At 39.7% G+C, this 124,480-nt stretch overlaps 2 protein-coding genes and 2 non-coding genes across 4 annotated transcripts; 1 reads left to right on the forward strand and 3 right to left on the reverse strand.

The window, feature by feature from the left end:
• Positions 1-8,448: 8,448 nt before the first annotated feature.
• TRNAC-GCA (transfer RNA cysteine (anticodon GCA)) lies at positions 8,449-8,520 on the reverse strand. The gene has a single exon. It is a non-coding gene; the product is annotated as a tRNA-Cys (tRNA).
• A 37,623-nt stretch (positions 8,521-46,143) lies between these two features.
• Positions 46,144-108,173, forward strand: PGM2L1 (phosphoglucomutase 2 like 1). The gene is made up of 14 exons (XM_005903216.2): positions 46,144-46,585; positions 78,349-78,516; positions 80,876-80,982; positions 81,712-81,796; positions 84,890-84,973; positions 90,839-91,032; positions 92,117-92,306; positions 93,142-93,239; positions 93,966-94,146; positions 96,073-96,166; positions 96,487-96,616; positions 96,840-97,029; positions 100,673-100,806; positions 102,659-108,173. The coding sequence occupies exons 1-14, from the start codon at positions 46,475-46,477 to the stop codon at positions 102,759-102,761; spliced, it is 1,869 nt and encodes a 622-aa protein (XP_005903278.1). The 5' UTR covers positions 46,144-46,474; the 3' UTR covers positions 102,762-108,173.
• On the reverse strand, positions 76,263-76,369 carry LOC138991036 (U6 spliceosomal RNA). The gene has a single exon (XR_011467083.1). It is a non-coding gene; the product is annotated as a U6 spliceosomal RNA (small nuclear RNA).
• An 11,587-nt stretch (positions 108,174-119,760) lies between the features above and the next one.
• On the reverse strand, positions 119,761-120,177 carry LOC102281282 (large ribosomal subunit protein eL42). Its single transcript, XM_005903215.3, has one exon. The coding sequence runs from the start codon at positions 120,137-120,139 to the stop codon at positions 119,819-119,821; it is 321 nt and encodes a 106-aa protein (XP_005903277.1). The 5' UTR covers positions 120,140-120,177; the 3' UTR covers positions 119,761-119,818.
• Between the last annotated feature and the right edge of the window lie 4,303 nt (positions 120,178-124,480).

The raw sequence follows: 124,480 nt of genomic DNA on the forward strand, positions 1-124,480 counted from the left end.
TCTGCCTGCCAATGCAGGAGATGCAAGAAACGTGGGTTCGATCCTGTGTCAGGACGATCCCCTGGAGGAGGGGAAATGGCAACCCATTCCAGTATTCTTGCCAGGAGAATCTCATGTTCAGAGGAGCCTAGTGGGCTACAGTCTATGGGATCGCAAAGATTTGGTCATGACTTAGCGACTGAGCATGCGCAACATCCCTATGTAGTAGGTATTACGGCTACTTCAATAGAGCCCATTTGTTCAGTCAGCCCCTCAGCCCACTTTCATCACCATAGCATACCCAGCCCAGAGCATGGGTCTGAACAGTCCCCAGAGATGAATGGGAAAATGATTTGGGAAGATGACGGCAGAGTATTGACACCAGTAGACTGAAGTTGGGTTCCCTACAAGCAGAGTCTGAGACAGGCATTTACTGAGGGAGCACTTTTGGGAAACAGGCAATGGAAAGAGTGAAGTAAAAAAGAAAGGGAACAAGACACAGTGTGTGTGTCAGGTCACATCTAGCCCAGGGGCCTGACCCACAGGGAACTGGAGCATAAACCACATGGCAGAATTACAGCACCCCACTCCAGTACTCTTGCCTGGAGAATCCCATGGATGGAGGAGCCTGGTAGGCTGCAGTCCATGGGGTCGCGAAGAGTCGGACACAACTGAGTGACTTCACTTTCACTTTTCACTTTCATGCATTGGAGAAGGAAATGGCAACCCACTCCAGTGTTCTTGCCTGGAGAATCCCAGGGATGGGGAAGCCTGGTGGGCTGCGGTCTATGGGGTCACACAGAGTCAGACACGACTGAAGCGACTTAGCAGCAGCAGCAGCAGCAGAGGCAAGAGGGGACGGGGTTTCATGCCTCATATCAGTCAGTCACTGGTTGCGGGCCACCCTGGTGAGGCGGAGGATGAGAGGAGGTTTACAAGGAGGTTCCATCAGCTGACAGCAGGTCTCTGGAGAAAAGAGCAATTACAGCCTAGGGCAGTTGGCTTGGTTGGAGATTTGCAACAGCCTAGTTCCTCAGGAAGGTTCAAAGCTTAATTTTCATCACAGGATCAGTCTTACCTTTTGTGACTGTTTCTACTGCATGTAACTCACCATTAACCGCTGGATGCTAGAGGGAGCACATAACCTCCCACAGATGCTTACATCTGTCTGAGACCAAAACTCTGGAGAAGGGGCAGCTCTGAGCTGATGACAGCCAACACTCACGGCAGCTGGAGAAGGGGCTGCATGGGGGCTCCGTCAGCATCCACAGCAGCTGTGTTGGTGGGGAAATGGGAGCAGAAGCAAAGTGTCACATCTTGGGATCTTCTAGCTTAACAGCCAAGAAGCACACACTGAATAAAGAACAAAACAAGATAACACCAGAAATAACCAAGTAGGAAACAATACAGTTAAGTGTCAGAAAATGTAGGGAAATTATAAATGTGATGATTAAGAAAAGGGAGAGAGACATATTCATGGGGTTTCCTGGAGACAGGATTTGATTAGAAGCTCTAGTGTGTATGGTCCAAGGCAGCATTCCAAGTAGGTGGATAGCTGTCCTCTATGCGGTCATTTAGGGACTTGGGGATGATGACTGCCATTCTCAGCATGTAGCTTCCAAGTTTACTCTGTAGAAGCACTTATAGTTAGTGGGGAGAGAGAAAGAACAGAATTCAAGGGCCAGAGATTTAAGCCAGCAAGGCAAAAGCTGCCTGTATCCCATCTTCTCACGTCTCTTGACAAGAGTTTGGTAGCGTAGGCACAACTGGCTACAAGGGGAGCTGGCAAATGATGTTCGTATCTGGGCAGTCACGTCCCAGTCAAACCTCAATTACTATGGAAGAAAGAATGGATTTTGTGACAGCTAGTGTTCTTCACTCCACCCTCCTCACTTTCCTCAGGACAGATCATGATCAAAAAAAGTATAGTCCTGGACTTCCCTGATAGTTGAGGAGTTAAGACTATGCTTCCACTAGAGGGGACATGGGTTCAATCCCTGGCCCAGGAAGTTCCACATGCCATGTAGAAGGAAAAAAGAAAGAAAATGTTCAGTCCTGCCAAGAAGGAAGAAATGTTGTTTACTCTGATTCTATCATGTTTTCTGAGGGGTGCAGGTGGGAGCCTTGTAGGTCTAACTAAGCATGTCCTGGGAGTGTGACTTTTGCACTGGTGAGTCTGGTCTCTACTGGCATTGGAGTGGTAATACCCAAGATATTTGTTTAGGCAAAGGGGAAATAGACAAAGTAAGGCTTTCAGCCAGTTTTGTGTAGGATAAAGAATCCTCTTTCAGGTGCCACTAAGAAACCAAGAACATGATCTGCCTGGATGAAACCAGAGAACCTATCTGTGATTAAACTGTGACAGAGAATCAGGTCTGGGAGCAGGAGAGAAAGAAATTTAGTGAACAGGAAAGAAAATGGGAAGAAAAACTATATTTGATGTGCAGCCTATCTCTGCCAGGCACTGTGCTGGGAAACTCTTGAGGTGATTATTTTTTTAACCCCATTTTATAGACAAAGTAACAAGCTCAGAGGTGAAATAGCTTAACATTCACTTAGTTATTATGTAGTGCTGTCTAGATTTTAACACAGACCTGTCTAAATTCAAAGCCCATGTTTTCCCCACGATAGCTGGTCCCTTTGAAAGTCACATTAGATCTTTTCTTGAGACTCATGGTGATGATTTAGCAGCTTAGTCGTGTCTGACTTTTGCGACCCCATGGACTGTAGCCTTCCAGGCTCCTCTGCCCATAGGATTTTTAGAATAAACATTCCTAATCTCCCAGCAGATTCTGTGGCTGGCCTCTCGGCTCTCCTTCCTGGCTCTAGTACAGAGCAGCCAGGAGCTTGTCCTCACCTAACTCTTTCTACACCCAAGCAAGATGATTCAAAGAACAAAGAGGGCATTGACATAGTGCTTGCTGCTGCGGCTGCTGCTAAGTCGCATCAGTCATGTCCGACTCTGTGTGACCCCATAGATGGCAGCCCACCAGGCTCCCCTGTCCCTGGGATTCTCCAGGCAAGAACACTGGAGTGGGTTGCCATTTCCTTCTCCAATGCATGAAAGTGAAAAGTGAAAGTGAAGTCGCTCAGTCATGTCCGACTCCTAGCGACCCCATGGACTGCAGCCTACCAGGCTCTTCCGTCCATGGGATTTTCCAGGCAAGAGTACTGGAGTGGGGTGCCATTGCCTTCTCCCGACATAGTGCTTAGGAGGACTAATAAGCCAACTGGGACAGCTTTTGGGTGAGAGTCCTTAAGTCCCTACTGCCCTAACTCAACACTGGGGACAAGAGAAAAGACCAGTCACAGAATCTGCTTGGAGATTAGAAACGTTAAATCTCAAGAAAAGGTCTAATGTGAATCATTGGTGACTCTCCCTCAGTTACAGAGAGGATGAGATTATTTAAATACATTTCAAAAGATCTCTGTTGGACAGCTACAGGCTTCCTTCTGCTCTTGGTTTATCATTCATTCATTCAAGAAATATATTAAGTACCAAGATGTTAGGCAATGTGTTTGGCAAAAGAATACAGCAAATGTGAAAGGCACAGACTCTGTGGGCAAGGATTAGCTTACCCACTTCAGGTTTTCTACCTATAAAACTCTTCTGTTCCTATGAAGCTCTACTTTGAACTCCCTTCCTCTGCACAGGTCAAGGCTTCTTTAATTCGTGTTATGGCCCTGCTTACAATTCTTTGATCATTTTTACCACATTATATTCTCCAGGCATGTCTTTTCCCCACCTAGAAACCCTGCAAAGGTGCAAGCAGGAACTATGGCTAATGCATCTCTCTGCCCTCATCAACTAAGCTAAAGCTTGGCACAAAGTGTATGCTCCATAAATATTGGTGAAAAGAATCAGCATGATTATGAGTATTGTGCTACATAATCTCGCACATGTGTATGTGTACGATGCAGCCAACCTTTCAAGACATTTCCATCTCCTTTCTTTCATTTGGTTTAGAGAGTTTGGTCTGGTGGATTCCGTGGATGTGAGAACACTTTGTAAAATATGAATGGTAAGGATTGTTATGAACCATATTGAATATGACTAGCCCTGAGGCCCGGATACTTTAGGTAACATACTTAAGGTCATGCAGCAGGAGTCTGTGCTAGAATCTGTGTCTCATGACATCTGTTTCTGGACTTCTCCTCCCTGCATCAGGGATCATTGACAAAAGAAAAGAACACAGTACTCAGGAACTCCCTAAATTGCAAACTCCCAGGAGTGGAGATAGTGGTGCTCTGCCCAGATCTTTGGGGCCAATGCACCCATCATCCAGCTGCTGAGACCATGGGCTACTGACAACTCACAGCTGCAGCCCTCACTGTGCATTTTCCTGGGCACATCCTGGGGAGCAACTCATGACCAGTGACAGACTGATGCAAGGATACAAAGATCTGGTTCCATTGTATCATTTTGGGACAACTCTGAGGAGCCATATCAGCTTCAGAACTCCCAGGAGGATCAGCTGAGGTTTCAGTTGCAACCACAATGTGGGTTAGCTTCTCCCTCTGCCCACTCTGGCTTCCTCACTTCCTTATTGATGTGTCTCCCAAGAGCGCTCTCCAAAAGACCTGCAAGCCACTCTCCACCTTAGTCTATTTCCCAGGGAATTGATCTCTCCCTCAAGAACTCTTCCCTGGCACTGAGCCTGTCCAAAGTAGTTGTCAGTAATAATAAACAACTGGGATGATAGACTATAGATGGAGGCAGTTAGTGGTTCTAGCAAATCCAAATTGAAGATAAGGCAGCTGGTAAGAGATTGGCAGTGTAGGAAAAGGCAAGTTATGGTCACTGAATAAGAACTGGCCACTAGAGGGCCCAGCACTACACTTCTATAGCTCCGCTGCTATCATAGAGCAAAATTCTAATCTTGCCCTTGACTTGGCAGACACCACCTAACTGTCTACACTAGGGGGGAAACTGCTGGTCCAATGCTTCCTTCTCTTTTACCCACGCCATGAACCTCAGTGTCCTAGCCTGTTCCAATACCCTGTCACCATCTATACCGTTACATATAAATATGTTCCCATAAATCAAAGCTTCCAAAACCTATGTTTTCCCACCCACTGTTCTCATTGTTCCCATGGGGTTCCAAAAATCAGAAATGTGGAAGTCCAAACAGTTGACTGCTGCAATTCTTGCCCAGAAATGGAGAGAATCAGCAACATAACCTGTCTAGTCCTGTCACACCTCCTTCCCCACCCTGCTTCCCCAGTTTACAGTAAAGACACACAGGATTACATGTGAATTATAGTGGCCAAGGGAGAAAGGTGTCATGGGAGTCTACACAGAACATGAAAAAGTTTGAGAATATTGTGCGTGAATTAATGATTGCTTAATTAAATCAATGATTTTTTTTTCCTGTGTGGACTTAGTGAAAAGATTTATAGAAAATTTTTCTCTATATCCTTTATGGAAGGACAGTTAGTCCTTTGTAGGCTGGGAGGCTTTCTTTGAGGAATGGGGAGGGAGGGTCTGGACCATTTAGAGGTCTCTGTTTCCAACATATACATCCTTTTTTTTTTTTAATGTATTCTTTTTTTAATTGAATGAAAATTCTTTAAAATCTGTAGCTCTTTTTATGATTTCTAAAAGTTCCACACACATAATTTCATGTAATCCCATAAAAACTTTTCCCCCCTTACTCCTATATGACCCTTCCCCCTTCCTTCTCCCCACTGGTAGCCACTAGTTTGTTCTCTAAATCCGTGAGGCTGCTTCTTTTTTGCTTTATTCACGAGTTTCTGACATATACATTCTCAAAAGGACAGAGCTGGGTTGTTTGGGTGGAGGAAAGCTCTGAAGATTAAAGAGGAGCAGACTTGGAGTCTACACAGGCAGGAGGATGGAGGGGAGGTGCGGACCTGAACCTGGCTCTCTTCCAGTGTCTCTGGCAGCGGTGACTACAAGCACACCCAAGGAATGAACACTAAGCCATGGCTTTGGGAGCATACAAGAGTTCTTGGGGACTCGGTTTAGAACAGAATGATCAGATGCTTTGAGCAACTGGGCGAGATACATCTGACTTGGAAAAATGAGCTACAACTTCAATGGACTGAAGATAGTTCCCCAGGTTTTCTAGATTGGGTAAGCCCTGAAGGTGTGTTTTTTTGTTTGTTTGTTTTTGTTTGTTTTTTAATCCCCATAAAAGTTCTGATACTGAATGTCCCACCAACCTGATAGGTGAGGCTGAAGTTAAATTTGATTTGAATTAGAAAAAATAAAATGTAATTTGATTCAGAAAAAAAGTAACTACATCTAATGTCTTTGCACTTGCTATTGAACAATTTAAATGGGTTCCAATAGTTGGAGCTCTGATGTGTGTTGGTTGCACAGTCGTGTCCAACTCTTTGTGACCCCATGGACTATAGCCCACCAGGCTCCTCTGTCCATGGGATTCTCCAGGCAAGAGTACTGAAGTGGGTTTTCATTTCCTTCTCCAGGGGATCTTCCCAACCCAGTGATCTAACCTGGTCTCCCACATATCATGGAGCTCTGATATCACAATAGTAAATCTAGCCTGGGTAGGTTAATAAAAGAATAGGAATAATGTTTTGAGAGACTATCATGTGTTAGGCAATGCACTATTGCACAGCAGTCCCCAACCTTTTTGGCACCAGGGGCTGGTTTCGTGGAAGACAATTTTTTAACAGACCAAGGTGGTGGGGATGGTTTCAGGATGATTCAACTGCATTACATTTTTTTTTTTTTTTAATCTGTGCTGAGAGATCTGACTTGGGTGTTGGATAGTGCCAAGAGTGGGGTTGGACGGGGTGGCACTAGAGGAATTATGCCACTTTGATTTTGTTTCACAAAACTAATAAGCTGAGGAAATTCCTATGAAAAGAGGCTGCCACTGGGATCTCATTCCTGCTCAAACCAGTCTTCGAAATTTCCTCCCTCTCTCAACAGCACTTACATCCTATGAGTCACTAAGACTTCCTTCCCAATTTCTCACAGCTGTTCTGTTTCTCTTCACCTCCCCTCTTTGGTTCCAGTCCTCAGTTCTGACTTGGTTAACTTGTGAAAAATTTTCTAACTGGTCTTCCTGCTCCGTTTTTTTTTTTTTTTTTTTGGCTGTATTCTGTGGCATGTGGAATTTTTATTCCCCAATCAGGAATCGAACCTACACCGCTTACAGTGGAAGCCCAGATTCTTAACCACTGGATTGGCAGGAAATTGCCAATATATTGCCTCTATTCGTTTTTGCTGATTGTATGACAGGAGGTCCTTGAATGATATCTAAGATGTACAAAATTTTATCCTGGAAGAAATAGGATTCAGGGAGTTTTGTGGGCATGACATAATCATGCCCATGGAAATCACTACATGGCAGAACGGAGAATGGTTTGGAGAACATCAAAACTAGGGGCAAAGGGGCTTTCCTGCATTACATTTATTATGCACTTTATTTCTATTATTATTATATCACCTCCACCTCAGCTTATCAGGCATTAGATACTGGAGGTTGAGGACCCCTGATATTACATTTAACCCTCACACTCTACCGATGAGGTAGGCTGAGACCAAGAAAACTTAACTGGGTCAACCCCAGGTCACATGGTTAGTAAATGGCAGAATCAGATTTGTTGGACTCCACTTCTATCTAGCTTCTATACTCACACATTCCCGGTCATCTAGCCAAGCATTCACAGACATCTAGTCCATTGGTCACTAATTCATTTAGCCAGATATTCACTTAGACAGTGAGTGGCATCAATATAGTTATTCTGTTATTTGAACAGTAAGATAGATCTAGTAGTAGCTTGAAGAACAAAAGAATCTTAGAATTATAGAATGTTTGCCCTGATATCTGTATATTACAAATACTAATACACATATATTAGACTGAGGTAAAGATGAGAGATATAATCTCTCTGTCTCATACACATATATACATGCACACAGAAAAAGCTACAAAATTTGCTACATTATTTTATGAGATCCAGTGCAAAATGAAAATGCAAAACCCCTTGTTTAAAAATTATTAAGAATTTCAAAGGACTTCCTGGTGGTCCAGTGGTTAAGAGTCTGTCTTGCAATGCAGGGGATGCAGGTTTGATCCCTGGTCGGTCTGGGATCCCACATGCCGAGAAGCAGCTGAACCTTCATGCTGCAACTCCTGAAACCCGTGTGCTCTGGAGCTTGTGCGCTGCAACTGTTGAGCGCATGTGGCACAACCAGAAAGCCTGAACCACAGCAAAAGCTCTCACATAATTTAATGAAGATCCCACATGCCACAACTAAGACCTGATGTAGCCAAATAAATGGATGAATGAACGAAGAAAGAATTTCAAGATGATGATAGCAGATTATACCAAGCATGAAATGAAGTGAAGTCGCTCAGTCATGTCCGACTCTTTGAGACCCCGTGGACTGTAGCCCGCCAGGCTCCTTGTCCGTGGGATTCTCCAGGCAAGAATACTGGAGTGGGTTGCCATTTCCTTCTCCAGGGGATCTTCCCAACCCAGGGATCGAACCTGGGTCTCCTGCATTGCAGGCAGACGCTTTATCCTCTGAGCCACCAGGGAATCTCCTAATACCAAGCATGGGGCCCCTCTAAGGACCCTGATGGCATGTCAGTGCCTGGCACAGAGTACATGTGCAATAAATGGTAGTCCTTTTCACTCTCTAGATTATTGATTGTAACCCTCTCCTTTTGCAACTGAGCAAACTCAAGTTCAAAGAAGATGAAAAATGCAAGTTACAGCAGAGCCAGGACCACAATCCAGACCTCCTCTCTTCCCAGTCAGTAGTCTTCACCTCAGCATTTCCCAAGTGTTCTGTGTACAGTAATAATAGATACTCCATGAGTAAAAGTTTCCATCAATACACAAGTTTGCAAAACACTGGGTTAAGGGTAAGGAGACATCTTTTTCAGAGCTCTTCAAGACTTTTCTATGAACGACATGAATCTCCATGACAAAGATATAAAATGAAACATCCCCCCACTGCCCATCCCCACTGTATGAATATGGAATCCTTTCTCAGGAGCATGTTAAATATCTCTTAGAATGCTTTCTTATACATTACTGCAGGGCAGTGGAAGTTTCCATGAAGTTTGATCTTGGGGGTGTGGTTGTTCTTATTCTAAATTAGAAGTAAACATATTCCTTCCATTAGGTCTTTTTGTCCACATCTCTGCCTCAGCTGACTTGTGAGCCTGAGGATATAAAAATAATGAAAACCAGACTCTAGAAAGAATATATTTATTTAGAGTCACCTAATTGCATCCAAAAGGCAGATCCATTCTGCCTCTCTCCCAGGAGTAGGAATATAGAGAAAAAACATACACCATGACCCCTGAATTCTTTCCGTGCTTGGTAATTTGCTCACAGCTTCCACATCACAAAAGTATCAGTTGTAGTCCCTTATGAAAGCACACAGGAGGCCAGGAATGCATGATTCTCATGTTAGCTCTTCCTCTATTAGCTGCTGGACCTAGACTAATTCATTCCTCTGCAGAGTGAAGGACAGGGAAGCCTGGAGTGCAGTAGTTCATGGGGTCACAAAGTCGGACACGACTTGGCTACTGAACAACAACAATCCTCTTATTCTTATTGAAAACCCTCTTGCATCAAATTAACCTCTGAAGGGCTTCCATACACTTATATTTTGTCTGTAGCACTCCTCCCCCTGGGCCCTTGAGTATGTCTTTGGGGCGCAGTTGGAGAACCAGCAGACTAAATGATATCCACAGTCCCTTTCAGTTCTGATAATCTGTAATTCAAGTTTGTATGTAGTTTTGCAAGCTATTGCCTCCACCTGTTAATAAAGGACCCTAGCTCCTTGAGAAATGCATCTCTTAATTTCTTAGAGGCCCAAAGAGTGATTCTCACTCACTGGGTTATGAGATGCCAGGTGATGCTAACCCTTCCTGAGTCCCCAGTCTACAGAATCCATTATATGAATTGTGCAGAGGAGAGAAGAACACTTTTCTCCCACCATTGTGCTACATGAGCTCTCAGTAGGTACTCTTTATGCCTTTTGCAGAGGCTTCCCTGGGGGCTCAGCTGGTAAAGAGTCGGCTTGCAATACAGGAGACCCAGGTTTGATCCCTGGGTTGGGAAGATCCCCTGGAGAAGGGAATGGGTTGCCTGGGAAATCCCACAGACAGAGGAGCCTGGTGGGCTACAATCCATGGGTCACAAAGAGTCAGACATGACTGAGCAATTAAGCATGCATGCATGCATGCCTTTTTAACTTGCAGAGTTTTTAGCGAAGCAGCTCTTCTATATTTTGCTGATTACTCCTCACCTGCATCCGCCTCCATAAATCACTAAGCATGAACCAATGGTGGGGTAGGGACAGGGCTGCAGTGAGGCCAGGAAGCAAATGTGAGTGATAAACCTAGCACCGGTTGAACTTTGACTCACTTGTGTTTGACTCTGACGATTCTGTTGCTGGACACAATTGCCTAACTCCTTGCTTTTTTTAGGATGAGTTCCTGCCCAAAGAGACCTAAGGTCTTCATGAAAAATAGACTTTGTGAGTTGGGCCCACTAAGGTGGAAGTGCCTGTTTGGGTCCTCTGGGAAGCAGATGTCAAAATGAAGCAAGAAATGCAAGAGACTTACTAGGAGAAAATATCTCGGAAGGATACAGAGGAGAAGGAGGAGTAGGTGGGAGAGCCATAAATTGCAATGCAAGAGTGATGCCTTTGAAAGGAAAGGAAGAAGGAAGGAGGCTTGAGCAGGAAAAGCCTCAGACTGATGCAGCTCTGAGACAGTCTGAGCCAGGCCAATCAAATGCCACAGAACAAGACTGACCATTGGAGGATCCCCATGTTAGGCAGCAATGGCTTGGTTCTAGCATGTCTGCAGTGCTCATTGACAGAGAGAAAGAGAAGGAGAGCATGACTGTGGTGTAAACACCACAATACACTGTGAAGGTGTTACAGCCAGAGGCTGTCAGTTAACAACACTCTTTCTGGCAGGCTCTCTGTGTGGGAGATCTGAGCAGGGTACTCCCCATTCCTGCCGCACAGGCATGTACCCACCTGTGTGAATTCAAAAAGTGAATACAATTTAAGCTCAAGCTTAGGCACATTTGACATATTTATTACAAATATTTATTGAGCCTATAAAAGGTATTACACTAGGCACTATAGCAGCCCTACCCTCTCCAGTGGAATGACTGAGTCTGAGAAGGTTTCAGATATCCTGGTAAGTTTTTTATCACCATTATTGTCAACACAAGGCATGTTTTATTTTCCTGGGCTCCAAAATCACTGTGGTCGGTGACTGCAGCCATGAAATTACAAGATGCTTGCTCCTTGAAAGAAAAGCTGTGACAAACCTAGATAATGTATTAAAAAGCAGAGAGATCACATTGCCAACAAAGGTCTGTATAGTCAAAGCTATGCTTTTTCCAGTAGTCATGTATGGATTTGAGAGCTGGACCATAAAGAAGGCTGAGTGCCAAAGAATTTATGCTTTGGACCGTGGTGCTGGAGAAGACTGAGTCCCTTGGACAGCAAGGAGATCAAACCAGTCAATTTTAAAGGAAATCAATCCTGAATATTCATTGGAAGAACTCATGCTGAAGCTGAAGCTGAAGCTCCAATACTTTGGCTACCTGATGCGAAGAGACAACTCATTGGAAAAGACCCTGATGCTGGGAAAGATTGAAGGCAGGAGGAGAAAGGGACGACAGAGGATGAGATGGTTGGATGGCATCACAAACTGAATGGACATGAGTTGAGTCAACTCAGGGAGACAGTGAAGGATAGAGAAACCTGGCGTGCTGCAGTCCATGGGGTTGCAAAGAGCTGGACATTAATAGCGACTGAACAACAACAAGGCATGTTTTACTAGCCTCCATTGTAAGTGGTGCTAGTGGTAAAGAACCCGCCTGCTAATGCAAGAGACATGAGAGACATGGGTTTGATCCCTGGGTCATGCAGATCCTCTGAAGGAGGAAAGGGCACACTCCAGTATTCTTGCCTGGAGAATCCCATGGACAGAGGAGCCTGATGGGCTACAGTCTATAGTGTCTCAAAGAGTCAGACACAAGTGAGGCGACTTAGCACACGTTGTGTACTAACACTGGGTCAAGCTTAATACAACAAAGAAAAATCCTTAAGAAGCTCAAGATAAGGTTCCAGTATAATATCCCTCCCCCTTAGGAAGCTCAGAGGAGATTTTTGAAGATTTCTTTCATGCCAATCACCAAATGTACCAAGGAGGAAGGAACCTTTTAGTAGAATTGACCTTGGAGTTTACCAGAGAGACCTTGAAACTTATCTGGCAGCCAACCGGGTGGCACAAGGGCTTGCTCCACCCCCAGGACCATGCCAGCCAAGAGTTAGGATTTGCTGAGAGGCAGGCCCAACACCTGTTGTAGCTCCTGGATCACAGTCAAATTTGGGAGGGAAATGGGGGAAAAGAGGAAGGAACTGGGAAAGAGGGATTTGTAGTGGGAAGAGATAAGACAGCAGGCTTTTCAGAAGCATGCCAGAATTCATCTCAACCTCACCACTTGGCAAAAGAGATAGTGTCTGTGGCAGAAAGAATACTGAGCATGACACCCAAGCTCTGCCTCTAACTCCCTGGCTGACCTTTGTCACGAAATGCCCCTGTGGGCCTGTGCTCCTTGGCTATAATCTGCAGAGCTAGGCCAGACACTCCTTAAAGTTCTTCCCATTTGAACACCCTAACATTCTTTTCTCCCCCCAAAATGGATTTTTACTGTATCTACCAACAAAATGAACCAAATACTATTTTTCATTTTAATCTCACAGTTTTTTGATACTTAAAAAATTTTAGAGGATAATTACTTTAAAATATTGTGATGGTTTCTGCCATACATTAACATGAATCTGCCATAGGTATACATATGTCCCCTCCCTCTTTAACCCCCCTCCCACCTCTCTCCCACCTAAACAGACATTTCTCCAGAGAAAACATACAGATGGCTAATAAACACATGAAAAGATGAACAGCCTAACATTATAACAGCTTCCAGAAAACAATCCTGGAAGAGCCTGCAGAGAGGCATGAACAAGTGGGGGTGTAGGATGCAAAGAATTTCCAGTGAACTCAGGAATAATACAACATAATATAACATAATGAAACATGACATAGCAAGCATTGTGATAGGTAGCAGAATGTAGGAATAGGGGCCAGTAAAAATCTCTAAAGTTGAATTCATTTCATGATCAAGACATTCAGGACATCCAAATATGACTCTACCTTTATATACAGGTACAGTTGATCCAGGGAGGAAAATATTTTCTCCCGTCAGCTGGTTCTAAAAGATCTGAGATTCATAAACATTCCATCAATACATGAACCTCACTATTATTAAAACAAAGAGAAAGCACTGTCCCTGTCCTTTGCTGACACTTCTCCAGTTTTCTCTTATAAAAATGACCATTTCTACTCCCCTTTCAGCCTACATTTTCTGTTTGTTTTTTTACAGATAAGAACGCTGGGAGAGGAGAGCATACTGTGAGGTTTTCCCCCAGGCCTAACATTTTAGGATTCTAAGAACAGGATTGCATGTTCCCTTCTCATCTCTCTCTCTTTCTGAGCTAAGAAAACACCACAGTTAAAAAACAAAAACAAAAAACCTGCAGTCCAAGGAATGGCATAATTAGCAGCCAATCAGGAGAAGGCTCCAGGCCCTCATACACTGCACCTTCCAGGCTAGCCCCTCCCAGAGAGGATCAGGTTTTCTCTTGGGGTTTCTTCCCTTTTGAATTAATCACGACTGACGGCTGTAGTCCAGAAACACAAACCCTAAACCTAGTCTCCGGTAGACAAACAGGTCTGGGAAGATTGTATGACCCGCAGGGATAGAGTGCTCTGGGCTCCCCGGGAGACCAGGCTCGGGTGAAGGGAAAATATGTCCATGGGGATGCAAGAGCAGCCATGGGAAGACTGAGTTACCTAAATAAATAAATAGTTTGGCAGCAGACCCAGTTTATGCCTGGGCCTCCAGGTAGGGAGTCTGCTAACTCACTCTTAGCCTTTGGGTCTCAGCTTAAATCGGATTTCCCCGGGAAGCAGGTGCCTCACAAGGCTGTGCAGGTTGCACACTGCACATACCTGGGATGTGTCACAGCATAGATATTACAGATTTACATATTTTTATGACGGTTTTCCAGCAGTTGGTCGTCAAGTGTTTTGAGGAAAGGCATCTTGCTTTGCTGATTCATAAAATGGTGCCACATGGGCTCCAGTGATCCTGCTGAGAAGCCTCTTCTAACTCAGCTCAGGTTCAATGCCCCTCTTATCAGCTGCAGAAGGACCCTGTACTTCCCCTACCACCACATCGACCACACTTTATTCTAAATGCCTGTTTACTGGTCTTATCCATTCTGGATCATCAGCTTTGTGCAGACAGAGTCTGTGTCTTGTCCAACAATGTACCCTGCTCTGAGAAGGGTGCTTGGCCTAGTGCAGGCTCCATGGTATTTGGTGAATGAATGAGCAACATATTCTGAGCCAGCCCAATGCTCTTGCCCAAGTGGACAGAGAGCCTAGCATAGTAGAAAGAGTCCTAGCCATATCTTGGGTTCAAGACCTTGCTCTTCCTCTCCCAAACTATGTGATTTGGGGTGAGTCGTGCTGTGACTTTACCCCAGTGTCCTTGATGCAGAATAGGGATAACCCTGCCTTGCCCTGTCCCCCTCAAAGTGTCATTGTGAAGGACAATTTAAACTTCCACTTGGCAAACTATAAACATAGACGAAACAACATGTGAAGTAAACAGCTGTTCCAGGGAAGCTGGACCTTTGAGAAGCCCAGGACCAGGAGTAGCCTTGTATCTGGACACAGTGGCCTCCAAGAGACAACTCAGGATTTCTGGGTCAGACAGTACTTTTTCAGTTGCTAGGAACAGAAACCTAAAAATGTTAAAAAGCAAATGTATTACTTCATATGACAAGGGGAAAGGTGTAGCTGGGCCTCCAGGACAATGGAAATAGACACAAGGATGCAGCGAGGTAGACATCCTTCTGTTCTCCCCTTTATCCTGTCCCTCGCTGCCCCCACCCCCACCCCCCGCATCTGTCTCCCTCTCGTTTCCGCCTGCCTACTACAGATGGGCTCACTCAACATAGCAAGGGACATGGCTACCTGCAGTTTCTGGCTCCATCTCACAGTTTTGCCATCTGAGAGGGTTGTTGCTGTTTAGTTGCAAGTCAAATCCAATTTTTTGTGACCCCCATGGACTGTAGCCTGCCAGGCTCCGCTGTCTGTGGGATTTCCCAGGCAAGAATACTGGAGTGGGCTGCCATTTTCTTCTCCAGGGGAACTTCCCGGCCCAGGGATTGAACCCACATCTCCTACTTGGCAGGTGGATTCTTTACAGCTGAGCCACCAGGGAAGACCAACTGAGGGAAGTCTCTCTGAGAGGGACTGAGCCCCTTCTCTTAATTCCAATTTGCAGAATCTCCCTTTGCCCTGGCTTGAGTGATGTATCCAACTCTACACGAATGGTGAGGGACACGATCTCTGGCCCACATTGGAACCACATGACTAGAGTGGGGCAATCAATGTGCCAACAGAAGGAAGGTTACTGTTCCAAGAAGAATGGATGGGTGCCAGGGAGACAAAATAATAAATGTGGTGCATCTCCATTTTCTGAAAGAATTCCCACACTGAGACACGAAATGCTACCATTTGCAATCAATTAGCTTTGGTTTGGATTCTGCTCCTCTAGACACATTTTATCACATGAGTTCCCTATAACACAAGGAGGTGAGCAGAAGGATGGGCAACAAAGTAAAATCAGAGTGTGATTTCCTCTGCAAACCTTCAGGGAATAATGAAAGACCAACCATAAATCCAAAAAGGTTTGTTTCCTTTTTAGAAATGGTATCTACTGACCTCACCTGCTCAACATCAGACCCTAAAATCCTCTGTACTTTGTCCAGGTTGTGGATCGAGAGATAATTTTACTGAAATAGAATACTATTCATCCAGTCTGACCGCTTTCACTTTCTGTCCTACAGCAGAACAGAGACAAGACCACCCTCTTTCTCATTGTAAATAGTCCAAACCACACACCTCACAGATGGAGAAACCAGTCTCTGAGCGGGAATATTTCTTATCCAACCTCACATATTAAAAGGGGGTTAATGGCCACATCAAGAGCAGATCCCATGTCATCTGACACTTGTTTTTCTCATGGGGCCACCCTTTGTTTTTCTGCACACTTATATCCCGAAAAATGAGCTACCCTTTCATCTCACCTTCTTCCCATTCTTTTGTCTCTCTGGATCACCTACTGGGCTACTTTCTCTAGGTCAGTTTTACTGTATTACTGTTTAGTCACTTCTAGGTCCCAGTCAATTGCCTATTGCCTTAGTCTCAGCTGTCAGAAATGAGAGATTTCCCCATCAAATACACAATATTCTCTTCACTACTCTTCAACATAAATCCACTATTTAAGCAAACCAGTCTTGACTCGTGGCAGAATTTCAGGCATCAACTTGTTCACTCATGTTTATCTCTCAGATATCCATTTAGATTATTTTATTTTGGAAGTGAAATATTTTTTATTTGGTCTGTCTCCCCTGGCTGAGTCAGGAGTACCTCCTACAAGCACCATTAGTGCCCCATACTTCCTCCAACAAACATGTATAATATCACCCTGGACAGTAATTGCCTGCTTATTTTATCTCTGTTCTCTACTGAAATTTCTGTGAGCACAGAGACTATTCATTCCTGTTTCCCAGTACTATTGTTTCCCCCAAGACCTAAGCAAAGAGCGCAGCACATCACAAATACTGCGTGAATATTTATTGAATGCATGACCAACTCTGACTAAATGGTTTCTAATTATTTTCACAGTAGTGATCAAATGACAAAAAGATGTGAATATTAATACTTTACAGTTGAACACGTTATATGAAGGACTTATTATGTCAAAAGAACTCATTAAGCTGGCTATCACTATAATAAAAACCTTCTTTGCTTCTGATACGGGGATGCAAAAAAAAAAAAAAAAATCAACGTTTCATCCACAAAAGACTCTTAAAATGTTTAAAAGGGTCCTACTACTGCCACAGGTAAACATCATCACCAGAGTCAAATGCTGCCTTTGTAACATTATCCTGACCTCAAGGGCAGGCTGGACACCCTGCCTCTGGTCTCTTCCTCAATCTACTTGGTATTCCTGTACTGAGTGTTCACCGTGAGTCAGTTCCTAAATTTTCACATGCGTTATCTCATTTAATTCTTACAACAGCCCTAGGAAGAGAGTTCTATTTTTATTTCCTTTTAACAATAGGAATACCAAGACACAGGGAGGTTATACAACTTATGCAAAGACACAGAACTATCACCTGGAATATTCAAACCCAGCTCTTGCTCTTAATTGCTGTAAGACTGTTCTTTCTAATAAGTTCATGGACAACAATCTTCCATCTTTCTTAGAATGGCCTCCTCCTGTTATCTAAACACACCTAAGGCCAACCAGCTAGGAATTGAGGTAGATTAAGTATGGCCACAAATTCTTTTCAGTTCCTTTTCCAACTCCATGCATCTAGAATATAATTTTATTAAGAATTTGAAGAAGTCTGGTAGACTATCTTATTGAATAATCTTGTGGTCCAGACAATAAAGAATCTGCCTGCAATGCAGGAGACCCAGGTTTGATCCCTGAGTCAGGAAGATCCCTTGGAGAAGAAAATGGCAACCTACTCCAGTATTCTTGCCTGGAGAATCCCATGGACAGAGAAGACTGGCGGGCTACAGTCCCTGGGTCGCAAAGAGTTGGACATGACTGTGCTACTAACACTGCTATGCTACGCTATCTCTGACAAAGAGTAGTATGTATCATGGAAACAATACTAGCTTTGGAACAAGGAAGATCTAAAGTAAAAACTTGACTGTTTTTGTTACCTATGGTTGTGTAACAAACCACTCCATAACTTAGCATTTAGAAGAACAGCAATTTATTATTTCTCACAATTATGTGAATCAGCTGGGCAGTTCCTCTGAGGGTTTCACTTGAACTCATTCATGGATTGGCAATTAGTGGGATGGAATGTTCATCATGGCCTCATGTCTGGCTTTGTTGGGGTGCCTGCCACATGGCTATTCATCTTCCAGAAGGCTAGACCAGTTTCCATAAATGGTGGTGTTGGTGAGAGGAACTGAAAAGAATTTGTGGCCATACTTGATCTACCTCAATTCCTAGCTCTTTGGCCTTAGGCAATTTATTTCTCCTGAGATCAGCTTCCTTATCTGGGAAATTGTGAAAGTAATCCCAATTGTCTTGGGTTCTTATAAATATATGATAATATATGTCAAGTACCTAGGAAACTCCCTGCCATTAAACAACTATTTATCTACTGTTATTTTCATTTGCTCTAAGTCTTATAGTTACTTAACATTCCTAGGGTCTGGAGTGAATGCTTCCTCCTTCTCCCTATCATCTCTGCAGTCTGCTTAAATCCTGTACTTCAATCAAAACCCAGTTCTGGTCTCATCTTCACAAAAATTTCCAAAGTCAGTAGGCTTCAATAATTGTCCATATTAGGAAATTCCAAAGTTCTATTTATAAATTAAATGTTCCCAGCCTTTCCTCATCCCTGAAGAAAAAAATAGATACATGTGAAAGAATTTATTGTTGTGCACAATTTGTAACTTCTGGCTGCTGCTGCTGCTAAGTCACTTCAGTCATGTCCCACTCTGTGCGACCCCATAGACGGCAACCCACCAGGCTCCCCTGTCCCTGGGATTCTCCAGGCAAGAACACTGGAGTGGGGTGCCATTGCCTTCTCCGAACTTCGGCTAGTTGGATATAATTCTACCCTGTTTCCCTCAGTTGAAGAAAGTATACTGAAATGTGGATAGAAATGTCTTTATTAGGCTAATTTATTTTATAAAGGTAAATTGTTTGCAAAATTTGCTCCGTTATTAGCAACAACTTACTAAATCACTCATTTGGCACTAAGCATATGCCCCTTTATTTTTAAATCTTTTTAAAGATATGTCCTGTCTTCTAACTAGGTTAAAAACACTAATAAAAGACCCTGATACATATACACATACCTATATAAATATGTGCATATATATATATATATATTTAATTTATCTTGTGGTTCTATCAAAGTGAACTGAACGTACTAGAAAGGCAATACATATAACCCAAACCCTTCCTGTTGAGATTTGTGTTGAGAATGAGCATGAAGCCGCTTGGACAGTGAGAAAGAAAATTGGATTTAGAAGCACAGGTTCCAGGCTTATGTGCTGGATTCTGGATCAAGAAGTACCTATTTATTCTTTAAACTTCTATGTTAAAATACAAGAAAAATTGGATAAATAGAGTGGGGGCCCTTGAGCACTCAAAACTCACTGTCTTAGGCCAATAATTCTCAAAGATCAGAGGGGAGGCCATTTTTATCAAAATACATAGGCTTGATCCTTCCCTTCTCTTGCTCATTGATGTACTCTTGGATGGGAAGGCAACAGAGAAAGATATATTTGGGAAATGGTCTCCTGCTGAGAACCACTATAGTATTAGAATCAGATTAATCAGTGTAGTTAGCTCCAACAGCTTTGTGCAATGGCAGGGAGAAAGCATCTTTCTCCATCAGTTCAGTTCAGTTCAGTCACTCAGTCATGTCCAACTCTCTGAGACCCCATGGACTGCAGCACGCCAGGCCTCCCTGTCCATCACCAACTCCTGGAGTTTACCCAAACTCATCTCCATTGAGTCAGTGATGCCATCCAACCATCTCATCCTCTGTCGTCCCCTTCTCCTCCCGCCTTCAATCTTTCCCAGCATCAGGGTTGTTGCAAATGAGGCAGCTCTTCGCATCAGGTGGCGGAAGTATTAGAGTTTCAGCTTCGACATCAGTCCTTCCAATGGACACTCAGGACTAATCTCCTGTAGGATGGACTGGTTGGATCTCCTTGCAGTCCAAGGGACTCTCAAGAGTCTTCTCCAATACCACAGTTCAAAAGCATCAATTCTTCAGCGTTCAGCTTTCTTTATAGTCCAACTCTCACATCCATACATGACTACTGGAGAAACCATAGCTTTGACTAGATGGACCTTTGTTGGCAAAGTAATGTCTCTGCTTTTGAATATGCTATCTAGGTTGGTCATAACTTTCCTTCCAAAGAGCAAGCGTCTTTTAATTTCATTGGTACAGTCACCATCTGCAGTGATTTTGGAGTCCCCCAAAATAAAGTCAGCCACTGTTTCCATTGTTTCCCCATCTATTTCCCATAAAGTGATGGGACCGGATGCTATGATCTTATTTTTCTGAATGTTGAGTTTTAAGCCAACCTTTTCACTCTCCTCTTTCACTTTCATCAAGAGGCTCTTTAGTTCTTCTTCACTTTCTGCCATAAGGGTGGTGTTATCTGCATATCTGAGGTTATTGATATTTCTCCCGGCAATCTTGATTCCAGCTTGTGTTTCTTCCAGTCCAGCGTTTCTCATGATGTACTCTGCATATAAGTTAAATAAGCAGGGTGACAATATACAGCCTTGACGTCCTCCTTTTCCTATTTGGAACCAGTCTGTTGTTCCATGTCCAATTCTAACTGTTGCTTCTTGACTTGCATACAGATTTCTCAAGAGGAAGGCAGGTCGTCTGGCATTGCCACCTCTTGAAGAATTTTCCACAGTTTGTTGTTGATCCACACAGTCGTACCAATATTCCCTTTGTATCTCTTTGGCATAGTCAATAAAGCAGAAATAGATGCTTTTCTGGAACTCTCTTGCTTTTTTGATGATACAGCAGGTGTTGGCAATTTGATCCCTGGTTCCTCTGCCTTTTCTAAAACCAGCTTGAACATCTGGAAGTTCATGGTTCATATATTGTTGAAGCCTGGCTTGGAGAATTTTGAACATTACTTTACTAGCGTGTGAGATGAATGCAATTGTGTGGTAGTTTGAACATTCTTTGGCATTGCCTTTCTTAGGGATTGGAATGAAAACTGACCTTTTCCAGTCCTGTGGCCACTGCTGAGTTTTCCAAATTTGCTGGCATATTGAGTGCAGCACTTTCACAGCATTATCTTTCAGGATTTGAAATATCTCAGCTGGAATTCCATCACCTCCACTAGCTTTGTTCATAGTGATGCTTCCTAAGGCCCACTTGACTTCACATTCCAGTATGTCTAGCTCTAGGTGAGTGATCACACCATCATGATTAATTGGGGCATGAAGATCTTTTTTGTACAGTTCTTCTGTGTATTCTTGCCACCTCTTCTTAATATCTTCTGCTTCTGTTAGGTCCATACTATTTCTGTTCTTTATTGAGCCCATCTTTGCATGAAATATTCCCTTGGTATCTCCAATTTTCTTGAAGAGATCTCTAGTCTTTCCCATTCTGTGTTTCCCTTTCCCATTCTGTGTTTCCCATTTCTTTGCACTGATCACTGATGAAGGCTTTCTTATCTCTCCTTGCTATTCTTTGGAACTCTGAATTCAAATGGGTACATCTTTCCTTTTCTCCTTTGCTTTCCGCTTCTCTTCTTTTCACAGCTATTTGTAAGGCCTCCTCAGACAGCCATTTTGCTTTTTTGCATTTCTTTTTCTTGGGGTGGTCTTGATCCCTTTCTCCTGTACAAGTCACGAACCTCCTTGTATCATGACTATTCTGATTATTAAGAGCTGTTTTTATTCAATTGAAACCAATAACTGTTTTTTCAAAGAAGAGTTACCAACTCCAGGAGACTGAAGAGGGAAACACAGAGATTCATAAGTATCCCAAGCTCTCTACAGTCTACTTACAGAACCCACTTGGCCAAATTCTAACTGTATATAAGCATTACCTTCAATGCTTTCCCTCTTGTCATGGCCAACTCCTAAAAGCCCTTATATTGATAAGAGTTTGCATAATGCCTAGAAGATAGCACCGTAGATGTTTGCTGCTTCTCCAGTTATGCAGAGGGACTACTCTCTCTGTAATAATTCATGTTAACAATTTGTTATGGTGGTGGTGTCGCTCAGTTGTGTCCGACTATTTGCAACCCCATAGACTGTAGCCCGCTAGGCTCCTCTGTCCATGGAATTTTCTAGGCAAGAATACAGGAGTCGGTTGCCATTTCCTCCTCCAGGGAATCTTCCCAACCCAGGGATTGAACCTGGGCCTCCCGCATTGCAGGTAGATTCTTTACTGTCTGAGCCACAAGGGAAGCCCCAACAATTTGTTTTGGTTATATTTATATCTAGCACAGTAGGAGATACCAGAACATGCTTAATAAACATTTTTGGATTGACTAGAATGACCCGTACATCTTTTTTCTTTTCCAAGACAGTTGGGGGAACCCTCTAATTTAATACCACTCTGGATCTTAGTACCTCAGAGAAAAGTCTCTAATGAAAAGCAAAGAAGATGAAACCTTGGAGAAGTTGTAAGCAATTTAGCATTACTGAGTCAGGTGGGAATGTTTAATTTGCCTACTAAAGAGAGCAACATGATCTCCAGGGTACAGCAAGAACAAAGCTGCTGCTAATAAAAAGCCTTCACATTTGTTTAGCCCTTTATATTAGGTTACAAAGTGCTTTCATAGTGCTCATCTCACTTGAGCCCCCAACAACCTTGTTAGGTAGATGTTATTCATCTTAATTTTATAGAAGCAGAAACTAAATCTTAGATGGCTTTTGCAACATACCCCAAGTCACATAAATGGGAAATGCAGCAGAGTGAAGACTATTCCAAGGTTTTCCTCATTGGATTAATTAGGGCTTTTGCAAGATGAGAAAGAAATTTAACATACAATAGTTTAAGCAGGAAATAGTTTAGATAGCTAATAGGGTATAAAAGATATGCGATTGTCTCCCCAAAATCTATTCCCTTTTCTCTTGGTATCTCCCCTGTTTGTTGTTCATTCTCTGTTCTCCCCCTCCATCCCTAGTGTGAAGCCCACGTACTTTGGGAAACTGACCCACCCCTGCCTGACTCAGGGAGGAGCTTATGATTAAGTTTAAACTGATCAGTGTAATCCCACCTCCTGGCCACAGTCATCAGTTCAAAGATGAGCATGTGACAGACAATATATGGACTAATGAGAAGCAAGGAGAGGTTTGCTAAGAGTTTTAGGGAATTTAATGAGAAAGTATATGGAAGGAAATGTCTTCCATCAGATGTGAGGACACAACTTCCTTTTTACTATGTAGAAAACCAGCCTTAGAACAAAGATGTCAATGTGGATGGCAAACAGGGTCTTTAGTAACATTGCTAAACTACTAGATCAACTATTTTGGAAGCCCAGTATATCTCTGGACCTTGCAGTTTCATAAGCCATGAGCTATCTTGGTATACTTCATGGCAAGTAATAGAAAACTCAACTCAAATTGGCATAGACACTCACTGGCTTCTTGTTACTTGCCTGTTTGCCATGGAGTCTACTAAGGTAACTGAAGAAATGGAAGGAAGAGCTGTAGAAACAAGTGTTCCAGGGACTGAAATCCAAATCTTGGTAGCATCAGGACTTTCCCTCTTCATCTCGTACTTTAATTCTCCCTCATTCTCTTCTACTTGAGACATGCCTGTTCCACTATATGGCAAGTGAATGATCACCTGGCACCTCAGGGTATCAGAGAGAGTGCTGACAGGAAACAGGCCTTTCGGTTTGAGTCATGAGGAGAGTACAAAGAGATTGCATACACAAATATGGGTAGAAACACCACAAAGGATAATGTAGTGCCCCAGGCTAGAAACAGCCTGGGGGGAAGATGTTACCTCCCCAAAGCCTGACAGGATAGGGGAGGCAACAGTTACTGGAATCTGAGACCAAAAAGCTGCGTGAAGAGGGTCACCTGAGAGGAGTTGTGTCAAGGGATAAATCAGATTGAGTTCCAGCCTAAATCTCCTCCTTCTTCTAGTTAGCTGCTGGTGTTCTCCCTTGCCCAAACAGACTGGAAGCGGAGGAGAAGGAACCCTGTGGATGAACTCCATACAGGTCAACCCCATGAGGCAGAGTGAGCTGTGGGAGGGTGGAGGGTGGATGTAAAGGGGCATTTGGGTGGCTCAAACAGTAAAGAATTTGTCTGCAATGTGGGAGACCCGGGTTTCATCCCTGGGTCAGGAAGATCCCCTGGAGAAGGAAATAGCAACCCACTCCAGTGTTCTTGCCTGGAGAATTCCTTGGACAGTACAGACCACCAGGTCACAAAGAGTTGGACACAACTGAGCAACTAACACTTTCACCTTCATGGAAGAATCCAGTGTACTAAGGTTAGCAGCCTCTGCAAAATAAGAGCATTTCTTTTGCACATCATCTGAATGTCAACATATAAATAATTCCTTACTCTCAACAAATACTCTATAGAGTTGACCTTGGAAGAGTATCAGGGAGAAGTTTATTATAAAAGAGTATCAGGGAGAAGTTTATTAAAAACATAAATATTACCATGAGTGGGCAGAATATTTAGATCTTACTTGATTTTCCACTGACCTTTTTAATTTATGATGTAAAATACAAGGCTAGGCTATTATAAACAACTCAGATCAATGTAGCAGTTTTATGATGGCAATCATGTCATTTCTTAGTAGTAGTACCACTAGATTAGAGCATTATTTTTACCACTGTTAAAACAATATTATTATTAAATTATAGCCAAATGGTTAGAAGTTGGACCTTTGCTCATAACAGCAAAACTGAAAACAACCTAAACTTTCTTGTCATATGCTTACAATGGAGTATTAATCAGGAATTAAAATAAAGTGACAAGAAAACTTTAGTAACACAGAAAATCCTAAAAGATAACATAGATTATTAAAATCTTTTTATAAGAATAAAAAATAAGTAAAACAAGCAATATGTGATAAAAAAAAAATACACCCCCTCCCCTAAAGTAATGATAAAAACAAAACCAGGAAGGTGGGAACCTAGGGGAATCTAGCTTCTTCTAAGGGGGAAGCTAGGGGTAGGGATAGGACTGGAGAACACAGAAAGATGTAAGTTATTTGTTGTTAGCTTGGATGGTAGATTCATGGATGTTTATTTATTAGTACAGATAAAAAATTGAAAAGCAACACATGAATAATAGATCTCTGCATTGGACCAGTGATGACATTGTATCATAAACCAAGGATCGTATTTAATCCAATACTCTCTTTACCAAGAATAGTGTTCATAGCAGCTTTATTTGCAATAAAGAACCTGAAAATAAACCAAACATCCAACCCAAACAACACCAACTAAAAAGTAGTGAAAGGTTAAAGAAAACCTGGCACCTCCATACAGTGAAATACTACTCAGCAAAAAAAAAAAAAAAAAGCAGAGGGAGGGGTGGGGAACTAGGGATAAACATAATAACCTGGATGGATATCAAAGACATCATGCTTAATGATAAAGCTAATTTAAAAAGGCTATTTACTGCATGACTCCATTTAATAACATTCTCAAAATGACAAAGCTATAGACATGGCAGACAAAGTGGTTGCCAGAAGCTTGACAAGGTGGGGTAGAAATATTAATGGGTAGTGCCAGGGAGTTCCTTTGTAGTTATGAAACAGTTTTACATATTGAATGTGGTGATGGTTTCACAAATATACATATGGGATAAAACTGCACAGAGCTACACACACACACACACGGTATTTTTAAAGATACAGTATTCTATGCATGTGGGCTTTCCTGGTAGTTCAGCTGGTAAAGAATTGACTGCAATGCAGGAGACCCTAGTTCGATTCCTGAGTCAGAAAGATCCCCTGGGGAAGGGATTGGCTACCCACTCCAGTATTCTTGGGCTTCCCTGGTGGCTCAGGTGGTAAAGAATCCACCTAAAATGGGGGAGACCTGGGTTCAATCCCTGGGTTGGGAAGATCCCCTGGAGGACAGCATGGCAACCCACTCCAGTATTCCTGCATGCATGTTGGTACAGACACATGAATGGACAAAAAAGATCAATGGAATGGAAAACAGATCAGTTACAGACCCCAAAACAGAGAGATTAAGTATCCGATAAGATATTTCAATCAATGACAAAAAGGTGGATTATTTAATAAAAATTATCTGCCCTGAATAGGTCAAAGATATATATAAGTAAAAAAGAAAAAGAATTAAAGTGCTAGGAGAAAGCATGAGATAATTTTTCTTAAAATAATCAAGGAGAAACTCTGAAAGCATAAAGTAAAATACTTACATAGATGACCATATCAAAATTTAAATAATACAATAAAGTCAAAAGATAAATGACAAGATGGAGAAAATGCTTGCAAGACATGTGACAAAGAAAATTGTTCTTGATATATAAAGAGTTCTTACAATAAGAGACAACCAATAAAAAAATGGAAAAAAACACAAAGAAGTTAAACAGAAGCTAAAAAATGGCTGAAAAATATATATGATGTGTAATCTCATTTATAATTTTAAAGATATAAATTAAAATAAAAGATTCTTTAAAAAGTTGATATTAATTATATTGGCCAAGGTTTAAGGGGAGAAAAAATGAACTAATTGATACTTTAGAAGTCCAGAAACCTTAAACCTTACAAGTAAGTATCATTCAGATGTTTATTCATTCAACAACTCACAATACGTAGCATCTATATGCGCCAGGTATTTTTTATGTTGAATGTGCAGCAGTGAATAAAATAGATTAAAAAAAAAAATCCTGCCCTTGTGAAGCTCACATTCATTCTGGGAAGGAATGGAGAGGCATGCTGGGAGCAAGCTTTGTGGGAAGAGAGGAGCAAGATGGGAGAGACAGGAATAAACCTGACCTATTTTACACCTCTGTATATGAATTTCTTCTCTCTCAACTGTCTGACAATAGCCTACCTATCTATATCAGGGTTTATCTCTAGCGAAGCTTACTGCCTTCCTGACTGCTTCCCATCCACCCCACGTTGTAAAAAATATTTTTAAAAATTATAAAACAGTATATAACGTGGTGTTGTTTTTACATTTCCTGCAATGTGTACAATTGTGCTGTGGACATATCAGATGTCAGGTAAATGAATAAATGAATTTTTGTCAAAGGCAGCATGTAGGATATGTAAGCAGCAGAGCTGTCGCAAGAGAAAGCAGATGGCTTGCAGAGAACGGGCAGAAGAACAGATGACCAGGCTGCTGCTTCAAAACGCAAAGTATACCTCATATTAACTGTGTAATAAACGTGAATCATCAGTATTGTATCAGTAAATATGACATCATTTTTAGTAGGTCATAGTGTAGCTAAAAGAAGTAACTACAGTAAAGGCAGTCTAACATGCACACACATTTTTCTTTTTTCTTTTTTTTTAAATTAAAGATTTACAATGTTGTGTTAGTTTCAGGTATACAGCAAATTGATTCAGTTATGCATACATCTATCTACTCTTTCAGATTCTTTTCCACTGTATGTTAATACAAGATATTGAAATATAGCTCCCTGTGCTAGACAGTAGGTTATTGTTGTTTATCTATCTTGTGTATAGTAGTTTGTGTCGATTAATCCCAAACTCCTAATTTATCCTTCCCCACCTTTTCCCTTTGGTAACCATAAATTTGTTTTTTTGTCTGTGAGTTTATTTCTGTTTTGTAAATAAGTTCATTTGTATTATTTCTTCTTTTTAAATTTTTTCCTTTTTTAAATTGAAGTGGTTTGTATCATTTTTTTTAAATTCCACATATAAGTGATAGCATATGATATTGTCTTCATCTGATTTACTTCACTTAGTGCGCTAATCTCTAGGTCCATCCATGTTGTGTAAATGTCACTGTTTGATTCTTTTTGAGGACTGTGTAATATTGATGGCTGTGTGTATATATACACACACAAGACATTGTCTTTATCCATTCATCTGTCAATGGACATTTAGGTTGCTTGGCTATTTTAAATAGTGCTGCTATGGGAGAAGGCAATGGCACCCCACTCCAGTACTCCTGCCTGGAAAATCCCATGGACAGAGGAGCCTGGTAGGCTGCAGTCCATGGGGTCGCTGAGGGTCAGACACGACTGAGCGACTTCACTTTCACTTTTCACTTTCATGCATTGGAGAAGGAAATGGCAACCCACTCCAGTGTTCTTGCCTGGAGAATCCCAAGGATGGGGAAGCCTGGTGGGCTGCCGTCTATGGGGTCGCACAGAGTCGGACACGACTGAAGTGATTTAGCGGCGGCAGCAGCAGCAGCGTGAACAATTAAGGTGCAGGTATCTTTTCAAATTAGAGTTTTCATCTTTTCCAGATATATGCCCAGGAATGGGATTCCTGGATCAAGTGGTAACTCTATTTTTGGTTTTTAAAGAAACCTCCATACTGTTCTCTACAGTGGCTGTAGCAATTTACATTCCCACCAACAGGGTAGGAGGGTTCCCTTTTATCCACACCCTCTTCAGCAGTGATTTGTAGACTTTTTGATAATGGCCATTCTGACCTGTGTGAGGTGATACTTCATTGCAGTTTCAATTTGCATTTCTCTGATAGTAATGTTGAGCTTTTCAGCATATGCATTTTTGTTTGTCTATTTGAAAACAAATATTAATAGCTAACCTGGTGACTCAGTGGTAAAGAACCTGCCTACAATGTGGGAGCCTCAGGAGACGTGGGTTCAATCCCTAGGTTGGGAAGATCCCCCGGAAGAGGGCATGGCAACCCACTCCTATATTCTTGCCTGGAGAATCCCATGGACAGAAGAGCCTGGCAGGTTATGGTCCATAGGGTCGCAAAGAGTCAGACATGACTGAAGCGACTTAGCACAGCATTAATAGCTAAGGCTATAAATACAATGAAAATACAAGCAATTAATAGCTAAATAAAAACTATCAGGTCAAAGAATTACTTTTTAGGCTTTTCATTACCCTAACTTTAACTAGCTACAGCTCTTTAGAAGTAGAGCCTATTCAGCCTTTTTGAAATAGAATATATTCCCTAGTGCTATTATTATAAAGCTGGAACACAACATCCTTGCCTTAGCATGTCATAAAAGCCACTTCTTTTGTGCATACTTGTTATTCAAGCAGGCAGTAAAGACAGACTGCAGAACGTTCAGGAGTAAAAACTGAGAACGAGTGGGAAAGAAGCACAATAAAAAGCCAGGATACTGTATACTGCTCATACTGGGATCCTTAATGATTGCACATTTCAAAGATTGCACACCACCAAACTCCCTCTTCACTAACAGGAGGCCAGGGAGATAGAGAAAGTAACACAAAAGGCAGATTTACAATAAAGATGTGACATAATTCCAAATTAGAGTTTTCATCTTTTCCAGATATATGCCCAGGAATGGGATTACTGGATCACGTGGTAATTCAAATAATTCAAATCAGTGATTCATTATGGAAGAGTTCCTGAGGGTCAAATGATTTATCAATTTTAAGCAGTAAAAATTTCCAAATCCTATTTTGGGGAATAAGCACTTATTCTATCACTACTTGGAATCAGTATTGCAACAAACAAAAAGGCATGAGTAAAAAATTTTTTTACATATAAAAAGTTTTAAAATGAAAAACAAGGGAGGGGTTCTACATCTGTGATGGACAGAAATCAGAATCAGTTCTGAAATGGTCCCTGTGGCAGCTGAAGCCCAAGAGGTGGCTGTGCCCATGGCAGAAGTGGACAGAATGAGTTGCCAAGAATGGCATCCTGTGTGAGCTCCAGCCTTTACCAATGTGTGCCGAATCAGGCCAAGTCCAAATTAGGCCATGTCCAACCTGGGAACAGCAGCCCCCTTCTAAGTTAGTCTCAGCTTGCCAGTTGCCAGTACTGATCCCCAGTGTCCCCGCAGTGGATGATGTTCCCCCACACACCTTGGCTGATCCATGAGTTAGGGAACTGCTAACTTCTGCACTTTGGAAAGGACTTGTCAAGGCCAGCTGCTGCTACTCTGCCACCAAGTCCCTTCCCTGAGGGCACCTTAGCAAGACAGCATCAAGCTGTATTCTTGTCAAGTTGTATTCTTCTGCTCAAGATGTCTTGATAATGGGGAGTGGGGCTGGGGGGGAGGGATTTTATTTAGCTATTAAATAGATATATTTTCATTGTGTTAGTGCCTGGCTGATGAACCAGGTAGATCAGGCACTCATACCCTGGGGTGGATTAAGGCACAGAATCTGTGGTGGGAGAGAGCAAGGGACGATGTGGCTACACAAGAATTTTCTGCTCTACTGCCTCTAGGTTTTCCATGTCTTATTCAAGCACTCTGCATTGTGATTTTACTCAGCAGCATGCCTGTCTTCCCTATAAAATGACATAAAATGCTCAGTAGTCACATCCACATAGCTCCCAGCTCTTAGTGTGTTTGTCGCTCAGTCACATCCAGCTCTTTGTGATCCCATGGACCGTAGCCCACCAGGTTCCTCTGTCCATGGAATTTTCCAGGCAAGAATACTGAAGTGGGTTGCCATTCCCTTCTCCAGGAGATCTTCCCAATCCAGGAATCGAATCCAGGTCTCCTGCATTGCTCAGGAGAGACACATCCAAATAGCCCCCAGCTCTTATGTTCCCTGATCTAAATCCATGTTTCTACAACTCTCCCAACTCTTCCTCCTACTCAGTCCAGCAGTCAAAACAATTTTTCTCCCTGATGAGCTCTCTAGTTGTCATGGTAACCAAGATAAGTGCAAGAAAGAATCAGGTAGCAAGCGTAGATACAAAATTTGAGCTATTCCTAGGTAACTGGCTAAGACCACTTACTTTCTTTTTATCTTGAATGCATATAATAAATAAACTACAGTCTGTGTGGTTGGTTTTAACTGTTAAACTTGACTAGCTAAAGAAAGGAGGTGGGGGGTGAGGACTAGCTCAACCTATTTTTTTAGAAGCTTTTTTTCCCTTAATTTACTTGGCTGCCTCTGGTGTAGTTGTCGGAGAAGGCAATGGCACCCCACTCCAGTACTTTTGCCTAGAAAATCCCATGGACAGAGGAGCCTGGTAGGCTGCAGTCCATGGGGTCAATAGAGTCAGACACGACTGAGCGACTTCCCTTTCACTTTTCACTTTCATGCATTGGAGAAGGAAATGGCACCCCACTCCAGTGTTCTTACCTGGAGAATCCCAGGGACGGGAAGCCTGGTGGGCTGCGGTCTATGGGGTCGCACAGAGTCGGACACGACTGAATCGACTTAGCAGCAGCAGCAGTGTAGTTGCAGCACTCTAGAGATCGTTGTGTCCTGTGGGTTCTTCCACATCCCCTGCATTGCGAGGTGGATTCTTAACCACTGAACCACCAGGGAGGTCCCTCTCAATCTATTTTAAAGAGGCTTGTTGCCAACCTTTAAGGTAGCTTGCTTTAACTACTTCAGGTTTTAAAGACCTCATGAAAAAAACCTTCAAATGGACTCACCAGTGAAATTAATGAATTCCACTCCAGGCAAATAATATTCCATCTCTTGATGATAAAGAATGCTTTAAGTAAAAGCAAGTAGTCTACAGCACTCCATCCTAGCTTACTTTGCTTTAAGATCAAACATAGAAACAATTTCTCCAAGTATTCCATAGCTCCATATCATAGGGAGAAAGGACTGCTCTTGGGACAGACCTTACACCAAATATTCGAAAAAAATGTTTCATGAGGTCAGTTATTTCCTCTAATGTAAAAGTCCATACACCAAAAAAAAAAAAAAAAAAAAAAAAGAATTGAACACCTGCTAATCTCTACATTAATTTGTCTGTCTCTTGAGGACCTGTGGAAAATATATGACGTTTTGATGCCTTCCTCCCCCCAGGAAATGTTGATGTTGCTGCTGCTGCTGCTGCTGCTGCTGCTGCTGCTAAGTCACCTCAGTCGTGTCCGACTCTGTGTGACCCCATAGACGGCAGCCCATCAGGCTCCTCCATCCCTGGGATTCTCCAGGCAAGAACACTGGAGTGGGTTGCTATTTCCTTCTCCAATGCATGAAAGTGAAAAGTGAAAGTAAAGTCGCTCAGTCGTGCCTGACTCTTTGTGACCCCATGGACTGCAGCCCACCAGGCTCCTCTGTCCATGGGATTTTCCAGGCAAAAGTACTGGAGTGGGTTGCCATTGCCTTCTCCGAATGTTGATGTTACTGTGCATTCAAGAGCTTAGGATTATATAGCCTCTGCCTCCTGCTCTCTCTTTTATGTCTCTGTCTCTCTCTCCTTGTTGTTATTTTTCCTGCCTTTAGCAGATATTGTTGAAGCTTTTCCATATGCCACTTCTTCCTTTTCTCATGCCAGCAGACCTCCACTTTTGAGTAGATTCCATCTTCCTGCCCCAGGCTCTCCAGTTTCTGCCTATGCCAGGAGTGAAGGATGGTGATCCAAAGCATTCATGTGGTCTCATTCTCCTTGCCAGGGACTGATTAGGCGTGTATCTAATTTGGGCAATTAGATATGAGTAGAAAGCTGCCAAGGACCTCTGGAAAAGGTTTCTCAGGCTAATAAAAAGATATACATGGTCCTTTCTTGCTCTTAGACATTATTGGATTCAGATGTGATGACTGGAAATGAATTAGTCCCTTACAACTATGAGGACAGGAGTGACACACTGAGGATGGCAGAGTTCTGAGCCACTGAATGAATCAACGCTGTTGTGGTCCCAATGCAGAGCTTCTAGTTATGGGAAATAGTATATTCCTCTAAGGTCATAGCAGTTAAGGTTTGTTGTTATTTACAGCTGAAATATCCTAACAAAATTTCTTACAAGTTTCCCATGGATAGCTAAGAAATGAACACACTATCAAATTCTATTCAGTTTGTAATAACCATTCAGTTCAGTTCAGTTCAGTTGCTCAGTTGTGTCCGACTCTTTGCAACCCCATGGACAGCAGCACACCAGGCTTCCCTGTCCATCACCAACTCCCGGAACTTGCTCAAACTCATGTTCATCGAGTCGGTGATGCCATCCAACCATCTCATCCTCCGTCGTCCCCTTCTACCGCCCTCAATTCTTTCCCAGCATCAGAGTCTTTTCAAATGAGTCAGCTCTTCACATCAGGGGGCCAAAGTATTGGAGTTTCAGCTTCAACATCAGTCCTTCCAATGAACACCCAGGACTGATCTTCTTTAGGATGGACTGGTTGGATCTCCTTGCAGTTATTTTGAAGCAAATCTGGAGACCTCAATATTGTTTCATTAAGAAATACCTCTAAGATTAACAATTTTGTTCAAGATATACAGACTTGTAAATAGATAATAGAAAGAGCACTATCATACCTAAAAATGAATGACTCATTTCCACCAGTCATTTTATTTTTTGGCTGTGCCACATGGCTTATAGGATCTTAGTTCCCTGACCAGGGATCAAACCCATATCCCCTGCACTGAAAGGCAGATTCTTAACCACTTTTCTACCAGGGAAGTCCCTGAATAACTTATTATTACCATTATATACTCTGTCAATATTAAAATTTCCCAAGCTGTTTCATACCATATATATATGTATATGTATGTATATGTATGTGTGTATATATATATACACACACATACATCAGAGAAGGCAATGGTACTCCACTCCAGTACTCTTGCCTGGAAAATCCCATGGACAGAGGAGCCTGGTGGGCTGCACTCCATGGGGTTGCTAAGAGTCGGACACGACTGAGGGACTTCACTTTCACTTTCATGCATTGGAGAAGGAAATGGCAACCCACTCCAGTGTTCTTGCCTGGAGAATCCCAGGGACAGGAGAGCCTGGTGGGCTGCCATCTACAGGGTCACACAGAGTCGGACACGACTGAAGCGACTTCGAAGCAGCAGCAGCAGCAGCATGTACATACATACATATAGAGGGGGTAATTTCCAACATTTCACGTATGATTTTAATTTTGTTCATTTCCTTTACAGTTGAGTGCCTTGACTCCTTTAGGTTGTTTCATAATTTTGATGGCTGCTGCTGCGCTGCTTCGAAGTCGATTCAGTCACGTCCGACTCTGTGCGACCCCATAGACAGCAGCCCACCAGGCTCCTCTGTCCCTCTGTCCCTTGCCTGTCTCCAAGCAAGAATACTGAAGTGGGTTGCCATTTTCTTCTCCAATTTTGATGGCAAATTTATTTAAATCAGGATCAAACAAGTTACATAGATTGGATTTGAATGACATGTTTCTTAAGTTTGTTTTAATCTACAGTTTTCCCTCTCCCTGTTTTTTCCTTGTAATTTATTTGCTTCTCAAAAAATAACATTTAAAATATCAATACCAGAAAAATTAGATTTTGTGGAAAAAATGACCACAAAAGAAAATGCACAAAGGCAGAGGTTATGGAAACACTTGACATGCATGAAAACTTATCAATGAATCAAATCTTTGCTGTAAATTGTAAAGGGAAAATAATTTATTTTAAAACAATTTTAGACAAGATAAAAATAAGAGAGAAAACTAGGAAGAAATAGTACAAAATATAAAATTTATCATGCCAATAAATTAATTTGATAGAATTTACTCTATAAAATATTTTCTTAATGAAAATTCATCATATTAACCTAATTCTGATGAGCTTCTTTACTCTCAAAATGTCTTCATGGTTGAAATAGTGGTGTTAAAATAGTAAAAAAATAATCAAATCAGAATACTTAATATTTGTCTATGAGATATCCAAGTGAAAATACTTGATAGGATTGGGAGGCCAGAAGAGAGACAAAGGCTTGTGTCCTTGGTTGACAAACATGATCAATTAATTAATGACTGAAGCCACAGGAACATTAAAATAAAAATCACCCAGGATAAATATGAAAATTAAGGGCTTCAGAGAGAACATGGATTTGAATAATGTACTGATAGAAGAAAAGCCAGCAATGCAGACAACAAAGAATGTCAAATTGTAGAGGAAAAAAGTAGGAGAATGTGATGTTTTGAATGCTATGGCAGCCTAGAGAATGTACCTCCAGACTTCCAACCATAGGGAAGGTTGGATCATACTGATCAGGGTTCCCACTACCAGACTCTGTAATCTGCTGCTATGTTTGCCACAGAACCATTCTACGCATTGATCTAGATGTTGTCTAAAGTTGATGCTCATCAACTTTCCAGAAAACATGCTACAGTTTCTAAGAGGTTAAGATGATAAACCCCTAATTATACATTATATAGTTTGTAGATTATCAAGGTCTTGAGCCTCTATTTGCCACTTCTGCTAAATACCTACTGAATATCCATTCTTCTTTTTCCTTATCATTAGAAATTTGATTTCCCAGAAGTGGCCAGGTGACATACTTCTAACCAATGAGATGTAAGGGGAAAGTCTACTGGGTAGCTGCTGCTGCTGCTAAGTCACTTCAGTCATGTCCGACTCTGTGCGATCCCATAGACAGCAGCCCAACAGGCTCCCCCGTCCCTGGGATTCTTCAGGCAAGAACACTGGAGTGGGTTGCCATTTCCTTCTCCAATGCTTGAAAGTGAAAAGTGAAAGTGAAGTGGCTCAGTCGTGTCTGACTCCTAGCGACCCCATGGAGTGCAGCGCACCAGGCTCCTCCATCCATGGGATTTTCCAGGCAAGAGTACTGGAGTGGGGTGCCATTGCCGGTCATGGGAAAACAAGTGCTTTTCCTGTATTAAAAGAAGATGGGTGGGCTAACTTGACTGGCATACACTTTAAGCCCTTTACCTTTCACTCCTCATCTAGAATTCAGATACAATGATAAGGTGGTTTAGTGATCTTTTAAAAAATAGTCTCTTTTTTTTAAGAGCAATTCTAGGTTCACAGTAAAATTAAGTGAAAGAGTCGGACACGAAGATACACAGATTTCCCCAATACCCCTGCCTCTATACACACATAGTCAGCCTCTCCAACTATCCACATCCCCCACCAGAGTAGTAATTTGTTATAACTGATGAACTTACACTGGCACATCTTACTCACCTAAAGTCTATAGTTTATATTACCTTTTACACTTGGGGTTACGTATTCTATGAGTTTGGACAAATGTATTGTGACCTGTATCCACTGCTACAGTAGCATATGGAATGGTGTCACTGCCCCACAAATCCTTTGTTCTCTCATTCCTCTCTCCTCACTAACTCCTAACAAACAATAGTCTTTTTACTGTCTCCATAGTTCTGCATTTTGGAATCATACAATATTAGCCTTTTCAGATTGGCTTCTTTTGGCTTAAGTTTCCTCCATGTCTTTTCATGGGTTGATAGTTCATTTCTCAGGAGGGAAGAAGAGAGTTGACTCTTGGACAACACAGATTTGAATTGTCAGGGTATGTTTATCTTGTACATATAATTTTATATTGTATATACATGTATAGCTTTGATTAGAAGGACCTTTGTTGGCAAAGTGAACAGTGTGAAATCTGGGAGGTGGAAACACAAATATGGGGTTCAAGCATCTGTGGATTTTGGTAATTGTGGTTAGTCCTGGAATCAATCCCCTGCAAATATCGTGGGACAAGTGTACTATGTGGTCCAGATAATACAAGTGTTGTTATCCATTCACCTACTAAAGGACATCTTGTTTGCTTCTAAGGTTTGGCAGTTACGAATAAAGCTACTATAAACATCCATGTGCAGGTTTTTATGTAGGTATTAGTTTTCACCTCCTTTGGGTAAATACTAGGGAGTATAATTACTGGATTTAATGGTAAGCATATGTTTAGCTTCATGAGTGAGTGAGTGAGTAAGTGAAGTCGATCAGTCATGTCCGACTCTTTGTGACTCCATGGACTGTAGCCTACCAGGCTCCTCCCTCCATGGGATTCTGATACTGCCAAAACTATCCTCCAAAGCAGCTGTACTATTTTGCATTCCTAACAGCACCGAATGAGAATTCCTGTTGTTCCACATCCTTGTCAGCATTTGGTATTGTCAGTGTTCTGAATTTTGGCCATTCTAATATGTGTGTAGTGGTATCTCAGCGTTGTTTTAATTTGCATTTTCATGATGACAAATTATGTGGAACATCTTTTCATTTGCTTGCTATATGTGTATCTTCTTTGGTGAAATGTCTGTTAAGCTTTTTGGTCAATGTATATATATATATTTTTGGGGGGTCCATTTTTTAAATTGGGTTGTCATTTTCCTATTGTTGAGTTTTAAGAATTCCTTGTGTATTTTGAATAACAGTCCTTTATCAGTATGTCTTCTACAATTATTTTCTCCCAGTCTGTATGTTTTCTTTTCATTCTCTTAGCATTGTCTTTCACAGAGCAGAAATTTTTAATTTTAATGAAGTCCAGCTTATCAATGCTTTCCTTCAGGGATTGTGCCTTTGGTGTTATATCTAGAAAGCCATCACCAAACCAAGGTCATCTGTCATGGCAAGGTGTAGAGGGAAAGGAAATGTTCTGTAGTTCTAAGACTAGGTTGCCATTGTTTAGTTGCTCAGTTGTGTTTGACTCTTTTGCGACCCTGTGGACTGTAGCTTGCCAGGCTCCTCTGTCCAGGGGATTTTCTGGGCAACAATACTGGAGTGGGTTGCCATTTCCTTCTCCAGGGGCTCTTTCTGATCCAGGGATCAAACCTGCATCTCCTTCTACAGAAAGCTTAAACTAAGTCCTCAACTTATTAGATATTACTTTTCTATTGTGAGATAATATCCACCCAATAGACATTATTAGATATTATTACAAGGTTTATAGCTGCAGGCGCTGGAATTCAAAAAGAATGTCCTTTTTGTTGTGCTTGTTACTTCAGTGGTATTTTTTCCATGGCAGTATGATAAAAGAGGCTTGATACTTGTCATTTTGATCTTTCAACATCCAAATATTCTTTTTTTTTTCAAATTTTATTTTATTTTTAAACTTTACAATATTGTATTAGTTTTGCCAAATATCGAAATGAATCTGCCACAGGTATACCTGTGTTCCCCATCCCGAACCCTCCTCCCTCCTCCCTCCCCATACCTTCCCTCTGGGTCGTCCCAGTGCACCAGCCCCAAGCATCCAGCATATTCTTCTTATGGTTGCTGTGGAGAAGGATGGAGGGAAGGGATAGTTAGGGAGTTTGGAATGGATATGTACACACTACTATATTTAAAATGGATAATCAACAAGGACCTTCTGTATAACATATGGAATTCTGCTCAATGTTATGTAGCAGACTGGATGGGAGGGGAGTTTGGAGGACAATGGATACATGTATATATATGGCTGAATCCTTTTGCTGTTCACCTGAAACTGTCACAACACTGTTAATTGACTCTAAATAATAATGAAATAATGAAGTCGCTCAGTCATGTCCGACTCTGCGACCCCGTGGACTGTAGCCCATCAGGCTCCTCTGCCCATGGGATTCTCCAGGCAAGAATACTGGAGTGGGTTGCCATTTCCTTCTCTGTTGACTCTACCCCAATACAAAATAAAAAGTTGTTTTTTTAAAAAAATAGTGAGATTTGTCTTATTTTATTAATTTTGCCTAACATGCCATATCCCCATTGCCTAACTCCTATTTATTCTTCAGTTCCAAGCTATGCTATAAAATGAAACCATTTATATCTGTTTGAAAGAGAAAATATTTAGGAATATGCTTAAGACCGTAAGACCTCTACACTGAAAACTATATAATCTTGCTGGGAGAAATTAAAGAAACCTTTTAAAAATAAAGAGATACATCATTTTCATGAATTGGAAAACTCAGTATTGTTAAAATAACTATCCCCAAATTGATGTAGAGATTTAACACAATTCCAATCATAATCTCAGTAGGCTTTTTTGGGGGTAGAAATTTGCAAGTTTACACTAAAAATTACATGGAAATGCAAAGGATCTAGAAAACTCAAAGAATATTGAAAAATCAGGACAAAATTGGAGGACTCAGGCTGCCTGTTTTCAAATTTTACTATGCATAGCTATTACTTCTCTTAGGATACCTTGCATGGCCCTTCCAGTCTAGGTTAATTGTTTTTCTTCTGTTCTTCTGTAGTATTCTGGACTACCGTCATTAAAGCACTTACCACAGTGCATTTCAATGATGTATTATTTGCTTATGTTCCCCACCTTAGGTTTCATAAGGGCATAGACCACAATCTATCTGGTTTATCACTGAATCTGCGCCACCTGCAGAAGGGTGCCTGCACACTACAGACATGCAAGTATTTACTGCATTAAGTTGTACTTAAATAATTTTTATTAAAAAGTTAATATTTTAAAAGAAAATTCATAAAGATCATCTTTTGCTTGAGAACTATTCATACAACTAGCTAGGATTAGTTTATCTGGCTTAATTTTAAAAGACAGTAATATGGTAACACACTCCAGTATTCTTGCCTGGAGAATCCCATGGACAGAGAAGCCTGGTAGGCTACAGTCCATTGGGTCGCAAAAGAGTCAGACACGACTGAGCGACTTCACTCACTTAATATTACCATGGGGCTTCCCAGGTGGTGCTAGTGGTAAAGAACCTGCCTGCCAATGTAGGAAATGTAAGAGACGTGGGCTAGGTTGAGAAGATCTCCTGGAGGAGGTCATGGCAACCCACTCCAGTATTCTTTCCTGGAGAATCCCATGGACAGAGGAGCCTGGTGGGCTATGGTCCATAGGGCCACAAAGAGTCAGACATGACTGAAGCAACTTAACATGCATACAAGCACAATATTACCATGACAGAAATAAATAGATTAAGATCATGCAATTCAACTCAAAAAATTATACCAATCCTTTGGAAATTAAATGTCTTAAGCACGTACAATATATTGCTCAGTAATTGTACTCCCAAGAAGCTAGATGTATGAAATAATGTAAAAGGCAAAAACAGCTTTATGAACAAAACGTTCATTGCCATTGTTATTTATTATAGAAAAAATGGAGACAAGCTAAGAGTCACACAAAACGAGATTCATTTAAAAAAAATAATATGGCAGATCAACTTGATGTAATATTTTACAGCCAAAAGATGCTTATCAAAATAATATAATAGCTCTTAAAATGGGTTTTTTAAATTAACCTTCCTGCTATAACTAGGTAACAAAACTCAATTAATATTTTTCACCTTATTTTAAATCATGGGAGAAAGGTGACAAGCCAACAAGAAGTTACCAGGCCAAAAGTAAAGGAAAAAGAGAGGTTACGGTTGAAATGTAGCTTTTTTCCTGAAAGTATTTGTCAATCCTTAAAATTTTGAACCTGAAATTTAAAAAACCTTTTGGGCAAGAAAGAAAATAAACCTTAGAGCCTACAAAAGACTGAGAGCCTCAGGAGAAACTTCTCACAATATGTTGGGACTTCACACCCAGAGTAAAGATAAAGTAGGAGAAAAATATCTTACACAGAATGACACCCTAAGTAGGGTAGTAAGAGCACCAGAGAATTATAAGCCTTAACGTAGTTGAACTCAGGAACTTAGCGGAAGCAAATACAAATCCTCTCTAGATAAAAATACTTTCCTTGCTAGTCTAAACTTATTCACACAAATAGTTGGTCAAATATAATGTCCAACACAAACACAAAACTCACAAAGAAACCAGACTCTATAATCAAGAACTAGGCAAAGGGAACTAATTCACAAAGATTTCAGATACTGAACAACAATGCTGACTATAGATAAAGGACATGAGTCTGAGTGAACTCCAGGAGTTGGTGATGGACAGGGAGGCCTGGTGTGCTGCGATTCATGGGGTGGCAAAGAGTCGGACACAACTGAGCGACTGAACTGAACTGAATATTCCATTATATAGGTTTACTATATTTTATCGGTCTATATATGGACATATGGGTTATTTCTGCCTTTTGGCTATTATGAATAATGCTGCTATAAACATTTATGTACAGTTTTTGCGTAGAAATAATAAACTGGACTTCTTCGAGACAAAAAACTTCTGTTCTTCAAAGAGTATCAAAAAGAATATGGAGAATTCCCTGGGAGTCCAGTGGTCAGGACCCCATGTCTCACTGCCAAGGTCCCAGTTTCAATTCCTGGTCGGGGAACTAAGATTCCACCAGTCATTGCCAATAAATAAATAAATAGGGATACTTAAAAATATATGTAAGAAAAGACAACCCACAGAATGAAGGGGTATATTTGCAAATCATATATCTTATTTGGCTCAGGGGTTATGTCCAGAAACATAAAGAAAAGTTACAACTCAATAATTAAACAATTTTAAAAAATGGGCAAAAGATCTGACTAGACATTTCTCCCCAAAAGACAAATGGCCAACAAGTACATGAAAACACACTAAACATGATTAATCTATAGGGAAATGCAAGTAAAAACCACAATGAGAATCCATTTCACAGTCACTGAAATGTCTAGAATCAAACTGAGATAATAAGTGTTGGAAAATCTATGGAGAAACTGGAACCCCAATACATTGCTGGTGGTAATGTAAATGGTGCAGTTACTGTGGAAAATAGTCTGACTGTTTCTTAAATGATTAAACAAAGAAGTTAGCACATGATCTGGGAAATTCATTCTTAGGTATATACCAAAGGGAAATAAAAGCATTCTACACAAAAACTGTACATAAATGTTTATAGCAGCATTATTCATAATAGCCAAAAGGCAGAAATAACCCAAATGTCCATCAATGGATAAATGCTAACTTGCTTCAGTCGTGTCCGACCCTGTGCGACCCCACAGACAGCAGCCCACTAGGCTTCCCCATCCCTGGGATTCTCCAGGCAAGAACACTGGAGTGGGTTGCCATTTCCTTCTCCAGTGCTGCTGCTACTGCTAAGTCACTTCAGTCGTGTCTGACTCTGTGCGACCCCATAGACAGCAGCCCACCAGGCTCCTCCGTCCCTGGGATTCTCCAGGCAAGAACACTGGAGTGGGTTGCCATTTCCTTCTCCAATGCATGAAAGTGAAAAGTGAAAGTGAAGTCACTGAGTCGTGTCCAACTCCTAGCAACCCCATGGACTGCAGCCTACCAGGCCCCTCCGTCCATGGGATTTGCCAGGCAAGAGTACAGGAGTGGGGTGCCATTGCCTTCTCCGAATGGATAAATAGACCAATAAAATATAGTAAACTTGAATATTCAGTTCAGTTCAGTCACTCAGTAGTGTCCGACTCTTTGTGACCGCATGAATCGCAGCACGCCAGGCCTCCCTGTCCATCACCAACTCCCGGAGTTCACTCAGATTCAAGTCCATTGAGTCAGCGATGCCATCCAGCCATCTCATTCTCTGTCGTCCCCTTCTCCTCCTGCCCCCAATCCCTCCCAGCATCAGAGTCTTTTCCAATGAGTCAACTCTTCGAATCAGGTGGCCAAAGTATTGGAGTTTCAGCTTCAGCATCAGTCCTTCCAATGAACACCCAGGACTGATCTCCTTTAGGATGGACTGGTTTGATCTCCTTGCAGTCCGAGGGACTCTCAAGAGTCTTCTCCAACACCACAGTTCAAAAGCATCAATTCTTCGGCACTCAGCTTTCTTCACAGTCCAACTCTCATATCCATACATGACTACTGGAAAAACCATAGCCTTGACTAGATGGACCTTTGTTGGCAAAGTAATGTCTCTGCTTTTTAATATGTTATCTAGATTGGTCCTAACTTTCCTTCCAAGGAGTAAGTGTCTTTATTATTCAATTACAAAAAGGAATGAAACACTGATACATCTACAACATGGATGAACTTTGAAAACACTAGGCTAAGTGAAAGAAGTCAGTCACAAAAGACCCCATATTCTTTGATTCTATTTATACGAAATGTTCAGAACAGGGAAACCAATACAGAAAGTAGATTAGTGGTTGCTTAGGTCTGGGAGTGGGAGATAGGGCAACAGGATAGCTCAAGGTGATAAAAAATGTTCTAAAATTTACTGTGGGGATGTTTGTGAATAAAACAAAAAAAAACATTAAATTGTATACATTAAATAGGAAATTGTTTGGCATGTGAACTATATCGCAATAAAGGTGATTTAAAATCTGTAATGAGACACATCCTCATGGAATTCTACACTTCCATAAACCTAACAGGAAGTGCCTGCTTGGAGTTTGCACCCTAGGTTCTTTGCCTTGCTTCGTCCTAATCCTAGGCGTGCTCTGTATCTTTCCCCTTATACAAAGAAAACCGCTTCTTATTTGTTGTTGTCGTATCCCTTGTCTCAGCAGAGGTTTTACATAAAGGAGCTACAAGTAGAAAGTTGCTTAGAAGATACTCATTTCCTTTCCTCCTCCCCCCTTTTTTTTAAATACAGCATTCACTAGAATTTATGACAAGCATCTTTGGGAACAATAAGAAAATATTTCTCTTTTCAGAGTGATCACAAGCAGAATGATAGATTTCTTCCGATTTTAAAGTTTTAACATAGGAGGGTAACAAGACCTGAGCTCCGTTTGGTGGCAGTGTTTCTAGGAACTGCTAGGATTTAGAGGGGATGGCCATGTGCCTAGACAGAAGCTTTGGGGTTTGTAGCCTCAGTCAAGTTTCCTGGCCATACCTGAACACTATGCAAGGGGAAAAAGCTGTTAGACTTCAAGACCACTATGACCCTGGACAGTATAGATGTTAGCAGAAACCTTGATGATCTAGAGCTATCTGCTCTTCCTCTTTCCCCAGTATCATTTAAAGCCTGGGCTGGAGATGAGAGACTCTGATATTGATGAAAATTTAATTTCTTGCTACCCTGACCAAAAGAGAACTTTGAGTATCTTAATTAGATTTTTTAAAACAATAAATAAAAGGTGTATATTAGGACCAAGAGAGAGATTCTCTTTCATAACCACAGAGTTGTCACATTTAGCAAATAAAAATACAGGATACCGGGCAAATTCCAACAGAAATGAAAGCTTCTGAGCTTCCCTGACTAGGAAAACTATTGTATTCCCTCTTCTGGACACACTTAGATACTGTTCTTGAATTTAATGAGTTCTGGATCCTCTTGTTTATCCTTCAAATCCTAAGCAACAAGTTGGAGATGCTGGGCAAAGTTTCTGGTAACTAGTTTATGTCTGTCATGATCTTGCTGATAAAAATGGGGACTAGTTGATTCTGGTATTGAATTAAAACTTGCATTTCTCCCATCCTTTATACTTGCCCTATACAGTTTCACCTCTTGAAAGTTCTGTTGACTCAGTAGTGTTTCTCAGAATTGAATTAGGGTTGTCTTATAAAAACCACTGCTTAATCACATTATATATATATATATATATATATATATATATATATACACACACACATCATCATCATCATCATCGGATCTTGTTAAAATGCAGATTCTGATTCAATAGAATTGGGATGGGGCTTGAAAAAAAAATTTTTTTTTTTGGACTTCCCTGGTGGCTCAGACAGTAAAGCGTCTGTCTAGAATGTGGGAGACCCAGGTTTGAGCCCTGGGTTGGGAAGATCCCCTGCAGAAGGAAATGGCAATCCACTCCAGTACTGTTGCCTGGAAATCCCTGGTAGGCTACAGTCTATGGGGTCACAAAGAGTCAGACACAACTGAGTGATTTCACCTTCACTTGAAAATTTTTATTTCTTATTAAGCTCCCAGAGGACTGATCCTCCTATCACACTTTGAGTAGCAAGATTATAACCACTTATGTCACAATCAATAGGTATTTGTTAAATATGCAAGTACCTAGGCCCTGTCCCAATGTACTGATTCAGAATCTCTAGGACACTGTCCCAGAGAACAAACTCCTAGGGAGACCCTGATCTCTACCGTTTTCTCTACTTACTAATTTTTTTCCTTTAAAGCCCATTACTAGTCCCTTCTGCCACTTGATGCTCTTACCGACTACCTCACACCCTAAATTTTTAACAGTTGTCTGTGGCAAGCACTTGCTGTTTATCATGAGCTCTTTTCTTGTATACATATGGTCTTCCCAGACAGATTTCAATCTTACTTTCATTTTTTATTTTTTGAAATGAACAATTTTATTATATATTTTCTCTTAGCCTCAGCCCCTAGCATAAAACTTTGCATAGAGTACATGTTTACTTAACGTTCATCATGGACAATAATGGTGATGATAGTGAGTGATGAATTTTTCTCCAGGACTCATGTGTATTTCCCAGGCCTAGTGTGAATAAAGGAACCTGCTGATTATGTAAAGGAAATACTTAACTGACTAGCAAAAACTGTAATTCCCAACTATGGCACACTATTTTTCAGGGATGGGTAATACAATCCTTCTATACCTTGGTATTTGGGATTTTATTATGATAAATGGCATTTTTAAAGGAAAGTAATACTTTGAATTTATTATATCTTTTATCTGTGAACCTCCAAGTACTTTAAAGCCATTTAAGTTACTGCAGCCAAGGTGTAAATACTATTACACTCTCCTTGCAAAAAAACTGATGAGAGAAAGAGTCACTTGGTCAAAATCGTAGAGCTACTGTTTAAGAAGCTACACCAAGAGACTCAGGAGCAGCTGTATCTGACAGGTAAGGACTTGTCAGCATCTCCCACACCTGTTCTGAGACCTGAAAGGTGAACATTCTGTAGAAGAGAGGAGGCCAAAATAAGGAGAAATTTAAGATTATTTCTTTTCAATCTTTCTTCTTGCTCCATATTCCTGTTGCCAGTACTTTTTGCACGCTAACGCTTATTCATTTTTGTGTTATGGTTAAATGCTGACACATCTTCCCTCTTTCACAACTTGGTTGTTTTTCCCCAGTTACCTTGTTCTCCCTACCTCCTAGTCCACTGTAGCAGCAGAGCAAAATGAGCTGCTGAGACCTAAAATGAGGTTGGATTGCTCGTTCGACTACTTTTGAACTCCACCTTTGAAAAAGTCAGTTCACTCAGAGGCAGCTTCCTCTTTGTGTGTAAAATGAGAATGGATCATGTCCTTTTTACTGTCACACGATGGTTTAGACGACAGAAGGCGATTCGTAAACTGTAAAGTACTGAATAGATATCAGCTGTACCCTTCCTGCACCTGCCCTTGTTTAATCTAATTGAAGCCCAGGGACACAACTGCAGTGGACCTAACGCGGACCGGGCGTTTCTATAGGAAACAGCCTAGAGGTGTAGCTTTTTTTCCTTTGAGAAAACGCAGGGCAAAGAGCTGCTGGGAGTTGTAGTCTGCGGTGGTCTTTACACGCCAGGGCTGGGGGGGGGCGGGGGCTTGGGGAGAAGAGATGAAGAACTACAACTCCCGTGAGGCCATGCGGGGACAGCCCTCGCACTCTCCCGCCAGGCGCGCTCCCCAAGACGAAACAGGAGGGGGCCTTCGCGCGCAATGGGGATTCACAAAAGCGAGCTCTGAGGCGGGCGCATCGTGGTGGACATGGCGTCTGATGGAGAAAAGGAGACGCGTGGGGGTGGGTGGGGATTGTAACAAGAATAAGACACGGGGAAAAAGGCAAATTAAGAAATAAAATGGCCCTGCCCCTATTCCTCACTTCGCAGCACAGTCCTAAATCGCGCCGCTGGGAAGGCGTCGGGAGCGCGCTTCCCAGCTCGCTCCCCGAGTCCCGGGTGCTTAAATCGGCTGGGAAGGGGCGGGGCCAGAGGCGCGAGGGCGGGGCCTAAAGCTGCGAAGGCGGCGGTAGCGGCGGCGGCCACGACCCAGACATCTGGGGCTGTTGTTGTTCTCTCGAGGTGGGACCGCCTCAGTCCGTTCGCCCAGAGAGACCAGGAGCTCGTCTAGTGGGAATAAGGTGGCCGCGTCCCCCCTCTCTCCTGTTTCCCCGAAGCTGCGGCAGGACCTGGTACAAACGTCCTGCGTTTGGTCTCCGATGCCTTTCAGTGAGGAGGGGGCGTCGAGATCCCGGTGAGCACACGTCAAGCTCCTCCAGCTCGGTGTCTTCGCTGGATCCCCATTCTCGCACCCGAGACTGGCTGCCATGACTGAAAACGCAGAGGGGGACCTGAACTCCAACCTGCTCCACGCCCCCTATCACACTGGGGACCCTCAGCTAGACACAGCCATCGAGCAGTGGCTCCGTTGGGATAAGGTGGGTACCTGGTCAGCAGGGCATCCTCCCCCTCCTCCTGCACGCCCTCCCACACCGTGAACGCCCTTGCCCGTCCCCACCCGGTGCTCGGCAGGCTGTGGGGGAGATGGCTCAGGCCATGCGGCGGGAGCTAGCGGAGCTGGGCGTTGCCACCCACCTATGCCTGGGCTGCCTCCCTGGGGCCGTCTGAGCTGGGAAAGGACGCCTGTAGTCGCTTCCTTTTGCAGGGCGAGAAATTGCTACCTTCCTTCCTCCTCCCCCCCTTCCCGCCTCCCTTCAAGTGTATATCATGTCCCTTTTCTCCAAAAAAATGATAATAATTAATCATCATCATCGTATACCCTTAATAGAGATATTTCCTTCTCCCTTTCTTCTCCCTTGACTTCCTTCTCCGCAAATCTGAAAGTGGGTGTTGTGTGTGTGTGTGTGTGTGTGTGTGTGTGTGTGTGTGTGTGTGTGTGTGTGTGTGTGTGTGTGTGTGTGTGTGTGTGTGTGTGTGTGTGTGTGTGTGTGTGTGTGTGTTTTTCCGCCTTCTGGGACAGTATCTAACCACTATCTGCTTGAGCGCTGGTCTGGTGTGTTTCCACCTTACGTCGCTAGGTAGTCGCTGGTATCGCTCCCGCTCCCGTGTATTCTCTAATACCACCTTTTGCTCTTGAGAAAGATAAGGGTTCTCTTTTTTCCTCTGGCCAGAAGTTATTTTCTGGAAGTATCCTCTTCCAAAAATCATTTTTTCCAGGTTTCATGCGATGCTCCGTATACAGACTTGTATCCATTCCTCCTCTGTTCCCCTACCCGTACTCTCTCCAAATTGTTGCGGTGTTTTCATCTTGTGGAGGCATATGGGATGGATATATGAGAGCTAGAATTAAAATGCAGCCATCTCACTTGTAAAGAGGCCCTTAGCTCCAACAGAGGAAGATGATCCAAGCTTCTGCTTTGTCGAGTATATTACATTTGTTGAAGTAGAGACGGCAATGTATTTTAAATGGAATTAATAATACTGAATTAAAGAATTAATGTGGTCATATGTGAAATCATGTTATTCAACTTCCTAAAGGATTATTAGCCTTCTGAAAAAGTTTTATCTTTGTTCAGTCATTCATGCGTTCAGCAAAAAATATCCATTGAGCATTGGGTAATGTTTCAGGGCCTGTTGGGTCCAGGGTATGCTAGTGGTGAGGAGGCTAGAAAGGGTTCCTACCCTCAAAAAGCCTTCAGTCAGCAAATAAGGAAGACCAACAAATAAGCAATTACTTGTTTAGTATTACATGGTTATATGTATCTTGGACATTCTAATTCTTCCTCTGGAGTCTAAACCAGTGCATTTCAAACTCTTGAAGTGCATGCAGATCACCTGGAGATCTTTAAATGCAGATTGTGATTTAGGAGGCCTGGGGTGGGGTGTGAGATTCTGCTTCATAATGGACCACACTGTGGACCACACTTTGAGTAGTGAGGCTCCAGAATGTTCTGAATGAGCTACTAGAGAGCTAACACCCTCTTTGTAGGATTTGACCATTTATACAAAAAATACATATGTACACACACTTTTTTCAGTCATGTACAAAATCTGTGGTATCCCATTGATTACAAAGATGTGAAAAATGCAAATAACTTTAAATCCATTTTGCCTGTTTTTATTATTGCCTACTGTGAATATAGTTCCTTGTCGTGGAAGGATACAAAAGAAGTGAAGATTTACAGATTACTCTTCTGCTTTTGGTTCATTAGGGAGGAGGAAGCCTAGTAGGAAAAAAGAGCTAAGGCTTAGCATACTGTAAATGATATATGCTGTAAACTGACCATATATATGTCTTCAGCAGAGAAATCTAAATTACAAATGAATGTTATCTCTATAGGTTTAATATAGTTAATTGCTATTGTTTAAAGCCATCTGCTGTCAGTAAAGAAATGTGATTGCACTTGTGTCTCTGTGAAGTGAAAGGAAGATGTGTGATATTCAAAGATACTTGTAGAATTCCAACACAATTTAATTTACTGCTAACTATTATGTGTGTCAAAGCCTTTGGCCCTTCAACAATAGGAGTTTGTTTCATTGCCACAGGTGAAATCTTTTGTTCTATTTAGGTGCCAATTTTGACTATACTTTTCCTAATGGGTCTTTTGATTTTTAAAAATATTGGCTGAGTGAATTAATATCAATTGTTCATGCTGTACCTAGATATTGTTGGGTATACTGAAATGTGACAAGACTATGAGATACATATACACGTAAAAAGATAATGCTGGGATGGTATTGGTGGCAATTTAATAGTTTATAGGCAGTTGGTTTTTATAGGAATTTAAAAATAGTGACCTGTGGACTGGGGTAGTCAAGGAAGACAATAAGAAGATGGGATACATATAAAAAGAATGGGGATAGCCCTCACCGAAAATGGAAGAGAAATTAATTTATATTTAAAGGGCCTTCTATATACAAGGTACTGACTGAAAACCTGTGGGAGACACAAAGATTAATTAGATATGGACCATATCGTCAAAGAACATAGAAGGGAATATAAAACAAAAGCTTATAAATATAATACACGTAGCAAGTAACAAGTGCTTTTAACAGATTTAAACAAGTTTAATAATTATTTAATAAAAATAATATTTACTTAACCAATGGAGAAGGCAATGGCACCCCACTCCAGAACTCTTGCCTGGAAAATCCCACGGATGGAGGAGCCTGGTAGGCTGCAGTCCATGGGGTTGAGAAGAGTTGGACATGACTGAGCGGCTTCACTTTTCACTTTCACTTAACCAATTCCTCTCTCAATGGGAAAAATGCTTTTAATTAGTAAGGAAAGATACATCTATTGTAGACTGATAGTGTAGGTCAGCTAGGCTCTGGTGTCCCAGGGCACTGAAATGTGGAGTGCAGAAATGTGAAACAATAGTTTGGATTTACAGCATTTATTGCATTACATGTTGGTGATGACATGTGTGGTCTTCCAGCATAGAGAAAGTGAGGTAATACCTGATTAATACCTATTTATTTTCTTATAGTGAAAAAAAGAACCTACCAAATGCCCTGATCCTTGATGACTCTGGTGAAATACATAGTACCAAGTCATAAGTTGATCTAAAAGCAATTTGTTACTTGTCCAGGTCACTAATATTGCTAGTTTTAGTCATGGTGGGCGGTGTTCTTTGAAATTTCTTCATAAAACAGGTGTTATCTGTGATAAACCCTTCAGAATTAGTTAAAATTTAGACTTGTCAACATTGAGAGGAAGAATATTCCAAGCAGAGATAAAAACATTAATGTGTGTACTTAGAAAATTTGTTTCTGCAGTAGCTTAGGGTACATAGAAACTGTTGGAAAGGCATGTAGACCAGGTCATAGAAAGGCGTTAGTATGTGGTTAGTGGCCTTGAATAAAGGTATATGAAAGTGTTAAAACAAAAATAGTGCAATAAGACAGGGTGTTTATTGGGGCGGTCCCAGGTACCCCTTGCTGTTGCTATGGAGTGACATTCTTTTGTTCTGTTTACTATAGTCCAGGATCTGACCCTTGGTTCTTATGCCTTCAGACTAATTTGTTAGTCTGTCTTGTCTCAGGATGGACTCATGCTCCTCAAGGTCACAGTAACTGATGTCAGAATTCAGAAAGCTGTTTTATTAATTTATGGCACAGATGTAATATAGATGAATTTGTCTCAGTCAGGCCATTTTCTAGATGCACCATAAGGGAAGTGAAAGAATCTGAAGATTTGTAGTGATTATGAAATCAAATCACAAGGAGTCCAATATATGGCATAAATGTTTAACAGCATTAGCCTGTAATAAGTAAATGCATCCATCTCTCTGATGGGACTGTCCTACACACTGGAATCCAACAAGTCTGTGGATCAAAGTGTTCCTCCTCCAGCCAGGGCACAGATGACACCGCTACAGTGCTCCCCCCTTCTATCTTTTAGGGCTAAGGTCCCCACTTCCTTCCTAATGCTTTCATACGTTCTATCAGATTACAGACAAGTCTTGCTGGCTAGAAGCTAGGTTCTCTATAAACATGACAACTCTCTCCTGTTTTTGATATACTATAAATTTTACAATTTTTTAAAACAGTCTTATCAGAGACATTAAGCCCTGTCCAAGTTTGGGTGTGTAAATGTGGGTAGGGAGTGGGATGGGACCCAGGGCAGAGCTGCTCAGTCAGCTGTAGTGGCAACAACTATATACATGTTGACAACAGTGTGGAGACAAGAATTGGCCATGGCATTTTGAGAAATAACAAGTAGAATGCTGTGGTCTCTGAAGGTAGGTTTATGTTGAGAAAGAGTAGAATGTAAAGATAGATTAATTAGGTTACGGTTATGAAATGCCTGAAAATAGAAATAAAAGACTTCATCCTAAAGTCAGTGGTTTTCAAACATCTAGCAATGAAAGTTTTCAAGCAAAATACAGCCCCTGTTTTTTTTAAAGTGGTGAATGAATTTCCTTTTAAATTATCGTGTCATGGAAAACACACCCATGAAGCACCTTTACAGAGGTTGTCTAGTCCAGTTTCATTGTGTAGAGACCCAAAGAAGTGGAAATTATCAATGGTGGTGGATAGAACCTGAATCAGAACTTGAATCTGCCACCTAGTTCAATACAGTTTTTATAATGGCTTAATCGCTAAATCGTGTCTGACTCTTGTGACCCCCATGGACCCCATGGACCCCATGTGACCCTGCCAGACTCCTTTGTCCATGGAATTCTCCAAGCAAGAATACTAGAGTGGGTTGCTATTTCCTTCTCCATTTTTTTTTTATAATACTAGTCTATATTACACTTTTTGTTAACCTTTTTCTAATACTTTACATAATTTGGCATTTGATCAATGAAGAATACTTATCACCTTGTTAATTTTGGAAAATATTAGTGGTTATTACTTGAATTTATTTGTGTAGTGTTTCAAACCTTGATGATCTAAATAATTTGATATTCACAGCAACCCTGTATGGTAGGCAGGTTAGGTGTAGTTATCCCCACTTTTACTACTAAAGAAACTTAGTTTCAGACAGGGAAGATGACCTGCTCAAGGACATATGGCTTTTAAGTGGCAAACTTGGAACTAAACCTAACGATATCTGATCTTTACTCTAGCTTTCTTATCACTGTACTAGACTCTGTAACTGGACTGTTTAATAGATGTTAGTGACATCATAAACCAAGTTTCAAGGACCTCATTAAAAACATTTTATTGGTTTTTGTAAAAGCTGAAGTAGGCTATAATATTCTGCAGAATAAATTGCCATGGAATTTTTTTTTAAAGAGCTGAATTTGCTACTTAACAGTTGCTTTGGTTTCCTTGGCAACAACATTCTCCCTCTGTCCAAGACATTTAGTATGTAGAAATAAGGGTTTGGAGATATATATACACACATATATATGTAATATATATGTATGTATGTATAATATGTATGTATATGTGTGTGTATATATATACACAAACACACATACACACATTTATTTGTTGCTTTTGTATATTTCCAAATTTCTTACATTTGCTCTTTAGTTTCTACAATTTTATTTTTAAATTTATTTTTATTTATTTCAAAGAAATACATGCTTATGTTTTTTTAAAAAATAGTAAAAAGAGATTGTAATGGAAAGCAGTGTTCCTACTTACCTCTTCTCATCCTCAGTTTGCTCCTTAGAACCCATTTTTGATTTGTTAGTTACTGTCATGACCATAAAAGCTAGTACCACTATTCCTTGATTTATTTTACATATTATCGGTCAGATGCATGCTGTGAAAAATGAGAGTGCACTCACCCTGTTCTCTGTCTTGACTAAATTACATTATGCCCTTAGTTTTAGTTATTCTTTTGAAAACTTAATTTAATTAGTGCTAACAAAGTCTCCAGGACCGTAAGCCCAACTCACAAACACAGAGCTCCCAATTAGCCATTCTGTTTGAGAAGAGATTAGAAGAAAACATGCCCGTGTATTAAAAACCAGAGAAAACCCGTACCAGCTTCCCAGAAAAATTGGTGGATATCAGTGACTTACCAAGGATCAAGTTATGTAAAGAAGACAAGCAGCATGAAGAGTAAAAACAAAGCAATGGACCCAGAAAAGAACCAAGGTAAAGGAACATAACAACTTAAAATCAATTTTAAAAGGTAATTATTCTATCAAAATAAAGAAAGATGCTATGTAAAAGGAACAGGAAAGAAGAATGAGCTCTTGGAAGTTAGGGGGACAAAAAACTGTATCCCTTCACCCCCTGCCAAATGCAATAGAAAATATAAAAGTTCAGGTTGAAGAAACCTATAGCAAAAGGAAATAGAAAATATGAGAGAAGCTGACATGAAGGAACCACCCCAGGAGTCCATTGTAAAGAAATCACAGATGACAACTGTGCACTAGTTCGACACTGGGCTTTAAAGAAATGTATCTTAAAAAAGAATGCAATGTCTGTGCCATCAGAGAGAGCTGGAAGATGTTAATGATAATGATGAAGATGGCATGTTATTTCTGGCAACAGCAACATCAAAAAAAGAAAAGCAGTTAACCACAGATGGAAGAAAGGGAGGAAGGGGAGGAGGGAGGGCAGGGAGAAGGAAGGAAAACAGACTTGAATAAGCAAGTTATGGTTCAAAAGTGAAGCAAACTAAAATAGGGTGTGATTTTTAAAGACTTAATTGATGGAGCTTAAGGGGAAAAAAATCCATTTGATCTCAGCACCTTCAGGTGACCAAGGTGAGCCTGGAAAGATGAAATTTTATCCAAACTCAGGGTCTGTAGTTAACAATATTTAGATAATCTTAATCTAATACTTGCAGTATTTTCAGTTTTGAGGATTAATCTGAAGAAAAAACAGAAAATTTAAAGTTTTATTGTGGTTAAAAACACATAAAATTTACCATCTTCACTGTTTTTAAGTGTGGAACTTCCCTGGTGGCTCAAATGGTAAAGCATCTGCCTACAATGCGGGAGACCCGGGTTCAATCCCTGGGTTGGGAAGATCTCCTGGAGAAGGAAATTGCAACCCACTCCAGTCTTCTTGCCTGGAAAACCCCATGGACGGAGGAGCCTGGTAGACTATAGTCCATGGGGTCGCAGAGTCGGACGCGACTGAGCGACTTCACTTTTTCAATAGCATTAATCAGATTCTCATTTTTATGAAACAGATCTCCAGAACGTTTTTGTCTTGTGAATCTGAAACTCTGTACTCATTAAAGAAGTCCCCTTACCTCCATTCCCTCTAGCCCCAAAACACAGTGTTAACAACAGGGGAAACAGGTGGGGTAGGAGGGTTTAAGGGAACTCCCTGTACTACGTGTTCAATTTTCTGTAAACCCCAAATTTTTCTAAAAATTCAAGTCTTTGATTAAAAAAAAAATGCTTGAAAGGGAAAGGATTCTCATTTGAAAGCACCCTCTTCTTTCCCATCTGAAAATGTCAAAATAGGTAGACTGACTACTTCTTCCTTTTATTTAGGGTCTTCTTTGCCCTGTTTTTTCTATCAAAAAGGAGTTTTGTTTAGTTCCTTTAAGTTTTCTACAAGGCCATTAGAAATCTATTTGGTTATATCTTTAATCTAGAATTATTTTTTCCCCATCTCTTCCTTTCCTCCTATTTGAAAAATCAGAGAGCCAAGAGAAGCTAACGAAAAGGAATTTGTCTTTATTTGGCTCTTCCAAATTATTAAAGTGAAAGTGTTAGTTGCTCTGTAGTGTCTGACTCTTTACGACCCCATGGACTGCAGCCCATCAGGCTCCTCTATCCACGGGGTTTCCCAGGTAAGCATACTGGAGTGGGTTGCCATTTCCTCCTCCAGGATATCTTCCCGACCCAGGGATTGAACCCAGATCTCCCACATTGCAGGCAGATTCTTTGCCGTCTGAGCCACGAGGGAAGTCATGGGAAAGTAGTAGTCGCTTAGTCTTGTCTGACTCTGCGACCCCATGGACGGACTGTAGCCCACCAGGCTCCTCTGTCCTTGGACTTCTCCAGGCAAGAATACTGCAGTGGGTAACCATTCCCTTCTCTAGGGAATCTTCCTGACCAGGGATTGAACCCAGGTCTCCTGCATTGCAGGCAAATTCTTTACTGTCTGAGCCATGACTGGGACTGCCACAACAAGAGACATCTATGCTTATACATTAAATTAACCAAGGAATGTAAATGTTATTAAATGCCTCTAACTCGGATTTTCATGGTCTCTCCCTGGACAATCTAAATTTGATTTATCTGTCCTTGTGGGAAGACAGTGTGTTTTGCTTATGTAGTTGTTTTTATTTATTTCATATGTCTGTTCTATATTGTAGAAACACTTTTTCCCCCAAATAAAAGGTTGGGTAGTAATTTAGTGTAGATTTTGCTAAAGGAGTATTTTTTTCCATTAGTTACTCTCTGCATTATTGCTAATTAGAACTGAAGCTGCTGCCCTCTGGTGTTGGGAGTTAATGAAGAAAATGATTAATGCTGGTGGAAAGGATACAGATAGTGTATCCAGTCTTGCATAGGCTCTTTTATACCAAGTAATTTAATGAGGACTATATCTTACCAAACAAAACTATGAAAATGGTCTTATTGAATGCTCAAAAGAGTATGAAAATTATAATGTAAATGAAAAATACTGTGCTTCTTAGATGCAAAGTCATCTTAGCTTTCAGCTCACCAGACTTTGTTAGAAAATCTTTTCAGTGTAAGTGGTAGTTTTGTGGTTTCTGCTTCAGAATTTTCTCATGTAATTTTCCCTCTGAAATATTTTATTATTTATTGCAGGTAAAAACTATTAAAAACCTAAATGCCCACCAATCAGAGAAAGGATACATAAACTAGAATATTGCAGCAGTTGAAAACCTATCAGGGAAATTAAACTGAACAGGGGACTTGCAATAACAATGAAGAGATTTTTTTTAATTGAGGTATAGTTGATATACAATATTATATGTCAGGTGTACAGCATAGTCATTCAAAATTTTTATAAATTATATTCCATTTGAAGTTATAAAACATTGGCTATATTTCCTGTGATATACAATGTATCCTTGTAGTTTATTTTATACCTAATAGTTTGTACCTCTTAATCACCTACCTCTATTTTGCCCCTCCTCTCTTTCCTCTCCCCATGGGTTTTTCTCTGTGAGTCTGTTTCTATTTTGTTGTATTCATTCATTTTATTTTCTGTATTCCACATATAAATGATCACATATGGTATTTGTCTTTCTCAGTCTTATTTTATTAAGCACAATACCCTCCAGGTCCATCCATGTTGTTGCAAATGGAAAAATTTCATTATTTTTTATGGGTAAGTACTTTTGCATTGTGTGTGTATGTGTGTATTACATCTTCTTTATCCATTAACCTGTTAATGGACACTTGGGTAGCTTCCATAGCTTGGCTATTGAAATACTACTGCTGTGAACATTCAGTTCAGTTCAGTCACTCAGTCATGTCCTACTCTTCACAACCCCATGGACTGCAGCACACTAGGCTTCCCTGGCATTCACCAACTCCTGAAGCTTACTCAAACTCATAACCATCGAGTCAGTGATGCCATCCAACCATCTCATCCTCTGTCATCCCCTTCTCCTCCCACCTTGAATCTTTACCAGCATCAGGGTCTTTTTCAATGATGCAGTTCTTCACATCAGGTGGCCAAAGTATTGAAGCTTCAGCATCAGTCCTTTTCATGAATATTCAGGACTGATTCCTTTAGGATTGACTGGTCAGCCACTGTTTCCACTGTTTCTCCATCTATTTGCCATGAAGTGGTGGGACCAGATGCCATGATTTTCGTTTTCTGAATGTTGAGCTTTAAGCCAACTTTTTCACTCTCCTCTTTCACTTTCATCAAGAGGCTGTTTAGTTCTTCTTCACTTTCTGCCATTAGGGTGGTATCATCTGCATATCTGAGCTTATTGATATTTCTCCCAGCAATCTTGATTCCAGCCCAGCATTTCTCATGATGTACTCTGCATATAAGTTAAATAAGCAGGGTGATAATATACAGCCTTGATGTACTTTCCTATTTGGAAAAGTTGTTGTTCCATGTCCAGTTCTAACTGTTGCTTCCTGACCTGCATACAGGTTTTTCAAGAGGTGGGTCAGGTTGGTCTGGTATTCCCATCTCCTTCAGAATTTTCCACAGTTTATTGTGATCCACTCAGTCAAAGGCTTTGCATTGTCAATAAAGTAGAAATACATGTTTTTCTGAAACTCTCTTGCTTTTTCGATGATCCAGCGGTTTTTGGCAATTTGATCTCTGGTTCCTCTGCTTTTTCTAAAACCAGCTTGAACGTCTGGACATTCATGGTTCACATATTACTGAAGCCTGGCTTGGAGAATTTTGAGCATTACTTTACTAGCGTGTGAGATGAGTGCAATTGTGTGGTAGTTTGAGCATTCTTTGGCATTGCCTTTCTTAGGGATTGGAATGAAAACTGATCTTTTCCAGTCCTGTGGCCACTGCTGAGTTTCCCAAATTTGCTGGCATATTTAGTGCAGCACTTTCACAGCACTGTCTTTTAGGATTTGAAATAGCTCAACTGGAATTCCATCACCTCCACTAGCTTTGTTCTTAGTGATGCTTCCTAAGACCCACTTGACTTCACATTACAGGATATCTGGCTCTAGGTGAGTGTGAGTGATCACACCATCATGATTATCTGGGTCGTGAAGATCTTTTTTGTACAGTTCTGTGTATTCTTGCCACCTCTTCTTAATATCCTCTACTTCTATTAGGTCCATACCATTTCTGTCCTTTATTGAGCCCATCTTTGCATGAAATATTCCCTTGGTATCTCTAATTTTCTTAAAGAGATCTCTAGTCTTTCCCATTCTATTGTTTTCCTCTATTTCTTTGCATTGATCGCTGAGGAAGGCTTTCTTATCTCTCCTTGCTATGCTTTGGAACTCCGCATTCAAATGGGTATATCTTTCCTTTTCTCCGTTGCTTTTTGCTTCTCTTCTTTTCACAGCTATTTGTAAGGCCTCCTCAGACAGCCGTTTTGCTTTTTTGCATTTATTTTTTTGGGGATGGTCTTAATTCCTATTTCCTGTACAATGTCATGAACCTCCATCCATAGTTCATCAGGCACTCTATCAGATCTAGTCCCTTAAGTCTATTTCTCACTTCCACTGTATAATCATAAGGGATTTGATTTAGGTCATACCTGAATGGTCTAGTGGTTTTCCCCACTTTCTTCAATTTAAGTCTGAATTTGGCAATAAGGAGTTCATGATCTGAGCTACAGTCAGCTCCCGGTCTTGTTTTTGCAGACTGTGTAGAGCTTCTCCATCTTTCACTGCAAAAAATATAATCAATCTGATTTTGGTGTTGACCATCTGGTGACATCTGTGTGTAGAGTCTTCTCGTGTTGTTGGGGTTCAGTTTGTGTCAAATGCTTTTTCTGCATCTACTGAGAAGGTCATGTTAGTTTTTTTTAATTAGAACTTTATTTTTTAAGCAATTTTAGGTTCACAGCACAATTGAAGGTAAAGTATATAGAGAGATTTCTCATATTCCCCCTACCCTCACTCATGGATAGCTTCCCTCATTATCCACATCCCCCACCAGTGTGGTACACTTGTTAGAATTGATAAACATACGCTGACACATTAACCTCCCCAAATCCACTGTTTCCAGTATGCTGTTGAGCCTCACCCCACAGACCTTCATGCCTTGTATTTGCCTAGCCTCAAGGCTGAAGAAAGAGCTCACAGTCAGCAACAGAGACATCAATGATATAATGGACAGGGGCATCTTACATGTCTGAAGCAAGGCCCTGGAGCAACACCCCATCATGTATGGCAGATGGCATGGCAGTAGTCTTAGTTATTGGGGAAGGCAGTGAGGGAATTTACCAGTTACCAAAGGAAATTGATGTCAGGTCGGCACATCAGTTACCAGGGAAACCAGCAGAGGAGCATCACTGCCCCTTTGATAAACTATCATATTGGAGCTGTTCTGATCTGGAGATTAGAGCAATCACTAGCTGCGGCTGGGGGCAAGTATGTCTCTGTGATTAGGAAGGAAGGTTAGTCATGTGAGTAGGGTGTAGGTGAAGCAGGGAGTGATCGAATAGGGTGTATTCAGGGAGGAAGAGAACAGCCTTATTATACATATGTTTTATTCTTGGTAGTGTACATTGTATGGGTTTGGACAAATGTGTAATGACGTGTGTCTACCATTTTATTATCATGCAGAATAGTTTCACTATCCTAAGAATCCTCTCTCTCTGCTTAGTCGTGTCCGACTCTTTGTGACCCCCATGGACTATAGCCCACCAGGTTCCTCTGTCCATGGGATTTTCCAGGCAAGAATGCTGGAGTGGGTTGCCATTTCCTCCTTCAGGGCATCTTCCTGACCCAGGGATCGAACCTGCATCTCCTGCATTGGCAGGTGGATTCTTTACCACTGAACCACCTGGGAAACCCCAAGAATCCTTTATGTTCCACCTGTTCATCACTTCCTCAACCCTCAACCTCTGGCAGCCACTGATCCTTTTAGTTTCCACAGTTTTCCCTTTTCCAGAATGTCACATAGTGGGAATCACACAGTATTTAGCCTTTTTAGATTGGCTTATTTCACTTAGTAATATGCTTTTAAGTTTCCTCCATGTCTTTTCATGGCTTGAGAGCTCATTTATTTTTATCACTGAATAATAGTCCATTGTCTGGATGTACCATAACATTAAACAGTTTTTTTACTTTGTGATATCATGAATTATAGTGATTTTTGAATGTTGATTCAACTGATATTCCTTAGATAAATACTACTTGGTCATAATGTATTATTCTTTTTATATATTTTGTTAAGAATCTTTTTGTATATTTGTTAGATTTTTGTATTAGGATTATGATGGCCTTGTAAAATTAATTGAAATGTTCCCTGCTTTATTTTCTGAAAACCTTTTTGCACGATGGTATTATTTTTTCTTTAAATGTTTGATAGAATTTGCCACCTAACCCATCTGGGCCTGAAGCTTTTTGAGAACAAATACAATTTCTTTAATAGATATTGGACTTTGGGGATTTTGTTTCATTAGTTTCAATTTTGGAAAATTAACTTTCCTCAGTTTATTTAGAGTTAATATTATACCACTAATATTGTGAGTTCTTGCAACAGTGTTGGCCCATTTTTTATCATCAATACCACCTCCATCCTTTATCATTTGTATCACTTTTTATAAAAATGTTATAGTTTTTGCTTTAGTCAGTCCTCTGCATTTTAAAGACATTAAGAAGAAAAAACAGTCTGTTTATATTTATCGAGCTTTCTACTATATCCAGTGCTCTTCGTTCTTTCCCCAAAATTCAAGTTTCCAAATGATATCCCTCCCCTTCAACTTAAAGAATTTCCTTTAGCCTTTATTATAATACAGATTCACTGGTAATGAATTCTCTTAGTGTTATTTATACATATGTTAGATTTCTTGGTATTGTCTTGGATACATCTCTGAGACTCTATTTTTATCTTTTTTCTCTCTGTATTTCAGAATAGATCATTTCTATTGATCTGTCTTCTAGTTCATGGACCCTTTCATCTCCATTCTGCTATTAAGACCATTCAGTGAATTTTTAATCTCAGATATTGTGTTTTTCAGTTCTAAAATTTCCATCTGGTTCTTTTCTATAGTTTCTATTTCTTCTGTAAGATGTCTCATCTTTTCGTGCATTCCAAGAGCATTTTTCTTTAAGTCACTTATAATAGCTCTGTTAAAATCCTTGTTGGCTAATTCTAACATCTGGATATGTTAGAGTTGGTCACCACTAATTATCTCTGCTCTTGAGAATGCATCGCGTTTCTCTAATTCTTCATTTGTCTGGTAATTATGGATTGCATCATGGACATGATGAGTGTTATATTGTGGAGAGCCTGGAATCCGTTTTTCCTCTGGAGAGGAAATATTTTGTTTATTTTAGTATATCATTAACTTGGTTGAACTCAGACTATACATGCTGTTTCCTGAGAGGCTTCTCAAATCTCAGTTTGTTTTTTTATCCTTAGCTGATTGTCTGTCCCACACTTATGTAGTAGAGGAGTCAGCTAGAGTTTGGGACAGTTTATGGACAGAATGTGGGGTTCTCCCTTTCTAAATCTCTCCTTTCTTGGATGTGTACTCCAGTGGGCATGGTGGCCCTGAATCCTGTGTGCTGTTTCTTCCGGCCATAAGGACCGTGGGATTTCCATTGGTATTTCAGCCACTGCACAAGGCTCTGACTACTGTCTGTTCTCAAAAACCATAAAATTAGGAAACTCATCTGTGCTGGTTCCTTCTCCTAAGTGTTAACTCCCTTTTAGAATCAAATCTGTATTTATTCACTCTCTCGGACTTTAAGGTCTTGTGGATTTTGTTTCTTTCTTTGTTTTTTATTTGGTCTAAGAGGTTACAGTTGTTATCTGTGGGAAGGTCAGATATGGTTGGAATTTTCTTGGTCCATACAGGAAACAGGTGGTACATGATATTTTTTATGCCATTTAAAATTATTTCTTTCTGTTTGCTGGTATAGAGAAATACAGTTGTCTTTTGAACATTGACCTTGTATCAAAAAACTCTTAACTATATTCTAGTAATTCTAAAAATTATTTATTCTCTTAGATTTTTTAATGTGCCCAATCATTTCATCTGCAAATTATGTGAGTTTTATTTCTTCTCTATTCTTGTACTTTTTGTCTGTTTTTCTTTCTTTATAGGTTTGACTAGGACTATAGGATTTTCTGTCTTGCCACCCCATCCCATCCTGCCTTCCTCCTTCTCATTCTCCTCCTCCTTATAGCTTGCCATTAACAGTTTCAGGAAGTTCCTTTCTATTCCTTATGTGCTGAAAGTGGAAAGTTTAAACTTACTTATATATATTTTAGGGTTTTGTTCCCTAGAAGCAAAGAGGAATTTCTGTGCAAGTGATTTATAAAAGGAATGCTCTCAGGAGAAACCTGTAAAGGAGTGAGGGAATCAGGATAGGGAAAGGAAAGAACTAAGCAATGATATAATTTCAGGTGAAGTTTAATTAATCAAGTTTAATCAGCTTGATTCTATGCTTTCTGGAGTGTTAATTGCACAATAGAGTTATACTTCTGCACCAAATATCATTAGCTGTTGGCCATGAGGGAAAGGTGTGTATCACTCTCAGGTCTTTTGCATAAGCTGGTTCCAGTCCTCCCAAGGAGGTTCTCCAGATAATGTTGTGTGTGTGAGCTCATAGCAGTAGTACCTGTAGCTGCTAGAAATGGACACAACCATCCAGTTAAGAGGGTCTCGGGAGAATCTTAATAGGATCTTAGCACACACATCCTGAGTTTTTCTATATTCCTTGTTTGCTAAGATTTTATCATATGTAGTAAGTGTTTTACTTTATTAGGTACTTTCTCTGTATCAGTTCAGATTGTCATTTGATTTTTCTTTTTAAACCTGTCAATGTTGTGGATAACCTTGATTAATTTTCAAATATTATACCAACACTATATTCTGGCATAAAAACACATTGTCATGATTTATTATTGTTTTTATATATTGCTGGATTTGGTTTGGTAGATTTTACTTAGGATTTTTGCACCTTTGTTCATTGGTGAGGTTAGACAATGATTTTTTCTTTCTGATGTTGTCTGTTGTATCTAGGTTAAGCTAGACACAAGAAAAGAATTGATGGGAGTATACTCTTTTATCTTCTCTGGAAGAGTTCTTTTAAGATTTGAATGATCTGTTTCTTAAATATACTTTGGAACTTGCCAATAAAGTCAACTGAGGCTGGAGGTCTCTTTGTGGGTACATTTTATGGTTTAATCTCTTGCATGTTTATAATTCTAATCATTTTTTTTCCTTGGACAAAATTGTCTATTTGTCTAAAATTTCAAATTAGAATTTTTGACTTTTCCAGAAAAGTGGGATTTTGTATACCAGAGAGTGAAATTGCTGGATCATATGGGTTTTTTTTTTTTTTTTTTAAGGAACCTCCATACAGTTCTCCATCATGCCTGTACCAATTTACATTCCCACCAACAGTGTAGGAGGGTTCCCCTTTCTCCACATCCTTTTCAGAATTTATAACTTGAGAATTTTTTGGTGATGGTCATTCTGAATAGTGTGAGGTGATACTTCACTGTAGTTTTGATTTGCATTTCTCTGGTGTTTAGAGGTGTTGAGCATCTTTTCATGTGTCTGTTGGCCATCTGTATGTCTTCTTTGGAGAAATGTCTGTTGAGATCCTCTGCACACTTTTTTTTATTGCCTTTTTACTTGTTTTGATTACAAATTTTTTTCCTCAATTTGTCTTTTGGATCTATTTATGTAATTTTTATCATGCAGAACATAATTATAATTTTATTGACAGATAATACTTGGGAGGTATGTCACACTTAACATTTTCTGTTTGTTGAACATCTTAAAGTGTTTCTAATGTTTGTCCAGTTTTGTTTTTTTTTTTGAGAAATAATCTATATACATCACTGTGTAAGTTTAAGGTGTACAGGACTTCCCTGGTGGTCCAGTGGTTAAGTCCATGCTTCCACTACAGGGGGCACAGGTTTAATCCTTGGTTAGGGAACTAAAATCCCACATGTCTCACAGTGATATATGGCATGATGGTTTGATTTACATATATTGTGAAATGATTACCACAGTAGGTTTAGTTAACATCCATCATCTCATATAGATAAAATAGAGTATTTCTGATTTTTTAAAAGCTGTTTTAAATCATGCTGAGAGCACTGTTTTGCATATCGCTTTTTTCCTCTGGTTTATTTCTGTAGCATATGGAAAGATGACATATACATGAGATAGACCTATTTCATTTTTGACCATAGACCATTAGTCAGACCATAATTGTAGCATGATTTCAGAAGAATATGAAAATTGGGCTTTATTAAAAAAGAAAAAGTCCATCTTATTGTTTCCTTTGTTGATAGTTTTCATTCTGATGGAAAAGTTTTTCCTAATTATTGGTAGTATTTTTACTACTAAGGCAATGGGACCCCACTCCAGTACTCTTGCCTGGAAAATCCCATGGATGGAAGAGCCTGGTAGGCTGAAGTCCATGGGGTCGCTAAGAGTCGGACACGACTGAGTGACTTCACTTTCACTTTTCACTTTCATGCCTTGGAGAAGGAAATGGCAACCCACTCCAGTACTCTTGCCTGGAGAATCCCAGGGATGGGAGAGCCTGGTGGGCTGCCATCTATGGGGTCGCACAGAGTCGGACACGACTGAAGCGACTTAGCAGCAGTAGCAGTTACTACTTCAAAATATATATTAAACATCAGGCCATGAATCTTTTTCTGGTACAAACTGAATTAAGTATAGTTATAGAATCTCAATTGACAGGATTCTAGATATCATCTTGTTTAAGCTCCTGCTCAGAATTAAAATGTCTAAAATATCCCTAATAGGTAACTTCATTGTCAGAATATCCCTGGTATAGGGGACTCTTGTCTCACTTGGGAGCTAGATTCTAAACTCAATAAATAATGAAAATTTCATAAAGTAAAAATTACTCTTGGAAAACTCTTAAATTGCCTATGAACTATAGAATATGTGACTTCAAGTATCTATCTTTATAGAGTAATATATAATAATAATAATGCATATAGTAGTTTGGGCTTCCCTGGTGGCTCAGTGGTAAAGAATTCACCCGCCAGTGTAGGAGACACAGGTTTGATCCCTGGGTTGGGAAGATCCCCTGGAGAAAGGAATGGAACCTGCTCCACTTGCCTGTGTAATGCCATGGACAGAGGAACCTGATGGGCTACAGTCCATGGGGTTGCAAAAGAGCTGGACATGACTGAGCGACTAAACAACAACATGTTCACTATATATAATGGAGCACATGCACAAAATGTAATTTTTAGCAATACTTTGGGAGGTAGGGCTAAGTACATATAGTTGACTATGTGTAAGTTAAGTGTATATGAAACTAATGTAGTACAATATTGTATAGTAGAAGGATTTCTGGGTCTAATAATGGCTTCCCTGGTAGCTCAGCTGGTAAAGAATCCGCCTGCAATGAAGGAGACCTGGGTTCAATCCATAGATTGGGAATATCCCCTGGAGAAAGGAACAACAACCCACCAGTATTCTGGCCTGGAGAAACCATGGACTATGACAGAGCCAGACATCCTGGAATGTGAAGTCAAGTGGGCCTTAGGAAGCATCACTACGAACAAAGCTAGTGGAGGTGATGGAATTTCAGATCCCAAAAGATGATGCTGTGAAAGTGCTGCATTCAACATGCAAGCAAATCTGGAAAACTCAGCAGTGGCCACAAGACTGGAAAAGGTCAGTTTTCATTCTAATCCCAAAGAAAGGCAATGCCAAAGAATGTTCAAACTACTGCACAATTGCACTCATCTAACACGCTAGTGAAGTAATGCCCAAAATTCTCCAAGCCAGGCTTCAACAGTACATGAACCGTGAACTTCCAGATGTTCAAGCTGGATCTAGAGAAGGCAGAGGAACCAGAGATCAAATTGCCAACATCCGTTGGATCATCGAAAAAGTGAGAGTTCCAGAAAAACATTTACTTCTGCTTTATTGACTACACCAAAGCCTTTGACTATGTGGATCACAACAAACTGTGGAAAATTCTTCAAGAGATGGCAATACCAGACCACCTGACCTGCCTCCTGAGAAACATGTATGTAGTTCAGGAAGCAACATTTAGAACTGGACATGGAACAACAGACTGGTTCCAAATCTGGAAAGGAGTACATCAAGGCTGTATGTTGTCACTTTGCTTATTTTACTTATATGCAGCCTACATCATGAGAAACACTGGGCTAGATGAAGCACAAGCTGGAATCGAGATTGCCGGGAGAAATATCAATTACCTCAGATATGCAGATGACACCACACTTATGGCAGAAAGTGAAGAACTAAAGAGACTCTTGATGAAAGTGAAAGTGGAGAGTGAAAAAGTTGGCTTAAAGCTCAACATTCAGAAAACGAAGATCATGGCATCTGGTCCCACCACTTCATGGGAAATAGATGGGGGAACAGTGGAAACAGTGTCAGACTTTATTTTTCTGGGCTCCAAAATCACTACAGATGGTGACTGCAGCCATGAAATTAAAAGACGCTTACTCCTTGGAAGGAAAGTTATGACCAACCTAGATAGCGTATTCAAAAGCAGAGACATTACTTTGCCAACAAAGGTTCGTCTAGTCAAGGCTATGGTTTTTCCTGTGGTCATGTATGGATGTGAGAGTTGGACTGTGAAGAAGGCTGAGCGCCGAAGAATTGATGCTTTTGAAGTGTGGTGTTGGAGAAGACTCTTGAGAGTCCCTTGGACTGCAAGGAGATCCAACCAGTCCATTCTGAAGGAGATCAGCCCTGGGATTTCTTTGGAAGGAATGATGCTAAAGCTGAAACTCCAATACTTTGGCCACCTCATGCGAGGAGTTGACTCATTGGAAAGGACTCTGATGCTGGGAGGGATTGGGGGCAGGAGGAGAAGGGGACGACAGAGGATGAGATGGCTGGATGGCATCGCTGACTCGATGGACTTGAATCTGAGTGAACTCCGGGAGTTGGTGATGGACAGGGAGGCCTGGCGTGCTGCGATTCATGGGGTCACAAAGAGTCGGACACGACTGAGCAACTGATCTGATCTGATCTGATTTTTAGCTGTAGTATGTGGGATCTTTAGTCGCAGCGTGAGAACTCTTAGTTGCAGCTTGTGGGATCTAGTTCCCTGACCAGGGGTTGAACCCAGGCCCCCTGCATTGGAAGTGTGGAGTCTTAGCCACTGGAGCACCAGGGAAGTCCCTGAAGCTTCCTGACTTCCAAGGCTAGATCATAAAAGGTAATGTAACTTCCCCCTGGCTTGTTTGTTCTTGAGATACTTGCCCTTGGAGCCATGTCACATATAGTGACCACTATAAATATGCAATTGACAGCCCCAGCTAGCCCCATCCTGGCTCTGCCCTTTCTAATTCATGACCCACAGAAACTATGAGAAATAAATGACTGTTGATTAAGCCACTAAGTTTGGAGTGGTTTGTTACCCCTGCCATTGTAATTATTATACCCTCCCTTCCCAGCACTGGGCTTACAATTTTGAAAACTCTTAATAAAAATTTCTAAGTGAAAAATGATATGGTATTTCAATTTTTATTTCCTTGATTACTGGGAAGAAGCTATTGGGTAGGGAGGTAATAGTTGGCATGCTAGCTATAGATATCATTTCAAACTTAATAAATAAGTCTAATGCTGAAGTCATTATTTCTCTACCCTCAACTTGATCTTCACCTTTTTCTCTCCAATTTCTACTCATGTTTCAGTTCAGATATTACTTCCAGCTAGCTTTCCCTGGCTCTGCTCTCTACCTTTCAATCCATTCTGGGTTAGAGGCTTATCTTATGTGCTCCTATAGAACCCTGTTACTTACTCCTATTTTAGTACTTTTTATATTTGATGTGGTAATTGCCCTTTTACTTATTGTTATGCTTCAGTAGATCTTGAGCTTTACAAAAGCACTATCTTCTTGTTCCCTATAGCATTTGCTGTGCCTAGCATATAGTGTGGAGAAGGAAATGGCAGCCCACTCCAGTGTTCTTGCCTGGAGAATCCCAGGGACAGGGGAGCCTGGTGGGCTGCCGTCTATGGGGTCACACAGAGTCGGACACGACTGAAGCGACTGAGCAGCAGCAGCAGCAGCAGCATATAGTGTGTGCTTAAAAAGGAGATATTTTTAATTAATTCAACAAACATTTGAGTGTCTACTGGGTACCAGGTTCTGTTCTTGATAGTGAAAATACATTAATAATTAAAACAAAGTAATATTTTGATTGATCACAAGTAGTATATATTTGTGATTTAATTTAACCTCAAAGATAACATGAAATTATTTTTCCAAAGGCCTTTATCTTAAAAAATATATCCACTTAATTAGAAAATTCATTTCAATTGGGAATTCAATTTGATTGCATGGTTACTTAAACCTGTTCTAATATTCTCTTTCTCTAATATTTATGTTCCCTGAAAGAACATGGCTATTTTGTCACTATGATTCTGAGTCAACACATCTTCTGTGTACAAGGTACAAGTTAGCTACTGTGGGATATACAAGGTTGTTGAAAATATGGTCACTGCTATCAACTATGAAGGCACCACCATTATGTAGTTGGGCTTCCCTGGTGGTAAAGAATCCACCTGCCAATGTAGGAGACCTGTGTTCATCTCTAGGATGGGGAGATTCCCCTGGAGAAAGAAATGGCAACCCACTCCAGTATTCCTGCCTGGGAAATCCCATGGACAGAGGAGCCTGGCAGGCTACAGTCCATGGGGTGGCAAAAAGTTGGACTCAGCCTAGCAACTGAGCACATGCCACCATTATGTAAGTGATTACTCTTTTTAAGGAAATTTCTACTATCATCTGTTAACCTTTATTTTAATACTTTGAGTGACATTGCACTTGGGATTGTAGCAAAAATATAAGCATAGTTATTTTCCCCATAATGTTTGCAAAATACAGACTTTGATGAATGTTGATTTAATGTATTAATGGCAAGAAGAATGCTTAGATAGGTAGAAGGAGAAATGATAGGGGATGAATTCAGTGTATTGAAAAACTATTTTATTGGGAGTCAAGAAGGCTCAACCTTATTTCACATCAGGACACAACCATCACCTACTGTATTAGGGTACAGCCAAAGCTGTGTAGCAAAGACTATGCAATGTAATGGCTCAAAGCAGAGAGAAGATAATTTCTCTCATACCCTTCAGAGGTCAGTGACTGACCAGGGCTGGTGGAGGGGACCTGTGCCATCCTCAAAATGTGACTGCCACTACTGATCCAAAATGGCTGTAACCTATGGGAAGAAGAATAAGATTTAGGAGAGTGTACACTTAATCCTTTTCAGGGAAAGACCTGAAAATGGAACATATCATTCCCACTTTCATGTCATTGGTCAGAGTTTAGTCACATGGTCACACTTATCTGTAAGGTAGACTGAATAGCCCTTAGCCAGGCTGCTGTGTAAGTACCTAACTGTATGATTAAAGGAGAGAGAAATATTGGGAGACATCTAGCAATTGGGTGCTATTACCAATCTGGGATCCTCAGATTCCTGACTTAACTGTCAACCTTGTAAAACACCTTGGGAAACTTATATATGTGTCTGCTTATCATCCATTTGAAATACTAAGTTCTTTTTGTTTTTGATTGAAATTAGGAGTGTATATGGTAGTACTTGAGGAGGGCATGGCATTCCCACTCCAGTATTCTTGCCTGGAGAATCCCCATGGAGAGGAGAGCCTGTCGGGCTATAATCCATGTGGTCGCAAAGAGTCAGACACGACTGAGCAACTAAGCACATGGTAGTACTTAAGATATGTTTAATTTTTAGCAATTGGCAATTGTCCTTGATTTAAATTTTGTAAATAAACTGATGTATTTTGTTGGACAAAAATATTTCCAAGTATGAACTTCATTGGAGAAATAATTAAAGAGCAATGAAGAAGTTAAACTGTTGACTAGATTCCAAAGTGAATCTACAATCAAAATGTTAGAGTTTGAAAGGATCTTTTCTTTCGTCTTTAAAAAAAAAAAATGCATATAGAGAAGCTATATACCAGAATGAGGTCTTTTCAGATTAAATTCCAACCCCTTTTCAGATTAAATTTCAACCCCTAAATTGTACTGATGAGCTTCAGAGAGAAGTGTTCAGAGAGAGACCTGTCCAAGGGCTCATAGTTTATTTGATAAAAGAGACTGAGTAAAGAACTCAAGGCTTCTAAGTTTTAATCTGTTAAAGAAACTGACAACAATATGGAAAGAGTAAGCTCAGCCAGGATACTGCATAAGCCCTGAAGATACAGAGTGAAGTAATTTCTTTCAGTCTACCACCAAAAAAAAGTTTTGAGTGGTACGTGATATTCCTCTGTGAATACTAAACTAGGGCAGGTTAGCTGTAGTAGCAAATACTCCAAAATTTGTTGGCATATTTGTGAGGTAGGAGGTAGAGGGGAATTTTGCTCTGTGAACCACCTATTCCATCTTGATGCTACACACTCCTATAAGTCCTTGGAGCCCTCTCTCTTTTGTGGGTTCATGAGGAAAGAGAGGATGGGGAGGGGGCAGAGGTGGCTGGTGGTAAGGGAGTGTTTAATGGCCTGGATTGACACACATCTCTTTTACTCAGATCTATTGACCAAAACTCTGTCACATGATCTCATGTAACTCTAAGGGAGGCTGGAAGATATATTCTATCTGTGCGCCCAGGAAGAAGAGCAGAACATCATTCCTATTTCTTACAAGAGAGGATACTAGAGTAAAATTATCTGTTCAAAGTACTAGTAATAGATGCTACTGACTGGAGATTTAATATAGTCCCTCACATGATCTCTTACTGTAGAACTTGAAAAGATAATCTAAAAAGCTGTAACACTCTACTGAGAATATAAGGTCTAGGAGGAGGTCAAATGATTTGTTCCAGATTGTCTAGCTAACCAATTGCAGACTCAAGATCAGAACCACTCTTCCTAGAATCATAAGGTCTGTGGTCTCTTCATTACCCTGCAATGACCTCCTGAACTAGTTGACCAACAGTTGGGTTCTTCATTTGTCAAAAAAGGTGAGATGTATCAGAATAAATAAAACAGTGACTATTTGAAATGTTTTATTTTGATTACCTTATATGAGAAATATTTTTATTTAAACCTTTATAGAGATATATATTACTATGTCACTGAATAGTCAGCTTCAATTAAGTGTATGTGCTTTGTGATTAAAAAAAACAACCCAAGAGTTAAAAAAAAGACTGTTTATGTAATATTAAGCTTTGAAATAAACTGATTGTTTTATATTTCACACTAATCTTGGCATAATCAATATTATACTTAAATGGTAACAATGTATTTTTTTAATTTATTTTCTACTTTTGGAGTACTTAGCATCTTTATTTACTGCATATGATTTTTATATTCATTTAGTGATTATTATTCAGATTTTATTGTCAGTTGTTATTAAGTAAATATCATTTTTATGACGTGTAGTCATTCAAGTTTTTTCCTAAACCAATTTAGTTTACATTTATTTCCATAATTTTTTAAAGATGGAGAAACTAAATTTAGAATTAAACCAAGATTAAAGGGAAAAAAATTATTGCTTTAACAAGAATGTATTTTGGACTCAGTCAGGAAGCATCTGGTTTGGAAAACACGTTCTGCATCAGGACTCTACACTTGGATCTCCAAGCTGGCTGACCCTCAGAAGTAAATGTCAGTTATATTCACCCTTGAGATTTTCAGATTGCAGTTTCCTATTTTAACTTGTCTAGAAATAAAAAATAATTTTTTTTTCTCTGTAGTTAATATAAAACTGATGTTTACTGTATAGACAGTCATCTCCATCAGAAACATTTAAAAGTGTTATTTACAGTTTTGTAATTTTAGATATATTTGAGTTACTAAAAAATCAATTTTATATGTTGTCTCCTATTTAGATGCTTAACAATATTTTTTTAATTTATTCATTTTAATCGGAGGCTAATTACTTTACAATATTGTATTGGTTTTGCCATACATCAACATGAATCCGCCACGGGTGTACACGTGTTCCTAATCCTGAACCCCCCTGCCACCTCCCTCCCCATACCATCCCTCTGGGTCATCCCAGTATACCAGCCCCAAGCATCCTGTATACTGCATCGAACCTGGACTGGCGATTCATTTCTTATATGATATTATACATGTTTCAATGCCATTCTCCCAAATCATCCCACCCTCTCCCTCTCCCACAGGGTCCAAAAGACTGTTCTATACATCTGTGTCTCTTTTGCTGTCTCGCATACAGGGTTATTGTTACCATCTTTCTAAAATCCATATATATGCGTTAGTATACTGTATTGGTGTTTTTCTTTCTGGCTTACTTCACTCTGTATAATGAACTCCAGTTTCATCCACCTCATTAGAACTGATTCAAATGTATTCTTTTTAATTGCTGAGTAATAATCCATTGTGTATATGTACCACAGTTTTCTTATCCATTCATTTGCTGATAGACATCTAGGTTGCTTCCATGTCCTGGCTATTATAAACAGTGCTGCTATGAACATTGGAGTACACGTGTCTCTTTCCCTTCTGGTTTCCTCAGTATGTATGCCCAGCAGTGGGATTGCTGGGTCATAAGGCAGTTCTATTTCCAGTTTTTTAAGGAATCTCCACACTGTTCTGCATAGTGGCTGTACTAGTTTGCATCCCCACCAACAGAGTAAGAGGGTTCCCTTTTCTCCACACCCTCTCCAGCATTTATTGCTTGTAGACTTTTGGATCGCAGCCATTCTGACTGGCATGAAATGGTACCTCATTTGGAATTGTTAATATATCTATTCTTTCTTCGAATTACAGGCTTCCTAAGAACAAAAATTAGGTTAGAACTGATTGTGAGATATAACAGAAAATACTTTTAGGCTTTATTCTAGTAGTTGTGCAATTAAATATTAGGAAGTGCACTCAGTAACCTAATAGCATTAATGTCTGGTGATCGTTTTTATATTTATATAGCTATAATAAAAAGGAATATTGTTTGCTTTGTAGCTGGAGTTAATTATTGTTAGAAGTATTATTAACCTGCCTTACATAATTATTTTGTTTATAGTGAAATGGTACAGGCTTTAGAAATAGAGAAAAAGAATGGGAATGACTAGCGATCTCTTCAAGAAAATTAGAGATACCAAGGGAACATTTCATGCAAAGATGGGCTCGATAAAGTTCAGAAATGGTATGGACCTAACAGAAGCAGAAGATATTAAGAAGAGGTGGCAAGAATACACAGGAGAACTGTACAAAAAAGATCTTCACGACCAAGATAATCACGATGGTGTGATCACTCACCTAGAGTCAGACATCCTGGAATGTGAAATCAAGTGGGCTTTAGGAAGCATCACTATGAACAAAACTAGTGGAGGTGATGGAATTCCAGTTGAGCTATTTCAAATCCTAAAAGGTGATGCTGTGAAAGTGTTGCACTCAATATGCCAGCAAATTTGGAAAACTCAGCAGTGGCCACAGGACTGGAAAAAGTTTTCATTCCAATCCCAAAGAAAGGCAATGCCAAAGAATGCTCAAACTACCACACAATTGCACTCATCTCACATGGTAGAAAAGTAATGCTCAAAATTCTCCAGGCCAGGCTTCAGCAATATGTGAACCGTGAACTTCCAGATGTTCAAGCTAGATTTAGAAAAGGCAGAGGAACCAGAGATCAAATTGCCAACATCTGCTGGATCATCGAAAAAGCAAGAGAGTTCCAGAAAAACATCTCTTATTGACTATGCCAAAGCCTTTGACTGTGTGGATCACAATAAACTGTGGAAAATTCTGAAAGAGATGGCAATACCATACCACCTGACCTGCCTCTTGAGAAATCTGTATGCAGGTCAGGAAGCAACAGTTAGAACTGGACATGGAACAACAGACTGGTTCCACATCGGAAAAGGAGTACATCAAGGCTGTATATTGTCACCCTGCTTATTTAACTTCTGTGCAGAGTTCAGTTCAGTCACTCAGTCATGTCCGACTCTTTGCGACCCCATGAACCACAGCACGCCAGGCCTCCCTGTCCATCACCAACTCCCGGTGTCCACCCAAACCCATGTCCATTGTGTCAGTGATGCCATCCAACCATCTCATCCTCTGTCGTCCCCTTCTCCTGCCCTCAATCTTTCCCAGCATCAGGGTCTTTTCAAATGAGTCAGCTCTCCGAATGAAGTGGCCAAAGTATTGGAGTTTCAGCTTCAACATCAATCCCTCCAGTGAACACCCAGGATTGATCTCCTTTAGGATGGACTGGTTGGATCTCCTTGCAGTCCAAGGGACTCTCAAGAGTCTTCTCCAACACCACAGTTCAAAAGCATCAATTCTTTGGTGTTCAACTTTCTTTATAGTCCAACACTCACATCCATACATGACTACTAGAAAAACCATAGCCTTGACTAGACAGACTTTTGTTGGCAAAGTAATGTCTCTGCTTTTTAATATGCTGTCTAGGTTGGTCATAACTTTCCTTCCAAGGAGCAAGCATCTTTTAATTTCATGGGTGCAGTCACCATCTGCAGTGATTTTGGAGCCCAGAAAAATAAAGTCTGACACTGTTTCCACTGTTTCCCCATCTATTTGCCATGAAGTGATGGGACTGGATGCAGAGCACATCATGAGAAATGCTGGGCTGGATGAAGCACAAGCTGGAGTCAAGATTGCCGGGAGAAATATCAATAACCTCAGATATGCAGATGACACCACCCTAATGGTAGAAAGCAAAGAACTAAAGAGCCTCTTGATGAAAGTGAAAGAGGAGAGTGAAAAAGTTGGCTTAAAACTCTTTCAGAAAACTAAGATCATGGCATCTGGTCCCATCACTTCATGGCAAATAGATGGGGAAACAATGGAAACAGTGACAGACTTTATTTTGAGGGGCTCCAAAATCACTGCAGATGGTGACTGCAGCCATGAAATTAAAAGACACTTGCTCCTTGGAAAAAAAGCTATGACCAACCTAGACAGCATATTAAAAAGCAGAAACATTACTTTACTGACAAAAGTCTGTCTAGTCAAAGCTATGTTTTTCCCAGTGGTCATGTATGGATGTGAGAGTTGGACTATAAAGAAAGCTGAGCACTAAAGAATTGATGCTTTTGAACTGTGGTGTTGGAGAAGACTCTTGAGAGTCCCTTGGACTGCAAGGAGATCCAGTCCATCCTAAAGGGAATCAGTCCTGAATATTCATTGGAAGGACTGATGCTGAAGCTGAAACGCCAATATTTGGCCACCTGATGCAAAGAACCAACTCAGAAAAGACCCTCATGCTGAGAAAGATTGAAGGCGGGAGGAAAAGGGGATGACAGAGGATGAGATGGTTGGATGACATCACTGACTCAATGGATACGAGTTTGAGTAGGCTCCGGGAGTTGGTGATGGACAGGGAGGCCTGGCGTCCTGCAGTCCATGGGGTCACAGAGTCAGACACGACTGAGCAACTCAATTGAACTGAACAGGCTTTAGAACCGGATCAACCTGGATTCAGATCCTGTCTAGACTGGCAAAATTAGCTCAGTGTTACAAGTCTCCTTCTCTAAATCTTAATCTTTTCATCAATATGATGGTAGTAATACTACTAGCAGTAAGATATTGCAGTGAATATTCTTGTATGAATGAATCTTGTTCATTTGAACATATTACTGTGGACAGAGAAATCTATGGGCCAAAAGGCATATGCAGTTTGATATTGATAATTGCTGCAAAATTCTCTCTAAAAAGACTATCCTAATTTCAGTGTAACTAACTGTATGATACTGCCTTGTATCCTGTATAGTACTGGAGTTTTTCAGTCTTTTCATTTTTTTTATTTCTTATGCCTATTTTTAAATGTTAATCCTCTTCAAATCTCTTTGACCTCTGTATCAAATTTGGTGGTATAATACAGACATTGGAATAATATGTAGTAGCCCAGATAATTTTATTGTTTAGATTTTTCTCTTCATAGCTATTCATATTTTATTTTATTTTTTTATTTTTTTTTAAATTTTATTTTATTTTTTAAACTTTACAAAATTGTGTTAGTTTTGCCAAATATCAAAATGAATCCGTCACAGGTATACATGTGTTCCCCATCCTGAACCCTCCACCCTCCTCCCTCCCCATACCATCCCTCTGGGTCGTCCCAGTGCACTAGCCCCAAGCATCCAGTATCGTGCATGGAACCTGGACTGGCAACTCGTTTCATACATGATATTATACATGTTTCAATGCCATTCTCCCAAATCTTCCCACCCTCTCCCTCTCCCACAGAGTCCATAAGACTGTTCTATACATCAATGTCTCTTTTGCTGTCTCGTACGCAGGGTTATTGTTACCATCTTTCTAAACTCCATATATATGCGTTAGTATACTGTATTGGTGTTTTTCTTTCTGGCTTACTTCACTCTGTATAATGAGCTCCAGTTTCATCCACCTCATTAGAACTGATTCAAATGTATTCTTTTTAATGGCTGAGTAATACTCCATTGTGTATATGTACCTCAGCTTTCTTATCCATTCATCTGCTGATGGACATCTAGGTTGCTTCCATGTCCTGGCTATTATAAACAGTGCTTCGATGAACATTGGGGTACACGTGTCTCTTTCCCTTCTGGTTTTCTCAGTGTGTATGCCCAGCAGTGGGATTGCTGGATCATAAGGCAGTTCTTTTTTTTTTTTTTAATTTTATTTTATTTTTAAACTTTACAATATTGTATTAGTTTTGCCATATATTGAAATGAATCCGCCACAGGTATACCTGTGTTCCCCATCCTGAACCCTCCTCCCTCCTCCCTCCCCATACCCTCCCTCTGGGTCGTCCCAGTGCACCAGCCCCAACTGTTCTCCATAGTGGCTGTACTAGTTTGCATTCCCACCAACAGTGTAAGAGGGTTCCCTTTTCTCCACACCCTCTCCAGCATTTATTGCTTGTAGACTTTTGGATCGCAGCCATTCTGACTGGCGTGAAATGGGACCTCATAGTGGTTTTGATTTGCATTTCTCTGATAATGAGTAATGTTGAGCATCTTTTCATGTGTTTGTTAGCCATCTGTATGTCTTCTTTGGAGAAATGTCTATTTAGTTCTTTGGCCCATTTTTTGATTGGGTCATTTATTTTTCTGGAGTTGAGCTGTAGGAGTTGCTTGTATATTTTTGGGATTAGTTGTTTGTCAGTTGCTTCATTTGCTATTATTCTCTCCCATTCTGAAGGCTGTCTTAAAAATATGGAACGCTTCATGAATTTGCGTGTCATCCTTGCGCAGGGGCCATGCTAATCTTCTCTGTATCGTTCCAATTTTAGTATATGTGCTGCCAAAGCGAGCACAGCTATTCATATTTTAATAGTAACTCTGTATTTGTTAGTTTGTGCCATTTATGAAATAGAGACTCCTTAAGTCAAGGCATGCTCACACTCTCTCTCTATATATATACATATATGTATATAGACATACATTTTTAATCATATTATAATTTCAGTTAATCAAAATTTCCATGTCTTCTCATTAGTTTTTGGCATGTATCCCAATAACTTTAATTTTCACTATTACTAGAATACATTTTTGTTTAAATTATATATTAACATGATTTTATTTCTCTGTAAGTGCAAATATACTCTAATATTTAGTATCTTCCATATGTCTTGGCTTATCATTCTGAATATTCATTATCATTGTATAGACTGTAGATATAGACAGTCTAAGAAGTTAGTTGGAAAAGGCAACGGCACCCCACTCCAGTACTCTTGCCTGGAAAATCCCATGGATGGAGGAACCTGGTAGGCTGCAGTCCATGGGGTCGCTAAGAGTCGGACACGACTGAGGAAATTCACTTTCACTTTTCACTTTCATGCATTGGGAGAAGGAAATGGCAACCCACTCCAGTGTTCTTGCCTGGAGAATCCCAGGGACGGGGGAGCCTAGTGGGCTGCCGTCTATGGGGTCACACAGAGTCAGACACGACTGAAGCGACTTAGCAGCAGCAACAGCAGCAAGAAGTTAGTAGGGACTAAATCCATATTATGTATGGTAATGGAAGAGAGAAGTTATGGTTTACCTTATTTTTTTATTTTTGACTCTTCTAAAAATAAAATACTGGAAAATTCCATTTAAGTTTTATTCTTATTTATAATTGCATTTCAATTCAAAACTTGCTACTCACTTGTGAAGCACTATTTTCAGTTATAGGCATCCTTAGCTTTATGAAAATAACTTGAAGTATGTGCTAATGAAATAGGAATCCTAAAATGAAGATGTTGGCAATTCTTGCTTCACAAGCCAAGTTTGAACTGAATTTTTATTCTCATCCTTAAGTCCACATTTAAACTTAAGACCTTTTTATGGTCAGTTTTTGCTATAGATATTGAACAGTTTTCTGTGATTTTAAAGAGCAGTAAGGCTTATCTGCGAGGAGAAGGCAATGGCACCCCACTCCAGTGTTCTTGCCTGGAGAATCCCAGGGACAGGGGAGCCTGGTGGGCTGCCGTCTATGGGGTTGCACAGAGTTGGACACGACTGAAGCGACTTAGCAGCAGCAGCAAGGCTTATCTGCGACTTCCCAGTTGGTGCAGTGATAAAGAATCCACCTGCCAATGCAGGAAATGCAAGAGACACAGGTTCAGTCTCTGGGTGGGGAAGATCCCCTGGAGGAATAAACGGCAACCCACTCCGGTATTCTTGCCTGGAAAACCCCATGGACAGAGGAGCCTGGCAGGGTATAGTCTTTGTGGTGTCAAAGAGTTGGACATGACTGAGAACACACACACGCACACACACACACTCACACACACAAGGCTTATCTGATCATTTTGAATTATAGATGTTTAGGAACTATTTAATAGGCATGTTGTGATAACATTTATTTAATAGCTCCCACATTTCTTTTAAAACTGAACATAGTAATAATTGATGTCATTTTTGACTAAGTTTTATTTTGGGTCCATAGCTCTTAAGGTTGTCAGTTTGTTAAAAATTTCTTAAATATAGTATTTTTAAAATATGATTAGAGATATATAAACCACCCTTAATAGGGTGTGGCCACTCTGGGGACTCAGTAAATGGCAGGTGTTTTTTTTATTACTGTTGTTGTTGCTCAGTTGCTCAGTCATGTCCAACTCTTTGAGACCCCATGGACTGCAGCATGCCAGGCTTCCCTATATACTAATATTATTAAGTAGCATTGTGGAATTTATAGTGAATGCAGAACCTTGTAACATACGAATAAAACTTATTGGCTCCTCAGAAGAGCTTCCTATTAGGACTCTACTTGTGATTCTGATTAAGTTTTAATGCATCTTTTTTTTAATAGAACCCGAAAACAAAAGAGCAAATTGAAAATTTGTTAAGGAATGGGATGAACAAGGAGCTGCGAGATAGGCTTTGCTGCCGAATGACTTTTGGAACTGCAGGACTTCGTTCTGCTATGGGGGCAGGATTTTGCTATATTAATGATCTTACAGTAATACAATCAACACAGGTAAGTATTATTATTATATGTGTACTTTTATCACTGTTTTTTGCTTTATAAATTAGGTTTTTTTAAAAATAGTAAAAAAGCTTTATATCCAGCAAGATACTTTCTTACAAATAAAAAATGTAATATAAATTCTGACCTTTGGTCTTAACACAAGACTCATCTTAGAGGTCATGTGCGTAGGGTCACAGACTGAGGTTCTGGTTATTTTGGTTGCCATCGTCAACTTCCTGACAGTATTACTTCACATTTCAAACCAGGAAATGGTTATTGACATTTTCATTTAATACAAAGAAGCGAACTTAGAAGGTGATCTATTTTGGCATGTGGCCACTGATAAAGGTTAACCACAGTATTTGGAAATTTTAGTTGAAAATATTTCCCTTTAACATGGCTTTCCGTATAATTTGAGAGTTAAGACAGTGTTGATATGATTCAGTTTATTTCTCCCCATTTTTATGCAATTTATTCTAGAAACAATTCTCTTTCCAGTGAATCATCTTTAACTGTTTCAGGGAACTCCACTTTGGAGACCAAAATACATTTGCTGCTAAGTCACGTCAGTCGTGTCCGACTCCGTGCGACCCCATAGACAGCAGCCCAACAGGCTCCCGTCTCTGGGATTCTCCAGGCAAGAACACTGGAGTGGGTTGCCATTTCCCTCCAGTGCATGAAAGTGAAAAGTGAAAGTGAAGTCGCTCAGTCGTGTCTGACTCTTAGCAACCCCATGGACTGAAGCCTACCAGGTTCCTCCGTCCATGGGACTTCCCAGGCAAGAGTACTAGAGTGGGGTGCCATTGCCTTCTCCGAAAAATAGTCCTAAACTATAGAATTGCTCAGTAGATATAATTCTAATCAATACTGGCAAACAATAAATCTTATTCTGAGGAAATTCTCTAAATTCAATGGCTAATGCAGGGGTTTGGGAACAAACAATGACAAGATGACTGAATAGTGGGATACTTGCTAGCTCCTGTCCCCATCCCCTTTCTTTTCCTGGTTCAGAAATGCTTCAGTTAGATCTTTTTTATATGTTGGGCTTCCTCATAAGATTTCATTTTGACTGAAGATTCCTTGACTTTACAAAAAGGAGTGGAGGAGGTGTTTGAAAATCAGTTTCTGCAGAAATGCAAATTTTTACAGGAAATGAGATTCCAATATGTGAAGTAGAAAAGCCAGATTGAATCTGATTCTTAAACTCTAGCTTTTTTTCAGAACCTAGGTATAGTGGAATAAGATAAGATGGATTTTTACACCAGAGTATGAGATTCTGTGAGATTTTAGGATAGCATCATCATTAGAAATAAATAAGTCGGTCAATTTGGGCTGTATTGCATGTGTGAGTGCACATGCACACACAGACATACTCACTCATAAGGAGTAGGTTGGAAGAATAATTATACTTGAAAGAACTGTGAAAGAAGGGTCCAGAAGTCACTGGGACCTCATTTGGTACTGGCACCATAGTTACCTGGCAGTGCCTGCCATATCATAGGTCTTCATTAAATTAGTATAACATTGTGAATGAATGGCCTTGGGCAAGTCATTAAATGGAGCTTCAATCTTATTTTGTCTCCTCTTTTCTGGAAGAGATGGACAAAAATAAAACTGGTATCTGCATTTCTTTTCAGGGTTATTGTGAGGATTAAATGTGGCAACATTCGAGAAATTCGTTTTAAAAATGTTAGTTTTGTATAGTTGAAAGTGTTTATTAAAGTTAGCAAATCATTCATAAAATAGTTAAATGGCTTTGGCTTATTGTGGTATTTTCAATATTAAATGCTTTATTCCACTTTTTGTCCCCTTTGGTGCAAATTTTCCTTGTTTATAAGATTTTCTTTGTGATTTTAAAACTAAGGAATGGGATCAGCCATCTTAAGAAATATTCTAATGAAGGTTTATATTGCTGATTTAAAATGTTGATGTCATAAATAGATCAACTCTTATGGTTAGCTTCAATCTTATGATTTAGTAAGACCTAAAATGGTCAAACTTCCATTCTCTAGAGCCTTAATGCAAACAGCAATTTCTTTTGGTTCTTCTAACAGTTTTTCTTTTTTAGCATACTGACTTTCATGTCCCATCATTTTTTCCCTAATGTTTTATGCATTGTATTATATTTAACAGTTTCTTGATATTTCTGTGTATCAAATGTGTCCAAAACTTCAGGAAACGGGTGTTCGTCATCTCACATTTGAGGATTGAAGATTGTTGCTCTCATGTTGGTGAACACAGGCAAAATGAGGAGGCCAGTTCCCTGGGAGCCAATTAGCTGCACACCACACATAAAAAGCATAGATTTTAAGTCACTGAAAATGCAGGCATTACTCAGGAATTAATCTTTTTTGTTTATCTGCTTCAGGGGATGTACAAATACCTTGAGAGGTGTTTCTCAGACTTCAAGCAAAGAGGCTTTGTAGTTGGGTATGACACACGGGGTCAAGTAACTAGCAGCTGCAGCAGCCAGAGGTACAGTATTAATTGTCTCAGAGATTAAGCTGGATTGGAATAAAATCTGAAAAAAAATTTATGCCCAGTAGTAGGAGTTCTGAAACAGGAAACTGTCCCAAAAATGTCATCACATGCTGGTGTTTATTTAGAGCTGAAACATAAGCATTTCAAAGATAACCTTTGGTTTTTACAGAAAAGAGTAAATTTTTAAATATTTAAAGTTAGTATTTACAATGACATCGTAGATTATCTTATGATTTTATTCTTTTGGCAAAGGCATTGGGTAGCAATATTATGTAAGTTGTATTCTCTCACTATATTCCTATTTTATTAGATTTACCATATTTTCACACATAGATAATCATGATCTAGTGATACTTTTTTTAGGGGGTAAATAGGTATATTGTGTTTATCAAAGTCTCTGGTTTCACTTTCTTTCCATGTTTTTTGCCTTTTGCAAAAGGAAAATTTTATTTCTTAGTAAAATAGCCACCAAAAGCTGGATCAGGGAAAAGGAGGAAATTAAAATGTCAATTCTGTTCCTTGTTAAAGTTCCTTTTAAAAAATCTTGTTTATTAACAATTTAAAGTTGGAGCATGAAGCTTAAATAACTAGTGATTATAAGAATTGATTGGATTAGATTGCTGTATATTCAAAACAATTGTAATGCATTTATTTTGTGGGAGGTTGGTTTTTTTTTAAGTATGATTAGCTAAGGACCAAGTGAAATTTCTGTCCCTTTTTCAGGCTTGCTAAGCTAACTGCTGCTGTCTTACTGGCCAAAGATGTTCCTGTGTATCTTTTCTCAAGATATGTTCCTACACCTTTTGTAGTAAGTGTGTTATATCATTGATCATACAGATTGCTACTCTTGAAAAAGTATTTCTTAAACAGGGTTCAAATCTTTGTCATTCATAAAGTTCTATATTAAATAATATGAAGGACCTAAAGAAAACAAATATTGCTCTGACTTTATTTTCATTCAACACACATGTGTTGAACCACCTAAGAATTTGGTCTATAACAAGTTGATAAGTCTACAGTCATGGCGGGGTATTTTAATATTCTTCTTTCAGAAACTGATTTATCAAGCAGGCAAAAATTACTATAAAACACTCACTTGAGTGTTTTATTTCTTCTTTAAAAATTCAAGAGTGTGAACAGTGCTTGCTTCTTGTCATATAACTTAACAATGAGTGTGCATCTTTTCTATGCCTTGGTGAATTATCAAAGTCCCTTCTAAGTCTGGGTTAACTTTCCACATTTTATCTTTTGCACATTCAATGTTATAAAATGATTTTGAGAATTCCTTTTTTGCCAGTATCCTTTACTTTAGGACAACCTCATCATTTTCATCACAACCACATCCTTAACTTATACCCATACATTCAACCTTCACTAAGCTGATCTGATTGCCCATGTGGAGTCTCTTGAATGACAACAGTGTCAATGTTCCCAGTTATTTTTCTATAACTTCATTTATGATTGATTCAAATGTCACCTCCACCATTATCACTTTTTGCTTCTTTGCTGCACTTTCATCTTTGTTGGCCATTTCCTAATTTCAGTCATCCAGTTTTGCAAAACTGTCACATGGGTTATCTCTGGGAGGTAAAGTGGCAACACAGCTACATGTTTTGCTGTCTGTGCAATAGCTCACAGATGCACAGTGACCAACAGTGACATGATCAGTTACTAATCATGATGGCTCTCATAGGACATAGTTGTTTCAGGCTGAAGAGCTAGGAGCCAAGTTTTTACTTCATATAGGCAACTGAAATTTGAGCATGTTTTTAGGAGACTGGTATTATTTACTTAAGCATGGTATCAGAAATTCATGTGTATTGGAACTTTGCAAAGCAATGACTGTCTGGATTTTAAGAGCAGCAATGAAAACACTTAAGTAGCAAAAAAAAAAACTATGAGATTTAACTAAAGCTCTACTTAAAGGGAAATTTATAGTCTTGATGATGAATATATTAGGAAAAAAGTTTTAAGTAATGAACTAAGACTTTAGTATGTTAGGATAAAAACAGAATAAATCCAAATAAAATTTAAAAAATAATAATGGTAAAGGAAAAATCAGCTAAATAGAAAACAGGAGGGTATCAACAAAAGCAGGAGTTGGCTTTCTGAAGAGACAAATAGTAAAATAGACCTTTTGGCAAGGGTACTGAACTAAAAAAGAGAAAAGACAATCCCTGGTGGCTCAGATGGTAAAGAATCCTCCTGCAATGCAGGAGACCTGGGTTCGATCCCTGGGTTGGGAGGATCCCCTGGAGGAAGGCATGGCAACCCACTCAAGTATTCTTGCCTGGAGAATCCCCATGGACAGAGGAGCCTGGTGGGCTACAGTCCATGGGGTCGCAAAGAGTTGGACATGACTGAGTGACTAAGAACAGATTAAGAAAACCACAGTATTCTGAATGTGATGCAAATAAATGTGAAACTTAGGAGAGCTGGCCAATTTTCTTGAATAATTAATACATCAAAACTGATAAGAAATAGAAAGCCTGAACAGACCTGTAGTCATTAAAGAAATTGAGCTGATTTTTATTAATCTTCTCAAAATAAAAATGTCAGGTCTACATGATTTTGTTGACAAGTTTTACCAATTGTTAGATGATTAGATAATGTCTCCATAATCTGTTACTAGGGATTTATTGGACATATACAGAGTGGATCAAAGAACTGAAGGAATTTTTAAACAATTAGCTCTAATGAATGACAGAAACCAAGGAAGACCCAGAAATTTGAACTTTTTTGTAGAAGTCTGCCTCTGGGTTATACCATTTCCATCTGTAACTATGTGTTGGCCTTCCTCTCTTATTGTAAGTGGATCTGCTCTAGCTGCTAGGGAAGTTGTTTTTGGCACTCTTTATCAGCATGTCTTTGAGTCAGAGGAAATCTACTTACAGCAAAAACATCTTGGAGAAGAACTGGGTTTTATAAGCCAGGCTCTGAGTTAAATCATCAAAGGAATAGGTTACTGTAGTCAGATCAATGTCATGTGCCCATTCCTCCATGGCCAGGAGGAGAGAAATTGGATGTGATGGTAGAATGGAGGAACATCTTAGGCAAATAAATAATAACTGTGATGAAAAAGGGAAATTCAACCTGGCAATTAACTTTGGGAGAAATGGTAAATTGATTTTTATATGCTATAGAGGCCACAGAGTGTATGTAAAGATCTTAAAATCAAAAGGCAAGGGACCTATGTTCCACGCTTACATAATTCTTGCTTATGATTATATAATATTTAATAAACAATACACAGTGTGTAAAATATGATAGATTAGATGATTTCTAAATTTACTTCCAGGTCTAATATTTTATGATTAGATTCCCCTGTCATATCTCCAGAGTCTGGTGGAATATCTGGCATGTAGTAGGTGTTTGTTAAATATTTGTTAAAGGAACAAAATAATTCTAAGACTAAGTTAAATGAGACTAGGGGGAAAAAAGCATTCAGTCTAACAGGTGGTTGCTGCTGCTGCTGCTGCTAAGTCACTTGAGTCGTGTCCGACTCTGTGCGACCCCATAGACAGCAGCCCATCAGGCTCCGTCCCTGGGATTCTCCAGGCAAGAACACTGGAGTGGGTTGCCATTTCCTTCTCCAATGCATGAAAGTGAAAAGTGAAAGCGAAGTCATGTCCGACTCTTAGCGACCCCATGGACTGCAGCCCACCAGGCTCCTCCGTCCATGGGATTTTCCAGGCAAGAGCACTGGAGTGGGTGCCATTGATAATAGTTAGATGGCTTTAGTTATATCCCACCTAGTGAACCTGGAGTTGATTATTAAAGTTTTAGGCTATTTATATCTTAATGTCTTTTCCAGTTATTTAATCAAGTATTTGTTTATTTATTCTTGTGTCAAATGTATGAGTAGCCAGGAAACAGAATTACGGTGTTGTTGCTTTTTTAGCCATATGCAGTCCAGGAACTCAAAGCAGTTGCAGGTGTGATGATTACGGCATCTCACAACCGCAAAGAAGACAATGGATACAAGGTAAACCTTGGACTCTTCATCTTTGGTTATTTCATAGTTCTTATTTTATTTAAATAATATGTGCTGAGTATATTTTCTACAATGGGAACCAGGCTTAGACATTGGAAACAGAAAGATAAATACACTGAGGCTGCCCCTTAGAGAATGGCTTCCCAGGTGGCTCAGTGGGTAAAGAATCTGCCTGCAATGCAGGAGACACAGGAGATGTGGATTCGATTCCTGGGTGGGAAAGATCACCTGGAGAAGGGCAGGGCAACCCACTCCAGTATTCTTGCCTGGAGAATCCCATAGACAGAGAAATCTGGCGGGCTACAGTCCATAGGGTCACAAAGAGTCGGACACAATTGAAGCTACTGGGTACCACCACCACTCAAAGAATGTGTATCCTTCCTGGCCCTTATTACATCTCAGTACGTGTTATTGTACTTTATATACTTATGTACTATTACAAAAGTCTCTTCAGTGGTCTTTACCTCTGATATCTTACTGCCCTTGATTTCCCCATCCCATCCCAAATCATCCTCTCTACCATTTCAGAGATAAAATCATTTTGTACCAAGAACTTGAAGAATGAGTGAGAGTTTGAAGGAAGAGAGCTGGAGGAATGGTACTTTGACCTCATTCTCCTCCTTTCCCTCCAGTCTTCTGCTGGGACTCCCTGTTGGCCACAGAATCTGTTTGATATGTCAGGCTTCATGGCAGAAAGCAGGGTGGGGAAGGGTGCAGAGTGCTCAGAGGGGCAAACAGAAGATACAGCAGTGTTGAACCAGCGTCTGGGGCTCCTGGCTCATGAGTGTATGATCTAATATTTCTTTTTCTTCTTGTGTAGGGGGGCACTCCAGGCACACTGAGCTCTGGTTTACTGGGGAAAAGAATATTTTATACTAATCTAAGATTTTGACCCTTGCCAGCTAAGTGGGGAGTATTACCATTTACATAAGCAGTGAAGAAGCTTAATACATTAGTTTGGGACATAATTAAGTTTGAGGGATTTGTGGGTCAATCAAGCAGCAGCAACCTGTAGGCAGTTGAATATGCAGATCTGTTGTTCAGGGGAGAAATTTGGGATCACTGTACATATTATGTTAGAGCATTTAAGAGTATTTGGAAGTTCTTTATTTGGATGGGCAGCCCAGAGACAGTGTAGGTTAGAAAAAGAGGTCAAGAATGGATCCCTAGGGAATATCAACTTCAAATGAAGGGAGAAAGAAGAGGATCTAGAGACAGGACAAAGACAGGAAGAGACTGATGTTACAAAAACCAAAGGGGTAAGAGAGTTGCAAGGAGGAAGAGGTCAACTGTCAAAGAGTGTAAAGAACCCAGATCTGTTCTCTGATCATCAGACTCCTACATCCAGCTGCCAACCTGATATCCTTTGGGATGCCTAACATGTCTCAAAATTAGTATCTCTAGAACAGAGGCCTTGATTCTCCCACAACCTGCCATATATACACTCAAGTGTGTTCCTTCCCAAGTCTTACCCATCTCTATAAATTCAAACTACCACCCACCCAAGCAAAAGCCAAAATTCATTCTTGATTACTCCCTTTCCTTCACTCCAGACATTTAACTGATTAACAGGTTCTACAAATTCTGCACCCAAAATCTATGTAGAGTATGTTTACTTCTGCCCATGTCTTCTACCTCCATGGTTCTAAACCATTGTCTTTGCCCGAACAACATCGTCCTAGCTGGTCTCTTCCTTGCTTCCATTGTTCTTCCCTGCAGTCCATTCTCCACCAAGCAGCCAGAGGATCTTATGAAATATAAACAGGTCATGTTAGCTTTCCTGCTAAATCCAACCTCCTTACCTTGGGGCTTACAGGACTCTGTCTCCTGCCTGCCTGTTCCACCTCATTCTGTTCAGTCCTCTTCTGGCTCACTGTGTCCTGGTCACACGGCAGCTTCTTTCCATTCTCCCAGTGCCTCCAGTATACCAAACCCTTTCCCGCTCTGAGCCTTTTGTTTGTTCCTCTGCTTGGATTGCTCTTCCCCAGATCTTTCAGACTTGCTTATTTTCATCCTTGTTTCCTGCCCAGATGTTGCTTCCTTGAAGAGACCTTCCTTGGCCACCTTATCTGAAGTGGCTTGCCTCAATGATCTTCTCCTTATTTATTTATTTTCTTCACAAAACTTACCACTGTCTATAATTACGTGTTTCCTTTATAATAAATTATCTTCTTTGTTTATTGACTTGTTTGTTCGATCCTCCTCCCTGCCTAATTCCCCAATATAAGCTCATGGCTGGTGGGACTTTGTTGTGATATTTATTGTTATTGAACATACTTGTCATAGAGTTGACCCTCAAAGATTTTTTTTCTTAAAGTATAAGCACAAGGTAAAAAGTATAAAAGTTAAACATTATAAAAAGTTAAACAATAAAGAGTATTTTTCCCACCTATTTCCCTGAGCATCCCTTTTCAAAAGCAAATACTGTTTCTGGTTTTAGTTTCCTTCCAGAGGTAATCTATGCCTGTGTAATCATATGTGTGGTATTGGTCAGTCCCTCTTTTTCCCCTCATAAATGTCAGGGTTTTATATATAGTGTTCTGCACCTTGTTTTTGTTTTTTTTGTATACAACAGTGTGAAACAGTCTTAGAGATCATTCTCTACATCGGTCGATCTATAAGTAGGTTTGCCTTATTCATCTTTAAAAACCTATATGGATGAGTCCTAATTTATTTAACCAATCCCTGTTGATAAACATTTTATTTTGTTTCTAATCTGCTACTGCTTACAAACAGTGGTAAAATGAATGTTCTATACACATCTTTCTTCATATACACAAGTAAATTTATAGAGTCATTATAGAATAGTGGTTAAGAGTGTTATGGACTGGGTTTGAAACTTACCTCCACCACTCAGAAGCTTTGTAACCTAAGATAAATTACTTAATTTCTCTATGCTTTGGTTTCCCCATCTGTAAACTGAGAGTAATAATAGAACCAGTATTTTAGGGAGAGAGTTAGGATTAAGGGAGACAGTGCATGAAAAATGCTTGTATAGTATCTGGCTCTGATAAATACTCAATAAATGTTACCTGTTGTTTTTATTCTTATTCTCAGTAGCTGCACTGTCCACTCTGATAGCCAACAGCCACCTATGATTACCCAACACTTAAAATATGACTAGTCTGAATTGAGATGTGCTGTAAATGTAAAATACACACCAGATTTTGAAGACTTAATACGAAAAAGGCATGTGAAATATGTGGCTTGCATTGTGGCTCACATTATATTTCTATGGCCCTGCTGAGCTACAGAATAAGTTTCTAGTTGTGAAACTTCAGAGTCAAAGGAACTATGAAATAAAGTTTGTCATTCTCTATTCAAGGTGGTTGTCCCAACTGCTACTCTCACCAGCAATATAGTAGGGTCTTTATCCCACACCGTCCATTATTGTTTGTCAAACCTTTTCACCTTTGCCGGTCAGATATGTGGAAATGTTATCGTGAATCTGTCTTGTGAGTGAGGTTGAGCGTCTTTTCATACATTTATAAGATACTTGTGTTCCCTTTCCTGAAAAGTCTATTAAAGGCTTTACTCATTTTTGTCTTCGGTAGTTGCTCTTTGCTCTTTTCCTTGTAGATTTGTGAAAACTCCAAAGTAGCTCTTGATCATCTGTCTTTCAGTTATTTCTCCCCATATTATTGTTTACCTTTTGACTATTTTTCCATGCATGTTATTATGGTATTTTTCTCCATCTTGAAAAATTATTTCAGCTTTTTTATTGATATCATATTTCACTTGTACATTAGAGAGCTTCAGTATTTTTGTAATTTTTGAGTCTCTATTCAAGAACAGAATGTATCTTTCTATTCTTCCAAGACTTCTTTTAGACCCTTTAAGTGAAGTTGCTCAGTTGTGTCCGACTCTTTGCAACCCCATGGACTGTAGCCTACCACGCTCCTCCGTCCATGGAATTTTCCAGGCAAGAGTACTGGAGTGGGTTGCCATTTCCTTCTTTTAGACCCTTGAGTTGACTCATTGGAAAAGACTCTGATGCTGGAAGGGATTGGGGGCAGGAGGAGAAGGGGATGACAGAGGATGAGATGGCTGGATGGCATCACTGACTTGATGGATGTGAGTCTGAGTGAACTCCGGGAGTTGGTGATGGACATGGAGGCCTGGCGTGTGCGATTCATGGGGTCGCAAAGAGTCGGACACGACTGAGCGACTGAACTGAACTGAACTGAGTAACATTTTAAAGATTTTTTACCTTTCACATTTTTTTTTAAGTTTATTCCTGGGTATATTTTTTTGCACAGATTTCTCTGTTACTGTATCAGGGAGGGATGCTTTCTGCTACAGGTTCAGAAAACCCACAAAAGTGGCTAAAGTTGATAGGAGTTAATTTGTCTCACATAACAAAAATCCAGAAGTATGTGGCAACTGGTATGGTTCTACAGCTCAATGTTGTTGGACCTAGCATCCCTGCAGTTTTGTTTTGGCCTTTTCTTCAAGTGCTCATTGTATAAGGGGTGCTGTACCTCTAGCCATCACATTCACATACAAGGTAAGAAAGGCAGGGAGAAAGGCCAAGATTATTTTTCTCATGTTAAATAAATTTTCATGGAGAGCTTTCAGGGCTCATGAACAGGATCTTGTTGGTTGCTTGGAATGTGGGAACATCCCTTCAACTGGATTTTTGGTTTTGTTTTTTAAATTTCTGCAGGAACCTCAGGAGTTTCACCAACTGGGAGCAATTTTTATGTTAATGTAGACCTCAGATTTGAAATTTTTAATCACCCAGAACTTAAGAAGAGAGACATGCTACCTTATCATCTTTCCGTAATAGTGGACAGAACTTTTTCTATTCTATATTTCCACTAAGAAGGGCATCTCAGTTCCATTTTCCTGCTTTCCACCTGGGCATTACAATCAAGAGCCAGATAAATGGCCAGTTGGCCTTCTCAAAGGCCAGTTGGCCACAGCATCAATGCACAGCTTTATCATTCAAGTTTATCATTCTTTCATTTTTTCTCACTGCCTGGAGTTTTCTCTTTCTTTTTTGTGAACTAAGCTATGTATTTTAGACAATACTTTTCTATTTTAGCTTTTTGAGTCATCTAGTCTACCATATTGCTTGGCACAAAGTTTAGTACATAGTATATATTCAAATGTATTCTTCTTTCCTTCATTCAGGATGTGGTAGAAGGGATTGATGTTAAATACATGGGAGAAGTTGGTATAGATGAGTCCCTTCTAACTTTGAGATCCTGTGAATTATAGAAATACATTTTCTGCTTTTTTTGTTAGCTATTCCTAATGTCTTGTTGATTTGGCTACTTGACAGACTGACAACTTAATAAAATGTATTTTCATTAAATACTGAAAATACATATACCGAAATGTGTATGGAATAATTAATATGTTTGTTGTCTTCCCTGGAATAGACTATTTGGTGTGACATAAATTCTAGTTTAATTTATAGCTGAAAAATAAATTCTTCTTTATCATATAACAGAACCACTTTATAATGCTAAAATTTCATAATATCAAGTTTTTTCCATGGTTTCTTAGATCTTCTTTAGTATATAGTTATAGATCTAAGATTATGATTGGATGCTGTGATATTTGCATATTTTAACAATGTCATAATGGTGCCCTGATTATATTTTTACTTGTATTGTTATTAAAATGTACTTCTAAATGAGAAAATAATACAGAATCATTTTGTTGAAAAGTCCCTTTGGAATCATTACCATCAGTATCCTTAGGTATTTATTAAGTTAGTCCAGCGTTGACATTGTCTACTTGACTAATTTGGTATGCTTCTTTGTAAAGTCAAATATCCCTACTGTAGCTAAGAAAACATATGGTCAACATTTCAAGTGCTTATAGCTGTGTTTACCTATCTTCTAGGTTTATTGGGAAAATGGTGCTCAGATCACATCTCCTCATGATAAAGAAATTCTGAAATGCATAGAAGAATGTGTGGAACCCTGGAATGGTTCTTGGAATGATAATTTAGTGGATACCAGCCCACTAAAGAGAGATCCTCTGCAGGACATTTGTAGGAGATACATGGATGATCTGAAAAAAATTTGCTTTTACAGGTATCCAAGGGGGAATGTAGGATAATATTACCTTAACATAAGATTAACAAATAACAGAAAAAAATAAGGATAAAAATGTGTTGGCTATTCATTATATTAAAATTATAGGTAAATAATACAGTTCATAGTAGTCCAAAAGTAGAAATAACCCAAATATTCAAATATTCATCAATAGATGAATGGCTAGAAATATATTCGTAGTATATCCATACATTGAAATATTATTCAGCAGTAAAAAAAAGAAATACTGTTGCATACTACAACATGGATAAATTTTAAAAATAGGCTAAGTGAAGGAAGCCAGTCACAAAGGACCACATATTGTATGATTATATTGATAGGAAATGTCTAGTGTAGACAAATCTATAGAGATAGAAACAGAAAGTATATTAGTGGTTGCCTATGGCTGGGAAAAATGGGAGGGTTAGGGTGTGGTGGCTCTGGGGTATGGAGTTTTTTGGGGGGTAATTAGAATTTTCTAAAATTGATTATGGTAATGGTTGAACAACTCTGTGAATATAGTGAAAACCACTGAATTGTGTACTTTAGAAGGATGAATTTATAGTATATTGATGGGTTTCCTGGTGGCTCAGATGGTAAAGAATTCACCTGTAATGCAAGAGACCTGGGATCAATCTCTGGGTCAGGAAGATTCCCTGGAGAAGGGAATGGCTACCCACTCCTGTATTCTTGCCTGGAGAATTCCATGGACAGAGGAGCCTGATAGGCTACGGTCCCCGGGGTCACAAAGAGTCAGACACGACTTAGCCACTAACACTTTTAAACTACTTTTTAACTACTACTAATTACCTCTTAATAAAGTTGTTAAAAATTATAACTCAATATATATATTCACTGTATATAAGAAAAGGAAATTTCCTCTAAAATTTGAGTTTTCTTTACCAATTTCCATGTTTCTATAACTGTTCCATAAATAGCTAACACTGTTCAGAAAACGTTATGGTTTGTTGAGTGTAGTTTTCCTATCCTGACAAAATAGATTTTAGCCTTTTTTGAGATTATTTTAAGTATACCACAAGTAATGAGTTTTATGACAGTGATTGAATGATATTTTCCTTTACAGGGAATTAAACTCAAAGACCACCTTGAAATTTGTACATACATCTTTTCATGGAGTCGGACATGACTATGTACAATTGGCTTTTCAAGTATTTGGTTTTAAGCCTCCAATTCCAGTACCAGAACAAAAAGATCCTGATCCAGACTTTTCTACTGTTAAATGCCCAAATCCTGAAGAAGGAGAATCTGTGCTGGTATATTTTTTCTGTATTTAAATTATGATTTAGTATATTAAAGTTTATCATGTGGATAGGACTCTGACAATTCAAAGATTACTTACAGAAGCAAAAACTACTTTAGCTTACATCTTTTAAATTATATTAGAGCCATATATCAGAGAAGGCGATGGCACCCCACTCCAGTACTCTTGCCTGGAAAATCCCATGGATGGAGGAGCCTGGTGGGCTGCAGTCCATGGGGTCGCTGAGTCAGACACGACTGAGCGACTTCACTTTCACGTTTCACTTTCACGTATTGGAGAAGGAAATGGCAACCCAATCCAGTGTTCTTGCCTGGAGAATCCCAGGGACAGGGGAGCCTGGCGGGCTGCCGTCTATGGGGTCGCAGAGTTGGACACGACTGAAGTGACTTAGCAGCAGTAGCAGCAGCAGAGCCATATATTCTGTTTTGTTTGAAATCCCTATGGTGGATTTCCCTACTTCCTAGTCTTATTTTAAATTTAGCCAAACTAGATTAGCAGATGCAAACTATTACATATGGAATGGATAAACAACAAGGTCCTACTATATAGCACAGGGAACTATATTCAGTATCCTGTGATAAACCATAGTGGAAAAGAATATGAAAAAGAATGAATATATATATGTGTACCTGAACCACTTTGCTGTACAGCAGATATCAACACCTTGTAAATCTAACTATACTGCTATGAAATAAAGTTAAAAAAAGTTAGCCAAACTATATTCCCTTCTAAAATTCATTATCACTAATACAGTGCCTACATTTAGGAATATGAACTTTGAATTTAACATCTTCAATGTAATTCAGCCTTTTGGGTCACTATTTCAGGAACTTTCTTTGAGACTGGCAGAGAAAGAAAATGCCCGGATAGTGCTGGCTACAGATCCTGATGCAGACCGACTAGCAGTGGCAGAACTTCAGGAGAAGTAAGTAGAAGCTGTTAGTTGATTAAAATCTTAACCTTTGAAAAACAGTTTTTGATTTTAAGTCTTACAGGCTCATTGGAAATAATTTTAAAAAAACAAAAAGAAAAGAAATCTCCTGTAAGCCCACTATCCAGAGATAACCACTTACGTTGATATTTTGACGTTTCCTTCCTATGTTTTCTTCATTCAAATATTCAAGATATATTTGTTTTTATAAAATTGTGATCATCCTATATATATATATATATATATTACTACTTTTGTGTCTTGATTATTTTCCACATAATATTGTACTATGAGCATTTTTTCCTCTATCTTTAAATATTGTTTAAAATATTGATTTTTAAATTAGTGTAGTATCTCAAAAGATTGCTTTATGAATGTAATCATTTCCTAATCATGGTTCTTTGGATTGTTGTGTATTTTTGCCATTATAATGTCATGACAAATGTCCTTACATAAAAAGGACACCATATTATAACTTTTTTCTCTTTAAGAAAAAATACAAGTAACAGTGTCAAAGCTTTTCAAAGTACATTGCTGCCACTCTTACCCTAAGCTCACCCTGATCAGTTAGAAAAGAAATAGTAAATGTTTTCTCAAAAATCCCATACAGTAGTTTTTAGGTTTCCCTTTGTGAAGGATGGTAATTTGTAGGTCCTAGGGTCAAGAAGTTTTAATGAGAAGTTACAAAGATCTTGCCTTGAATTTTCATTCTCTCTACAGTGGTGTTTGGAAAGTTTTCACAGGGAATGAGTTGGCCGCCTTGTTTGGGTGGTGGATGTTTGATTGCTGGAAGAAAAGTAAATCAAGAAATGCTGATGTGAACAACATTTATATGTTAGCCACCACAGTCTCTTCCAAAATTTTGAAGGCAATTGCACTAAAAGAAGGATTTCACTTTGAGGTAAGAATAGGTAATATCTATGTGCTCCTTTTCTAAACCTATTTCTGTAAGCTAAAGCCATCTCCCCACCAAAGTTGACTTTTATTGATTTCATTTCTAATTCCCTCTTTTTTTCAAACTCTATTAACACTTAACTAAAAGATTAAGTCTTTTTGATAGTTTGGAAACCTTGAGCCAAATTCATCCTATATGTGAGTTTCTGAAACTAAGATAAACATTCTTACAAATTGCATTAATGCTTATTTTTCCATACAACAGTATCTGGCTTTCCTACCAAGAAAATTTGGCTCCCAGTGACCTCATAAATAACATAAACTCCACTCCAAAAATCTGTAGGTGTCATGACCGCTTATTTAGCCTCTTCAGGTTCAGTCTTAAGAAACTTTTAAATAAAATTAAAAAAAAGAAACTTTAAGTAGTCTCCTAAATTACAAATTAAGACCCAGTGATCTACATCCAAAAAACACAATGATTCTCTCTCAGCACAGATCATTAACCTTTGTGAACCTTGGACAGTTAAACTGACCCCTTTTATAGCTACTGGGACTAATGCCAATTAAGTTGCTTTTCCTCTGCCCGCTTTGCCAAGTATCAGTGAAAAAGTCACCTCTGGGCCTTGAGCCACAGTCAGGCTATAGGTCTTAACACTAATAGGCTAACTAAAAGAAAATTGTACCTTTCTTAATGAAATAGAACGTTCAATCTCTGGGTTTCTAAATTACAAATAGCAAAATAGAAGAAATTGAAAATTCATTCAAACCTAAAATTCTGAATTACTATTGTTGTTGTTCAGTCACTCAGTCGTATCCAACTCTGCAACCCCATGTACTGCAGCACGCCAGGCTTCTCTGTCATATACTATCTCCCGGAGTTTGCTCAAACTCAGGTTCATTGAGTCAGTGATGCTATCGAACCGTCTCATCCTCTGTTGCCCGCTTTTCCTCCTGTCGTCAGTCTTTCCCAGCATCAGGGTCTTTTCCTTGTAGCAAGAAAATGCATAATGAGCACAAAAGAGAAAAACGTGATTCTAAAGACCAATATTATATATGTGCTTTCTTGTTTTTATTCCCGGAGGTGGTGCTGTAGAGATTTGGGGCTTTTATTGTGTTTTTCCCAGTGAGGAGGTGGAGAGGTGAATGAGAAATCTTAAATTAGTAAGAGAGCTGTAGAGTCACTGTGTATCACATGCTCTTCTGACTCTAAAGCAGTTCGTGTCTTTAGAATGCACACTAGCTCATCAGATGAAAAGTCCTCAAATCTAATTACCAAACCTAGTAACTTTCTTGATCGTTTTATTTGGGCCATGGTGTTATGGTAAAAGTATACTTGGTTCAAGTATATGTTGTGATAATGTTGAAAGTGCATTGTTAAAAACTTTATGGCCTTTGGTTACTCAGAGGGACTAAATTACAACCTTTGTAGGCACTTTTACATTAGTGCTTATAATGCAACTTAGAGAGCAGTTTCTGAGAAGTGATATTGAATCCTGGCTCTCTCATATGCAGGGTACTCTTGGGCAAATTTACTGAACCTCTGAGCCTCTTTTTCAGTAACAGAGTTTTTGTGAGCATTGAAAAAGATAAATGATGTAAAGCAATTATTGCAGTGCTTGATAAATAGTGTATGATCATAATACATGTGTGGATTTATGGTACTTTGTGACTATATACATCAGCACTTATTGGATTATATTTGGTGAATTATATCACTATTACTATGCTTGATAAATAGCAGGTCATCAGTTGTGGCAGTGTATATATCCATGCACTTTATGACTATATGTTTACCACTGTATAAATCTTTGTGGACTGAAGACCATAACAGATCATTATCAAAGTGTTATGTGCATTTAGTAATGGGCTTTTCTCTAATATATATATTTTTTGAAAGAGTCACTTAACTAGAGTGGCCTCTTCTGCATTTCAGGAAACATTACCAGGTTTTAAATGGATTGGAAGTAGGATAAAAGACCTCCTGGAAAATGGGAAAGAAGTCCTTTTTTCATTTGAAGAGTCTATAGGTATGTAGTAAATATTAAAATATTTGAAATATGAATGAGAGCACTTTTTTCAAATATAGTGATTCTGAAGAGAGGAATTTTTGTCATCTGGTTTTACACTTTGAGTTATAAAAACTATCAAGAACTCAGAAATGTGTAGATACATTTCTCATCAGGAAAAAAACAAACCCTTAAAGGTCCCCTACATATGCTAAGTATCAATAGGTTTCCTTTATTACCAGGCTCTGAAATACATTGATCCTTCTGAAGAAATATGAAACTACTAAAATTATATATAGGCTTATGTTTTCCTCCTTTTTAAAGATTTTTTTAATTCTTAGGTTTTCTGTGTGGAACTTCAGTTTTGGATAAAGATGGTGTGAGTGCAGCTGTTGTTGTTGCTGAGATGGCATCTTACCTGGAAACCATGAACATAACATTGAAACAGCAACTGATTAATGTTTATGAAAAGTAAGTTCTACTATTTGGAATTTCGTGTTCTAATTTTTTTGGTGCTACTTTTAACTTTATAAACTTGTTTTGAGGAATAGTCATTCCTTTTTAAAAAGTACTAATATTGTCTGCATTAAGAACTGCCACTATCTGCTTAACACAATAATAGGCTTATCTTTAATTTGTACTTTTCTAAAGAGTGACTTGAAATCTGATTTTAACACTTTAAATCTTTGTACAGATATGGTTATCATATTTCAAAAACTTCATATTTCTTATGTTATGATCCAACTACCATCAAAAGTATATTTGAAAGGCTTCGCAATTTTGATTCTCCAAAAGAATACCCAAAGTTTTGTGGGGCATTTGCTATACTGCATGTACGAGATATTACCACTGGATATGACAGCAGCCAGCCTAATAAGAAATCAGTAAGTACCTATATTTTTAAGTTTTTAACAATTTGTAATAATTCATACTACAACAAAATGGAAGGTCAAGCCTGTGAGTTTCTTAAAACTTAGGATCCTTGTTTTTCTCCAAAGCAGTTGTAAGTTCACTAACTGGTTCTGACTCTCACCCATCCTGTCCTCATTACTCCCCAAGGACATAGTATGCCCTGAGGGTGGGGAATGGGAAAGAGGATGAGAGACAGAATGAGGAAGGGAGGGTGGGAGGGAGGGAAAAAGTGTGATAATGCTAAATAATGTTGAAATTTTTTTGAGTCTAAAAGCCTATAATTTCATCATATGATATTGCTTTTATGTGGAATCTAAAAAATTATACAAATGAACTTATTTACAAAACAGACTCACAGTCATAGAAAACAAACTTTTGCTTACAAAAGGAGAAAAAGGATGGGGGATTAAGTAGGAGTTTGGAGTTAAAGGTGGCTCAGTTGGTAAAGAGTCCACCTGCAATGAGGGAGACCTGGATTCGATCCCTGGGTCAGGAAGATCCTCTGGAAAGGAAATGGCAACCCAGTCCAGTATTCTTGCCTGGAGAATTCCACGGACAGAGGAGTCTGGTGGGCTACAGTCCATGGGATTACAAAGAGTCAGACACGACTAAGTCACTAACTTTCTTTGGAGTTAAAATATACACACATTAAATAAACGACCAACATGGACCTACTTCATAGTATGAACTATACTCAATATCTTGTAATAACCTATAATGGAAAAGAATCTAAAAAAGAATATATACACCTGAAACTAACACATTATAAATCAACTATATTTCAATTAAAATTTTAAAAATAGACTATAACTTTTTAAAAGATGAATGTTTTACTGATAATCTTAGCACCTAAAAAATAAATAAATAAATGCCTATAATTTCAAAGCTATGTGTCTTTCTAGGGAAGTTTTAACTTCCCTTTCAACCTTATTCCCTGTGAATGCGTGGCTTCCTAGGTGGCTCAGTGGTATCCCTTTTCAACCTTATTTCCTATACCTCCAGCCAAATGGAATAACTTACAAATACTTCTTACATATATACATTAAAAAATTATTTTTCTATTTTTGCTCAAGCTTTTTCCTTAGTCCACCTTTTCTTCCTACTGCTGCAGATTCACACTTTAGCCATTATTTAAGACTTCATGCAGATGTCACCTCCTCCATGTACCCTCCAGGTCTCATAATCAGATATCTTCCTCCTGAGGTTTCTTTATAGATTGTGCCTTCCTCTGCTCACTTATCACTTCCTATGTCATGTTACCATTGCCTTTTGCATGGCAGATTCATTTCTAATATACCTTTATGCCTCTCAAAGCTCTTGCCTACACAGTAGGTGCTCAACTAACATTTAAATGCCATAGATTTGCTGATTATATTTATTTTGTTATTATTATGATTGTTATTATTAACCTAAATTTCCATGTATAATGGTCTGATATTGTCTCAAGAGTCTAGGAGCATAATATATTTTGGAAAATCTGCAGCCTCTTATGTAGAATACTACCCATATTCCCTTTGTGTATTTTCAGCCAGTCAACCAAAATTGGTTCGTTGTTGTTATTCTGTCTGTATGTACGTATGTTTTTCTGTGTTTATAAACTACTTGAAAAGAAGAACTAAATGTTTTGCTTCTTTTCATTTCTCTAGTGTTGCTATGGTTAGAATAGTTCTTGGTATGATGCTTTTCCCCTCTTGACTCCCTTTAAAGTTTATGATATTTGTTATTCCAAGCGCTTTCCTATCTATTCTCCACTAATGCTTACAACACATTTTGTAAGGCTTGTAGTATAGATATTTGTTAATCCCCTGGGGTCACATAGTGACTGTCAAAGACTTCCTGAGTTCTTTCTTCTCCAACTTCAGATTGACATTCATCTGTGTGTTCAACAGGCATTTATCAAAACCCTTCTGTGCTACACTGAGAAGACAGTAATGACTAGACACTGTAGGAGTCTAGTAGGGAAACAGTCAAGTAAACTGATTACAAAATGATTAGGGGGTGTGTAAGAGTGCCATGAAAGAGCATAGGAAAGACCCTTACTCAGACCTGAGGGGCTCGTACAGGGCTTTGCAGAGGACTTTTGTGAGCTGAGTTCTAGAGTTTGGGCAGGAGTTATCCAGATGTGGGAGGAACAGAGGATGTTTGAGGCAAAGGGAGCAGTAAGCGCTACGTCTGGAGGTGAGAAGTCATGTTTTCTTTCAAGGAACCGCAAGTAGTTCTCTACAGCAGTAGTACGGAGTGCAAGGAAGGATGGCATGTATGGTGAGTGGGTTAGAGAGGGTGAGAAGAAGATCAATTAGTACGCTGTTTGGTAATGGAGATGAGAGACAACAGGAGCCTGAATGTAATATGGTAGCAATAGTGAAGGAGAGAGCCTGACAAAGCTGAGTTAAATAAAGGATAGAATAACCAGGACTTGCTAGTTGATGGTCTGTGAGTGGAACAGAGGGAAGGAAGGTCTCTGTCTTATGCAACTAGGGGTACCAGTCACAGAGAGGATCAAGCTCAGGACACCTGAGGAAAGAAAGGCTCCACTGTCAACCCCTCCACCCTAGTACAACGCACATGGTTCCCTCGAGACGCCTTCACGGACTGATTTGTGGTGCAGGAAGAGTACCTGTGTTAATCTATATATTTATGTCAGTAAAGCTTCATTCTTGTTCAATTTTTAGCTAATTATATATATTTGTACCCCAGTGGGTTATTTTGCCTGCCCTCTAGGATGTGTGCACTCTGCTTTGGAGACTGTTGAAAAACTATCTGTGAAAGTGTCTTGAAGTTGTAAAGCACTTTGCAAAAGTAGAGGTAGTTTGGACTTTGGGACAGATAGGCCAGGTTTCAACTTCTTGCTCTGCCACTTAGCTGATTACCTTGAACAGGTCGTTTACCCTCTCTGAACCTTGTCTGTAAATTGTCAGTAATATTTACTTTGCAGGGTTATTGTTGAGGTCTGGAGATCATGTGTATAAGGTATATAATCCAATGCTTCTACAATTATAAATAGTCAGTAAATGGTACAGTTATGAATTATGAGTGTAATCTTTTGTATTTTAAAGTTCTTTAAAATATTTAAAAATTTTTAATTGCAGTAAAAAAAAAAAATGCAGGGGCTTCCCAGGTAGCTCAGTAGTAAAGAATCTGCTGCCAGTGCAGGAGACACAGGTTTAATCCCTGAGTCAGGAAGATCCCCTGGAGGAGGAAATAGCAACCCATGCCAGTGTTCTTACCTGGATAATATCATGGACAGAGGAGCCTAGCAGGCTACAGTCCATAGGGTCGCCAAGAGCTGGACACTACTGAATGACTGAGCACACACACACACACAAAAAAACATAAAATTTGTCATCTTAACCATTTTTAAGGGCTCAGTAATGTTAATAATCACATTGTTGTGTAACAGATCTCCAGAACTTCATCTTGCTAAACTGAAACTCTATACCCATTAAATAAGTCTCCATTTCCCCCTCCCCCTAGCCCTTGGCAACTGCCTTGCTACTTTCTCTTTCTATGAGTTTTACTGCTTTACCCACCTCATATAAGTGAAATGTATTTTACAACTCTTGAAAATAAGAAAGGTACCAAGTGTAATTGAGCCGTTGTTGCAATTGTGCCTAGGTGCTGCCTGTAAGCAAAAGCAGCCAAATGATTACATTTACTTTTCAAAATGGCTGTGTTGCTACTCTTCGGACTAGTGGAACAGAACCGAAGATAAAGTATTATGCAGAGATGTGCGCATCACCTGACCAGAGGTAGGAATCAACTTTTAAAATATTATGTATATATAAAAGCTTTATTGATTTCAGAACTGATTTCACTTTGCTGTGCCCCAGAAGCTAACACAACATTGTGTAGCAATGTACTCCAGTAAGCATTAGCTAAAAAATGCTTTGTTAAGAGATGTAATTCACATACCCTATAGCTCACCCTAACCCTATAGCTCACCCATTTAAAGTGCACAATACAGTCGTTTTTAGTACATTCAGAATTGTGGAAACATCACTATAATCGATTTTAGAACATTTTCATCACCTCAGAAAGAAAGCCCCTCCCAGTTAGCCATCACTCCCTATTCTCCTTCTTCCCAGCCCTAGGCAACGACCAGTCTACTACTTGTCATTATAGATTTTCTTATTCTGGACATTTCATATAAATGGAATCACACAATATGTGGTCCTTTGTGACTGGCATCTTTTATTTAGCATAATGTTTTCAAGGTTCATCCATGTTAGCATGAATCAGTACCTTATTCCTTTTGAGAAATTTTGTTTTCATGGCCCAGTGATATTCCACTGTATAGATACACCATATTTTTAATCTGTTTACCAGAGGAGGGACATTTAGGTTATTTCCATATTTTGGCTATTATGAATAATGGTGGTCTGAATGTTTGTGTTCTAGTTTCTGTGTGGACATATATTTTCTTTTAACTTGGGTATATATCATACTTACATAAGGAGAACTGCTGGGTCATATGGTAGTTCTATGTTCAACTTTTTGAGGAACTGCCAGACTATTTTCCAAAAAAACTGCATTATTTGGGAACTGGATCTTAATTTTTTAGTGAATTTATATTCCTAGGAAGATTCTTTAAAGCTTGAACTATTTAGGCTAAGCATAAAGAAATGATCAACAAATAATTTGTTCATTGCCAAATATTCATTTTCTACATTAATATGATTTGACTTAATATGCTGAATTAATATCCTTTTAAGAGTATAAATTGTGATTAACTTGACTTTAATAACATTTAGAGGGTATTTAAACTTTATGAGTAGTATCTCCTATAATGTTGTCATTGGTCAGTACCTATTTGGGAAGGAGATTTTTTTTTGGAATTGCCTTCAGAGCAATGTGCATTAATTACTTAGTATTTCTCTAAACCTTTGTGTTTAAGAGTAGATTTTATTTCCTTTGGGGGGAGAAAATGACCTCCTAAGTCATTCAGAGCAGAGCTTAAAGTAAAGCAAATTGAACAGTGCTATCTTTGGTTTAAAATGAAGGGCAATTTTTAATGTAATAAAAATTAAATTTGTTGTGTAGCTTGTAAAATGACTGTGAAGGCAGTCTGAAAAGAGAGGTTTTTGGGGTAATGGCAGCTCTTCAGGTGATGGCTTTGAAGAGAATACTTGGTATTCTTTTAAACATCATATATTTTTAGTCACACTTCTTTCTTTACTTCCTAAAAGATATGCTGTATCACCCCATAATAATCTATAGGAGGTATGCCTCGAGGTATTTCAGGAAGCCAGTTTATCTTAATACCTGGTATTGGTGTTCTGAGCCATTTAAATTGCCTGCTTTAGGAGCAGTCTTTAGATTTACTCTAACTCATCCATGTTTCATGTGTCATTGTTACACCACAGATATTAACCTCCTTTTAATGCAGTTCAATTTCAGTTTGTGAGAATGGTGTTTTCTGTGAGTGTGATTCCCCTCTTCCACTTGTGGCCTTGTTTTGTTTTACACGAGTGAATTTCTGTCTTGTTTACCAGTTATTTAATCATCCCATAAAGTATATGCACTCTTAAAGTTACAACAATTTAAGCACATTTTAAGGCTATGGAAATACAGAATTTCAAAACTGTTAACCTTTTTCCTCAGTGACACTGCCTTACTAGAAGAGGAATTGAAGAAACTGATTGATGCTTTGATTGAGAATTTTCTTGAGCCCAGTAAAAATGGACTGACCTGGCGTTCTGTTTAGCCTTCACCAGAACATCATTGCTTTGCCCCGGTCCATGGAACAGAGCAACCAAGAACTCCATGCATTGAACTCATGTTAGCATTCTCTCTGTGTGTCATCTGGCCAAGTATCTTTTTCCTTTATTTTCTTTCTTTTTGGTTGGCTAGCTAAACAAACTATAAATATTGAAATGAAATGGCTGGGAAGAAATGATTCAAATTTTTTCATAATCCTGAACAGAAGTCATTACATTAGAAGTATTATGGTAACACGTCATTCTTCCTTCAACAGAAACAAACTACAAATGTGAGTTTTCTTATTAAAGTGTGATTAAGCTTAGTTATATATTCTTGTGATTGTGTATAGCACAGTTTTTCTTAAAGGAAGATAAGTGTTGTATAATTGTAGAGTTAGTTAAGGAAATGAATCCATAAGATTGGCAAGAGAGTGGCGCTGCTCCCAGAATACTGTGGAAAAGTGTCATTGTTGCATTGCAGATATTAACTTACAAATTAGAGTATTTGAAATAGGATATTTAGCATTTCTAGGTTAGAACAGGTGTTACAATTTGTGGTTTCAGCACCTCTGTTTCAGGTGTTCTTGGTGCAGTGTAAATTTATTGTATTTATTTAAAAGTCTAACATTTATCGAACATAAAGCAATTAGTGGCAACACTCCCAGTGGCGTGGTTCTTTCTCAGTGCCTTCTCAAGGCATGGTTTGAATTGAAATAGTGTTCTTCCATGGAGTATAATTTAATCAGTTAATTTGCAGACAGTTAAAGTCTTCCAAACTATATAGGTACTTCTCCTCTATTTAAAATAGATTGTTGATTTAAAAATCTTATGAATGTAAGTAAAAATCTTGATAAAAACAGGCTCAGTATAACTAGCTAAGGATCTTCATGTTAGAATTGTGTCAGCACAGCCTCTAAGTGAAGAAAAATACTGGAACTAAGAACGGAGCTATGAATTTTTAATTTAAAAGTCTGACATTTAAATTACATTTTTACAAGAATATATGTTTCTTTATCACATGAAGTAGTGCTCATTTTACTAAGAAATAAAACATCCAGATTTTAGATCTTACAAAACAAGCTACATGTTTTAAAACTAAAGTCCAGTTTATCCTAACATCTTGCTGACTTCTGTAGAGTTTTTCATCACGAGTACTATTTATCTCTTTTAGTGGGGGAAAATTTTTTGGGAGGGGAATGTCACTTTTGGTTGATTCTGCATCTCTGAAAAAGAGTTAATAGAGAAGTGTTGTTTAATCTTCTCAAAGTGTATTCTGTCTGTATTGCTCACAGAGTACTTAGCACACGTGGTATAGTTAAGAGTTAACAATCATGAGGCCTTGGATGTACATAATTATATTAAACAAATTGCCTGTGGGAGATAAGCGATATGAGAGAATTTATTTCCTTGAAAAATAATATAAAATTAAACAGACTAGAATATTTATTAAATCATGGTTTGATTTATTGCAGCAATCAGCTAACATTTGGCTGACTCCAGATAATCCAAATGTGATTTTCAGATTACTGTATTGCCACTATTGTTCATTTGTTCCTTCCTTACTTTCTTATAGCTGAATCTTGTGTGACTGTAGATAATAGAGCTAAATGTAGAGTGCTATTCCTGAATGAGTTTGTTTCCAAAGGCTTTGCACTAAAGAAGAAATGTGTAGAATGTTTTGCTTTATTTGCTTTTAGGAACGTAGATTGTCATTTAGGAAATGGCCTATATTCTACAAAGTGGTATGAACAATGCTATATATATATATATATGAAAAATAATGTATGTTCTGTTTTAGTATCTGTGTTTCAGTGACTGAAGAACAAAGTGGAACTAAAATGATACAACAGCTCATTCATAATCACTAAAGCCATGCTTGTCATTCTATTATAAAGAGAACAGTTTTGAATGCAACAATATAATGCAACAGGAGTCATCTTAATCAAGGTGAAAGGTCATTAAGGCTTGGATTCTTATGTCAAAAATTTAAATATCCAAAGTTAAAATGTTACAAATGTTCTCAAAGAGTATAGATTGAGGGAATTATTTGATTCTAGCCAAGCTCTTGAGCATGATATTTAACAAGAGCTTGACATAGTGGGTGTACACTTGTCTAACAAAATAAATTCAGTAGCACAAGACAACCAAGAAAAATAGAAGTACTGGCCAGTAGGACCCAGCCTTAGGATCTACATTATCTTTTTCTTTATGTACAGTATCATGGAAATGAATGCCTTCTCATTAAGTGTGTAGATCAAAACTGATATTTTCTAGAGCTTTGAGGAAAAGAAAAGAATTAATCAGGCAAGCTTAAAGCACTAGAAATAAACAGTAGAAATAAACAATAGAAAAGTCAGTAAAGTGGCAGGGAAAATGCTTCATGTGAAGAGCAAACTTACCACCCGAAAAGTAGGAAATGAACTGGCTGTGGGCAAGTTGTTGACTTGTTGTTATGATGAGCAGATAGTGATGCTTTTGTCTCCTTTTATTAGTGACTGCTAAGAAGCAGCCAGGGAGACCTTTGAGGTGGTGAGAAAAAGTACCCCTCATAGGATTCAGTTCCTGTTAGGATGTTGTGTTTTCAGATCATATGGGAACTGGAGAGGGGAGGATATAGCATAAATAAAAAGGAATGAAATATAGATTGAAAAATAAGACCTATAAGAAAAAGCACAAAAGATTAAGATCATTTAACTCTGGAGGGGAGGAAGTTGTTGAGATAGTTTAGTAACTCTTGAGTTATTATTTAAATCTTTTATTGAAGAACTCAAAATAAGAAGTAATATAACAGACTGTTCTCCATTTCCAGCAGGGACAGTATAAAAGGGAATAAGGATTTTTTTTTAATACAATTAAACATTTTAGAATTATGGCATATGCTAAAAAGCTGTTTAGCACTTTTTAAAAGTTCCTTCATTGAAATCTCAGGTTGGAACAAAGATGATATCATAAAGAGCATTGAAAGTAACATTTGAGTTTCACTCCATATCTGAAAGAATTTAGCTCACAAGATAGTTTTTGTATATGTTGAGTAGTAGATGCATGAGTGCAGTCTTTATTCACTGTATAAAGACCTGCTTAATTAAACCTGTAAATTAAGTGCGACTTGAACATAATTCCGTTCATCTTGAAGAATGTATAGGATATTTGAGGAGAATGTTTTGAATATAAATTATTATTACTTGGATGTTGTAACTTCAGCAGACAGAAAGGTTCTAAGAGAGTGGATGTTTGGAATATCTATATAAGGAATAGACCTCCTATTTCTTAAGCAAGTTGCTTCTGGAATTGATGCAACAAAGATACTAGCTGAAGTTTAATGGAGAAATTGTTCTACAGACTGCTGCTATTGGTGTTTCTCTCAGATGTTTTCCACTGATGTTTGTGATGCTTGAAAACTCCAAATTCTGCTTGGATAAATTTGTTTTATGCCTTTTTCTCTCTACCTCCCTCCTTCCCTAGGTGCCCTTCCACATTCTGTTACTGTGAAAAAACTGTTGCCCTGTTACCTCACTTATGAGAAATCTTAACTATATTCATTCAGACTGCTTTAAGCTTATTCCTAAGCTGTTTTTGTTTATGGACTTTTGGTTATTTTGTTATTACTGTGAGAATATTTAAGACATTGTAAGAAGTAATTTTAAATCTGTTGCATAATCTTTTTTGGTCTGCTTGGATACTACTGTATATTAATTTATTATGGCCTTTTACAATTCACTTGTTTTCTGAGATTGCTCTAGAAACTGATGAAGAAAGACTCCTACTAACCAAAATGAATGGTCAATTGATCTGGCATTTTATTTCAGGTTTCCTTGTACTTTGGGCATCCAAAGCCCAAGATCTGAGGAAAAAAAATTTTTTTTTTTACATTTGTCCCTCAAACCATCTTACCATAAACTATGAGGAGTCTAAGTGGAAAGGAGGGAATATCTCATTGTTGGACTCTTTACACAGCCTAAGTTTACTCCTAGTTGGAAACAAAGTTAGTGTTTTCTGTTGGTGACATTAAAATATTCACCATACTATTACATTCATTAAGACATAGCTTCTCTTTGCTAATTCAAGACTGTGTACTTAAAAAAGAGAGCACAGAAGAATGACGAAAGTGACCACGGTAAGGGCAAAGTGGCGTATCTTTAAAGTTTGCTTCTCGAATTTTTCCATCAGCATAATCCTAAAGCAGAGGAGCAGGAATGTTTTGGGGGAAGGGGCCTGAGAGCAAAATCAGAAGCAGCCTGCACTCAAAATTTCGTGTTCTGTCTTGAAAATGTGATTTTTGCATTCTCCGTAATAAAACTGTTTTAGTGAAAAATGATACCTTCGCTCTTTGTGGAAACTGATGCCACCAGAAAGAGGCACTGTGTTTATCACGTGGGCTCTCAGTTTTCTCCCCCATCCCCTGCCTCAATTGCTATATACCCCCGAGGGGACACACTGACTCTAGTGTGACAAATATACATAGAACGTATATAAGATGTTCCCTTTAGAAGGTGACCTTTGAAGGTATTAATGCCAAGTTGAAGTGACCTGAAATAGTTTTAGTACCACTGAACCTTATAATATACTCCAAAGCATTTACCAGTTTCTTCTCATTAATTATTAGCATCCTGTGACTAGGAAGGAGCACCTGACTCTCAGCTCCCTGAGAGCAGGGATCATGGTTTATTATTTTTCATATCCACACCACCCACCACATGTTATAGAGTACTTAGTTAGTGAAAATAGGAATTATGGAATTTCATTCTAAAGAAACAGATAGTTTAGGCAATCGGAAACATTACTTTTCTGATTCAGCTTTTAAAACAGTTCTCAATACTGATATGTATACTAAGTAATGTTTATTAAGCGTGCACACTCTTAAATACTCTGTTTCTTTGGCAAGAGCAGAGCATATTCCTATTTTGAAGTTGTATGTAATGCCTACTATTTTACACTCAAAGCAAGATGTTGGCCAAGAAGGTTAAGAAAGTGTCTGTGTAGACTTAGTATCACTAGTATTAGTGCTGTTATAAGCCTACTAATGCTGCCTTCCAAGGGAGTCACAACTAATTGGATACCGTTTGATAAATTTTTGTCCAGTGTATAATTCATCATATGTCTGAAGAGAGCCACCCAAACAAGATTTGCACCTGTATGTGATGAGGCCTTGTGTTATAGGCTGAAACAAACTCTTTGTATACGTCATTGAATATGCCAGATAAAATATATGCAGTTAAGAATTAATTATTTGTCTGTATACCAGTAATTCAAAATTGTACCCTTGTTTCAATAGTTTCTGTCAACATCTTCTCATTTTTCCTTACAGACTACCAGGGTGTATCATAAATACTCCCTCTGAGAATTTGCACTTTAAGTATTTGTGTGCGTGGTTTTAGCCAAATGAAGTGTTATCAGTAATAAACAGGTCTCTTCATAGGCGTAAGTTTCTGTGTAATTTTTATTATCTTAGGTATTACATAGTTTATAAAGTTTGCTATCCAAACTGAACATGTTCTTAAAATATATACATGATATACCCTAGAAACTACTTTGACCCTAAATAAGTAGTGTAGCTCATTACTCAGTAAATATTTCTTTATTTGTTAACCAAAAGCTTCCCTGGTGGCTCAGAGGTTAAAGCATCTGCCTGGAATGTGGGAGACCTGGGTTCGATCCCTGGGTTGGGAAGATCCCCTGGAAAAGGAAATGGCAACCCACTCCAGTACTTTTGCTTGGAGAATCCCGTGGAGGGAGGAGACTGGTGGGCTACAGTGCATGGGGTCACAAAGAGTGGGACACAACTGAGCGACTTCACTTTCACTTTCACTTTAGCCAAAAGTCCCAGAAGAAAGAACTATTACTAAATCTTTTTCTACCTTATTTTTCTCCTTCTCTTCTTTATTTTTTTATTTTTTCCTTCTCTTCTTTAATTGACCTAATTTGTCTGCCCATGTTGCTGCTGCTCCTAAGTCGCTTCAGTCGTGTCCGACTCTGTGTGACCCCAGAGACGGCAGCGCACCAGGCTCCCCCGTCCCTGGGATTCTCCAGGCAAGAACACTGGAGTGGGTTGCCATTTCCTTCTCCAATACATGAAAGTGAAAAGTGAAAGTGAAGTCGCTCAGTCGTGTCCGACTCTTAGTGACCCCATGCACTGCAGCCTACCAGGCTCCTCTGCCCATGGGATTTTCCAGGCAAGAGTACTGGAGTGGGGTACCACTGCAGCATCAACTAACATAATAAAAAGTTAAAGGTTTGGAAATCCCTCAAAGAAGTAACTATGTATCTGTGATAGAGTGGTGGTCATGCAGTTAGTTTCCAGGGTTGTTAGGATTCTGTGGTCCTGGTCTCCACTGCCTGCTTCCTCTGATCAGGTTCAAAGGTAAGATGAGTGAGAATAACATTCTACAAGATAATTTTATCACCTTCCTTGTATATTCTGAAAACCATGCTAACCCCAGCCTTACCTTTTCCTCTATTTTATTGTTGTTTAAGCACGTAAACAATACATTTAGTATTACTACCTGTCTCTGTAGTCTCCACAAGCATAGCCTTTTCGCTACATTACTATTGCCTAGAACAGTACACGGCACATAGAAGGTATCCAGTAATATTTACTGGTTGAATTAACCCATCTCACATTTCTGCATGCAGAAGAAAAGCCCTGAATTCTGCTTTGATTCCACACATGCACAGGGTTGCATGTGATGAGACATATGCAGCAGTGATTCCACCCCTTTTAGAGATTTACAAGCCCATTAATCAGTATCTCATTCAGGCAACACCTACTTCTCACTGCCTCTGGGTCATCTCTGCCCATGTCCTGCTGAAATCTCAAGCATTTTCTTCCCACTTTCCTGGCCCCATATTTTTCTGGCTTGAAACCTCCAAGTTGTCTTTTATTTATCATGCCACAGGATATGTACTAATTGACAAATTATTTTTTTTTCAATTGGAGTACTATATTAGTTGATTCACAATGTTGTTCGTTTCTGGTGTACAGCAAAGTGATTCAGATGTGTGTGTATTTGTGTATATGTGTGTGTGTTTTTCTTTTTCATATTCTTTTCCACTATGGTTTGTTACAAGATGTTGAATATAGTGCCCTGTGCTATACAGTAGGACCTGGTTGTTCATCTGTTTTATACATTGCATCTGCTAATCGTAAACTCCTAATTTATCCCTCCCTCACCCCTCTTCCCCTTTGGTAACCAATTAGTTTGTTCTGTCTGTGAACCAGTTTCCGTTTTTATAAATTAGTTCATTTGCGTTATTTTTTAGATTCCACATAGAAGTGATATCATATGATACTTGCCTTTGCCTTTACTTAGTGTGATAATCCCTAGGTCCATCTACGTTGCTCCAGATCGCATTGTTTCATCCTTTATAATGGCTGAGTAATACTCCATTTTATATGTATACCATGTCTTCCTCCTTCATTCCTCTGTCCGTGGACGTAGGTTGTTTCCATGTCTTGGCCATTGTAAACCGTGCTGCTATGAACATTAGGGTGCATGTGTCTTTTTGAATTAGTTTTCTCCAGATATATGCCCAGAAGTAGGATTGCTGGATCATATGGCAACCCTATTTTTAGTTTTTTGAGAAACCTCCAGACTGTTTTCCATAATGATTGCACCAATTTACATTCCCATCAACAGTGTAGGAGGTTCCTTTTTCTCCACACCCTCTCCAGCATTTATTATTTGTAGACTTTTTGATGATGACTATTTTGACCAGAGTCCCTTGGACTGCAAGGAGATCCAACCAGTCCATTCTGAAGGAGATCAGCCCTGGGATTTCCTTGGAAGGAATGATGCTAAAGCTGAAACTCCAGTACTTTGGCCACCTCATGCGAAGAGTTGACTCATTGGAAAGGACTCTGATGCTGGGAGGGATTGGGGGCAGGAGGAGAAGGGGACGACAGAGGATGAGATGGCTGGATGGCATCACTGACTCGATGGACGTGAGTCTCAGTGAACTCCGGGAGTTGGTGATGGACAGGGAGGCCTGGCGTGCTGCGATTCATGGGGTCGCAAAGAGTCGGACACGACTGAGCGACTGATGTGATCTGATCTGATTTTGACCAGTGTGAGCTAATACTTCATTGTAGTTTTGATTTGTATTTCTCTAATAATTAGCAATGGTGAGCATATTTTCTTGTGCCTATTGGCCACTTGTGTTGACTAGTTCTTTAACAGCCTCTGAAGGTAAGGACAAGTCCATTGGCCTGAGACCCACCTAAAACAGGGACCAAGAAGCTAACTTAACCTAAAATAGCAATGGGACTGTTATCATCCCCAGGGGAGAATTCATGTATATTTAGATGGAAATGTATTAGAGGAGGGATTATAATAAAAAGGCTTCCCTGATAGCTCAGTTGGTAAAGAATCTGCCTGCAATGCAGGAGACCCTGGTTGGATTCCTGGGTTGAGAAGATCTGCTGGAGAAGGGATAGGCTACCCACTCCAGTATTTTGGGCTTCCCTTGTGGCTCAGCTGGTAAAGAATCTGCCTGTAATGCAGGAGACCTGGGTTTGATCCCTGGGTTGGGAAGATCCCCTGGAGAAGGGAGAGGCTACCCACTCCAGTATTCTGGTCTGGAGAATTCCATGGACTGTATAGTCCATGGGGTCACAAAGAGTCAGACACAACTGAGTGACTTTCACTATAATAAAAATGTTTATTTATTCTCCATCTTTCCTCTCTTGTCTTCTCCAAATAGCACTTCTTCATTCCTGTTAGTGATGTGACTGTTCTCCTGTTTATCTTTATTTCCCTCTCTTTACCTCTAGTTCTAATCATTAAATAGACCAGTCTTACATGGATTTGCTTTAGATTATGTCTTTGACCTTTATCTCTCTGCTTCATTCATTCATTTTATAAATATTTTTTGACCCAGAAATATGTAGGAACCAAGGGCACTGCAGAAGGCTAAGAAGTAGGAAAAAAGACACAGCAACCATGTTACTGCTGGAACAGCAGGATGAGAACACTGTTCCCACGGCCCCACACCACCAGGTCACCTGCATTTATTCTTGATGACTTTGAATTCAAAGTGCCTGAAGACAAGGCCTCAGTGGCCTGGTCTCTTGTCACATGCCTGCCTCCTGGCTGAAATTAGATCCTGGTAATGGAAGGATCTGACCCCTCAGCTTCCTTCTGAATGGCGGCAGGAGGCAGCGTGCTGCAGTTACCCTTCCGTCAAGACACAGTGACAGGAGGTTAACTCACCAGTTGAAACTGTGGTGCAGACAGAAGGTGACCATTCACTGCAGTGCCAGAGTACTGGAGAATAAGTAAAAGCTCAGAAACAGGAAGAGGAGGGACATCTTAAGCACAGACAGCACACGCATGCAGAGAACCACGAGCAGTTCAGTACTGCCATGTTGGGAGCAGGGATGTGAGCAGAGACGGGAGAGGGCCCTGTGCGCTGTGCTGCAGAACTTAGACTTCAGTCAGTAAATGAGAGTCATGGGAGGGTTTAAGCAGAAAGTCTCCAAGAGATGATGGTGGGGGCAGGGAAAGTATGAGAGAATCCACCACTGGAAAGAACCTTGAAGGTCATCTTATCCAATCTCATCATTTTCTACCATTTGACTACCAAATGGGATAAAGATTTGAACTACTGCAGTGACAACTTGCCAAGACAAGTTATTCTCTTCGAAAGAAAGACTAGTAGAGAGTTTTTATTATGTTCAGCTGAAATCTGCTTCCTGCAGCTTCTATTCTTTGGTTGCACTTGAAAACAATGTTATCCAAAAATCTGTTTCCTTGACACTTGAAGGCTTTTCCCCTCAGTCTGCATATGCGTAATTCAGTAACTGTTCCATGTGTGACCTGATTTTTAGATCCCCTTTACCTTTCTAATCACCCCATAGACAATTTCCAAAGAGCTGGGTCCAACATTAATATAATACCATATGGACTCTAGCCTGCCAGGCTCCTCTGTCCATGGAATTCTCCAGGCAAGAATACTTGAGTGGGTACCATTCTCTTGTCCAGGGGATCTTCCAAACTGAGGGATCAAACCCGGGTCACCTATGTAGACAGATTCTTTACCATCTGAGCCATCAGAGAAGCCCCATAAACACTATATATATATATATATATATATATATATATACACACACACACACACATATATATAATATAAATTTATATAATTTATAAATATAAAATATCAGTTCAGTCACTCAGTCGTGTCCGATTCTTTGTGACCCCACGAATTGCAGCATGCCAGGCTTCCCTGTCCATCACCAACTCCCGGAGCTCACTCAAACTCATGTCCATCGAGTCGGTGATGCCATCCAGCCATCTCATCCTCTGTCATCCCCTTCTCCTCCTGCCCCAATTCCTCTCAACATTAGAGTTTTCCAATGAGTCAACTCTTCATATGAGGTGGCCAAAGTATTGGAGTTTCAGCTTTAGCATCAGTCCTTCCAAAGAACACCCAGGACTGATCTCCTTTAGAATGGACTGGTTGGATCTCCTTGAAGTCCAAGGGACTCTCAAGAGTCTTCTCCAACACCACAGTTCAAAAGCATCAATTCTTCAGTGCTCAGCTTTCTTCACAGTCCAACTCTCACATCCATACATGACCACTGGAAAAACCATAGCCTTGACTAGACGGACCTTTGTTGGCAAAGTAATGTCTCTGCTTTTGAATATGCTATCTAGGTTGGTCATAACTTTCCTTCCAAGGAGTAAGTGTCTTTTAATTTCATGGCTGCAATCACCATCTACAGAGATTTCGGAGCCCCAAAAATAAAATCTGACACTTTCCACTGTTTCCCCATGTATTTCCCATGAAGTGATGGGACCAGACGCCATGATCTTCGTTTTCTGAATGTTGAGCTCTAAGCCAACTTTTTCACTCTTTCACTTTCATCCAGAGGCTTTTTAGTTCCTCTTCACTTTCTGCCATAAGGGTGGTGTCATCTGCATATCTGAGGTTATTGATATTTCTCCCGGCAATCTTGATTCCAGCTTGTGCTTCTTCCAGTCCAGCGTTTTTCATGATGTACTCTGCATAAAAGTTAAATAAGCAGGGTGATAATATACAGCCTTGATGTACTCCTTTTCCTATTTGGAACCAGTCTGTTGTTCCATGTCCAGTTCTAACTGTTGCTTCCTAACCTGCATACAGGTTTCTCAAGAGGCAGGTCAGGTGGTCTGGTATACCCATCTCTTTCAGAATTTTCCAGTTTATTGTGATCCACACAGTCAAAGGCTTTGTCATAGTCAATAAAGCAGAAATAGATGTTTTCCTGGAACTCTCTTGCTTTTTTGATGATACAGCGGATGTTGGCAATTTGATCTCTGGTTCTTCTGCCTTTTCTAAAACCAGCTTGAACATCTGGAAGTTCACAGTTCACATATTGCTAAAGCCTGGCTTGGAGAATTTTGAGCATTACTTCACTAGCGTGTGAGATGAGTGCAATTATGTGGTAGTTTAAGCATTCTTTGGCATTGCTTTTCTTTGGGATTGGAATGAAAACTGACCTTTCCCAGTCCTGTGGCCACTGCTGAATTTTCCAAATTTGCTGGCATATTGAGTGCAGCACTTTCACAGCATCATCTTTCAGGATTTGAAATAGCTCAACTGGAATTCCATCACCTCCACTAGCTTTGTTCGTAGTGATGCTTTCTAAGGCCCACTTGACTTCACATTCCAGGATGTCTAGCTCTAGGTGAGTGATCACACCATCGTGATTATCTTGGTCGTGAATATCTTTTTTGTACAGTTCTTCTGTGTATTCTTGCCACCTCTTCTTAATATCTTCTGCTTCTGTTAGGTCCATACCATTTCTGAACTTTATTGAGCCCATCTTTGCATGAAATGTTCCCTTGGTATCTCTAATTTTCTTGAAGAAATCTCTGCTACTGCTAAGTTGCTTCAGTCGTGTCTGACTCTGTGCGACCCTATATACGGCAGCCCACCACGCTCCCCCGTCCCTGGGACTTTCCAGGCAAGAACACTGGAGTGGGTTGCCATTTCCTTCTCCAATGCATGAAGTGAAAGTGAAGTCGCTCAGTTGTGTCCAACTGTTAGTGACCCCATGGACTGCAGCCTACCAGGCTCCTCCATCCATTGGATTTTCCAGGCAAGAGTACTGGAGAGATCTCTAGTCTTTCCCATTCTGTTGTTTTCCTCTATTTCTTTGCATTGATCGCTGAGGAAGGCTTTCTTATCTCTCCTTGCTATTCTTTGGAACTCTGCATTCAGATGCTTATATCTTTCCTTTTCTCCTTTGCTTTTTGCTTCTCTTCTTTTCACAGCTATTTGTAAGGCCTCCCCAGACAGCCATTTTGCTTTTTTGCATTTCTTTTCCATGGGGATGGTCTTGATCCCTGTCACCTGTACAATGTCATGAACCTCCGTCCATAGTTCATCAGGCACTCTATCAGATCTAGTCCCTTACATCTATTTCTCACTTCCACTGTATAATCATAAGGGATTTGATTTACGTCATACCTGAATGGTCTTGTGGTTTTCCCCACTTTCTTCAACTTGTCTGAATTTTATTTTAATATAAATTTTGTTTTATATTGTTTATATAAATTTTTATAAAAATATAAATTTTATAATAAATATAAATATATATTATATACATTTAATGTATAAAATTTAATATATAAATAATATTAATATATATGCCAGCCCAGAGTAGAAAAAGGTGAGATTTCTAACTGATATGGGGGCAGCACAACAGGTGTCAGGAAGAGGGCTTGGCCTACAGCACACTCTTGTTGCAGGAAGGGAGACCCCTTCCAGGCCCGAGAGTGGGCTTTTGTCTAACAGTTGGAAATGAGTTGTCTGATGAGACACACAAGCTGACAAAGCAAAAAACTTTATTGGGAAGAGGTGCCTGGACTGAGAGCAGGAGGTTAAGGGACACCGGGAGGTCTGCTCTGCCATGTGACTCACTGTACTGGGTTTTATGGGCTTAGTTTCTGGGTTGTATCTGGACAATTATTCTGACTCAGGATCCTTCCTGGTGGCACATGCAGTGCTCAGCCAAGATGGATGACAGCGAGAAGGATTCTGGGAGGTGCTAGGACACGTGGCATCTCCTTTTGATCTTTCCTGAACTCTTTCAGTTGGTGGTGGCTTATTAGTTCCATGTTCCTTACTAGGACCTTCTGTCATAAAATAACTCAGGCGAATGGTTACTATGGTGCCTGGCCAGGTTGGGCGGTTTCAGTCAGTGTGTTTCCCCTAACACTTTGACATCTTTTGCTTTATGAACAGCTGCTCCCTTAATCCTCAACTCAAGCATCATCTCTTCCAAAAAGCCTTTCCTGGGGACTTCCCTGGTGATCCAGCAGTTGGGACTTTGCCTTCCAATGCAGAGGGTGTGGGTTTGATTCCTGGTCAGAGAGCTAACATGCCTCTCAGCCAAAAAACCAAGACATAAAACAGAAGCAATATTGTAACAAATTCAATAAAGACTTTAAAAATGGTCCACACCAAAAAAATCTTAAAAAAAAAAAAAAGGCCTTTCCTGCCTGTCACCCACCCCCACCCCACCAACCACAGTGGGCAGGGCCCCACTCCATCCTGCCAGAACTCCCTTTGTTACAGCACTTCCCACGCCACGAGGAAATGGTTTCTGAGTGTGTCGGACTCTCCCAGTGGATTGTGAGCTCCCAAGGGCTGGAACTGGCTGACTCAGTGCAGTTCCCCAGAGCCCAGAACTAAGCCAAGAGGATAATGAGCCCTCAGGGGAAAAGAAATGTTCAGCTGAAGTGAACTGAATTGGAGTTTGAGCTGCATTACAAGGGCAAGTAGGCGGTGAATAAGCAAAGGGGATGAGGCGTATTTGGTATATGAATAAATTCAACTCAAAGCAAAGAAAATCTATGGGTGACAACTGGGAAACAGGGAGACTTGAGACTTGCTGGAGGCCTTCCTGCCAGACTGGCTGCAGCAAAGTCATGAGCTGGAGTTGGAAGGGTGGGTAGAAACCAACCTGAGGCTAAATTAGGAAAGTTGGAGTAGGGAAAGAGTAGGAGAGTGGGCAGGGAGCAAGGGCAGAAAAAAATAGTAACTGGATTAGTTTTTTTTCAGTTGTTTGCTATTCCCGCATCTGCAATGCTTCCCCCTAGTGGACAGGGATCAGAATCCAAATTCAACGCAAGCATCTCTCTTTACAGTTAGGAAAGTCTGAGGGTCAGGTTGGGGATCAACTTGAGTCCACAGAGTGGATTCCTGCAGAACCCAAGTCATCTTCTTCCCCCTGCTGTCTTTCCCCCATGACCTGAGGGTGCCTGGTTAATATGCATTCAGTGAATCTTAGTCTTCAGTCAGGAGTCCTCTCTACTTGTATTCGGAGAAAACTAAGGTCCAGAGAGCAGTGATCTACAAAGCAGTTCAGAGGCAAATCTGGGACTAATACTCAGGTCTCCCAAATGGCAGTCCCTTTCTCCTTCTGTATAAATATTTAGTAACCAGAGCTTCCCAGGTGGCTCAGATAGTAAAGAATCTGCCTGCAATGCAGGAGACCCAGGTTTGATTCCTGGATCAGGAAGATCCCCTGGAGAAGGGAATGGCTACCCACTCCAGTATTCTTGCCTAGAGAATTCCATGGACAAGAAGCCTGGTGGACTACCGTCCATGGGATTGCAAAGAGTTGGACACGATTGAGTGACTAACACTTTTACTTTCAACCTACCAGGAGCAGGACCCTGAACAAAAAGTTGGTAAGACATAACCCACATATTTTAAAAGACAAAAACAATTACAATGCAATAGAATTGCAGTAGTAAAAGTAAGTATAGAATGCTGCAGGAATAGAGGGGTATCTTTGCTGGATCCAGGAAGGGCTCTAAACAATTGGTGGGAGCCTTGAAAGAATAGCTAGAGGTAGAGAAAAGAGGAAAGACCTTGCAGACACAGGAGACAACAAGAAGAAAGCAGGAAGAAGCATCCTGCAGAGACTGGAAAATAGGTTTCTGATCTCAGCCAATGGCATAGATTTTACACACTTTTTCTGGGTGAAATGTCCGAAGTTCCAACTATCACTCTGAAGTTGGTGACCTACATACAAGTCTATGTGTTTAGGCCAGACCTTTATAAGCTTCAGAGCCACACAGGATTTCAAGAAGAACTGAAACATGCATCTTGAGGCTTAATAGTGCCACTGCTTCATTCCATAGGCCAAGAATGTCACAAGCCCACTTCAGATTTAAGGAATGGAGAAATCGTCTCCATCTTTTGATGGGAGGAATGGCAGGGTCACAACTCAAGAGTATGGATTCAAGGAGGATTGAAAGATAGTGATCATTTTTTAATCCATCACAGTATATACTCTGTGACTGTAATTGTTCACATTCCTTCCACAGGCAAAATACGCTTACCTCCATTTCAGAACCCCTAAAAGTCTCTTGCTGTTATGTCATCAGGCTGGAAGTCTAGGATCTTACAGTCTACATCAGGTTTGTAGGTGACTTGATGAATGTTGTTCTTTCTGATCTTGATACCTATGTATTTAAAAGACAGCAGACATTTCTATTCAAGAAGGAAAAGCATGAGAGATACATAGTCATCCTTAAACAGAGGCAGTTCTGGACTCCAAGTTGACAAAGTTTGTCAGGTCCCCTCTCCTGGGAGAGGGAGTATTCCTTGCTGAGGCCTAAATTCTGCTCCCTGGGGGTACTTCCCTAGTCTATTGATCTCTGTGCTTCTTGCTCTGCCCTCTGGACTATGCTTTGTCCATCACCTTCCTTGGCTACTTCTGAAGAAGTGGCTCATATTGGCAACTGAGTGGCAATTCGAATTATTTAAAGTCCCTTTTAGTTCAGGTTGGTGATACTTTCACATGTGTAACCAATTTAAAATTTTTGTGGGTCTTCTATGTATCTGATTGTAGTCTACTCCATACTCCAAATGCCACATTCACCCAATCGTTTTTGAGACATCTCTCAACTTTATCATTGCTATTTTGGCATTAGGTTTCGATGGATATTGCTCTTAAGATTTCAAGAAGTCTTTTTGTCTAGGAGTCTACTAGACATCACTTTAATTCTCTCAAAGGTCTTTACAAAGTGTGTTACAGCCACACCTTTGGTATGATTCACATCTCCAGGCTATATTTCCCCATAACAATTCTTCGCTGGCTAGAGAACTTCAAGATGAAGTTTTATTTTTTAACATAGTAAGTTCTGGCCCTCTCTCTTCTCTCTAAATTCATGTTTCAAGCAGGCCAGTTCTTTCTTTAATTCATACCTCTCTTCCTGTTACAAGGTTATCACACCCAGTTGGGAGCACCCAACTGACACAACATTCTCCCTAGAAATTTCCTTAGTTGAATCAAAATTTTAGTATTTTCTCCCATCTTCCCCTAGTTACCACAACAGTTTTGCCAATTGTTTTGCACTATAAAACACAGATTACCATTTTTCTAGCCAGTCACAATTTCCTCATCATTTTCCCAGATTTCACTGTTTACTTGCCAGTTTTCCAATCTCCACCCATCCCTGATCCCAAAGCCATTGCCATGAATTTTGGGTTTTTTTAATTTTTAAAGCAGCATTTCAGACACCAGTTCTATAACAGTCAACTTTTGCCACAAAACAAACTACCCACAACTTTAGTGACTTAAAACAATTATTTATATATCTCACAGTTCTGAAGTTTGGACTGGGATCAGCAGGCTGGTTCTTCTGGTCTTAGTTGGGTTCACTTATCAGATGAAGGTCAGCTGCCAAGTCAAGTCGCCTGGGTGCTGGTTAGCTCACGATGGTCTCAGCTGGGTCGGCCAAGCTCTGCCATGCTCCAGCAGGTGAACCCAGACTTGTTCACATGGGTGCCTGCATGGGGTTCCAAAAGACAGGACTGAAGCATGCAAGGCCTCTTGAGGCCTAGGCTCAAAACTGGCACATTGTCCCTTTTGTTGTATTTCATTGGCTAAAGAAAATAATAAGGGGAAATTGACTCCTTAATGGAGGGAGATGCAAGCTCACACCATAAAGGGTGTGGATACAGGGAGGAATAAGAATCATGGCTGTCTTTATTTATTTATTTAAATAAGAGGATTTTATTGATGGCATTTTTATTGTCTTCATAATAAAACAAAATATGAAGCTCAAAACTGGATCACTTGGCCCTTTCTCTTCTTATCACTTCCCAGCTCAAAATGCTTGCATCTCTTAATAGCCAGCATTCTCTTTGATCTACAGTTGGGCTCAACACATTCAAGCCTCAGTACAATCTTCTTTGTAGTTTTAGCCTTTTTCCGGAAAATCGGCTTAGTCTGCCCACCATAGCCACTCTGTTTCCTGTCATAACGCCGCTTTCCCTGGGCATACAGAGAATCCTTGCCCTTCTTGTACTGTGTCACTTTGTGGGGCTGGTGCTTCCCACACTTCTTACAGAAAGTCCGACGGGTTTTTGGAACGTTCACCATGTTTGCGAGAGCGATACCAGCACAGAAAGCATGGCTGTCTTTATAGTCTACTTTGCCTTCTCAGAGGCCATCCTCCTCTTGAATTTTTTGTGTCCTTCCCTTCCAAAATTTTAAATTTATCTATGTGTACATATATACACGCACACATATGGTATTATTTTGTCAGTTTTCAGTTCAGTTCAGTTCAGTCACTCAGTCATGTCCGACTCTTTGCAACCCCATGGACTGCAACACGCCAGGCCTCCCTGTCCATCACCAACTCCCGGAGTTTACTCAAACTCATGTGCATTTGAGTCAGTGATGCTACCCAACCATCTCATCCTCTGTCATCCCCTTCTTTGACTTTAAATGAATAGCTTCATATATACTAAAGAATTTATGTAACCTAAGTATAAAATATAAAGAATATAGTACTTTTGTACCTGCCACTCAGAGAAAGAAATGGAATTTTACCCATACATTTAAAGCTTCCCATGTACACCTACCTCCTAACTAAACATTCATTTCTCATCTGGATTATGCAGCAGCTTCCTAACTGGTCTTTCTACCTTGGCCTTGCCTCCTCCAATCAGTTCTTCCCACTATAGTCAGAATGATCCTTAAAAAACAAAAATCTAATTGCATCATTCCTCTACTTAAAACTGTTCAGGTGCTTCCCATTGACCTTAGTGTAAAAGTAAACTTAAGAGTAGGCCCTTCATCATTTGGCTCCTGCTTTTACTTCATGCCTCACTTTTGCCATGTATCCCTCCATGTGCTGTGTTTTTTTCTCAAAACTGTTCATTGGTTTTTAGCCAAGTGGCTACCATAATTCCTTGGACCTCCCCCTACATGGCATATGTCACTGTTGTTCTTGACTGTTTACTTGTCTGTCTCTCATCCTTGCTATAAGGACTCCGAGGACAGGGAAGTCATCTGGCTCCTCTGCTGTATTGCTGGTTACCAGGAACAGCACCTGGCACAACGGATGCTCAGTAATGGTTAAATGAATGAATGGATGAGTGGTAGGCTCTGGGGACAAAGAGACGCTCCACAAAAAGCTAGTCCCTAGTCTAGGGGCTTCCCTGGTGGCACAGTGGATAAGAATCCACCTGCCAATGCAGGAGACACGGGTTCAGTCCCTGGTCCAGGAAGATTCCACAAGCCATGGAGCAGCTAAGCCTGTGAGCCGCAACTGCTGAGCCCGCATGCCCTAGACCCCGCGTGCTGTAACGACTGAGCCCATGCACTGCAGCTACCAAAGCCCGCGCACCAAGAGCCTGTGCTCACCAGCAAGAGGAGCCACTGCAATGAGAAGCCCTTACACAGCAACAAAGAGTAGACCCCACTCACAACAACTAGAGAAAGCCCGTGCAAAGCAGCGAAGACCCAGCATAGCCATAAATAAATAAATTAAAAAAAAAAATCTCCTAATCTATTGGAGGAGAGATACATACACTGAGAAATTAATCTTGTTTCTAAGCAAACAGCAAGTGTTTGACAAGGATTATGGGTTTGAATTGGCTTCTAAATTTCACCAGGGGGCGCTATAGGAATACCTCAGATTTCTTAAAAAATATTAGATTTCTATAAAAAAGCAAGTAGGGTCTTTTCAAGGAAATTTTCAGAGATGTAGTGGTTGTTTTGTGTTAGAATAAACTCCCTATTCTGTCCATTTGAAAGAGCTATAACAGCCATCTGCAAATTTGAAGGACTGAAGTAACCTCTCTTGGTGTCTATTTTATACCTGTAGTGGTTCTTCAACTTGGAATCACAAGAGGTTTGAAAAACATGATTTAATTTATCTTCCACACCAACTACTAGAAGCCAAAATAGGGGTTGTTGTTATTATTTCCATCTTAAAAGATGATAACTCTAAGGCTCAAGAGGTGAAGTAATTTTCCCAAGGAATCACAGCTGGTAAATACCCAAGCAGGCACTTGAATCTGTCTTCCAAATTCAAATGTATTCATTTACGAAAAACAGTACGTATTGAGTTCACAGCTCTGGAAAATATGATAGGGCTATAGAAGCCTGGCCTCCAAATTCAATGTCTTAGAAGAAAAGACTGTCAGAGCTGGAGGGAACTTTGGAAATCACCTAAGGTAGCGTTCTCAACTTAAATGTGCACAAGAATCACCTTATGAGCCTGTTAAAAAGGAGTCCTGGACTTCGCCTCCCCTTCTCCTACATTTTGATTCGATGAGTCTGGCAGCACTATGTCTTCTAAGCACATCCACTTTCCCCACTATGATTCTGGAGCAGATGTACTGTGGACCACACTTGTAGAAACATCAATCTATTGGTTTAATCCTTTCATAACACAAAGGAGAAGAGAATAGACATGAGTGTCCCAGAAACGCTTCTTGAAGGGAGACTGAGCCAGGAGCTAATGAGCACCTGAAGTAATGATGTAGTGGAAAGAGTACTCAGCTGAGAACTGGAGACCCTGGGTTCAATTTCAGGCTTTGCCATCTTGCTGCTGAATCACTAATCTCAATGAACTATGGTTTTCCCAACCATAAAATGCAAAGGAACAATACATACCTTATAGGCTTATTGTGAGGATAAAGGAGATGAATATTAGAAAAGACCTGGCAAAGGACCGTCACACAGAGAACCCTCAATAAACAGCTTGAGTAGGATTATTTTGAATGCTCTATTTGCTCTATTCATTCTTTTTAAATGAGTTCCCACGATTGCCTGGTACTCTGCTAAGCACAGCCCTGCCTACATGAAACTTATGCTCTGGTGGAATAGATAGACATGAATTATATAAAAAAGAAATTACAATTGTAATAAGTGCTACCAAGGGAAAATATAGGGGTGTTTTGAATATTAGGGATTTGACCCTAATCTGCAAGCAAATGAAAGATTCTTGAGGAAATGAGTTAGTCAGAAATTACACATGAATCAGGAAAGAGGTTGGCAGGAGCAGGAAATGAAAAGGCCAAAGGCCAACATGGCTGGTGTGGAGTGAGCAGGGGAGAGTGGCATGACATGAAGCTGATGATGATTTCTGGGAAAGCCTTTCTCTTCTGTGCCTTGATATTTATTTTGAAAGTCATGATCTTTTCCTCGATCCTTTTATTTCTTCTTTAACTTTCTATTTTTGCACTTAAAAAAACTAAAATAATAGTAACATTTCTTTAACGCTAACATCATTTTTTAGTTTTTAACATTCCAAAATAGAAATTGTGTAATAATGCAAGTCAAAAAGCAAACAAAAACACCTTGCTGAATACCAAACAGGAACAAAAATTGAACCTCACAAACTTAGCTCCCTTGGAAAAGATCAATTCTATTGTCACATAATTATTTGTCTTTGTAATATAATTTAGTTAAAATTCAGTTTGGCTTTAGTCAGACTTGGAACCCTGTTGTTATTTAGAGTGACTTAAAGTTCTCTGTGATGCAGAATTAAAATAAAATGTTATAATGTAGGAAATTCTGTTTGTTGGAAGATGTCTTGCCCACTGAATGCAGCTATAAAATCTAAACAGAATAGAGCAGGCATTTGAGGACTCTGTAGTCAGACTGTGGGGAAAGGCCAGAATTTGAAGCACTGCTGAACTGGTAGTGAGTTTCCTCTTTTTGATCCTCAGTAGCCTTAAACCTGTAAGTGGACCCCAGGTTGAGGACTGGGAAAGCTACAGGGGAAGCCCTCTAGCTCTGGCTCAAGAACAGGGAAAGAGGACCCTCACATTGATGTGGAGGGGCTGGGTGGGGGGTAACATCCACTTGTTTTTTATCTTTTGTTCTCCGTCCTCCTGCACCCCTCCCACCAGGCAATCCTGCAGTGATGGGCCACAATGGAAGTGGTGGTAGTGAGTGCCTGCTACTGCTGCTGCTACTGCTGCTAAGTCGCTTCAGTCGTGTCCGACTCTGTGCGAACCCATAGATGGCACTTAAGTTATCTTATGTATTCTATTCGCGCACATTAAAACCACTTAAAATAATGCTGTAATTTTTTCTTTCAACAATCCCAGTAGGGTGGGGTAAACCCCTGTTGAATTTTTTCCTCCCTCTATCCGCCTGTGACTGGGGCCCAGACACATGAAAAATACACAGGAGAGAAGAGGAACTGAACCTCCAACTTTTTTGGCCAGAGGGCTCAAAAGTGGGGGTTTCAAAAGACTGGAAAGTATCAGAAATCACAAGAGAGGGAGGAGCTCAGGAGAACAGCCCATAGTTTCTGACCTCACCCCTGAACTGTGCAAGCATCAGTCTGATGCCAAATAGCATACCATGTACTTGGGTACTGGGTATGGAATAGACCACTGTCCAGATCTGAAACTGGCCACTGGGTGACGTACACCTTGGACAAATCTGAATAACATGGCAGAAACTTTGAAAACTGGA

Source organism: Bos mutus, chromosome 15, assembly GCF_027580195.1.
Source record: "Bos mutus isolate GX-2022 chromosome 15, NWIPB_WYAK_1.1, whole genome shotgun sequence".
Taxonomy (NCBI): Eukaryota; Metazoa; Chordata; class Mammalia; order Artiodactyla; family Bovidae; genus Bos; species Bos mutus.

Excerpts from the sequence above, each read along its gene's own strand:
- LOC102281282 (XM_005903215.3), bottom strand. The coding sequence starts at position 120,139 with ATGGTGAACGTTCCAAAAACCCGTCGGACTTTCTGTAAGAAGTGTGGG.
- PGM2L1 (XM_005903216.2), top strand. The coding sequence starts at position 46,475 with ATGACTGAAAACGCAGAGGGGGACCTGAACTCCAACCTGCTCCACGCC. Across the intron at positions 78,517-80,875 it reads CAGTAATACAATCAACACAG|GGGATGTACAAATACCTTGA; the intron begins GTAAGTATTATT and ends TATCTGCTTCAG. Across the intron at positions 97,030-100,672 it reads GCCAGCCTAATAAGAAATCA|GTGCTGCCTGTAAGCAAAAG; the intron begins GTAAGTACCTAT and ends AATTGTGCCTAG.